Raw genomic sequence first — 142,641 nt, forward strand, 5'->3', positions numbered from 1 at the left:
GGTGAATGAAGAGAGCAGACAATTAGGGAAGGACTAAATAGCAGAGAACCTTGAAGCCAATTGTGAGGAGTCTTGTTTGATGTGAAGAGACACAGGGAGTCCATGGAAGGTTTTGAGGAAAGGAGAGATATGGCCTGAATGATGCCTCAGGAAGTTTCTGTCACCATCTGACCGTTTCCCCACTGAGGAAAGGGAAGGGGAAACTGGAGCTGGCAACAAGAGAAGGTTGCTGGGCGTTTCTCTCAGGTTTCTGAGCAGAACTACTGAGAAGGTTATTTGAACCTGCTATTGGCAGTAGCTATAGAATGGACTTGCAGGAGATGCAAAGAGCTCTATGTTACTGGACTAAGATGCTCCTAAAGGAAAGAAGGGACAGAGAAAGGTTACCAAGGGCCACCTGCTGAGAGATTCCAAAGGGAAGAGAAGGGAAATGGAACTTCATAGCCATGACTTTTTCTACTTCCTCCAAAGCCCGCCAAAGTATCTGAGAGGTGAAGAGCCTATGGCTGCACAAAGTCGCTTCTGCTGTTGCTATTGCACATAGAGCAGAAACCCTTCCCCATCGGCTTCACTGCATTCAATCAACTTTCTCCAACTACAGCCCTGTCCACACACTTCATTCACTCACTTTACATACTGTGCCTCATTTTCCTCCAGCCTGTCCCTGTTAAAAATTTTATTTTCATTTGTCATCGTATTTCCTGTTTAAACTCTCTTCATTGAGTTTTTCCACACTTTGATTAACTGGTACAGGGTATCTTAGTTCATCTGAGTTAGTGCGATGGATCACTGCAGAGTTATCTCTTAGAGGGGACTTGCTTTCCTTTTCTAGATGCTGAAGGCAGGGCGAAGCTACCCATAAGTACCCTGTGTCCTATCCCCATAATGACAGGTTTTCTCAGCGTCAAGGAAATGGGAGTGATCATCCAAACCCAAGGAGATGCTCTCTGATCTCCAACCAGCTGGAGACAGCTGAATATGGAGAGCAGTGAGCAGAGGGGGACTAAATCCAGCCTCTGTTGTCATACTGTGGCCAACCTGGGGTCATCCAGGGTCACTGACTTATGGGACCCCCTAGGTCTGCTCTGGGTGTGCAGCTCTAGCCGGAGGCTGGAGCAAGGCAAGTCAGACCTTAAGGAGGCCCATCTTGCTCCACTCCCAGAGTGGAGATGGAGATCTCTGAGCTCCACGGTCCATCTCTGCCTGAACTTTGAAATGTCAAAGGAATGGGCTCGTCAATGGTTGATCTTTAGTTGTCTGATCTCCAGCCACTGGTCTCTCACCTGGCACCTCTCTCATTCATCCATTCAATCGTATTTATTGAGCACTTACTGTGTGCAGAGCACTGTACTAAGCACTTGGGAAGTGCAAGTTGGCAACATATAGAGACGGGCTGCACAACCCAGGCCGGAGCCCTAAAAGAACAAAACGGCTTTCTTCTGGGAAGAGAGAGGAGCTGGCTGTTTGCCAAGTGTAACCCAAATGGCCCTGCTGCCCACAAGCCCAACTTAAACCCCTTCCTCCCAGTTGTCTAGGGCAGAGGGTATTAGGGCTCCTGATTGGCATTCCCACCTGGCATTTCTGAGGCTGCTGTGAGGGAGCAATTGGGGCTAGGAGGCCTACCACGGGCTGGGGTGAAAACTGGCTCGAGATGTAAAGAAGGATGAAGAATGGCTTGTTTACAGTGCTCATGGTGAAAGATAGCTGAGAAATCAACAAACAGCTAGGGATTGATTGAAGGAGGCAACTGTAGACAGCTCTGGATCAACATCACCATCTTCTGGCTCTCGGGAAATGCCGCAATCCTGGGCCCACTAGTAGCTAGCTCCCCGTTCATTCATTCCTTCAGTGGTATTTATTGAGCACTCAGTGTGCGCAGAGCATTGTACTAAATGCTTGGGGGACTGCCTACAATGAGCTTACAGTCTAGAGAGGGAGACAGACATTAACAGACAAATAAATTACAGATATCTACATAAGTGCTGTGGGGCTGGGAGGGGGGCAGGAACAACAGGAGCAAGTCAGGGCAACGCAGAAGGGAGTGGGAGAAGAGGAAAGGAGAAAGCCTCTTGGAGGAGGTGAGCCCTTAATAAGTCTTTGAATGGGGGAGAGTAATTGTCCATTGGATTTGAGGAGGCAGGGCATCCCAGGCCAGAGGCAGGATGTGGGCTAGAGGCAGCGGCAAGATAAGCCAGATCAAGGGACAGTGAGTAGATTAGAATTAGGGGAGCAAAGCCCGTGGACTGGGTTGAAGAAGGAGAGTAGCGAGGTGAAGTAGGAGGAGGCACGGAGGTGGAGTGCTTCAAAGACAGTGGTGAAGAGTTTTTGTTTAATGCGGAGATGGATGGGCAACCACTGGCGACCTACTTAATCTCCACAGAAGGAAACCCAGGTAAAGTGGGAATTGGGTACCCCCACCCACTGGAGTGAGAGCACCCTCCTCACCCCAGCCGTCGATGCATAATTCTGTAAGCAAAGTGACTCTAGTTCCAGTGAGGGCTGGAGCAATGGCTGTACCACTTTGATGATGCTACTACTAATAATATTAATCATAATGCCCAAGTACTGTACTGAGCACTGGGCTGTTTGCAATAGAGTCAGATCAGATACAGTCCCAGTCCTTCAAGGGCCTCACAATTTAAGGGAATGGGAGAATGGGTATTAAATCCCCATTTCACAGATGTGGAAACTGAGGCATAGAGAAATTAAGTGACTTGTCCAAGGTCACACAGCAGAGTCCGAATTAGAACCCAGGTCCCTTGGCCCCCAGCCTGGGCTCTTCCCACTAGGCCATGCTGCTTCTTGACTGGGCCTACATTAATTAATCATTTGGATAATTTAAACCTAAAATTACACTCAGGCCACATTTGGCAGTAGAGTCTTAAAGTGAGGTGCCAAAGTGGGGTCACCATTTCTTAGATTGTGAGGCTTTTGACCCTGTATAAATCCCATCCATGTATTCTTTCCCAGGGCTTAGTACAGTGCTTTGCATAACATAAGCACTTAAAAATACCTCTACTACTATTACATTGCTGTTTAATTCAGGAAATAGATTCTGACGATGAAATTGGCATCAATACCGGCATTGAAACTTCCTGGAGATCTTCCCTAAGTAATTTTTCTTCTCTTCAGATCATTTCACCTCAGCACTTCTGCTCTCCCCAAAGCACTTCTGTATTTATCAGGTTACCTACGCTACTAATCTACATACCCATTCTACCTTTCTCTTCTTCTATCTGTACATAATAATAATAATAATAATTCTGGTATTTGCTAAGCTCTTACTGAGTGCCAGGCACTGTACTGCGTGCTGCGGTGGATACAAACAAATCAGGCTGGACAGAATCCCTATCCCACATAAGGTTCACAGTCTCAATCCCCACTTTACAGATGAGAAAACTGAGGCTCAGAGAAATAATAATAATAATAATAATGTTGGTGTTTGTTAAATGCTTACTATGTGCCAAGCACTGTTCTAAGCACTGGGGGAGGTACAAGGTGATCAGGTGGTCCCACAGGGGGTTTACCATCTTAATCCCCATTTTACAGATGAGGGAATTGAGGCACAAAAAAGTGAAGTGACTTGCCCAAGGTCACACTGCAGACATGTGGCGGAGCCAGGATTAGAACCCACAACCTTCTGATCCCAGTCCCATTACGCCATGCCTGCCTCACCCACTAGCCTGTAGGCTCCTTGAGGTGGATAGCATCTTCTTACTCTAGTGTACTCTCCCAAGTGCTTTATACAATGCTCCACACCAAGTGGGCACTCAACAAATACTACTGATTGATTGACACTGATCCTCTCACTACTGCTGACATTGATGCCGACCAGAACATTAGATTCTAACATTGACATGAACTCTGGCCCTGACATAGATATTTAACTTGTTCTTCCCAAGCACTTTGTACAGTGCTGTGCACACAGTAAGTGCTCAATAAATATGACAATGAATATTGACCCCAGTAGCAACTTACTGGTGCTGTATCCTCATATCCTCATATTAAAGATACTGTCTCTGACATGCACATTCTGATACTGACTCTTCCCAGAACCAAAGTTGAGCAGTGTAAAAATTAAGGAATAACCAGATTATAAACACGGACACACTACCAGCTCTCTACCCTGGGTATCACCCTAGTATTCTGTCTCTGTCCAGGGCCACAAGATGTTTGTGGGAGCTATCAGATGGCTGCCTAACCTCACTGTTGGGGACGGACCACCTAAGGTTTCTAACTTTTCTCTCATAACCAATTGCGAGCTGCTTATCTGTCAGTGAACTTAATCAACTCTTATTGAATTTACTAAGTTGCTCTGCCTGCACAGCTTCCTACAGTAACAAATTCCATATGTTTCCCCCCCCCCTCCCCTATTGGATAGAAAAGTGTTTGCTTTTGTTTGTTTTGCCCTTCTCATCCTAATGTTGTGGGATTCGGTGAATAATCATCATCATCAATGGTATTTATTGAGTGCTTACTGAGAGCAGAGCACAATCACTTGGGAAAATAATAATCATAATTATAGTATTTGTAAAGCACTTACTATGTGTCAAACACTGTTCTAAGTGCTGGGGTTGTCCCACGTGGGGCTCACATTCTTAATCCCCATTTTACAGATGAGGTAACTGAGGCACAGAGAATTGAAGTGACTTGCCCAAAGTCACAGAGGGGAGCCGGAATTAGAACACACAACCTCTGACTCCCAAGCCCACATGGGACTCACAGTCTTAATCCCCATTTTACAGATAAGGTTACTGAGGCACAGAGTATTTATTACTCCATTTATTTATTTATTTTATTTGTACATATTTATTCTATTTATTTTATTTTGTTACTATGTTTTGTTCTCTGTCTCCCCCTTCTAGACTGTGAGCCCACTGTTGGGTAGGGACCGTCTCTATATGTTGCCAACTTGTACTTCCCAAGCGCTTAGTACAGTGCTCTGCACACAGTAAGCGCTCAATAAGTACGATTGAATGAATGAATGAAGTAACTTGCCCAAGGTCACACAGAAGACAAGTGGAGGAGCCTGGATTAGAACCCATGTCCTCTGACTCCCAAGCCTGGGCTCTTTCCACTAAGCCATGCTACATCAGAGTTGGTAGGCGCAGTTCCTGCCCACAATGAACTTACAGTCTAGAGAGGAAGAGTCCCATGTCTTCCCTGTCCATTCTCTTCATATCCCCTCTTGGCCTTTGTCTTTCCAGACTGAAGAGTTCTAATCTTTTTAGCTGAGAGAAGACTGACTTCTCTATGTCTTCTCCAGCTCTACTAGGTCCCTCCTACTGTGATCAAAGGCATTTATTAAATTCACACAATACTCCATATTATCCTGGGTCATGAGGAATGGAACGATAGAATTAGCTCATCTTTACCTTGGTTAGGCATGATATTTATTAAGCACCTATTGTGTACCAAATATTGTGCAAACCACTGGAGTAGATGCCTGCAAAACAGATTAGACATAGTTCCTGTCCTATGTGGGGTTGGGTGGAGTCAGACAGTGGATTGGGAGGAGCAACAAGCAACAAAGCCAGTAAGTCAAGGCAACTGCGTGAAGACAAGTCCTCTCATAACACTCCTGGTGGATCCATGGGTGATATGAGAAAACTGGACAATGATCCCAGTTGAGTATTTTGTGGAGACCTGATGCTGCCATTGCTTCTGAACCTCTTACCCCAGGGGTGCACGGCAGGATGGGATGGCAGCCTTGGAATAATGTGAAGGGGTCCTGGGATCCCAGGAGATCATGGAAGCTGCATTCCCCTTTCCTTCCATCATACTCCAACATGATTATCTTGTATCTACCCCAATGCTTAGTACAGTGCTTGGCACATAGTAAGCATCTAACAAATATTATCATTATTATTATTAATAATGATAATGCTCTTTCCCATGCATTTGTGGGTTCTTCACTGAAAAACTAAATGTACTTAAAAACTCTCATTTCCTAACCTGTTGTCAGCATGGAAAGCTGTCCAGCTGCCCAACTAGATGCTCCTGGGCCAGACATAGCCATAATCCCAACTACTCTTGGCCTCCCCAGGCCTTTCTGAAAGAAACATCTGACAGGCAGCCAAGGGGTTAAACATGAAAAACCCGATCCATCTGTCCCCTGCCTCCATGGACCATAAAATAAACAACAAAAGGAGAAACAGAGAGAAAGAGAGAGAAAGAAAGAGAGAAATCCATAATGAATTCAAAGCGGCTTTCCACCACATTACCCCCATCCTCTCAGATCTGTCTGGCTCACATTGAAGTTTCCAAAACTTGTAAAAAAACAACTGCTGCTTTCTCTTCCCTTTGTTTTCTCCTCTCAGGATAGAAAACGAATTTTGAGCACTGCTCTGGAGCCTGCCAAGTAATTGGAAAACATGTTGAACAATTTGTTTGTTTGGTTGGGAGAGGTTAGAGTTTTTTTGTTTTGTTTTTCCTCTCTGCCTTTCTGTGAAATATCAATTCCACAATGCTTGCTTGCAGGCTGCCGATTAATCAACCCCTCACGGGCCTCCATCAAACATTCAGTAGCAGTGAAAGGGTTGAGCTTTTATTTTTTTTTAAGTCTTCACTCCTGTTAATAATAATAATAATAATGGCATTTGTTAAGCCCTTACTATGTGCGAAGCACTGTTCTAAGCCCTGGGTTGGATGCAGGGTGATCAGGTTGTCCCACGTGGGGCTCATAGTCTTAGTCCCCATTTTACAGATGAAGTAACTGAGGCACAGAGAAGTTAGGTGACTTGCCCAAAGTCACACAGCTGACAAGCGGCAGAGCCAGGACTAGAACCCACGACCTCTGACTCCCAAGCCCGGGCTCTTTCCACTGAACCACGCCGCTTCTCTGCCAACGTCTCCTAAACACCTCTTCTGACCAAGGAGTGATCGTCCTCCCTGCTTTTAGGGTTCACTGGCAAAATAACCACATCAGTGCTGCATAGAGAAAGCTAGGTTGCCTAGTGGAAAGAGCATGGGCAGAGGACCTGAGTTTGAATCCTGCTCCTCCACTTGTCTGCTGTGTGACCTTGAGTAAGTCACTTCACTTCTCTGTGCCTCAGTTATCTGTAAAATGGGGATTAAGATTGTGAGTCATTCATTCAATCGTACTTATTGAGCACTTACTGTGTGCAGAGCACTATACTAAGCGCTTGGGAAGTACAAGTTGGCAACATATATGTTTCTATTTGTGTGACTACCCCTTAGTAAAGTGTTTGGCACAAAGTGGGTACTTAGCAAATACCCACATGAGACATGGACTGCGTCCAACCTGATTAGCTTGTATCTACCCTAGTGCTTAGTACAGTGCCTGGCCCACAGTAAGCACTTAACAAATCCATTCAAAAAAACCTGTTATGAATGGGCACACACTATGTGCAAAGCATTGTTCTAGGGGCTTGGTGAGCATACAAAGCTACAAGATATGGTCCTATAATGGGCCATGAGTCAAACTCCCAGCTCGGGCAAAGAATTCCTGGGGCAGGAGTTGTTCAATAGTAGGGTTCTTGGATACACGCTCTTGCTGGGGGAAGTCTATATTTCCCAAACTCTCCCCACAGTGCATTCTAATTCTTCTTCAGGAACCTAGCTATTCCATAGCCCAATAGCTGAGGCCAATCCTCAAATCGACAATCAGTATTCCAAGTTTCTTCCCCAATCCTCTCTCATTCAACCAACATTTATTTACTGAGCCCCTCACCCTCCCAGCTCCAAGCCTCGACCTCAGCCCACCAGGTCCCCAATTCATTCCAAGCTGCCGCCTGCCCCAGAGTCCCCAAACGCAGCTAGTTTGGGGGACCCTGCCGACCCCCCCGGCTAGGCCTAGGAGAATTCCCAAGAACTGTGAGGGCTGTTTGGCACGTATTAAATAAAATATACTGAAGTTCAGAACTGTTGGAATGATGATTTAAACATGAAGTCAAAGTCAGTAATGGTGTTGTCAGAGCTGTAATGTTAACACCGATCAATAATTCACTGATGTTGTGCACTGTGCCTCAGGCAGCTGAGATTGCCTCTGGCAGCCCAAGGAGGCTTCTCTCACTGACACAGTAGAGTCTAGGGTTTCTCCTATCCAACCACCTACAGGATTTCAGGATCCCATCCTCCCTCCCACTCAAAGGGCAGCTGAGCCTCAGTTTCCTCAGCTGTGAAGTGGGGATTAATAATGATGGTATTTGTTAAGCACTCACTATATGCCAAGCACTAGTCTAAGCACTGGGGGAGATATAAGGTAATGAGGTTGTCCCATGTGGGGTTCACAGTCTTAATCTCCATTTTACAGATGAGGTAACAGGCACAGAGAAGTGAAGTGACTTGCCCAGAGTCACACAGCTGGCATGTGGCAGAGCCAGGATTAGAACCCACGACCTGACTTCCAAGCCCGTGCTCTTCCCACTGAGCCATGCTGCTTCTCTAAATAATGATGGCATTTGTTAAGCACTTACTGTGTGCCAAGCACTGTTCTAAGTGCTGGGGGAGATATAAAGTAATGAGGTTGTCCCACATGGGGCTCACAGTCTTCATCCCCATTTTACAGATGAGGTAACTGAGGCACAGAGAAGTGAAGTGACTTGCCCAAAGTCACACAGCTGACACGTGGTAGACCCGGAATTAGAACCCACGACCCAGCCCAGGCTCTTTCCAGTAAGCCACGTTGCTTACCTGTTCTCTCTCTGTGACTGCTGGAGGGTTTTCAGCCCTACGTTCTGGCCAAAAAGGACCCTGATGTCACTCTAGGAGTGACCAGGCCCCACTCAAGTCCCAGCTGGGTCCCAAAGCCTTCCAGATTTCTCATTCTTTTTCCACATTTGGGGGCATTCTCCTCACTGCCCAAAGTCCTTGCACCCTTCTTACTGCCACCATCCTTCGGCTGAACCAGACACCACCACGAAGGAGTTTTAGGTCATCAAGGACTAGCCTACCACCCTCCTCTCGGGCGAAGCTGCCTTCAGGGAGATCTCAGACAAAGAATTCCCTGCCTCAGCTTCCCAGGTCATGAGTCTCCTTGGCATCCAGAGCTTCTCCCCCATTTTCTCCATCTTACATATCAGTTAACCATATTTATCAGCTCTCTTTACCCACTTCCTCCCAGCTCACACTCTTCACTCCTCCCAATATCACCCAAGTAGACAGCTTCTCCCTGGGTGACAAGCTGTCTGATAATGAGGGTGATGGGGGCTACTGACCTGAGCTGTGCCGGTTGCGCTGTGGGACGGAGACCAAGATCCCAGCTAGGAAGGTAACCATGGTGGCTTGGAAGAGGAATGGAGTATTTTGGCATTCCTGGGATGCAGACAGGTGGAGTTAGTGGGCAGTGCCAGGTCTGCGACACCGGTGGGAATGCACTCCATGCCGAGAGATCAGACTGCCACAGCAGCGCAGTAGGGGAGACTGCCCCGGGTATGGGATGCAGGTGAGAATGAGGACACGTGCACCCACCGTGCCAAGAGCTTAGGATGCCACGGCAGGCCGGTAAAAAAGGCTGCCCTGAGTCTAGGATGCAGGTGAAATAGGGGTGCCAAGAGCTCTGGCTGCTGCGGCGGGGCGGGACGGGAGGCTGCCCTGGAACTGCGATGTAGGTAGAAGCGAGGGTGGTCACACTACAAAGTTGATGTGCCCTTCCCCTTCTTCTCCGAGATAGGGACCCGGTTCCAGCCTCCCTTTACCCCCTTCTCCCGCACTCTGTACGTTCTGGAGTCAAGCAGCCGGCTGAATTCGGCCCAACCCTCCCTTCTGGCTCCTACTCTCCAGTGGTCAGACTTAAAGAGAAGAGGATCCGGCCTCCACCCCCTGTACTCTGGAGTCTGGTAGGGGTCTGACCCTACTGCCTCACTTCTCTGTCCAGTCTTCAAGCCCTGAGCCCCAGCATGTGGTAGCAGGGTGGAGAAACATTAAACCTTAGTGGAAAGAGCTTAATTCTAATCCTGGCCCCACCATTTGTCTGCTGTGTGATCTTGGGAAAAATCACTTAACTTTTCTGTGCCTCGGCTACCTCATCTGTAAAATGAGGATTAAAACTTTGAGGCCTATGTGGGACAGGGACTGTGTCCAACCCAATTACCTTGTATCTACCCCAACAGTACATGGAACTTAGTAAGCACTTAACAAATGCTATAAAAAAAAAGGTTGGTAGGTCCTGGTTTGTCCCTCCAGGAGTAGATGCTGCTGACCCCTGGTTAAGAGAACTGACTGACAGGCCAGCAAACAATTGGAGGAAATGGAGGATTTGTACCTGCCCTGATTGTCTGGTGGAGGGATTAGGTAATTGGGCAAAAGCTTTTAAACACCTGGACCCATTCTTTGACCCACAGGCATTGGCGGAGGGAAGAGGGAGGGATTAGAGGCACTTGGGCTGGAACAAAGTGCCTTGCAGGTGTTTTCTACACTCTCTTCTATGGGGGGAAGTGGTAACAACTGGGTTGGGGATACAGGTAGTTAAGGTGAAAAGTTAGGGATACTAGAAGGCTCAGAGTAGCTTGAAACAGCTTCACAGGGCGAAGTGCTCTTTCTGTACATATCCATAATTTATTTATTTATATTAATGTCTGTCTCCTGCTCTAGACTGTAAACTCATTATGAGCAGGGAATGTGTCTGTTACATTGTTAGATTGTACTTTCATAAGCAGCATGGCTCAGTGGAAAGAGCATGGGCTTGTGAGTCAGAGGTAATGGGTTCTAATCCTGTCTCTGCCACATGTCTGCTGTGTGATCTTGGGCAAGTCACTTAACTTCTCTGAGCCTCAGTTACCTCATCTGTAAAATGGGGAATAAGACTATGAGCCCCACGTGGGACAACCTGATCACTTTGTATCCCCCCTCCAGTGCTTAGAATAGTGCTGTGCACATAGTAAGTGCTTAACAAATGCCATCGTTATTATTATTATAAGCACTTAGACAGTGTTCTGCACACAGTAAGTGCTCAATAAATACAATTGATTTATTGTATTTATAAATACAATTGGCTCCCAGACTGGGCCCCCTCCATCCTCTCCCCTTCCTCCCCCTCCCCATCCCCCCTGCCTTACCTCCTTCTCCTCCCCACAGCACCTGTATATATGTATATAGGTTTGTACGTATTTATTACTCTATTCATTAATTTTATTTGTACATATTCTGTTTATTTTATTTTGTTAATATGTTTCGTTTTGTTGTCTATCTCCCCCTTCTAGACTGTGAGCCCGCTGTTGAGTAGGGACCGTCTCTATATGCTGCCCACTTGTACTTCCCAAGCGCTTAGTACAGTGCTCTGCACACAGTAAGTGCTCAATAAATATGATTGAATGAATGGATTGATTGATTGATTCACTGATTGGGTTAGTAGAAGGCAATGTCCGGGATGTGGGATGGTCCATCCCAACCCATGAGGACAGGAAAGCACCAACAGAGACTTTTTTCCCAAGCATCAGCATCCTGTCAGAGGGAGAATGCTGGGCTGGCTGGAGGGTCTGATCCTGGGCACCAAGTTTGTGTCATTTGGACAAACCTTCCCACCTAGTCCAGGTTTGTGTGCTGCCAGAAGGAGGCAATTGAGGGGGTAGGGGAAGTGGCAGGGGTGTAGCCGAGGGGCTCAGCATCCAACACTTTTGGAGTGTCATGAAAATGGGCACATCTTTCTTACAGTTTCTCACCAGGCCTGGGCCAGTGGTCTTTTGATTGATTAAATGAGGACAGTGGGGCCCTCTCTGGCAGACTCTGACAGACTGGCTCAGTGGAAAGAGCACTGGCTTCGCCGCTTGTCAGCTGTGTGACTTTGGGCAAGTCACTTGACTTCTCTGTGCCTCAGTTATCTCATCTGTAAAATGGGGATGAAGACTGAGCCCCACGTGGGACAACCTGATCGCCTTGTATCCCCCCAGTGCTTAGAACAGTGCTTTGCACATAGTAAGTGCTTAACAAATACCATCATTGTTCCCCCTTTTAGACTGTGAGCCCACTGTTGGGTAGGGACTGTCTCTATATGTTGCCAACTTGGACTTCCCAAGCGCTTAGTACAGTGCTCTGCACACAGTAAGTGCTCAATAAATACGATTGATTGATTGATTTGGAGATCTTTGGAAAACTCGGTGTGACCCAGTGGAAAGAACTCGAGGCATGGAGTTAGAGGACCTGTGTTCGAATCGCAGTTCCACCACTTGTCTGCTACATGACAAGCATGTAGCAGAGAAGCAGCGTGGCTCAGGGGAAAGAGCCCGGGCTTTGGAGTCAAAGGTCATGGGTTCAAATCCCAGCTCTGCCTATTGTCTGCTATGTGACTTTGGGCAAGTCACTTCACTTCTCTGTGCCTCAGTCACCTCACCTGTAAAATGAGGATGAAGACTGTGAGCCTCCCATGGGACAAACTGATTACCTTGTAACCTCCCCAGAGCTTAGCACACAGTAAGCGCTTAACAAATACCAACATTATTATTATTATTATGACCTTGGGCAAGTAACTTAGCTTCTATGGGCCTCAGTTTTCTCATCTGCAAAAATGAGAATTCAATACCTGTTCTTCCTCATATTTGGACTGTTGACCCCCTTGTGAGACCTGATTATCTTTTCATTCATTCAATCGTATTTATTGAGTGCTTACTGTGTGCAGAGCACTGTACTAAGCGCTTGGGAAGTACAAGTTGGCAACATATAGAGACGGTCCCTACCCAACAGTGGGCTCACAGTCTAATCTTTTATCTACCCTAGCATTTAGTATAGTGTTTAACAAATAATATTCTTATTATTGTTATTATTATCATCATCATCCATCAGACCAATCAGTGATATTTATTCAATCAACCAGCTGTATTTATTGAGCACTTACTGTGTGGTGAGCACTGTACTAAGCACTTGGGAGAGTACAATATAACAATAGAGCACAGTTGGTAGATTTATTCCCTGCCCATAATGAGCTTGCAGTCTAGAGGAGAGGTTACTGTGTGCCCGGGAGTCAGAAGGACCTGGTTCTGCCACTTGCCTGCTGGGTGAACTTGAGCAAGTCACTTCACTTCTCTGTTCCTCAGTTACCTCATCTGAAAAATGGGGAATAAGACTGTGAGCCCTATGTGGAACATGAACTGTGTCCAACCTGATTAGCTTGTATGTATCCCAGCGCTAAGAACAGTGTCTGGCTTAGAGTAAGCACTTAACAAACGCTGTAAAAAAAAAAAAAAGCAGGAACATGCATCTTTAAATTGCATACATAGCTTTAAATTGTATATTATAAATGTACATATTTATTCATATTAATGTCTGACTCCACCACTAGACTGTAAACTCATTATGGACAGGGAACATGTTTGCTAATTCTGTTGCATTATACTCTCCCAAGCGCTTAGTTCAGTGCTCTGCACATAGTAAGACTTAAATAAATACGATTGATTGATAATACAGACCGACAAGAAACAATATATGTATTAATTTTCCTTAACTTTTTGGAAATTATTTTGAGGTTTGGGGGGAAACTTCTGGGATGCAAGCAGCCCTCCCCCTCAGTGTATCCGTGGGGGTTGGGGGAAGTGGGAAGGAGGAAATACAATTCCATGATTATAGACCATCCCTGACTCTCCCAGACCTCTGACTCATCTTAATTGTGAACGGGGACACCTTCATTTACATCCCAGAAGTTCTCAAAAAACACGCTCAAAATAACCACCAAGAAGTTTGAGATAATTTATTAATACATACAATGTTCTTTCTCAATGGCAGGCCAAATGACCAAGTGACATACCTGTGGCTGTGTCTTTCTGTAAGACAGGCGATGTTGAAATGCTAAAAACCTTGCAGCTGGTGGGAAGAAACTTTAGACACGGAAACATCTGCATCCAACACCTCCGGCTGTACAGAGCAGAATAAGTAAACTATTGGGTGGCCAGAGGTGGGAGTGGGATTGCTAGCTGGGGTGCAGTGCGAGAGAATTAAGGAGCAGTCAAGAAACAAGGAGTTTATCTAGAAGGGGAGACAGACATTAACATACAAAGCAGATACATAAGTGCTGGGGAGAGGGGAGGGGAGAATGGATTGTTTAAAAGTGCTTAACTAAAGCACTTTTAAACCAGAGTCGGCTTAAAAGACAAATTAAAATCAGCATGACAATAGATGTTCAGAATAATGATTAAATCCGGGGTAAAAGGGCCATTTTAATTCATACTGTTTAAGTGGGAAGTTTCTGTTTGTAGTCATCCTCTCCAGTGCCTGAAACAGTATTCTGCACAAAGTGATGTTTGAGTGACTCAAGCTTCAGAGAGAGATGAAAGACAGAGTCCAAATCAGGCGGCTTCCTCTAAATTCCCAAACTGCTGAAAATGGGAGAAAGGAGTACTTTGAGCATGTGTCAATTCTCTCTCACAAACAACCTTAATTTCCATGTTGCCCTGCTCTGGCAGAGTCAGAGGGATTTCAGAAAAATGAATAGAGCTGGAAAAAAGGAAAATAAAAGACTACTTTAATTCTCTTCTTGACCTGCCTGCCCGCCTTCACCCCTGTTTCTCAATCAATCAGTGGTATTTATTGAGGGCTTCTAATAGAGTTGGTAGACCTGATGGTTGCCCACAACGAGTTTAAAGTCCAGAGGGGGTTACAGACATTAATATAAATGAATACCTTATAATATATATCTTCACCTCCATCTTCTCTCTGGAGCGAAACACTTCGTTCGGGATCTCAGGCTGTCCCGCAACAGCGGTCTCCACGTGCCTCGGCTTGGGCTGTGGGCAGGACCGTTTTGACCTTCTGGGTGAACTGACCTTCTTCGGCCTGGGACTTGGACGGTCTGGATCGCATCACTTGACTTGAAACTCAAAGTTCTGCCTCCCTCTTCCCTGAAGCCGCCCACCCGCCCGGAGAGTCCGGCGACCTGGTAATTTCAACTTGGCAGCGATTTAGTAGGGTGATTCCATAAGCCACTGCTTATTGGGATCACCTCAAAGGATCATACTTCATAACAAATCATAGAACAAAGTCTGGAAAAATGACACGGGACCATGTAGAACACTGCTAAAAGCTTGGGAAGAGTAATAATAATAATAATAATGGTGGTATTTGTTAAGCACTTACTATGTGCAAAGCACTGTTCTACGCGCTCAGGGGGATACAAAGTGATCACGTTGTCCCACGTGGGGCTCACAGCCTTAATCCCCATTTTACAGATAAGGTAACTGAGGCAGAGAGAAGTTAAGTGGCTTGCCCAAGGTCACGCAGCTAAGTGGCAGAGTAGGGATTCGAACCCATGACCTCTGACTCCCAAGCCCATGCTCTTTCCACTGATCCACGCTGCTTCCCTTACAGTGCAGTACAGTGGAAAAGAGCAGGTATAGGCAATTTCTGCCCACTAGAAGTTTACAGATTGGAGGGACTGCCAAGAGATGTCGTTACCTTCCTGAAACTCCCCCCAATTTAAGCCCTCTCTCTCTCTCTCCATGCTCCCTCTCTCCCACTCTCCTCACCATCTCTCCCTCTCTCCCTCTTTTTTGTTATTTGTTCAGTGCTTACTATGTGCCAGGCACTGTTCTAAGCACTGGGATCGGTACAAGGTAATCAGGATGGACACAGTCCACGTTCCCCCAAGGGGGCTCACAGTCTTAATCCCCATTTTACAGATGGGGTAACTGAGGCACGGAGAATTTAAGTGACTTGCCCAAGATCACGCAGCAGATAAGTGACAGAGTCGGGATTAGAACTCAGGTCCTTCTGACTCCAGGCCCATATTCTATCCACTAGGCCACACTGCTTCCCAGATCTCTTTATCTCTCTAGCTCTCCCTCTCTCCATCTCTTTTTCTCTCCATTTCCCCCTCTTATCCGTGCTCCCTCTGTAGGATCTATGACCCACCAAGTCTTTATTAGCTCTTTCAACTCTATTTAGCTACACAAATGGCTTGGTGACAACTGACTGGTCCTAAATTTGCCAGTGATTTTCTTTTATTTCACCAAGGCTTGGTCCTGCCCGTAACAAAGTAGAGGCAGCATGTTTGTCCCAAACTCTCCTCCTGGGGTAAATCACACATGGAACAAAACTCCATTTGAGCCTCTAAGTGATCTCATTTCCTCTTCAGTTCAGAAGAAGCTGTGGCCACAATATTAATGTCTTTTCTTTCACCACAGCATGTATGTGTGTGTGTTTGCACATGCATGCAAATGTGGATGTACATATTGTCTACCATGACATGAGTCTTAGAGAAAGATAAGCCATATGTCCTCCTAAGCCAGAACAATAGCTCAGCCAGTCCAATTGCTATTTCACTAACAGTATTTGTTGAATCCTCAGAGAGGTGGTGTAATGATCACTGCCCTCCTGACAGCGATCCTGGGGGTTAGGGTTGAATCTCCCATCTGTGGCCTACTGAAAAAAGCCAGGACTGGGAGTCAGGAGACCCGGGTTTTAATCTCAGTTCCACTGCTAGCCTGCTATGTGACCTAGGGCAAGTGACTAAACTTCTCTGAGACTCAGTTTCCTTATCTGTAAAATGGGGATTAAATATCTGTTCTCTCTTCCCCCTGGACTGTGAGCCCCAAGTGGGTAAGAGACTGTATCTGACCTAACTGGATCTACCTTAGTGCCTAAATGCAGTGCTTGGCACATAATAATTGCCCTCCAGTAAATCTTCCTTGACTAATCTCTCACCTCCCCACTCCATTCTCCCTTCTTTCTGCATCACCTATGCACTTGGGTTCATGTCCTTTAAGCATTTTGATACTCACCCTAACCCCATGTCCATCATCCATGTATCATCATACTCTGTTGCTTCCCCTGTTATTTATTTTAATTTCTGTCTTCCCTACTGGACTGTAAACTTCTTGTGGGCATGAATCGTTTTCTAAGAAATCTATTGTGCTCCCCCAAGCACTAAATATTATACTCTCCCAAGCACTTACTACAGTGCTCTGCACATAGTAAGCACTAAATAAGTATGATTGAATGAAATACAGGGCTCTGCACATAGTAATCACTCAAAGAATACCACTGATTGCTTGATTGATAACAATGTCATAATTATTCATATTATATTATCCCTAATTTTTCTCTCTACATCCAAACTCTCCCACTGTGGATAGTAAATCTCTTCCACAGATTTACCTATCCATCTACTCTTTCATTCATTCACTAATACTTCTTAAGCACTACCGTATGCAAAGTACAGCACAAAGCACTCGGCAAAATTTCATGGATGAGAATTAGACTCAGATCCTAGTTCCCAAGGGGCTTACAATAGAAGAATAAGAGGGAGAAAAGGGACTGTCGACAAACGCATGAAGAAATATGATCAATAAAAACACAAAACATTATAAAAGGCAAGGGCAGTGCTAAATCCAAACAGAGCGATAGAACACTGTGGCTCAAGGAACAGAGTGTCAGGCTCCTCACAGCTCAAAATCCATCATCACACCAGCCACCCCAATGTTCTAAAAGTTAAGAAGGCCTTGCTCCACCTCTTCTTCTTCACCCGGACCCACAGGAGAAGGAGGGGCTGATGGCGGTCTGATGGCATGGTGGCTGAGCAACCTCTCTCACAGACATCAAACCTCGGGGTCTGATTGTAGGGCGTGAGCTGGGGCTTGACACTGCTGTTGCTTCTTCCCCAAAAGACGACTGGAGAAGAAGAGGCTCACCATTTCTGTCAATTTTCTGAATTTCCTGTGGAAATCCCATATCCTGATCCCCTCCTGGGTGAAGAAGGGTTTCCTTCTGTTGGTTTGGAACCTCCTAAAACTTGTAGTTTCAGTTGAAAAGGTTGGGGGCCGGTAAGAGGGGGAGAAAGCTGAGTAAGTTGAGGAAGGATCCCTTATGGAAATGGAATGGTACAGAAGGTTAAAATTGAGGGTGAACCGAAGCTCTTCCTGATGTCCATAGAGCAGATGCTTCTGGAGGGCCGGCATGCCATTACCCCCATCAGCAGTAGAGCAAAGAGGGTCAGCTGTCAGAAGCCCCAACTTGGGGCAGAGCCTACTACAGACATATGAGAATCCTAGAGAAAAAATAAGGGCTAATCTTGCCTCCAACCAGGACTTTCCAGTCTAGCACAAATGTCTCTGGGCAGGCACCCTGGGTTCCAAGGAGTGATGATACACTTCCAGGTGCTTAGTACAAGGCTCTGTGTATTGTAAGTGGTCTATAATTACCACTGATGATGATGAGCCAAAATTCAATCTGAAGGAGCCTTATATCTAGCCCCAGAGTCGCCTGCATCACATGAAGACAATGCCTGAGTCGCATAACCTAGACTGTGAGCCCACTGTTGGGTAGGGACCGTCTCCATATGTTGCCAACTTGTACTTCCCAAGCGCTTATTACAGTGCTCTGCACACAGTAAGCACTCAATAAATGATTGATTGATTGATAACCTTCTCCTTACCCAGAATCTTTTTCACTGACAAAGGAAAGAGTTCTTTCAGGGGAGATCTTTCCTTTTTGGACTGTTAGGAGTCAGAGGGTTTGTGACCAGAGATTTGGCAGAGGGAAAATAGAGGCAGGTCTGCCCTGGTCAGCAAAACTTCCCTCTGGCAAACCCCTTCTAAAACTGGTCACAAGTTCAGATCCCAAGGGGAGCTAGAAGGTGTTGGTCAGCTGATGCTAAAGTCAAGCTAGGCAGACATCCCCTCATAGTCTCTTCTTCCCTCTCCTAAGCAACCTCACCCTCTCTCCTGGTCCCTACCCACACTGCTCAAAAACCACCAGCCCCCAGACAGAAAGTTGGCGGGGTTATGAGAAACTGCCAGGAAAGGGACAAGTGGTGAGGATCCCAGCTGGAGTGATAATATTAGATAATAACTTATTTAGTGATTGCAACATTCTATGATTCATTCTCGACTAAGCTGACCACTGAAGAATTCCAAACACCTCTTTGCTGACCCTCCCCTCCCAGTCTTCTTTTGTAATTCATGAAATGATGACAATGAAAAAGGTTCAAAATAAAAGCTAGTGAGTATTTATTTACCTTCTGTCCATTATGATTTGAAACGATGCTCTTAGAGCAAGCAACATGGATAGGGTCTTTGGGAAGTCCACAGGAGTTGCTGAGCTGGTGGCCAGGTGGAGAAGCAGTGTAGCTTAGTGGAAAGAGCACATGCTTGGGAGTCTGAGGGCATGGGTTCTAATCCTGGGAACACCACTTGTCTGCTGTGTGACTTTGGGCAAGTCACTTAACTTTTCTGTGCCTCAGTTACCTTATCTGTAAAATGGGGATTAAGAGCCCCACGTGGGACAACCTGATTACCTTGTATCTACCCCAGTGCTTCGAACAGTGTTCGGCACATAGTAAGCACTTAACAAATACCATTATTATTATTACTATTCAACACTACCCCCACCTGCTCATCTGAGAACCACTGTACCACCCCCCTCAGTCCTGGTAAACCTGGGCACCACTTTCAAGCTGTGGCACTTAGCGAGAGATAGCAAGCTTGAAGGGGAACTGGACATTTATAGATTAAAATACGAGCTACAGGGGCATCCAGGACCACATCAGAGCCAGATAGGGGCCAAACCAGCCAAAAAATGTCCTGTCTAAGATTAAAATTGTCCGCCCTCTTCTTTCTCCCTTCAGGAAAGAGGGGCCAAGAAATGGGTGAAATGTGGGAAATGTTTTGTTGCTGTTGTATTATTTTAAAAATGCTGAAAACCCAAGGAGGAGATCTCGGACAACACAGACAGGGTTTCAAATAATGAGGAGGTATTCTGTGCCAGTTCTGCTCTCCCCTACCTTGCTTTCTCTCCCTCTCTTTCTCTTCTCTTCTCTCTCTCTCTCTCTCTCTCTCTCTCTTTGTCTCTCCCCTTTTAAGCATCTCCTTCTTGCGGTGGATATTAAATGTTCTTCTATAGGGTCGTGACGCCATCTGCTGGAATCGAGTACCAGACTGCACGGCTTCTCGCTCCAGAGAGCTAATGCAGCTGCCCCTTGAAAACTCCCCCACTGGCCCCAGCTCAGAGACTCTGAAAGCGGGAAGCTGGAAAAACAGGTGAAAGATTCCTCCTGTACAAGGTGACAGAGGAGGGGAAAGGATGGTTCATTTGCTTCATTCAACCTTCGAATGAAGCAAAGACTCCTCACTCTCGGCTTCAAAGCTCTCCCATCACCTCGCCCCCGCCTAGCTCACCTCTCTTCTCTCCTTCTACAGCCCAGCCCACACACTCCACTGCTCTGACACTTACCTCCGCACTGTGTCTCGTTCTCGCCTGTCCCGCTGTCAACCCCTGGCCCACGTCCTACCTCTGGCCTGGAAAGCCCTCCCTCCACACATCAGCCAAACTAGCTCTCTTCCTCCCTTCAAAGGCCTACCGAGAGCTCACCTCCTCCAAGAGGCCTTCCCATACTGAGCCCGCCCTTTTCCTCTCCTCCTCCTCACCTCCCCATCGCCCCCCCCACCCTACTCCCTTCCCCTCCCCACAGCACTTGTGTATATTTGTACATATTTATTAATGATGTGTATATACCTATAATTCTATTTATTCTGATGGTATTGACCCCTTTCTACTTGTTTTGTTTAGTTGTCTGTCTCCCCCTTCTAGACTGTGAGCCCGTTGTTGAGTAGGGACCATCTCTATATGTTGCCAATTTGTACTTCCCAAGCACTTAGTACAGTGCTCTGCACCCAGTAAGCACTCAATAAATATGACTGTATGAATGAATGAATGGGTGGGCGTGAACACAGGGAAAGATAAGTCTCCTAGGTACCGTGTCTCTTTATTGGCCGTTTAAAGAGAAGATCCAGCTGTTCTCTTCGTAAGTAACAGGCTTCCCAGCTGGATTCCCCAACCCCAGGCTGTTCCATGCCGGGCAAACTTCATGGACATGAGGAATTCCAGCACAGGCAACTTCTGGATGGGCCTTGGGAGTAGAAGTAGAAAAATTAGTAGGAAGTGAGTAGAAGAAGGAAATGAGGGGTGAGGGGTGGGGTCAAGGAGAAAGGAATTGGAGAGGGGGCCAGGTGGAGGAGCTGGATATTTCTGTTAAATTGGCACATCCTGGACTTGGGTGGGGGTGGAGATTCAGGAGACCCACCTACAGTTCTGTTCAGGCTAAGTCTAAAGAACCCCCATCCCCCTCAACTGGTCCCCATCAGATTGGCCCTCCAGTCAAAGCCCTGGGGTCAGCTCCATCTTTGACCCGTGCTTTCCCATCCAGCTCCTGCCTCCTGGGGGCTGGGATAAAGACCCCTTCCCAGAGACTAGCGGGATACCCGAGGTTACCTGGAGGAAATGCAATCAGTGGGTAGGAAGGATGGGGAGACTCTTTGGGGAGGTGGGGACTGTACATTCAGTATCAAACACTTCCAAGCCCTCTCTCTAAGGTCAAGCCTTGAGTCCTTGACAGGGACTCAATGGACAGTTTAGCCAAGGGCAGTGTGATCTAGTGGCCAGAGGGACTGGGAGTCAAGAGACCTTGGCCAACTGTGTGACACTGAGCCAGTCATGTAACCTCTCTGAGCCTCAGTTCCTTCAAATGTAATATGAGGATAATAATAATATGAGGATAATAGTGCCGGCCTCTCCCTTTCATATAAGGATGTTGTGAGAGCAAGAAATGCAAAAGCACTTTGGAAAAGTGAAAATACCCTATAAATTCATTCCATGGTGTTTATTGAGTGCCAATCAATAATAAGAGTTTGAGATGATAGAACAACAGAAGTAAGACAACTGCCCTCAAATATGGTGGGCGGAAACAGAAGGAAATGATTTACACCAGTTTTGAGGCAAATTTTCTTCTCCCCAGGTCATATCCCCTCAACTCTCTCCTCAGCACTGATAAATCCACAGCTATCAACTGAGGCTATTACATAGATATTGCTCAACACACCCAACTATTTAAGTACTTAGTTATTCACTTATCCATCTTTCTAAACTCATTAGAGCCAGTAGTATCTCTGTTTCTTCCTAATGGTAAATATATTTGTGTGTGCCTCCTACATTAGATTGGAAGCTTTTGAAGTCAGGAATTGTGTCATTTACCTTTCTTGCATTCTTCCAAGCACATAGTACAGTGCACTGTGCAACTTCAAAGCCTTATTAAAATCACATCTCCTCCAAGAGGCCTTCCTCTCCTGAGCCCTCATTTCCTCTTCTCCTACTTCTTGCACTTGGATTTGCACTATTTATCCACACCACCCTCAGCCCCACATCACTTTTGTGCATATCTGTAGTTGATGTTTATTTATTTATATCATTTTTCCATCCCTTTCTCTAGGCTGTAAGCTCCTTGTAGGCAAGGAACTTACCTATCAACTCTGCTATATTATACTCTCTAAAGTGATGAGTACAGTGCTCTGCACAGTGTAAGCATTCAATAAATATGATTCAATCAATCAATCATTCTTATTCAGAGCTTACTATATGCAGAGCACTGTACTAAGCCCTTAGGAGCATGCAATACAACAAAATTAGCAGACATGTTTCCAGTCCGTAACAAACTAGAGGGAGAGGTGGACATTAATATGTTCATATTACAATATATAATTTTAAAATATGTACATGAGTACTGTGGGGTTGGGGGTGGGGAGATATCAAGTGTCCAAAGGTTGATGTGCATAAACGATGCTGAAGGGAGAGAGCTAGGGAAAAGAGTTCTTAATCTGGGAAGGCCTCTTGGAGGAGATGTGACCTTAGTAATGCTTTGAAGGTGGAAAGAGTGGTGTTCTGATGTATATGGAGGGGGATAGAGTTCCAGGCAACAGGGATGACTTGGGAAAGAGGTCAGTGGCAAGATGCACGAGATTGGGGTGCTAGAGGAGTGGAGTTCCAGCCTGCTCTGTAGTAGGAAATTAGTGAGGTGAGGTAGGGTGGGATGAGTTGATTGAGTGTTTTAAAGCCAATGGTAAGGAAGTAACACATCTGATTGATTCATTGTGAGGAGGAAGTACAGAATGGGTTAGTGCAGAGCTAGTTTTCCCTCCTGCCTGAGAGATGTCCCTAGGTCTGCATTTGTTTGTGGGGTTGAAAACAGGGCCAGAAAGAGAATCATTTTCAGCCTTTACCCGCCCCCGGCCTCACCTGCTTCTCCTAGCAATCTGAGAACGGGGCTCTGATGGAGGTCCGGGTATCAGGAACAACAGCTTCAACCATCATGTGAGACACGCTGGATGGGAAAGAGATTGTGTGAGTTGGCAGAGCTCTCCTGGCAGGGGAGGGATGGGAGGGTACACAGGCGGTGGTGAGGAGTGGTCGGGTCGGGGCGATGGGAGGAGCTGATGTGAGATGGCAGAGTTCTCCTGGCAGAATAGGGATGTGGCAGGTGGGGGAGATGGAAGGTCAATACAAGCACAGTCTGGTGCAGGGCCTGGACACCTGGTAAGTGTACTCTGCCTAATGAAGCTCAGAGAGAGGCCTCAGAAGGGCTTTTTCTTACAGAGCGGAGAGTAAATGAGAAGGGAGAAAGAGAGTGCATGGGTCTCCTGTGCTGAGAACTTGAGCGTCACCAAGGAACCAGGCCGGGAAACTGGAAGAGCTGAGCAGACATGACCCACAGATCGCCCCCATCCCACCCCACCTCATGCCCCTTGCATCTGGCCAGCTGCTAAATATACTCCATCCCTTTTCTGGCCACCACGCCCTGCCAGCATGAATCCCAAACTGTAGCCTTGGTGAGCTACATCCAGGCATTAAGCATCATTCAAGGGACAGGCCATAAGTAGTTGAGCTCAGACAGCAGCGAACACAGATTTGCTTAGCCTTTTTGAGTGTCTCAACCTCTCCCTCTCCCCTCCCCAGGCTGCATCCCCCCACCCTCTCCCCAGTCTCCCGCATCTGAACCTTCCTCCTGGAGTCTCACCTGCGTCTCACCTGCTCTATTCTCTCTCGCATTGCCTGGTCTCTCGCCTCACTTGGGACTGGGATGACATGGGTGTGGCTGAAAAATTCCATTAAGATGCTTAGTCATACAGGTTTATCACCAATAACAGGGAAACCTCAGGGATTATAAGGGTTAACCATGGGCCCTGCAGATAATAAATACCAGATAATCAGGTCAGACACAGTCCCTGTCTCACACAGGGCTCTCAGTTTACAGCAGAAGAAGAACAGCTATCTAATCCCCATTTTACAGTTGAGGAAATTAAGGCACAGAGAAGTTAAGTGACTTGCTCAAGGTTACACATAGGTGACATTATAACAAATTACCCCCTCCCCCGCCCCCCCCCAACACTGCTTGCTCCAAGGGGGGAATAAAGTTAGGAAAGGTTCCCCAAAAATTGCCTGCCTCTCTCATTCAAAAAATGTTCTTCAGAGGAATGGATTTATGGATTCATGGTACCATAGCCAATGGAAGAGTCATGTGATTGGTCATGGTGTTAGTAATAATAATAATAATCATAATGATGGTATTTGTTAAGCACTTACTATGTGTTAAGTCTGTTCTAAGCACTGGGGTAGATACAAACTACTCAGGTTGGACACAGTCCCTGTCCCATATGGGGCTCACAGTCACAATCCCCATTTTACAGATGAGGAGACTGAGGCACAGAGATGTGAAGTGAATTGCCCAAGGTCACTCGACAGACATGTGGCGGAGCTGGGATGAGAACCCAGTTCCTTCTGACTCTCAGCCCACGCTCTTTCCACCAGGCCAAGCCACTTCTCCAATTCATTAGTGTTCATTAAGTTCTTACCAGAGAGCGAGCACTGGGTTAAGCACTGAGGTAGACACGTGATCATCAGATCTAATTCAGTCCCGGTCCCACATGGGCACAAAGAGGTTAAGTGACTTACCTAAGATCACATAGTTGGGCAGTAGAACAGATTGTAAGCTCCTTGAAGGCAAGGGATTGTTTCTACTAATGCTATTATACCATCCCAAACACTCAGTATAGTGCTTTGCATAGAGCAGGTGCTCAATAAATACGGATTGAGTGGGACTAGAACCTGGGTCTGCTGATTCCTAGACTCAGACTTTCTCCATTTGGCCACACTGCCCTGCTATTCACCTGCAAAAATCTCTTCAAGCAGAGAGAGAGAAGCTACTATTGCTCACTGCGGGCAGGAAACATGGCTACCAACTCTGTTATACTGTACCTTGCCAATCGCTTAGAACAGTGCTTTGCATAGAGTAAGTGCTCAATAAATACAATTGATTGACTGGTTGATTGATCAGGAGACCAAGAGACAGAATCACACTCAGCACTGTACGAAGGCACGATCAAGCAAACATCTTTTCACCCTCACTCTTTCCCTCATATAGACTCTCACGTCACGTAGATGTGCACATCTCTCTTCCTATCCACATCAAAAAGGAAGCAGCCCAGATGGGATCTTTGAGTCTCCTTCAACCGCAACAGTGGCTTAATCATCTCTGTCCAGGGCTTCACCATTTCTTCAGGGCCTGGGCACTTAGAAGCAGTTTACCCTAACAGGATTGGCCAGGCCAATTTCCCTGGGTTTGACCGAATTAAATGATGTGCTCTAGAATGGCAGGCTGGCAAGCCCCAGAAGGTTTGTTGATAGCACTGTGAGTTGGGAGTCTTTACAATAAGGAACATTTCTTTAAACACTGCCATTTCCCCAGCCATAATGTCTGTCTCGCCCTCTGGTTCATAAGCTTTCTATATGTTGCCGACTTGTACTTCCCAAGCGCTTAGTACAGTGCTCTGCACACAGTAAGTGCTCAATAAATACGATTTATTGAATGAATGAATAAGCTCCTTTTTTGAAGGTATTTGTTAAGCGTTTACTATGTGCCAGGCACTGTACTAAGTGCTGGGGTAGATACAAGGAAATCAAGATGGAACAGTTCTTGTCCTGTACAGGGCTCACGGTCTTAATCCCCACTTAACTGATGAGGTCACCGTGGCACAGAGAAGTTAAGTGACTGGCCCGAGGTCACACAGCAGACAAGTGGTGGGCAGGGATGGTGTCTACCAACTCTATTGTATTGTACTCTCTCAAGCATATAGTACAGTACTCTGCACACAGTAAGTGCTCAATAAATATCCTTGATTGATTGATTTAGCAGAGGTAAATAACAGCTGGGGATAGAGTTCTTCTATTCCCAGGGCAGGATGCCTTCAAAGCAAATCTAAATAATGCAAATCTAAATAATGCCCAGAAGATATGGATTGTTGTGGGTCAAGGGAAGCTCCTTGGGTAAATGCTGGGCTTAGCTTCCTATTAGATGGAACAGAGCCAAGCTAATTTTGAAGGGGAAACTCGATTTTTCATAGCTGCCAGCATAAGCGGGATGTATTTTAAGAGCTCTGGTGCCCTAACAGAACTTGCCATTTCCTTGTTTAAAATAGAGGAGGGACTGGGAGGCTGGGGGGAAGGGTGCTGCTGTCGGGATGATGGGGAGGAGCCAGGGAGGGAGTTGCAAGAGATCCATAGTCTGGTCTTATCTTCATCCCAATACCTGCTCCCTGCTTCCCCACATCCAGCAAATTGAAAGAAGCTTCTATGCTCTCACCTGGATCTCACCTGCTCTTTCGGCTCGCCGGGGGCTTGGAAGATACGGGTATGACTGTAAAGCACCGTTCAAACATTTCATCATGCAGGTTTAAGAGCATTGAACGGGAAAAGGTTATGAGGGTGGCTAGGGGGCTAGAGATATTTGGAATCAGGAGCTATTTCTCCTTCCCTGGGATAAAACCATGTCTGGGCCCCCTGAAGCCCCACTCCTGCACCTGGAGAGATTTATCTATGAAAGCTGACACCCAGCACAAGTACCAAATGGAAAACGGTCATCCCCAGACCCAAAGAAACAATGCTGGGCCACCTCACGGGATATAGCTCTGGCTTTTTCTTTCTTGAGAACGTACGGCTCTTTGGAAAGTACAGTCATTTCTTAGCAATCCGGAGGCTAAAGTGGGGAAAATTTGAAATGGTTCTAAAAGCAGAAAAATGGACCAAAGCTCATCTCTCCATCTCCTCCTCCATAGTGGTTCCCTGAAGCCCCAGGACCTAGGACCCCAAAGCTCCAACGTGAAGGAGATCTCTTTGGAAATGTGGTCGGGAGGGAGGGAGCGAGGGAGGGAGAGAGAAAGGAAAGGGAAGGGCAGGATGGCTGCTGAAAGAAACCGACTGGAATAGCCCCTCCGGACCCACAGCTGAGTGATCCCCGCAGGTGTTACCTCCATCGGATGAACTGAATCCTGGTTCTCTCCTCAAGGACCTCTCGACTCTGGGCAGCGACCATGTTGGATTTGGAGGTGTGGTGTTTCACCTAGGAAAGGTGATGCCAATCATTGCCCTCTCAGGGCCCTACCAGTCGCCCAAGACATACACCTCTTCCTCTTAAAGCCCCAGACCACCAGGACTGTCTGCCATGCCAGCTCCTTCTCTGGAGTCAAGAGGCACTATGACTCAAAAGGCCCTAGAGAGAGAGGAAGAATCACTCCCCTAAACACAGCCTCCCATCTCCTCCTCCTCCTTCTGCTTCTCCTCCTCTTCCTCTCCCCCTCTTCCTCCTTATCTCTTCCTCCTCCTCCAACTTCTCTTTCTAGTCTTCTTCTTTCTCCTCCAACTCATTATCCCCAGGTGCCGGGAAACGAGCACCTCCCCTCCTCAACTCTGTCTTGAGCTCTTAAGAGTTTCTTGCTGCCCCCAACTTCCCAGCCCCAGGGAGGTGTCACATCTCTGGTCACAAGTACTTCCTGTCCATCTTTAGACATGTGGCCTCCCATGCCGTCTCTGGACACGTGTGCATCACGGGTTTGGGCTGGAGAGTCACTGGACAGCTTCTTCTTGATGATCTGGGAAGCCTCTTCCTCGGCCTGAAAAGGTGAGCAGTTGGTCCCTGAGTCAGAACCCTCTGCTCCTTCCCTCTTGGCACACCCAACCCGAGTTGGCCTGAAGCTTCTGGCAAGGATCATTCTCTATGGGGGGATGTACCGGGGGTGTAATACCCCTGAGCTCAGGGTCAGCCCCCTGACACCACTCTCAGCTGCAACACCAGGAAGCGGATGTAGCAAAGCTGACATCCAGCCAGCTTCCTGCAGGGCAGAACCAATGTGAGTTTAACCATTGGCTTTGGGGTTCCCCTGGGGAGGTTGGCTCCTGGGGTCCGGAGAACAAAGGGCTTCAGATGAGCAGGGCCAGCATACCAGCCGGAAAACCCCTTGAGACCTGGAGTCACGCCTGCCGGCGGTTCAGGCTACAGTTCACATGCCCTTGAGCTTGTTGCTTTTTGTTTTATATATTAGTTAAGCACTTACTGTGAGCCAGGCACTGTTCTAAGCACTGGGGTAGATACGGGGTAATCAGCTTGAACACAATCCCTGTCCCACATGGGGTTCACAGTCTTAACCCCCATTTTATAGATGGGGATTACTGAGGCACAGAGAAGTGACTTGCCCAAGATCACCCAGCAGACAAAGTGGGTGATCTGCTGGGTGATCTGTGCTCTAAGGGACTTTGAGGACGCTCCCTCCCAGGGAGGCAGGAAGCCAAGCCAGCCAACCCTGAGGTCTTGGGTCCAGGAACCCAAGGTGGAACTGGTCTTTCTCTAGAAATACAGTGGGTGCTGATGAAACTGATTCTCTTTCTGGCCTTCCAGGAAGGATTGGGGTGCAGCTTCTGTTGAGGAAATTGGAGCAGCTACTCCAGGACTCTAGGACTGGGAGAGGACCCATTTTTCATAATGAATGATCCACCAGTAGTCCTTTTGGGGGCACCCATGTCTGGCAAAGAGCCTCAATAATGTGCCCGGTGGAGTTCAGATACAAGAAGGGTTTTCAACTTCACACTGACGGCTTCTGTAACAGCTAATTACCCAACCCTAAACCCTGGGATTTCATCCCAACAGCCCTGAGGGCCTTAGCACTCTCTGTTACCCTCATGGGTCCCAGGAATTGAGGACCAGCCACCAGATAAATTGCTTTTACTGCTCATAGGGGAAATAATAATAATAATGATAATTATAATGGTATTTGTTAAGTGCTTACTATGTGCAAAGCACTGTTCTAAGTGCTGGGGAGGTTACAAGGTGATTAGGTTGTCCCCTGGGGAGCTCACAGTTTTAATCCCAATTTTACAGATGAGGTAACTGAGACACAGAGAAGTTAAGTGACTTGCCCAAAGTCATACAGCTGACAGTTGGCAGAGCTGGGATTTGAACCCATGACCTCTGACTCCAAAGCCCGTGCTCTTTCCACTGAGCCACGCTGCTTCAATAGCAACTGAATATGGCCCCAACGGAAATTTCTAGATCCTATAATGATAACTATGGTATTTCTTCAGCACTTGGCCAAGCCCCGGGGCACATACAATATACAGTCCCTATCCCACACAGGGCTCACAGTCCAAGAGGGAGGGAGAACTGGCATTTTGTCCCCATTTTATCCCAAGATGAGAAACTGAGGCACAAAGTTTAGTAACTTGCCCAAGGTCAAGAGCCCAGACTTGAAATCAGATCTTTTGACACCTAGGGCTAAGCTCTTTCCAGCAGACCACCCAAATATTTCTCTGTGGCATATGTAGGAAATACGAGACTATGGAATCTTCACTAAATCCTCTGATTCTTCAAAATCTTGAGACTAGATCTAGGTGAAGCAGTGTGGCCGAGTGGAAAGAATATGATCCTGGGAGTCAGAGGACCTGGATTCTAACCCCTTGCTTGCCTGCTGACCTCGGGAAAGTCACTTAACTTCTCTGGGCCTCAGTTTCCTCAGCTGTAAGATGGAGGTTCAGTATCTGCTCTTTCTCCTACTTTTAAACTATGGACCCTACTTGGGACAGGGACTTTGTCCAACCTGATAAACCTGTATCTACCCCAATGCTTAGAACAGTGCTTGACATGTGGTAAGTACTTACCAATTATAGTTATTAGGTCCCTTGAGTCCTCTTATTTTGTTAATATGTTTTGTTTTGTTGTCTGTCTCCCCCCTCTAGACTGTGAGCCTGCTGTTGGGTAGGGACCGTCTCTATATGTTGCCAACTTGTACTTCCCAAGTGCTTAGTACAGTGCTCTGCACACAGTAAGCGCTCAATAAATATGATTGAATGAATGAATGAATAATAAGATTCCAAATGCTCTAATCCCAAGGCATTTAGGGACTGGTTCATTGTTCTGAAAAACATTCAGTCCGTATCTTCCCATTTCTCAAAAACCTTCAAAGATGTCCATTAATCTCTGCAACAAACAGAAATGCCTTGTCTTTGGCTCTAAGGCTTTCAAATCAGCTCTCTCCCTCCTCCCTGACCTCACTGATGCTAAACTGCACACTTCGCTCCTCTAATTCCAAACTACCTCAGTTTTGTCTATCGCATCACCAACTCCTTGCCTAAATCTTTCCTTGGACTTAGAACGACCTCCTACCTCCCCCTTTATATCTGACAGTCACCTCTTAAGCACTTTGATATTCACCCCAGCCCCACAGCACTTATTTGCATATCCTTATACTCTATTTCCCAACCTGCAATTAATTTTATTGTCTGTCTCCCCCACTAGATTGTAAGCTTCTTAGGTGCAGAAATCATGGAGAAGTAGCATGGCTCAATGGAAAGAGCACGGGCTTTGGAGTCAGAGGTCCACCAACTGTCAGCTGTGTGACTCTGGGCTAGTCACTTAACTTCTCTGTGCCTCAGTTACCTCATTTGTAAAATCAATCAATCAATTGTATTTATTGAGCGCTTACTGTGTGGAGAGCACTGTACTAAGCGCTTGGGAAGCACAAGTAAAATGGGGATTAAAGCTGTGAGCCCCCCTGTGGGACAACCTGATCACCTTGTAACCTCCCCAGCGCTTAGAACAGTGCTTTGTGCATAGTAAGCGCTTCACAAATACCATTATTATTATCATTATTATGTCTACCAGCCCCACTGTACCCTCCCAATTGCTTAGTTCAGTGTTCTGCACACAGTATATACTCCATAAATGCCATTGATTGAATGACTGATTGGGTCAAATCAGGCTTAGATAATCACGCCCCTGAGAACTACAGAGGCAGGTACTCTTCCTTTCCCCGAAGCCCAGCGAGTCCGCAACCAAGTCCCCGGGTTCCCTTCCTCACCTTTCTCAGCCAGTGTTGCACCACTGTCAAAGCCTCAGACTCAACGACTTCAACATCCTGGAACAGATCAGACAAAGTCAGCTCCAGCCTACAACCTGCTCGTCCCCTTCCCAAAGCCCCAGCTCAAAAGCTCGGCTTCTTGGCTACAGCGTCACGACAAGGCAGACCATGCCCACTTACTGGACTGATCTGTGGGGGGAAGGGGTAACCCAAGCGCTTCCTGATGAGAATGTATATGATCCATGTTGTAATAATCATCCTCGGCCTGAGCGGGCAGAGCTAGTGGCTCTCCCGCTCCCTCCTTCCGAAGGCAGTCCCCATAGAACTCTTCCAGCACTGAGGTTGGGGCCCAGACCGGTCAGTGCCTGATGATGTCACAGTGGCCACCATTGTCTTGTGCCTCATGGTTCTCCTGGGATGCAGCAGGAGAGGTGGGAGGGGAGCAGAGGGGAGGGCCATGGCAGAGGAAACCCAATAATCCTAGGTTTAGGAGGAGGCACTACCAGGTTGCATGGAGCTGAACGTCATCCTTGTCCTTGCTGACATCCGCGCTCAAAGATACGAAGAAATAAATAGTTTCAGGGAAGCATAAGCACAAAGGAGCTCTGGGGACAATCCAGGTCTCGGGGTTCAGTCTTTTTCCCTGGACCCTTCCACAGCCTTTTTGGCAGCCCTCTGAACAACTGGGGGAGAAGTACAAAGGCTGATTAGAGGCTCCTACAACTAGGCCCAGTCCTGAATTGGCTTGCTGTGTGACCTTGGACTGACCTTCCTGAACCCCAGCTTTCTGACCGGTGATATATAGACTCTAGTGTTATTTTATTTTTATTTTTTACTGGATAATATTAAGCCACACTTTCACTCATTCATTCATTCATTCAATCGTATTTATTGAACGATTGAATGAATCGCTTGCTATGTGGCAGGCACTGTACTAAGAGCTGGGATAGACACAAGATAATCAGCTTGGTCACAGTTCCTGTCCCATATAGAGCTCACAGCCTTAATCCCCATTTCACAGATGAGGTAACTGAGGCATGGAGAAGTTAAGTGACATGCCCAAGATCACACAGCAGACAAGCGGTGGAGCCAGGATTAGAACCCAGGTCCTCTGCCTCTCAGTTGTGTGCTCTACCCACTAAGCCATGCTGTTTCTCCACCCAATTCCCTGGGTGGCTCCCTGCCTCAACCAGGAGGACCGCCCTGCGCCCCAGGGAGCAGTCCCAAAACAAGGAGCAAAGAGGAGGTCCTGACAATCCCTCAGATCAGGGAACTGACAATTTCACCAGCTCCTAACTGCCTCAGGGATGGCCATCAAATAATTAATCAATGATATTTGCATAGAAATGTGAGGGTACTGTACTAAGTGCTTGGGAGAGGATGATACAACACAGTTGATAGACACATTCCCTTCCCTCAGTGAGCTTACAGATAAGCAAACCAAGGCACAGAGAAAGTAAGTAACTTTCCCGAGGTCACACAGCAGGCAGAGAGCAGAGTCAGTGTTAGAATCCAGGTCCCCTAACTCCCAAGCCTGTGCTCTACCCATTAAACCACTCTGATTCTCTAAAGACAATGGATGAGGGGAGAGAGGGGTGGTTCAATTTTACACAGTTTAGAAGAAAGAACATCTGTTTAGTGTTATATTGTACTCTCCTAAGCACTTAGAATAGTGCTTTGCACACAGTAAGCGCTTAATAAATACCAATTAATTAATTAATTAATCTAAAGTGTAGACTGTAATTAGTGTCCATTACCTCCAGAGATGCTACCTTCTGGTTGAAGGAGAGATGGTTGGTCATCCTTACTAGGCCTCTGGTGAGCAGGAGAAGGCACCAAAGAAAAGCAAGGAGAAAGAGAAACCTCCTGGAGCTGATCAGAATATTTTGTAGGCAGTGATGACACTGGTGACAAAAATTTGAGCCCTGTTGCCCACACAAGTATTATTCAATTGACAAAACTGAGGGAGAAGTTAATTTACTGCAAATCAGTGGCAGGGAGAGGAGTAGAAATCTTTCCCAGAGCTGTGGGATGCCTCTTGAATATCTTTTAGAAAATGCCCTAAAAAATCAATGAATCGCCTGCCTCCAAAGACGTTCTAGCTCCTTGGAGATGCTCCAGGAGGAGCAGGAGGAGGAAGAGGAAGAGAAAGAGGTGGAAGAGGAGGAGGATGCTTTCTTTTAGGCTAGAAAGGCATTCTAGAGGCTCCTCACTAACAAACCTGACCAGTCTCCAAACCCACAAACTTCCAACTCCAGAGTCTAAGGCAGAGAGATCTCAGCCCCAGTGGTGGTGTTCAGTGGCAGATAGACAACAAAACTCCAGGTCGTTTCCTCACCCTTGGTCCCCCTGGGTCCTGATCTTCAATCAAGTAATCACTCAATCAAGTATTTTTCCAATAACTCCCAGCCACCCACTTTTTCTCACTCCTAGAGCAATAGAAAGAGAACTGCTGAGCACCAACCTCCTTGCTGGGCCTTCATCTCACCGCCAGCTATTTGCTTATGTCCTCCCTCCTGCCTGGAAATCCCTCCCTCTTTGTATCGACGGTCCACCTCTCTCTCCATCTTCAAAGCCTTACTAAAATCATATCACCTCCAGGAAGCCTTCCCTCTCAGCTCCACATCGTAGTCACCCTTCCCACTACATCATCTATGCACTTGGCTCTAAACACCCTTAAGCACTTTGATACCTTGCCTCCTCCTCTAGGAACTTGGATCCAGAGCCCCTAAAGCACTTTGATATTCACACCACCCCAACCCCCATAGCACATACGTCCATATCCTTATTCATTCATTCAATCGTATTTATTGAGCGCTTACTGTGTACAGAGCATTACTTCCCCTATCTGTAATTTATTTTGATATCGGTCTCCCCTACCTCCCCTGAGGGGAAGTATCATGTCTATCTATTCTATTGGCACCTCCCAAGCACTTAGTATACTCCTTAACACATAACAGTCTCTAAACGAATACTACTGATTGATTGATTGATTGATTGACTGATAGTAGTGATCATTCAACACCACAAACCTCTACCCCACCTCCACTTGGACCCACAATGGATCCCATCATCCCTAGTCACCATTTCATTTCTAACCTCACTAACCCTGAAATTCCACTCACGGATCATGACCTCCTGACCTGCCATCTCACCTACAGACCCTGCCACTAAACCGTTCTCTTTCCCAGAAGAAACTTCTGATCTTTTGACGCTCCCTATCTCCATTTTCCCACTCCCTTCTGTGTCGCCCTGACTTGCTCCCTTTGTTCGCCCCCATATCCCAGCCCCACAGCACTTATGTACGTGTCTGTAATTTATTTATTCAGATTAATATCTATCTCTCCATGAAGACTGTAAGGGCACTGTGGGCGGGGAATATCTGTTTATTGTTATGTCGTATTCTTCCAAGCACTTAGTACAGTGCTCTGCACACAATGAGCTCTCAGTAATTATGATTGACTGACTGACTGACACCACAAGGCCATCATGCCTCACATGGACACCCTACTCAAGCTCCTCTCTCCTGATGCTCAAATCCACACCCTTGACACCTCCCTCTCCTCCGTAATTAAATTATTTGCTCCACTGTCCCTTGGTCCATCACTCCCCACCAACCCCCAACCCTGGATCACCTCCTCCGTATGCTTTTTCCCAACCTGCGCCCGGGCTGCAGCGTATTATTGGTGGAAACCAGGCACCAGGGCAACTTTGGTCACTTCAAATCCATCTTTACCTGCTATAACCCCATCCCCTCTTCTGCTTAGCCACACTACAAGTACCTCCTCAACGCCTATGCCCATGGTCCCACCAATCATTCTAGCCCTTTATTCACACTTGACGCTCTCAGTGCCCCCGTCTTCCCCCTCTCTTACTCCTGATGACTTTGCTAATTAGACTTTGTGGTAAATTCTTGGGATGCAGGCCCCTGGGGAGTGCTTCTGGGGGCACGGCTTCTGGAGGCTGCATGGCGCAAGGGGATGAGGTAAGGCGCAGGTGATGCTTCCTCCCAAAAGAAAGTGGTGCTTATCCAACAGAGGCAACGTGTAATTTTTTATGGTAATAATAATAATAATAATAATGGCATTTATTAAATGCTTACTATGTGCAAAGCACTTTTCTAAGCGCTGGGGAGGTTACAAGGTGATCAGGTTGTCCCACAGGGGGCTCACAGTCTTAATCCCCATTTTACAAATGAGGTAACTGAGGCCCAGAGAAGTAAAGTGACTTGCCCAAAGTCACACAGCTGACAATTGGTGGAGCAGGGATTTGAACCCATGACCTCTGACTCCAAAGCCCGTGCTCTTTCCACTGAGCCATGCTGGTACCTTTCTAAGCCTTGTGGTAGATACAAGGGAATCAGGTGGGACACAGCCCATGTCCCACATGGGACTCAGAGTCATAATCTCCATTTTACAGATGAGGTAACTGAGGCACAGAGAAGTTAAGTGACATGCCCAAGGTCACACCACAGACAAGTGGCAGAGCTGGGACTAGAACCGAGGTCCTTCTTATTCCCAGGCCCATGCTCTATCCACTTGGCCACACTACTCCTCCATGTAAACGTCCAAAGCCTCCTGGAATAGGCCAATCCCATTCAGGATCAGGTGTGAGTATAGCCTGGTTCAGATGATAGGTTGTTCCAGAAGACTTCTTGGGACTCAGGGAAAGGTTTAAATAGGGAAATAAACCTTTGAAGAGTGGGTTCTTCTCCCTCCAAAGTCTTGGAGGGGATGGGAGCCTGCCCAAACCGTAGCAGTCAGAACACAGAATTCCCTGGAGCTGGTCTCTCTCCCAAACCTACCTTCTAAGCCCATTCAGCTAAAACCTTCTTTTCCCCATCTTTTCTCTCCCTGAGACTTGTTTTCCCACTGATGCTTTCAGTCACTTGGGTTTCCGATCCAGCAAAACGAAGGCTTTGATTGAAAACCCAAATAGTCCCATTGATACTATCTGACTCAATCAATGGCATTTATAGAGCATTTATCGTGTGAAGAGCATTGTACCAAAGGGCTTGGGAGAGCGCAATCCAACAGAGTTGGTAGATACATTCCCTACCTGTAATGAGTTTACAGTCTAGAGGGATTATCACAGTCAATCCCAGATGACCCTGAGTGCAGTTTCCAGGAAGTTTTCCTTTCCAGTGAGTGCAACTGAGTGGTTGGACACAAGGGAAGCTCCATCTAATATTTCAAATTCTGAGCATATTTATGGGAACTGAGTTTCTCATTCAGTGGGAATTCGATAAAACTTAGGGACTTCCATCGTCTCTCTCCTCCATTATTCCATTTAGCTGTTGCCATTTCACACATGAGATAAGGAAGCACAGAGAGGTAAAGTAACTTTCCTAGGGATCACACAGCAAATCAATGAATAAACTGAGATTAAAGTCCTTAAAGGAATGGAATCTTACAACCCCTGCCACGGATATAGAGACTCATTCATGGCATCCCATGAAAACTAACCAAACAGGAAATAGACAGGCGAGATAGAATATATCTAATTTATCTTCATTCCGCTATTATATTTTCAATAGGTCCGCTGCCAGTACTTCTCAATAGTAATAATAATTGTGGTATTTGTTAAGTGCTATGTGCCAAGCACTATTCTAAGCACTGGGATAGATACAAGGTAATCAGGTTGTCCCACGTAGGGCTCACAGTCTCAATCCCCATTTTACAGATGAAGGAACTGAGGCACAGATAAGTTAAGTGACTTGCCCAAGGTCACACAGCAGACAGGTGGCGGGATTAGAACCCACGACCTCTGACTCCAAAGCCTGTGCTGTTGCCACGCTGCTTCTCAAACCCCCTGGCCAAAGTCTTTTCTGGCCACCAGTCTGATTTCTTTTGGGTGCTGGGCATACGGTCACTTGAAACTCTAAACTCCTTGTGTGGAGGGATCATGTTTACCAACTCTACTGTAAAATACTCTCCCAAGTGCTTAGCACAGCGTTCTGCGCACGGTACGCACTGAATAAATATGATGGATTGACATGGTCATTTTAACTTTATTTTAGGCTTTTGAATCGAAAACCCAGACACCATAGGGTGATAAAGTGACGGATTTCTCTTAAAAATGCCCTGGTGATATCAGTACATGTCATTTGCCAACTTGTACTTCCCAAGCACTTAGTACAGTGCTCTGCACACAGTAAGTGCTCAATAAATACGATTGACTGATTGATTGATTTGATTGCCTTATCTGGCTGATTTTCGCCAACTGGAGAAGTAAATAATAATAATAATAATGGCCTATATTAAACGCTTACTACGTGCAAAGCACTGTTCTAAGTAAAATATGGAAGAGTCTAACACTAAATTGTTGTCAGATTAGCCTGTGGTGTAACATGGTGTAGGTTGAGGGAAAGGTGCTCGATTCTTTCAAGTCAATCTGAAGAGCCCAAATTGCATATTATTTGCACAAATTCACATGTTGGCATAGGCTATCCTGACTCTGAGCATGTAAAATGCATTCATCTGTTCCAAGGAATTAACTCCAAGTGAATCCAGACTCAAATAGGGAGAAGAAGATGTGCAAAGGAAGTTTCCCCAGCTGCTTCCTTAACTGGCATAGCAGCCACATCTGGGAAGAGAGCAAAATTAGGGTTTCTTATTCTAAGGTCACCAAGGAAGTTAATTGGAGAACAATTCTTACCCAGAGTCCGGTGGTCTGGTCTGATGACTCAGGCAAGGAGTCACTCAAAGGAGGAAGCAAAGGAATTAGGGATTGAGCCAGCGATTTTTTGGCATCCTGCTCATGCCATACACCTGCCCAGCATCAACTTGATTTCTGACCCACCCAGAAGTCGCTGGCTATTTCAATTCTACACTAAATGTTACCGATCCAACTGTGGATTTCCACAGTGACCCTGTCCAGGGCTGGCTTCAGGTGGGAAGCAGGTGAGGCAGTCCACTCAGAGTGGCGTTCATAGGGCAGCGGTGGATGAAAATATGAAAGCAACTGGTCTCAGGTCCAAAACCCATGGCTTCGGGGCTAGAAGAAGGGTAGAGCAGGGGACACCTTGGAGAAAAGCTCTAGGCTTGGGCTTTTTTTTTGGGGGGGTGGCAAGGGGGCTTCTAGCCAACATCATTATACAAGCGGCATCATACGATGATGTCATCTCAAGTGGGAAGAGGAGACTAATCTTCCCCCTCCACCCCAGGATGGCCAAGTGTCTTTAACCAAAGCCAGCCCTGAACCCGCCTCCTCAAAGTTACAATTTAGCCAAGGGCCTCATCTCTTTCACTGAGGAGTTCCTGAACAAAAGTCCAGCAGAGGAGGGAGAGAAGCAAATCAACGAGCAAAACACAGGGCTCCAAGGGCCTCTAGGCATGGTTCCAAGGGTGAGACACCAGACCGGGCTAATGGGAAAGGCTGAGGAGACCCCATCCTCGGAAATCAGACTATCCCCTCTGGGTGAGAGAAGGAAGGAGCATGGAGATGAGGCGACCCAAAAGACTTCGACTCCCTTCCGGCCTCACAGTTATTTGGGCCAATCCCACCAGAGATTAGAACAGTGAAATGCGCTTCATTTTTTTTACCAAATTTTTATTTATATCAAAATACAAAACATTTCTGAAGCAGAGTAATGTTACATGAGAAGCAATAAATGCTAAACTGTTTTTCTGATCGATTCCCTAAATAATCTATTCATCCCCAGCGTGGAGCGAAACATAGCAAATCCCCCTCCCCCAGAGTTTCTTCCCTGGGGACATTACTTCTTTTTTTTTTTTTGCTTTTTGCTTTTTTTAAATTCTGGCTATGAACATGCAGTGTAACTGGTGATGAGTTGTTTAGTACTCAAAAAGCCTGAAAATGCCAGCCAGTGGCGCCTGGGACAAGGGGCCTGAGTTAAGGCAGGACAGTAAATTCTCTTCCTCCTGAAATTATGGGGACTTTTGTTCGTTGGTTGGTTTGTTGATCGGTGGGTGGGTTGGTTGGTTGGAATATAGGTGTTTTCTTTTTTGTCGGCAACAGTCTAAGGCTCAATGCATCACCTTGGAGAACAAAGTGGGCTTATTGCTTAGAACCACAGAACTGGGAGTGGCTTAGGAGTTTCCCCCTGCATTAGCCAGTTGGGTTAGCTAATCACTGGAGGGGCGGGGAAGGAATACCAGGGGATGGCAGATTGGATTTTGCTTGGGGGTTGGGGAGGTGGGGGGCGAGGGGTTGTGGGGAGATGCTGGAGCGGGCCAGCCAGAGGAAGCGGACTGTACTTGTTGGAGGTTTTGGAGAATTGGGTCCCCACCTCTGTGCCATATGGGGGAGCTGGGTAGGGGTAGAGGAAGCGGAGCCTGGTGAGCCCCAAGAGCCTAGGATTTGAGCATGAAGCAGAGCTGGGACAGACAATCCACCACGCCCACAGGGTAGATCTTTAAGGAGAAGTCACTGACCACTCCCTACATACCTCTACTCCAGACCAAGGGTGGGGAGAGGAGGGCGGACAGGACACCTGTGTCCATAACTGAGGCCACATCTGAGCCCAGCATGAAATAGCACCTGGGGGAATAATACACGCACCCCCTGCCCCCTCTGAACATGCCCACACCCCCAGATCCCCTCATATGGTCCAGACTCTCTTACAAACACCCAACTGGAGCATGGAAACCAACAGCCCCTGGGCCCCTCCGGGGCTCCCTTGCCCAGTCCCCAGCTCCCCCTCAGCCTGCCGAGCTGGCCAAACCTGGCCCAGGCTAGCCCGGCCGGCTGGCATTCCCAGGCTTTTGAGAAAGGGTGGCTGCGAACACAGGTCTCGATAAAGACAGGTTATACAAAGCGCAGATTAAGTTCATATAAGGCTTTGGTACAGCACCGATTTGTGATCTTGTAGTTTGTATCTCTACGCTGTTTTACAGAAGAAAAAAGAAAAACTTACTGAAAATAGAGTGTTTCTTTATTTATTTTTGAGTTCCATACCTGAAGTTCAAAAATTAACCCTCTAGTTGCCATTCAGACTCACATCGAATGGTGTTTTGCTGTGTGCAGCTGTGCAATTTGCTTGTCTTTCACTTTCAATCAAAGTGCACTAATCAGCAACCGATACCATGGAGAGGCAGCCGCCAATGACGACCGGCCTTAGCAACGGCAATTAAAAAAAAACAAACACGGAGAAATTTCAACTGAAAGATCACTTCCCCCCCTACCCACTCAACTCCCTGCCCCTCCCTCTGCCCTACCCCCACCCCACCCAACCCCAAGAAAAGAAAAGTCTAAATTTGACAAAATTCGAGTTAAAGGACCAGCAGGACAAAACCGGCCGGTCTCTTCGGAAACAGCACCATAAAGCACCTAGCGCAGTGACGTCTTAATACTTGACATTCAAGAAATGGAAACGAGGTTTGAGGTCTTCAATAGGCGAGGATTCCCGAAAGAAATCATCAGAAAGACGCAAAGAACAAAACAAGAAATCCCGAGATGAGACGTGGCTCATGGAAAGAGCAGGGCTGGAGGGAGAAGCTACAGGGTAGGTGGGATCTGGAGGATCAGGAGGACCATCGGGAAAGGTTGGGTTGCTGGTCACCCCCACCACCTCTCTGTCTCAGGGTTGTTCTCAAACTAGCCTGCAAGTGGACAGACAGGAAGGGGACGCAAATGAGTCTGGATCCAAGAGTTCCCCCCACCACCACAGAGGGTGGGGAGAAAAGGTAAATACGGCCGAGCTCACCATCCTCCTGCTAGCCCTGTGACAGAGAGGGAGATGGCGGCGGAGGAGTCCAAATGGATCGGGAGGAGAAGGGGAGATTGTCCATCAAGATCCCTGACCACGGAAGGGCAGGGAGGAAGGGAGGGGCCAGGACTCCCTCGCCACCTCCCCCATTTTGGGCCCCATCCAGGGTGATAATGGCCTACAATTTCCCACATCTGGAAAGTCCTCTTTCTCCCTCTCTCCTCGACCCCTAGACTAAGGATCCCAGGATCAGGGTCAATGGCACTTCCCCGCCTTGTCTCCCCGGGAGATCCTATCCCACCTCCATCTGAGCCAAACCCGAGGGTGTGGGAAGACAGAAGAGCTGTTCCATGGGACAGACAGACCCCCCCAACGGGGGAAGTCAGAAGATGGAGGAAACCCCCTCAACCCGAGTCAGGGTATTGTTTGGCATCAAGAGGATTAACTCTATCCATTGGAAAGTGTGCTTTGTAAAAGGGTGGTCCTTTTCTCCTCCTGCCCCAATTGTCCTCTCCTCTCAGAGATTCATTCATTCATTCAATCGCATTTATTGAGCGCTTACTGTGTGCAGAGCACTGTACTAAGCGCTAGAGATGTGCCCCGAGAAGCTACAGAGACAGGAGGCTGAGGGCAGAGGGCCTGGGGGGTGGGGGAGGTAAGAGGGAGAGGGAACCAGACCCAGCCGGCCTACTCCAGCTCCACAAAGCCAGTACTCAGAAATGGCGCTCCCAGCCCCTGCTCTTGGAGCTGGATACGAGGCTCACGACCAGATCAAAAGTGAAAAACAGCAACGACGATGCCTGCCCACTGACTTCTAAGCCCTTCCTGCTTCCCCCCTCCCCCTCTTTCCCCACCTCCTCCCCACAACCCAAGGCAAAGAAAAGCCCCCAAATAAAAAATCCCTCTATGCCAAAAGGAGATTCGTCCGCTGGAAGGCAGGCACCCCAGAGGCTGGTTCAGGCTCTGAGGGGTTGTGTGCCCATACATGCAAGCGAAACCAGCAGGTTGTTCCTAGACACAGCCAAGATCCCTCCCCAGCGCCCCATATCTGGGATTGAGGAAGATCTTCCCCAAGAGAAGACAAGAGAATAAAGGGTCTGGACAGCACTCCGTTCAGGAAGCTGGCTCTACTTCCTTGCTGCAGGCCCCTCTCAGAATGAGTGGACAGACTGCGAAGGGGTCGGGTGGGAGAGGGGTCTACACCATGTCAGAGGGGTTTCTCCATTGAGCTGTTGACTTTCAGAGGCATGTAAGTCCCACTAAACAGAGTCATTTCCCTAAATGAGGACAGCAGCTGAGTTCAGGGAGGGTGGAGGGGAGACAGACCAAAGAGTTCTTCTGTCCCAGTGGCTTGTGCCCCAAGAAACTCAACAGGGTCCTGAATGCCTTGTGGGAGCAGACTCAACCAAAGGCTGGAATGGGAGAGCCCTTTTCCTTCGCCTCCTCTTGCTCTCCCCACTCCAGATCACTCACGACCTGGAGGCTGCCACCCAAAGGACTTGGCTCCGCTGGTTGTGTTTGTGTTGCAAGAGAGGAGGGTTGGTTGGTTTGTCCCAGAGTAAAACCAGGGCTGTTACAAGAAAATGCTCCTCTTTCCTGAGCTCTGGTTGGCACTTACAGGGTCTGACTCCCAGTTCAGATTACAAGCCCAAATCTCTTGGCATGGGAACTAGTCTCTCCCTCCCTTTCTGCTTTGCTAGGGCCTGATGAGGGCTAGTTTACAATGCCCATTTTGCTCTGTGGACATTGACTGGAGAGAGTAGCCCTAGGAGAGATCCCTTGCCAAATGAATCCATAGCTAAGGTCCTGACCAACTCCACCTATCCCTCCCTTCAGCGTCATCTCTGGTCACTCGATGGCAGATTTAGGGACCGGGCTCTAAATCTGGCTTCCACCTGAGTCCCAGGTCTCACATTAACACTGGGAGCAGAAGCCGGGAGCCCTGCAGGGTAGCTGGTGGGCAAGAGAGAGTTGTGTCACTCATTGAACTTGGAGCATATTCAGACACTCCAAACTCACTAGTTCCCCCAGTAATACCCAGCTCTTATGTGGAAGGAGCCCTTAGTGGGACTGAGGCGATCCATCTCCTCCGCCCAATGCTCCCTCTCCTCCAGAGCTCTGGAGGAGGAAGATATTTTGGTTTTCAAGGGAGTATTGCTTTTTCTGGGAGATGGGCAGTGGGTGCAGCCACAGGGGAGTGACCTCAGCCTGCCACCGGCACCAGCGTGCCCTGCGCGGCCCAGGGATGGCCACCTGGAACGGGGGATGGAAGGAGGTCATCTCCAGGAGACATCTGCAAAGGCAGCAAGGTGAGCGATCCTTGCACTGGAGGTGCTGCAGTGTTCCCAGAGACAGCCTCCAGTTGCTGGTATTCTAATAGGGACCAGAGGATCTTCTGCTAGCCAGGCAACCACGGCCTCCACTCCCCAGCCCCAGGGTCTGCCTGGCCTATCGGGGCTGGATCCCTCTGCTCGGTGGGATCTGCAGCGAGATGTTTAGGGACAACTTCATGGTCCCCCACAGAGGGACATTTCTGACCCGCTGCTTCCTTCCCTTACTGGTGATCTGTGGGCTGTGAGTCCCTACTCCAAGCCATCTTTGATTTCCTGTAAAACCCAGAAAAAAAACAGATCTATAGCTGTGTGTACATTAGACACAAGATGGTCTCTGGCTCAAAAACCTGGAGCTGCTCAAGTGGCGGAAATGTGGATTTCTCCCCCACTCCTCCTTACCCCCTGGAGCTGTAGCAGGTGAAGTGGGGAGTGTATGTCCTCCCTCCCTGGCAGTCAGAATCACTTACCCCTCTGCCAAGTTCCCCCATCTCCACCAGCTCCCTGGACTGGGTGCAGACAGAGGGGCCCTGGGAGTCCTGCCCGCAGTCCAGTCTTGCTCATCCCAAACTCCATCTCCTCAGGGCACCCCAAAGTCACATTCAGAGACACATTCCTCTGGAAAGGGAAAATAGAGGGGGCTGGAGGGTGGGGGAGCAGGGGAAATTGCAGCACCTTTTCACCGAGGGACCGGGGTCCCCAGCCCCACTGGCTCCCATCAGTCCCTCCACCACAAGGTTTTTCAGCTAAAAGACGCCAGCAACCAGGGGAAGGAGGGGGAAGAAGCTCAGCGGAGCAGGAAACACAAATCCCATAATCCCCCCCGGGAAGGTGCTATTGCTCAAAACACCTCTAAGCACAGGTACAAAAATAAAGCAAACTATGACTTCATATAGATATAGATATTTAGATAAGATAGATAGACTTTATATAGGTTTCTTTATATTTCTCTAGGTATGCGGAGGCGAAGGGCTCTGAATTCCTCACATAAACTCTCCCCGTTCCCCTCTCCCCATCCCATCCTGAAGCCCCTGGCAGCCCCGCCTAGGTCCCCAACTCCAGTTACAATCGCTCCTCTCACTCGCTCCTCCTCTCTTTATAGAGTTTCCTCTTACTCTTTAAAATAGAAAGTTCATGTTAATACTGTTCTATGTACAATCTCCATAAAAATGGGCCAGGGCTAGAATTCCACTGTGAGATTCCCTCCAGCAGGAACTGCCTGTCCTTTCATATCCACCACATCTTTGAGAACCCAGGAGAGGGAGGGAGGGATGGGGAGAGAGAAAGAGAGAGAGAGAGAGAGAGAGAGAAATAGACAGAGACAGAGAGACAGGGAGAGAGAGAGAGAGAGAGAGAGAGAGAGAGAGAGAGAGAGAGAGAGAGAGAGAGAGAGAGAGAGAGCCCACAGAGGAGTGTGAGCCATGGATTCCGGGCCCCAAACACTAAAGCAGTTGAGTGGGTGGAGGCAGCACAGAGACAGAGATGAGGCCCGGGAAGGAAGGAGCAAGGGATTGCCACTGGGTCCGATCCACCCAATGCCAGGCTCCTCGCTTGAGCACAACTTTCCCATGGGAAGGGACAGCTCCAGATTGCGGGATCCCAGGGCTGAGAGAATATTCCCAGGGCTAAAATGAAAGAGGCTGCGAGCCCCCACCCCACTCTCCTTACTAATATGAGGAGAAGGAATTGCTAGACTCCTCCACCCCATGGTGTGAACACCTTACATATCACTGTACAGCATGCTTGCAAAATCCCTAACGGAAAACTTTTCTGAACCCCACCCACCCACCCCCACCCAACCCTCCCACCCTTTTTCCCTGTCTCACTTCCCCCCAACCATGCACATTTCTAAACCCCTGGAGCTGGAGAGACAAGGAAGGCTTCTTTTGGGGCCAGGGCCCGAAGGCCAACTGGTGGGCCTGGCGGAGAGGGCAGGGAAGCAGATTGGTAATCGGGGCCTCCAGGATCAGTGGGTAGTGGCCGCCACTCCTGCAATTCCTTCCCTGGACCCAGTATGATCCCCACATTCCAATCCCAACGCTAGGGGTAGGTCTATGATGAAAGGGAAACACCACCAGTGTGAACCCAAATGGTCAGAACTCACTTCACTCAGACTGTCTTGTCCATAGCTTTGTAAAGACAGTAACTCTGATCCTACTGCTTTCTGGGCAGGTTTGGGTGATGGTGCCATTCTCTTCAGTGGTTCACCTCCCACCTCCAGAAGGAGCCTGAAAGAGTTGGAGGTAGGTCTTCCCAAACCAGTCCCCAATCTAACCTGGAAACTCTATTGCCCCTCCAAATGGGGGTGCGGGGGGGGGGGGGGGTGTCCCCCAGAAGCCCAGACCTCCAGACCCTGGAGGACTATGGTCACCTGCCAATGAAACCCCAACTCTGCTGGGCAAACAGAGACTTTAGGTGAGTTCAGGAGAGCAGAGGTGAGTTATTGGTCTCATGCAGACTCACCGCCAACCAGGAGGAGCTGGGTGATTTCTGAAGTTTGAATTCCTGCCCTGGGAAGAGGTGAGAAACTTATTTCCCCATCTCAGCCCTGGAAATGGAAATGTGGGGACAGGCTGTCTGCTTCCCAGGCCTGCCTGGTAAGGCAGGCCCAGCCCCCAAACTTTTCTCCTCCTGTCTTGCTGACAGCAAGCAGTTTGGATCTCCTGCTCCTCTTTGGCACTTCCCTGCAGTTCAAGGCAGGGTATGGAGGCCAGGAAGAGCCAGGCTCAGAGAGCCAAGCCGCCACTGGAGACGGGCTCCCATTAGACAAACCCTGCGTGAGACTTAAAGTAACTACAGCCCACCCACCATGGCTCATACAGTACTAATGAAGGGGTTATTTAGTGGACCGCAGCAAGCCAGCTCCTTAACAGGCCATTTGGTGGGACTCGCCATATTCAGCCCATCCTGAATTCTGAAGGGAATCAGGGGAAGGGGCTGCTTCAGCTAATTCCAATCCAACCTGGGCACACTCCAAAGCTTAATTATGGTAACATTCACAGATCAGCCCAACGAGCAGGGCACCGCCATGGTGGTTTACATGCAGCCCTGTGGGAAACAGGAAATGTCTCCTCCACCAGAATCCACCAGCAAGGCCCCCACTGGTGGGCTGGACACCCCTTCTCCAATGCCTTCTGTCCCTGAGCCCCTTCTGCTCCTGCAAGCTCCTGCTCGCATAGAAAGTGCTCATCCATTCATCTTATTGAGCACTTACTGGGTGCAGAACAGTGTACTAAGTGCTTCAGAGAGTACAGCATAACAGATTTGGTAGATGTGTGGACTCCCTACTCCCAAGCAGCTCATAGTCTAGAGGAAGGAGTGGTTGAGGCAGGATTCCTGGGCCCTTCCTCTCAAAGGAAAGGCCTCAGCTAGGATCCAAGTCCCGGCTGGCAGGAGAGGCCCTCCTCAGGTCTGAACTGCCCATGCTTATCCTAGCAGAGGAAGGGAGACAGGGAAGGAAGGAAGAAGGGAGGATGAGAGGATGAGGGAAGGAGGTTAGGAGGGAGATGGGATTGGCAGTGAACCGACCCTCTGGATCTCTAATAAGATGACATAATGGACAAGGGGAAGGATCTCCTGTCTCTGAGCCTGAGGAACCCTGTGCAAACCGGACACCGGATGGGGCAAGTCATGGGCAGAATGAGAACCAAAGCTCTCTCAGACTCCTCAGGTTCCTCCTCCAACCCGCTGATACTAAAAACCCCAGCAGGATGATCAGTCTCAGGTCAGGAATATGGGATCGCAGCCAGGGAACAGTCCCCCAGGCAGGGACCCTCCCTCCCTGGTGTCTGGCCTCAGCCCACCCCAGGTGACCCTCTCTGCCCTTGGTCTCCCCCTACCCTCCCATCCCTCATCAGGTTCCGAAAGTGCCCTTTCGATCTGGCATTCAGCTCTCTAAGGACTGTTCCCAACCTGGGTCCTGGGACTCGTCTCAGAGATAGCAAACACTCGTGGCCGAGAGTCTCCATTCCTCCCTCCAGGAGCTCTAGACTGAGATGATTGCGGTGCGTTTTAACACTGAGGCTTCAGGAAAAACTGAGAGGGACTACACAGGCCTGGCTCTTTCCAGCCACAGTCTCCTGGGTCTCCAGTGCCTTCTCAGGACTCTCCCCAGACTCCTTTACATGCAAGTAAATCAAATCCCACATAAAATCCTACCTTTTCTTGGCCTACATTTCTCTACATATTTATAAAATGTCTCTTATATACAAGTACTCTCCCAGCCCACCCCAACCCCCACCAGGCCCCACCGAGTCCTTTCTACAGGGCTCAGGCTGACTTCACCCTGGCCCGGCAAGCACCCTACCTGCACGGGGGCAAGGGAGAGGCTCCGTTCCCCCCAGCCCTCTCCCCTTCGCATAAGTGGAGGATCTGGCCCATGGTCCCTGCTGCAGCAGGGACACCTCTGCCGGACCTGGGGCCAGGAAGGTCCGAAATCAAGCCTTGGAATGGGCTCGATAGAAAAAAAATATAACGGGGATGAAAAAGCCCCAGAAATATCAACCCTCTTCCTCCCACCCCTGAGCCTCAACCGGATGCCCCGGCCATGACCCAGAGTGTGAGGGAAGAGCTTGGGCCTTTGGGCAGGCCAAGCTCTCTGGCCCCTGGAGACTGGAGCTTTCCTAAGCCCCAAGGAGGGAAAAGGGCCCAGGGGGGAAACCTGCTCCGGTTATTTTGGCATTCCCTAACAACCCCCATGGCCACATCCTTAAGCACCGGCCTGAGAGAGAAGAGGAAACGCAGGATTACAGTACCACAGTACAGACTAGAATTACACAACCAAACTTGATTTGACGTTGCCGGCCATGCTGAGGTGCAACTCTTACCCAGTGGCCGTTTGCTCTCCCTTCAGTGGCAGTATTAAGGTTCCCATTTGCCCCCAGGTGATTTCTAGCTCCCAAGGAGCTGTTTGCCCCATAACCCTAACTCTTCCCTTTCTCCTCCAGGCACTTTCTCCAAAATACTGAAGTGGGTTTCGCCCAGGAGGACAATGGTGCTTGAGTCGAGGGGTCAGACAAGGCATGACAGAAAAGCCAATTGCTTCAGAAAGAAAAAGAGAGCTTCGTAGAGGTAACATCTTTCCTGTGATGCTAAAGAACATGGGAAAGGAAGATTTGGGGAATTCTCAGCTCTAACCTGGGGGTAACAAAGACCCAGGAATCAAAACCGACCGCAGTCATTCAGGGACAACCCAAAAGGTATTAGTTGTGACATTCAAGGTCTGGTGCTTAGTCGGGTGCGCACACATACGCACCCACTCCACTTTACCTAACTGCACAATTGTCATCTGCATCACACGAAACAAAGAAATCATTGCCTGCTCCTCCAACAGGTAGGAGTCTCCCTCTGCTCCTTTAACTCCCTCCATATCCCACTGTCCCCACACCAGAACTGAGCACCACCGCCTCTCAGGCCTGAAGTAGCTGCCAGATCAATCAATCAATCAATGGTATTTACTGAGCACTTACTGTGTGCAGAGCATGGTACTCAGCGCTTGGGAGAGTACAATACAACAGAACTGACGGCCAAGAGAGACCACTTGCCCAAACAGAAGTTGGCATGAGGCAAGCTCATCCAGAGAGCTGAAATGTTTCCACCCATGGAGACCCACCGACCATAACTCCAGGCTGGGGTCTTGAGAGACAGAGTTTAGGGAGACGGGACCCCCCACTCAGCCTGCCAAGATGAGTCTGCAAAACAGCCAGGAGAAAGATGAGACAATCGGCACCTTGGCTACGGAGGGGTGGAAGGTTGTCTTGCTGGTGGGCCTTTCCCTGCCTAATTTTGTGTGTGTTGGTGGGGGAGAGAAAGAGTCGGATATGAGGCCGTGGGTGAGGGATCTACCGTCACCAAGAAAGCAAGTTTCAGTTTTAGGTGGTCCCATTCCAGGTCAAAGAGGGGTCAATTCTTTCCAATGACCCCCAAGAGAAATAAGACCCTTGGGGCTAGATCATGTCTGGTTCCTAGTGGAACCTTCCTTTCCCTTCCGCCCACTGCTCCGGGTCTCTCTGGGTGACAGGCTCCCAACTCCCAGAAAGTGTCTGCCCTGTCTCACTTTGTGTTCCAAGGAGACACCACTGACAGTGAACTCACGCCCTGGGCCGGCTCCTCAGTCCCAAAGCACCAAAGCTAGCCGGAGCCTGGTCAAACAGCAGTGAGACAGTTTGGCATGGCCAGGGGCGAGGTTCTGTCTCCCTAAGGCCCCGTCCAACTCTGCCGTCTACTCATAGATGGAGAAAGACTTAGAGGCCCCAGGTTTGTCTCTGTTTCTTCAGTGCCCTCTCCAATGGGGTGGCGTGAATGGAGCCCAGCACTGGCTGAATCTTAAGGTGGATGATACCCAAAATGCCTCACCATGACAGAAGGACCTAGGCCACTGGCGCCAAGGCATACTGATCTGGGATCCCTCTCCTCTTTAGAAAGGCAGAAGAAAAGCCAGGAAATCCTGCACTCTTAGTTCTGTGACTTGGCGGAACCAGGAAGTGGTCTGGCTCCTGAGGGGGTCCCAGCTTGGCTGGAAGAAGGAAGCACCAGGGGTTTGGCTGGCAGAACCAGCCCATCTGATTCGGAAGCCCAGGGAGGCCCAGCCCAAGGGGAACCACTGACAGCATGGCAGCATTCAGAACACACCCGCCCGGGCCCAGAGGGACAAGCGTTGGTAGCTGCCTTGGCCCTGGAAGGACTCACCTGGCTCTTTGCTACTTGAGAACTTGGTAAAAGCTGCTTCGGCAAAGCCAGGCCCGGACAGAGGGAAGGCCCCTTCCCTGTGTACACCTGGGAAGACAGCAGATTCTTGAAGGAAATATTTCAAGGAGCTGAGCTTGCTGCTCTCCACTGAGGTGGGGTAGAGTCTCCCCAGACTCAGCAGGAGAACATAAAGCCCAAGGGCAGGGCCAAAGCCCATAGAGCCCAAGCAGAGCAGTATTTTGGAAGAGAGAGAAAAGAGAGAGAGAAATGAGAGAGAGAGAGAGAGAGAGAGAGAGAGAGAGAGAGAGAGAGAGATTTGATGGGAGCCCCAGTGATGAAATGGCAGAGCCTCAGAAGGTAGCCATTGAGCAGGACAGAGAAGAGAGCTCGAAGTGAGGGTCACTGCCCTCTCCGGGGGTGGGGAAGACCAAGAGACCCTTCTCCAGGAGGCAGGACATGGGGCCCCTTGGCTTCGCCCCATTGGAACTGGGGCTGGGGAGGGAGGTAGGTGGACCACAGGACAGAAACAGAGGCATCCACACCCATGGAGCCCGTGACAGGAATCTTGGATCCGGCCCCTGCCCATGTGGCAGTTGGTGTGTCAAAGGAATTAGCTCCCACAGAAGGAGAGAAAGAAATCCATCAGTGGCCTGACACAGTACTTGGAACAACAGCATCCCAGGGCAGAGACAGTGACAGCAGAGGCCCCCAGGAGGTCGCCCACAACTAACTCCACATCTTTCCCTGTAACCTCTTGTATGGACCATAGCTGTAGGGGCCAATAATTTCAGCCTAGCCAGCTTGGGAAACTGGTCCCCACCCGGCAGCCCTTCCCCCAGGGGGACCAGGGATGCACCATTGGCACTCAACAATGGTTTCTGGCAGGTTCTGTGACAAGGCAGCACTGACCCCCTCCTCAGCGGGTGGAGACTGCTGGTAAACTCGGAGTCACCCCTACGTCCTTGAGGAGAGGAGGCAGAGGAAGCTTCAGGTGGAGAACACGATTTCCATCGCACATGGGATGGCGTGGAAGACCGGGAATGGGTCTGTGGCATTGAATTGGAGCTTGGCCAGACCATGTCCTCAACCTGAATTAGGGGGTCCCCCAGATGCCTAACAAATACCCCCTCTTCTCCTCTTCCTACACCAGAGAAATACACTTAGCACTTCGTCTTCATATCTGGATTGCTACATGGCATATATACATACAGAAACACACACACACGTTACACACATATGTATCTGTATCTATATCTATATATATATGGAAGCGTAGAAGCCAAGAGGGACAGACCATCTCTCTTCTAGGACTTGGAAAACAGAAACCAAATCGGAGAGAAAGGTGTCCGAGGAAGCCTCACGGCTTCGTCTCCTCTATCCACTCACATCTCAACAAGTGGGAAAATCCAGGTGGGGCACTCGGGGCTACCTCCCTGCCCCACCTACCACCAAGTCAGGTCGCCCTTCTTCCTGTCCTCCAGCCAATGATCCTGGCAAAACCCAAAGCCAAGAAAAGGCCAGAGCCAATCCAAAAGGAAAGATCACCGGAGGGATCTCTGAAGCAAAGGTGGACATTTCAGCCACCTTGGTGCTGAGGAACCAAAGTAATCCTCTTCCCTGGGGAGGAAGGTTCCCCACCGCCTGAGTCCCCATTCCAAACCCACCCCGACACTATGTCTTATATTACCCATCCCATGCCTCCCTGCAAGCACGTGCGTGCGCGCGCACATACAAACACACAAACACACACACCCCTCTCTCTCTCCTTCTCTCCACTCCTTTCTCCTGGACAGAACCTTTCCCGTCGTCGCTAAGCTACAGCAAGGTGGCATGGCCTGAGTCATCATGGTCTACGCTGTTGAGGATGGCCGTCTGGTCCTCAGGGACCTGGCGGTGGCACAGATCCGAGAAGCGGGCGAAGGGGTCTGGACGAGGCTGTCGCTTCTTCTTGCGGAGGCAGACAGCTTCGTCGGGCCACAGGACCTGAGAGTTGGGAAGTTGCTGAACTTGGGAGGCAGAACCGTCTGGGGAGAGGAAGAAAGGGGCGGCGTGTGGGAAGGCTGAAGGTGGCCTCACCTTTCGGCCCGCTTCCCCACCCCCCCGGTATGTTCCACCCGGACACACGGGCTGCCCAAGACTCTGATGAACCAAACTGGATGCAGACAGAGCCATGGCCGGGATCTGGCAGTTGGTATCATTATGACTATTAAGATATTGGTCAAGCGCTTCCTATTTATCGAGCACTGTTCTAAGCCCTGGGTAGATCGGGGCCTAGTTAAGCAGGTCACACATAGTCCCGGTACCACATGGGGCTCACAGCGTAAGCAAGAGCAGTACCTGGTTCTCCTCTTATCTCTCTGGCTGTTCATTCTCAGTCTCCTTTTCAGGCTCCTCCTCCCCCTCCCATTCCCATCACATTGTAGTTGGGGGGTGAATTGTGGAGGAAAACTGGGAGTCAAGAACATGTCCAGAAAAACCTTCATCTCTCCAACTCAGGCAATCCGGCTAGGCCTCCCCACCCTCCTCCTCTTCCTTCCCCTTTCTAGCCCAAATCTGGAGGAGGTAACAAACAGTCTTCCTAAAACATCTTTCTGCACACATCTGCACATGGAAGCAGCATGGCTCAGCGGACAGAGCTTGGGCCTGGGAGTTGGATTCTAATCCCCGTTCCTCCACTTGTCTGCTGGGTGACCTTGGTCAAGTCACTTCAGTTCTTTGTGCCTCAGTTATCTCATCTGTGAAATGGGGATTGAGGCTGTGAGCCCCACCTGGGACAGGGATTGTGTCCAACTTGATTTGCTTGTATGATGGCATTTATTAAGTGCTTACTATGTGCAAAGCACTGTTCTAAGTGCTGGGGATGTTACAAGGTGATCAGGTTGTCCCATGGGGGGCTCACAGTCTTAATCCCCATTTTACACATGAGGTAACTGAGGCATAGAGAAGTTAAGTGACTTGCCCGAAGTCACTCAGCTGACAACTGATGGAGCCGGGATTTGAACCCATGACCACTGACTCCAAAGCCCGGGCTCTTTCCACTGAGCCACGCTGCTTCTCAAGCGCTGCTACCCACCCAAGTGCTTAGTACAGTGCCTGGCACATAGTAAGCACTTAACAAATACCATCATTATCATTATTATCTTCCTACTCCTCAAAAACCTCTAATGGTTGCCCATCCCTCTCTACATTAAGCAGAAACTGTTCACAATTGACTTCAAGGCCCTCAATCGATCAATTAATTGTATTTATTGAGCACTGACTGGGTGCAGAGCACTGTACTAAGCTTGGGAGAGTACACTATAACGGAGTTGGCAGATATATTCCCTCAATCAGCTCTCACCATCTTAACTATCCTCATTCCTCTCCAACTGCACGTCAGTCTGCACCTTGCTCTTCTCAAGACATCCTGCTCCCTGTGTCTTGTTAACAATAATAATAATAATAACGGTAATACTAACAGTAATGGTATTTGCTAAGTGCCTGCTCTGGGCCACGCACTGTACTAAGTGCAGAGAGAGAAACAAGATAAACAGGTGGGACATAATTCCTGTTCCACCAAGAGCACAAAGTCTAAGGGGGAGGGCAAACAGGTACTGAATCCCATTTTACAGATGAGGAAACTGAGGCCCAGAGAAGTTAAATGCTTTGCCCAAGGTCATCCTGCAGGCAAGTGGCAGAGCCAGGATTAGAGCCCAAGTCACCTATCAGCCTTGTGCTCTTCCCATTCCTTGTCTTCATTCTGGACTTTCTTGCCATTCACCTCTTGTTCTTGCCCACCCTTCTGCTTGGAATTTCCTCCCCTTCACATCTGATAGACCACTGCTTTCTCCATCTTTAAAGCCCTTCTGAAACACATCTCCTCCAGCAGGCCTTCCCTGAATAATCTCTCACTTCGTCACCCTATTTCCCCTAATCCCTATCCCCACCCCCTGCTCCTGCGCACTTCCCTGTCACCTAAATACTTGGATATTCACACCCCCCCATTCCACTTTGTAAAGATTTTTACACTACTGCTTTTCCCTACCAGTAATTTATTTTAGTGACTGTCTCCCCTGAGAGAGTGTAAGCTCTTTGAAGGCAGGATTGATGCTTACTAACTTTATCAGACTTTCCCAAGCACTTAGCACAGTGTTCTGCACAGAGTAAACACCCCATAAATACTATTATTGATTGACTGATTGAACCCATTTCCATGTGCTCAGGAAGTGAGATGCTCGGTACAACCGGAATCAGAATCAGAAAAAGGTATGTGGGCAACTGTGAGTTAAATTTTATAACCAGGCCCGACCTGGAAAAGGCCAGGTCACCAAAGTGGGCTAAGGGGAGGGCTTGGATCTGATTTCTCAGCTAGACTCCCCACTTGACTTGCAGCAAGACCTTTGTCAAATCCCATTCCTTCTCTCGGTTTCAGTTTCCTTATCGGCAAAATGGGTGCAACATGCCACTCCCAATAGAGTGATGAAAGACACTGGCCTCAGCGTAAAACCAGAGAAGACTTGGCTAGAGGTTCCCCCTGGCTCTGTCCTTGCTTCTAGACCAGGCTGCCCCTAAGCCACCAGACTCCGAAGGGTCTCCCCTGTCCCGCTAATTCAAAGGGGACACCACTGACAGTGAAATTCACCCACGAGTGAGCATGTGGCTGAAAAGGCCCCAGGGGGAACCCACACAGTAGGCACAAAAAAAGGTCGTCCCTTGCTGTGCTGTGATGCTATGTGCTATGCAGGGTACTGTTTTCTCTTTTGCCTTGTTTCTCTCGGCCCTTACAAAGCTTTGGCTTATAAAGAGCCGCTCCTACCCGGAGGACAGCACTCCACGCTGGTCTACCTGTTCTGAAAGCTCTCCTGGAAAAGAGGTTCCCAGAGACTTCCACAAGGTTTTTTGGGGAGCCCACTTCAGCCTCTCAAGTGCTTTTTGCCAACACAGAACAATAGGTACCTGCTAAGGAAGGATGTCCTAGTCCTTCAAGAGGCTTTTGGAAGGGGCTGAGCTTCTGCTTGCCTTCCACGCTGCTGAGCTCTCTAAGGCTCTTCCACCCTCACTGGCCAAAGCCCAGAGGCCCGGTGGTGGAGGAGGGAGGGAGCAGAGGCCTGCCAACAGCCTTCGGCACACACACACTGAAGGGTACAATCCCACGGCCCCAAACGTGGCTGTAGCATTTTTAAGGATGAGCACCAGGTGCACTGCATTGAACGACCCCACCCAGCCTTCAGTCCAGTGCACCACTATAAATATTACTATCACTTTTATCATCATCATTATTAGGTGGGGAAGCACCACCCCCCATCCTGTTGCAGCTCAGCTGGGCCCTAACAGTGTCTACGGAGGAGAAAAAAGCAAGGGTAATCATCTTCAGAGAACGTGCACCGCCTTGTCCATCCCTGCCACCATTTTGGCAATGAGGGAATGTGTGGCAGCCAGGAGGATTGGCCAGGAGAAGGGTTGGGGACCCCTTTGGACATGGTGGGATCCAGGCCTAACCCCACCTTTTCCTCAAATGGAGGAACAGTAGGCGATGCTCCATTTCTCAAGGGAAACAGAGAGCTTCTATCAGAAGGTGCCACGGGGAAAAGGAAGGTCAAGCACCATCTTAGAAGCAGAAGATGAGGCCCAGAAGCTGGCTAGACAATCTTTTGTACCTATCGGTTTTCATATCCAACCACTTAAGCCCTGACCTTCCCACACAGCCATTTTACCACCCTTTTCTTCCTCGAATCTGGAAATGACTTTCTCCCTTCTGAAATCCCATCTGCTCCAGGAGGCCTTCCCTGACTAATCTTTCATCTTCCCACTCTAGTTCCTCTCCGAACTGCCACTTCAGCACTTCTACATCTTTTAAATCCTTGAGTATTCACCTCTATGCTCCCCCGAGGCATCTTTAAAACCCACTGATTCCCCCACTAACTAGTTTATCTTGGCACCTGCCTCTCTCTTCCTCTCTACATCTAGACTGTAAGTTCTTGGAGGACAGAGACCGTGCCTTCCAACTCTACCGTCCTCTCCCAAGAGCTGAGGTCAGTGCTCTGCCCACAGTAGGTGCTCAATTCAGGCTGCTGATTGATTGGTCCCACCCCAGAAGGAGAGACCAAGGGGAGGCTCATTCATTCATTCAATCATATTTATTGAGCGCTTACTGTGTGCAGAGCACTCAGAATGGGGAGTCAGGGAGCTGCCTTGGAAGGGACAGGGAAGGGACCTGGCTCTCCAGTGGGTGCTGCCTGCCGGAAGCCCAGCAAGGTGGGGTCCCTCATACCCCCACCAAGGCCCACCCGCTGGGACAGAGGGCCCACAACTGCAGCTCACCGGATCGTCTTTTAGATTTCGAAGAGCCCTTGGTTGACTTTTTGGGCTTCTTTATCCGTTGGTATTTCAGAGCTTCGAGCCTCTCAGGTGCAGCAGCATTCCCGGATGCAGATGGACATGTTCTGTAAAGGACAGAGAGGCAGGAGCCGGTCAACCCCCACGCCCTCTCTCCCCCTGGACGAGCCAGCCCACAGCGAGGCCCCGGAGCTGGGCTCCTGGCTGGCCGGGGCGGGCGGGACGTCCTTGTCGGCTCCTGGGCGACAACACAGCTCTCTTCCTCCCCGATTCCAGGTCCTTCAGGTCCGGGGGGTGCTGGGAACTCGGTTGTGGCCTTGACTCTCTTCCAGCTCCATCCCCAACTGGGCTGTTGCAGGACACCAATCTATGGAAGAACTGGGAGGCCTGGAAAGGGGAAACAGCAGCTTTTATGCACCGACCGACCCTTCACCACTGCAATTCTGAAGCAGTTACAGGGGAGGGTCGGAGATGGTAGGAGGCTCTGGGAAGCCCCTCCACAACATCCTTGAAAAGAAAGAGCCAATGGCAGCTTGAAGCAGATGTCGGGTGCCCCCAAGCCTCTGCTGACGGGCCTACCGAACTCCCTTCCCCAGCCCCCAGAAACTGATGCCAGGCCAAGACCCCGCCACTCCCCCCACCATCTACCTCCCACCAGATGGGGCGGCTCTAGGGTGACCCCTCTTCTGGGGTCATCTGGGCCTCAAGGGGAGACGAGGTCAGACTCCAGAAGAAGGGCAGGGACGAAACGATCAGAAAGTTCTCAACTCCCAACTACCCATCCCCAGGCTCAAGGGGGAAGAGAGCTAATTTTTCCTTTGAGCCTGCTGAATCCACACCACCATTAATCAAACCTCAGGAGCCTGGCCAAGCCCTCGGCCCAGATCCTGGGGCTGGGCACAGCGGGCCCGTTCAGAAAATGCCAGATGACAATGATGGTGACGACGGCGATGACGCTTCTGCTGATGCTGATGAAGATGGAACCCCCTGGCAGTGTTAGATGTGAAGCTCTATTCCTGTATCTTTCTCCTCCTAGCCTGAGCCGTGTGAGCTGCTTGACGCCTGTTCCACTCGGGGCTCTTGTGGCAGGATGGGGGCGAAGAGGGGGTTCTGAGGAGAGACTGCTTTGGGCAGGCTGACTGCCCCAGGGTGATGAAGAGCAATTCTCCGCTCCCTCTACTGAGGGCAGGGCAGTGGAGAGTTGGCAGGCTTTGGAGCACGTGTTTAGCAGAGGGCATGTTAGCAAACACGACCCAAGAGGACTCAAGGAAGAAGGGAAAGGAGCAGCACAGGTCAGCAGCTTAGGAAGGGGCAATAAAGAGGTTTCCCCTCAGCATTTTAAACCACCCTCTCTCCACTGAAACACACACGTCATGGAACTAACCTAACTAGACTGCTCGGAGTCAGTCTGGACTGAAAGCCTGCCGTCCTCTCTTCCTTCCAGCTTTTGGGGAAACAATATTGCCTAGTGGATAGAGCACGGGCCTGGGAGCCAGAAGGACCTGGGTCCTAATTCCAGCTCGGCCACTTGTCTGCTGTGTAACCTTGGGCAAGTTACTTAACTTTTCTGTGCCTCAGTTACCTCACCTGTAAAATTGGGATTAAGAGTGTGAGCACCATGTAGGACAGGGACTGTGTCCAAACTGATTAGCTTGTATCTACCCCAGCACTTACAACACTGCTTGACACGTAGTAAATGCTGAGCAAATGCCATTATTATTACCATTATCATTATTTAAATCCAAGCACCACTTCCTCCCCCGCCCCCAAGAAACCGTTCACCAGAAGCTCCTGTGCCCTTCCCGGAGCAAACCTAACTATCCCCAACCTGGTTTTTACCCAGTAGTAGCAGCAGCAACAGCAACAACAGCAAAAAGACTTCCCTGACTCGCCAGCCACCAACTCAAAACTGACGCTTACCTGGATGCCTTCCTCCATCCTCCCCTCCTTCAGAACTCTACCCCAAAAGCCCCCTTCTAAATAAAGCCCTATCAGATTAATCACATCGGTTTCAAACACTTAGCACAGTGCTGATCACAAAGTAGGCCATCAGTGAACACTTCTGATCGAGTGACTGGATTGATCCAGACGGGTTCAGTCTTCCCTTTCTCTCTCCTTAGCACTTCTGCACATCTCTGCTGCTTGTACATGTGCATTTTCTTTTGTACATCCTATGCCTCTATTTTTTATTTTTGTAGATTTGACACTTTTAAGTCTTGTGGTGTGTTTACATACTTCTGGGGAATTTGAGGATGGGAGCCAGGTTCTTTTTTCAGGGTTCTCTTCAGGGCCTAGGCTGGAACTCCATCCATAGGGTAAGCTGAGGAATGAGGAGACTGGGGATTCAGGAGGAGCTGGGGACTTGAGGCAAGGGTGTGGAAGACTGCTGCCCCGAAATAGATCCTTCTGGTCCTCAAGGAAAGACCCTCCAGGCTTCCCTGAGGGAGTCCTGCCTCAGCCAGTGCCCTCCTTTCCCATAGTGTGCTGGCAGGAAAAGTAGACACAGGTATTCACCAGCCCAGACTGGGTCCCACTCCCAGCTTAGGGAGTCCCTGGCTGGGTAGGAGATAAAGAGGTACAGAAGCCAGGGGAGCAAGACTAAAGGTCAGTGCTCTCGGAGGTGACCTGTCATGGGAAATGGTTAGAGACTCATCCAGCCTTCACCATCAGAGGAGCAACAGGTCACAGCCCTTTAAACCAGGTGGCCCTCCCACAGAACAGATGGAGAATCCATGTCCTTTCCCAGACTCCTTCCTCAATGGTCATGTGTGCTCAGCTGCTTCCAGGAGACGGCTCCTGCCCCCAAAGTGACCCCAGGAGAAGCAGCTGATCTGAGCCAGATAGCTTGTCACAGGCACAGTCTCAAGGGAAGGCCAGATGGACACAGAAAGCTGCCCCAGTCAGGTCACTAAACTGACAGACGGACACCCTCCCATACGTTTCTGAGCTTGTGCTGATGGCTGAGTGGACTTGATTAGTCTTCATCGATCGCAACCATGCCAGAGCACCAGGTGCTGCCTGTGTCCTTTGTTTGTTCCGGGTTTTATGGTGGAAACAGCCAAAGGGGAAGTCCTTGGGGAGCACAAACTCCCTTCCTAGACCAAGGAAAATCAAGCGTGCACTTGTCTGAGGCCTCACCCCTGGGAAGGAGCCTGGCAAATCCGCAAGTTTTAAAGACAGGCAGCTGGCAACACCAGGAATACACTTCTCATCCCAGTAGACAATGTCCCCCCGGGGACTCTTTCGGACTTGCCCTGCCGCCACCCTTCCCCACCCTGCCCGTTTCTGGGACGCCAACATCACATGAAGCAGTCCCCTCACTGCACTGCAACCCGGCTAGAGAAGAACCGGGAGAGGACCGAGGGTCCGGAAACAGATGCTAAGAGCACTTCCAGAGGCCAAATGCTGGCTATTTTGAGGAGGAAAGAGCTCTTAGGGCTTGGTGACCTGGACTGGCTGGATGGCTACTTAAGGAGTTGTGGCAGGGGCCACCCCTCCTCGGCTCATGCGCCTCACCCCAGGCTCCTGCGATCCTCTCATCATCTGGGCCCTCCACGAAGACCAACTCTGTCCCCACCAGGGGCACATGAGTGAGGTGGGCTTAGGGTACCACAGGGGACCACTGAACCTGGCAAATGGGCTTTCCCAGAGTATATGAACACATGGTCACACAAACCTCCACCCAGCTGGGTCCACAAAGTTTCTTACACCTTTATTTTAATGTGTCCACCCCCCCACCCCAGGAGACCTCTCTGTAGGAAGAGACTGTGTCTGCCAACTCTAATGTACTCTCTTAAGTGCCTAGTATAGTGCTCCGCACACAACAGATGTTCAATAAATACCGTTGATTGGCTAATTGATGGCCCTGGGGTCTTAGGAAAGCCCCTCTAAGTTTTCAATGTGCCCTCTCGATCCTGGTATTTATCAAGGACTTACTATATGCAAAGCACTGTAATAAGCACTTGTAAAGAAGCCGGAATGTCCACCCCAGGCCCAGACACCCCACCTCCAGGCCAAACCATAGAGTAGCCAAGTACCCCAACAAAGAGAACGCAAGGCGCAGAAAGCAAAGACGCAACTAGAAGAGGAAGGTCAAACGCCACCTTGTCAGTGACTGCCCAGGCTCCATCCCGTGTCACCCCACCAGCAGCAGCAGAAAGAGCAGCAGCCGGGGCGCAGGCGTCTGTAGATTACAGGCTGTTAACTCTCTGACCAGCTTCCGAGCCACCCTCACTATCCTGACTTCACTTAGGCTCAGAGATGTCTCTCGCTCAAGGGAAAGGCCCAACCGGAGGAACCAGGGAGCCCCCGGCCCGTTCCCCATTCTAATGACGAGGCCAGTTCTTGCCAACCTCTGCATCGCGGCCGGACCAGGGAACGGGACAATCCGTGCCCAATCCGTGGGCTTGGCCTGGGGTTCCGGGTGGCTCCTGGCTTCTTCTGACTGTGACGTCAACCCTCTGTGACCCTTGGCTGGCCCACTAGCCCCTCCCAGGGCCGGGAAAGCCGGTTGTCTCCTGGGTTCTCACCTCGGTCTCCCGTTCTCCAACCACTCTCCGGATCCCTGAGCTAGGCAAGGGACTCCCCAGCCCAGTAAAGAATTACCAATAGCCCCAGCCGATTCCTGTCCTTCTCCGGGGACCAGGCCACCTCCAGACTGCCGGGGGGAAGAGGGAGTTTGGGGAGGAGAAATTGGGGAAGCCAGAAGCAAAATGGACCAGCCTCCTCTTCTGAGGTTACCAGTGGAAAACCTGGCTCTTGCCCATACCTCACCCTAGGACGGAGGAGAAAAGGGAGGGGAAAGGAGGGAGAAGACGGGAGAAGAAGAATGGGGAGAAAGAAAGGAAAAGAGAGAGACAAAGAGGAAGGGAGAGCACGAGAAGAGAGACGGAGACAGACAGAAAGAAAGAGAGGGAGCATGAGGACACTAGAGGCGTCACACTTTTCTAAGCAAGACAGAGGAGGGTGGAAACAGCAGAGCAGAGAATCTCTTCACTGTCCCCAGGAGCTCCAGCACCCACAATGAGTCTCTAGAAAGAAGCAGGGAGGGTGAGAGCTGGCTCGGTTGTCCACCTCCATGCTCCTGCTTTCCCCGGGACCTGATTCTGGGGCAGAAAGGCCTGGCCTTGCTTGCTGCTGGGACTCTCTGGGCTCAAGAACCAGGAGGGACTCCCCTGTCTCCGTGGGATCTGAGTTGGTCATCATCACTGGGAGATGGCAGTATTCTCTTCCTCGGGTGGGTGGGGTGGGGCCGGAGGGTGAGGACAGCGGTGACTGGGGATCAACGAGAGGGAGAGGGAAGAGGGAGGATGCATTCAGCAGCACCGGTGCCCGTGGGCAGTGATGGAGCTCAGCCTCCCGGGAGTCCAGACCTGCTGTGAGAGCCCAGGTCCAACCACATCCATCCGCCCATCCATCCATCCACTCGAGCATCCAACACCGGGTGTGCGGCGGCTGGCTCTCCCACCCACAGGGTTGAGAGATGGCCCGGAGTGGAGAGTCTTAACTGCGGAACTGCTCTCTACCACCCTGAAAACTGCGGTTGCCAGGCCCAGCCAGCCAGCCAGCCAGCCACCCGGCTGGATGGAGCAGTCCAGTGCCCCTCAGCCATTGCAGCTCAGAAAGAAAGGGCTGGCAGCCTCCACCTCCAAGGCCTCCTGACCTGGGAAGCACCCCTGCGAACAATGCCAGGAAGCAAGACGTCGGGCAGCAGGCAGGGTGACACCAGGGACAGCAGGCAGCACGATGCCGGGGAGCGGAGGCAGCAAGCAGCATGATGCCAGAGACCGGTAGCAGGGAGCAGTGTGACGCTAGCGATCGGGAGAAGTGGGCTGTGTGCCACCAGAGACCGGGGGGAAGCAAGCAGTGTGATGCTGGGGACCGGGGGCCGTGGGAAGTGTGATGCCAGAGCCCAGGGACAGTGTGATGCTGGAGACTGGGGGCAGCGGGTAATATGATGCCAGGGACCAGGGCAGAGGGCAAGGTGATGCCGGAGACCAGGGGCAACAGGCAGTGTGATGCTGGGGGCAGCGGGCACCTTGATGCCAGGGACTGGGGACAGTGTGATGATGGGGGTCGGGGGCAGAAGCCATTGGGCCTCTTGCTCTGGCATAAGCCCGGCCAGTGGGCCCCCGGCCCCGTCCCGCCATCCCGGTTGGACTGACGTTCAGGACGGCCCAGAAGGCTGCTCCCCCTGCAGCTACCGTGCTCAAGGAAGGACAAGGACACACTCGAGAACCCAGCCGAAACAGTGAGGGCTGGCAGAAAGCCCAGGAGGGCCAGGGACCAATCACCAGGAGGCAGTCGGCCTTCTCCACTGGACCCACTGACGGCAGATGGGAGAGGAGCCAGCGCCCAGACAGGCCCTCAGCTCTGTGCCCTCCTGGCTGTCCCCAGATAGCCTCACACTCTGGAGCTCTCCCCAAAGAAGGTGACTGAGAAGTTCAGAATGGTCACTGAGGGGGCCCCATCAGCTCCCGGGGGAAGCCCACCCTCCTGGTCAGGAGCAGGGCTCTCCCAACCAGAGCTGGGGGGTGGTCAGGCTGGGGCAGGGATCGGAGGAGGCCCTCAGCCCCACTGTGAAACTTGCGCGGAGGTGACATGCCAACCTTATTTGTTACTCATTTGCTTCAGAAAATTCTTAAATCTCTTATAAAAGGGACCTCAGTCGAATTCTCCTTTCTGGGTCTGCCCGCACCCCCATCTCCCTGGGGGAGGCCCAGAATGGTATAGGATAGATAAGGGGGCTTATCTAGACCTAAAGTCGGGGTCCCTTTTGGGAAAGCGGGGACACCTAGAGATGAGGCTGAGGTTGGGCTGCTGGGGGGACAGTGAGAAGGTGGGGAGCCCCTCTGACGGGGGACAACCTGAGAAGTCTACTCAGTCCATTGAGGAACAGCCTTCCCCAGGCTGCCTGTGGGGAGGGAGGCTTCGGCGGCAGGAACGGGGAGAACCCAGAGGTCTCTGGGGCTCCCCGGATATGGACGGGATCGGGGGCGGGAGGGGACCTCCTTGCCAGAGCTGGTCCCAGGGGGAAGGGGGGAGAGAGGGAAGGGCTGCAGCCAACTGGCGGCCCCCGCGCAGCCCCCATCGGGCCCGGAGGTGGAAAGGCCATCACAGAGCAGGGATCTGAAGCCAGCGAGAGCCAAAGAAGCGAGGCTGTCCAACCCTCCCCCGCCACCGCCCACTCCCTGCTAGCGGGGAGCAGCAGGCGTTTCCCCTAAACCCCCTCCCCGCCAAAAAAGGCAGCAGCAATGGCCCGGGCTGAGCCCCGTCCGTCCGCCCTTCCATCCGTCCGTCCGTCCGTCCGCCTGTTCGCCCGGCCCCGCCCCCGGCCCCCGGCCCGGAGGCCCCCTTACCTATTGAGCTGAGGAGAGGCTTGTCTCGACAACACTGCCCAGATAGCTGAGATCAATCAGAAACAAAGCAGTTATCAACACCCGCTGGAGCCCCCGCCCCGCGCACTTGGACAGACAGGGCACCCCCCTCCCGCAGAGGGAAGCTGGGGGGGCCGGGGAGGGCGGGGATGCCCGGGGGAGTAGAAAACCCACAAACGGGGCTGGAAAATGGAGCAGGGGGAGGCGGGTAGAGACAGAAAGCCAACAAAAGGGAGGAGATGGAACACGGCGGATGAGGACACGCAGACCTCACAGACGACAGGGCTGCCACACTCAGTCAGGGCCCGCTGTCCACGGGTGGCGGTGGCTTGGCGCCGGGGGGCTGGGGCCAGGACCACGAGGCTCCACACTAGGATCTGCTGGGGCCCTGTAGGTTTGGCTTCCTGGGGGGGTTCCCACTCGGCCCCTATAGCCCTCCTCCTCTTCCTGGCAGTGGTGCCCGGGGCAGGGAGCGGAAGCGATGGGGCCAAACTTGAGTTTTCCAGGGGTTGGTTGGTTTGGGCAGTGCAGGTTTCCCCCCCCCGGGGGGGAGGGGGGCCTTCAGCCCCCTCCCTCTCCTACCTACGTTCAGCCCAGCCTCCAGGGATGACAACCTCTCCAGCACCCTGCAAAGCCCTGCTACTTCAGGGATAGAGGTCAAAGCATGGAACCAGAAAGAGAGAGAGAGAGGGAGGGAGACAGAGACAGAAAGAGACTAGGGGGACCTAGCAGGCTGTTCCGGCACGTCAGACCCATCGGAAGGAGGAGACGGAAAAAGGAGGTAGAGACAGAGAGTTGGAGAGAGAGACAGAGAAGAGAGACAGACAGAGAGAGAGAGAGAGAGACAGAGAGAGTGACAAGGATTGGGAGGGAAGGGGCGAGAGGGGAGAAAGAAAGGGAGGGAGGGGGAAGAAGGAGGGAAAGAGGGAGGGAAGGAGAGGAGGAGGAAAGGAAGGCAGGGTCCAGAGCGGAGGAGGAGAGGCAGACGCTGGTCCCGGAGAGTGGCCGGTACCTGGACTACCAGCCTCCGCTACAGTTTAGGGCGCGCTCTTTCTTTGGCCGGGACGATCGCAGGGGCTTGTCTGTCTGTCTGCCTGCCTGTCCGTCCGTCCGTCCGCAGCGTCCTGCGCGGCCGGGGACCGGCGGCCCGCCGGCCTCGGGGCCCCCGAAGGCCTGCGCGGGCCCCGCCGCCCGAGCGGCCGGGCCGAGGGCCGGGGGCCGGGAGCCCGCCACTCTCCCGGCGGGCCCGGGGGCAGGAGAGGGCGGGCCGCGGACCACCGCCATCGCCGCCCCGCCGCCGCTCCGGGGATGTCCCGCTCCGGGCTCCTGCTTCGTGACGACAAGGGGACAGTGAGCCGGGGGGGGGGGGGGGGGGGGCGCGGACGGATGGACGGACGGGCGGACAGCGGCCCTGAGCTGACCCTGGACGGCCCCCCACCGCCCCCCATCCCTGCTGCCCCGCTCGCCCCCGGGCCGGGAGAGCGCAGGGGGCATCCGTCCCGCTGGCCAGGGGCAGCCCCCTCAGGCAGCCCCCGCCTCCTACCAAACTTGTCCGGCACGGCCAGTGGCACCGTGCTGGCTCACGCGCCGAGGCCAGGGCTCCGGCCCGGGGGTCTCTGCCAACCGCGTGCCCGGCCTGCCTGTCCATGCCCACTAAGGCTCCCTCCTGGGAGAGGGGGGCGGGCCCCTCCGCTCCTGTCCGGGCCCTCGCCGGACCCATCCCGTCCCGACGGGTCCTGAGGAGCCCCGTCTCCAGGGTGGATGGGGGCATGAAGGGAGGGGAGGGCGGTAGGAAGAGAGGAGATGGGTGGCCTGGGGGTGAGGCGAGGGGGTGAAGGGCGGGCAGGGAGGCGGGGGGTGCCCGGCGGTCACTCACCCTGAAGCAGACGGCGGCGTGGGGGGCGGAGCGGGCCGGAGGAGCTCCTCGGCCATCCTGTGCGGGGCGGGGGGGCGTTGGCCCAAAGACGTCCAGCTGGTCCGAGGGCCCCGAGGGCGCCGGCGGCCCCGACGGCGGCGAGGGGTAGCCCGTGGCCAGGGTGGTGAAAGCCATGGTGGGCCGGTAGCCGGGGCTCCCGCCCCGGCTGCTGGGGGCCGGGGAGCCGGGAGACGGGCTGGACCTATGGGACAGGGCGCCGGTGGCCGGCGGCTGCAGGGCGATCTCGGCCCCTTCGGCCTGCTGCGGCGGCGGCGGCTGCGGCTGCTGCTGCATGAGGCCCGGGCGCGGGCGGGCCCGGACGGCCAGCTCGGGAGAGCCGCCACGGGAGCCCAGCGGGCTCTGGCTCAAGGGCGACAGGCGAGCAGGCTGGAGGACCACCTGGTGGAAGCTGGGCTCGGCCCGGCGCGCCGGGCGGGGGCTGGGCCGGGGCCGCGGCTCGAACCACCGGGCGTCCAGGCCCAGCGTGCCGCCCGGCCCACCCGGCTCGGCCCGCTCGGAATAAGGCAACACCGGAATGCCCATACCCTGGCTGGTATGTCTCAGCTGCCCGTGGCCGCCCGGGGATCTGTCCGGCCACCGGGCCGCGGCGGCGGCGGCGGCGGCGGCAGCAACAGTCACCGCGCCCGGGCCCCGGCCGGGGGACCGGCCCGTCCAGCCCTTGGGAGCCTCCAGGGCCAGGATGCCCGGGTAAGCGGTGGGCATGTGGAGGGAGGAGGGCGGCGGCGGGCCCCCAAGGGCGAGGCCGGACTGGCCTTCGGCGGCGGCGGCAATGTTGGCGGGGTCGCTGGCCCCGGCCCCGGGGGTCAGCTGGTGCCGGAACATGAGCGCGGGGGCCTCCAGGCCTCCAAGCGCGAAGCCGGCGCGGGCCCAGGGCTCCGGGGAGCGGCCGCCGGTGGGCGTCTGTGTCAGGGGCAGGGTGCTGCTGGATGCGCTCTCGCAGTCCTCCTCGGGGATGGTGGCGTGGCCAAAGGGGCCCTCGACGGGCAGGGCCGGTGACGACAGGGCCGAGCTCAGGGGGCTCCCTGCCTCGGGCAGGTAGAAGGGCGGTGGCAACGGAGGCGGTGGCGGAGGCTCCAGCTCGATCTCCCCAGGGCTGCTGCTGCTGCTCAGTAGGTAACCAGGGTAGAAGTGGGCGGCGTGGAAGGCCCGGGACGAAGCCGAGGCCGGGCCCGGGGCTGGGCCCGGGCCGGGCGCCGGCAGCCGACCCTCGGCGGCCCGGGGCTGGAAGCGCGGGCTGTAGGCCGGAGGCTGCAGGTAGGAAGACTCCCGGCTGGAGGACAGCGGGGTCAACTGGGCCCGGAGCCCCGCCACCGAGGCGGGCACCAGCGGGTCGTCGGGCTCCTCATCCGACTGGCGGAAGTCAGGGTAGCGGTCCGTCTCCTGGGCGAAGGGGAAGCCCTCGATGCGCCTCGGCTTCAGGGCCGGCTCCATGCCCGCGGCCTCCATGACGAAGCGGCCGTCGGGCCCGCGGCTGATGAGCTCGATGGGGGTGGTGGCTTCGGCCTCCGCCTCGGCCCTGGCCACGCTGTACTTCTTGCTGCTGATGGCGCGCTTCGTCTTCTTGTACAGCGACAGCTCCTTCTCCCTGCCGGGGCTCAGCACGGGCTTGCCCGGGGGGCAGCTCTGGTCGTCGGAGGACTCGGAGGGGGCGCGCAGGGTGCGGACACTCTCGGGGCTCGCCTTCCCGGAGGATAACCTGGGGGCGGACCGAGCGATGGTGACCCACCCACCGCTGACGGCTCTAGCCCGGGTTCGGCCCGCCAACCCCGGAAGTGCCGGCCGAGTGGTGACCTCTGAACTCTAAGGCAGGAGGGGCCGATAACGAACGAGGGCCCGCCGATCAATTTCCTAGAGCGGGGCTGCTCGGGCCCCTGGGATTCTGCGGACGCGGGGCGGGACGGGTTTTAATGGGATGCCCATACGGGAACTTGAGCTGCAGGTGAAAGAGGCTGAGGTCCCCTTGCCCCTTGGCGGTGGCTGCCGTGTGGAGCTGGGAGAACGGACGGAAAGAAGCTAACGGGGAAGATCCCTTCTCCAAATGAAGAAGTGTCACCCAGGCACTTGCCATATCACATCTCGACCGCCGCTGACTCGACCTCCACCTCCCCGCCTTCAGCCTCGCCCCTCTCCTGGCCACACTACTCTCCGCTGTCCGGATCATTTTTCTAAAAAAATAGAATCACTCTACGCACATGACCCCGCTCCTCTCATCCCTCCAACGGCTGCCCCTCCATCGCTGTATCAGGCAGAAACTCCTCACCTTTGGCTTTAAGGCATTCAATCCTCTAGCATGAAAGCTCATCGTGGGCAGGATACGTGTCTACCAACCCTGTTGCATTTTACCCTCCCAAGTGCTTAGTACAGTGCTCTTAGCGCAGTCACCAGTGATCTTCTTGCCGGATCCAATGGCCTCTACCCCATCCTAATCCTCCTCAACCTCTCATCTGCCTTCGACACTGAGGACCACCCCCTTCTCCTGGAAGTGTTATCCTACCTCTACTATACTGACTCTCTTCTCCTGGTTCTCCTCTTATCTCTCTGGCTGTTCATTCTTGGGCTCCTTAGCTGGCTCCTTCTCTGCCTCCCACCCGCTGTGTGCCTCCCACCCCCTTGAGGTTCAGTTCTGGGTCCCCATCTGTTCTCCATCTACTCCCCCTCCCTTGGAGAACTCATTCACTCCCATGGCTTCAACCGCCACCTCTCTGCGGATGATACCTAAATCTACATCTCCAGCCCTGATCTCTCTCCCTCTCTCCAGTCTCGCATCTCCTCCTGCCTTCGAGACATCTCCACGTGGATGTCCTCCCGTCACCTCAAACGTAACCTGCCCAAAACAGAGGTCCTTATCTTCCCACCCAAACCCTGTCCTCCCCCTGACTTTCCCATAACTGTCGATGTCCCCACCATCCTTGCCCACAAGGCCATAACCTTAGCATTACCCTTGACTCCCCTTTCTCATTCCACCCACATATTCAATCTGTCACTAAGACCTCTCAGTCCCACCTTCACAGCATCGCTAAAATCCACCCTTTCCTCTCAATCCAAACTACTACCATGTTAATACAATCATTCATCCTGTCCCGCCTGGATTACAGCATCAGCCTCCTTGCTGGCCAGCCAGCCTCCAGTCTTTCCCCACTCCAACCCATACATCACTCTGATGCCCAGATCATTCTTCGACAAAAACGTTCAGGATACGTCACCCCACTCCTCAAAAACCTCCAGTGGCTGCCCCACCACATCAAACAAAAACTCACCATTGGCTTTCAAGCACTCCATCACCTGGCCCCCTCTGACCTCACCTCACTTCTCTCCTTCTCCAACCCCGCACATTTGGCTCCTCTAGCGCTAACCTTCTCACTGTGCCTCAGTCTCGCCTGTCTCACCACCAATCCCCAGCCCACATCATGTCTCTGGCCTGGAACGCTCTCTCTCCTCAAATCTGACAGACAATTTCTCTCCCCCGCTTCATCTCCTCCAAGAGGCCTTCCCAGACAAAGCCCCACTTTTTCTCATCTCCCACACCCTTCTGCATCGCCCTGTCTTGCTCCCTTTGCTGTTTCCCCGTCCCATCCCCACAGCTCTTGCGTACATATCTGTAATTTTATTTATTTGTATTGATGTCTGTCTCCCCCTGCCTCTACACCACAGGCTCACTGTGGACAGGGAATGTCATTGTTTATTATTGCACTGTCCTTTCCCAAGCTTTGCACATAGTAGGCGCTTAATAAATGCCATCATTATTATTTAGTAGAGAGCTCTGCACATAGTAAGTGTTCAATAAACGAATTATAAATAAATAAATGGTTGACTGAATGAATGAATGCTCTGCACACAGCGTTCAATAGATACGATTGATTGATCGATTCAATCTGCTCTTCCCCTACTACCTATCTTCAACCCCCTCCAACGACAACCCACTCCACTCCTCTAACACCAGTTTTCCTTCCTGTGCCTCCACCTTGCCTCTCCCCATCAATCCTTTGCTCGCATCCTTCTTGTTGCCTGGAATCTCCTCCTCCTTTATGACTGACTTCTCTCCCCAACTTCAAAGACCTACTAAAATTGTATCTCCTCCAGGAAGCCTTCCTGACAGTTAACCTCTCGGCTGTCCACCCAACTCTCTATCCCCTCTGCATGGTCATCTACCCCCGTAAGCACATGGATCCCCACCCTCACCGCCTCCACGTCCCCGCAACAGCACTTGGGTACATATCCTTATATTCCACCGCTTCCCCCATCTGTGGTAATTTTAATGTCCATCTCCCGCATTAGACTGTAAGCTCCCTCAGGGCAGGGATCGTATCTACCAACTCTATCGTATGGTACTCTCCCAAGCGCTCAGTACAGTGTTCTGCATCCAGTATGGGTTTTCTGTGTTTTGGTTTGGTTTTAAAGTGCTTACTATGTGCCATGTACTGTACTAAGTGCTGGGGTAGGTATAAGATAATCAGGTCCCACAGGGGGTGCACAGTCTAAGAAGGAGGGATAACAGGTACTGAATCCCCATTTTGCAGATGAGGAAACTGAGGCACAGATAATAATAATTATGGTATTTGTTAAGCACTTACTATGTACAAGATACTGTACTAAACGCTGGGGTGGACACAGTCCCTGTCCTACGTGGGGCTCAGCTCACAGTTTCAATCTCCATTTTACAGATGAGGTAACTGAGGCACAGTGAAGTGACTTGCCCAAGGTCACACAGCAGATATGTGGTAGAGCCTCGATGAGATCCCAGATCACCTGACTCCTAGGCACATGCTCTTTCCATTAGGCCACACTGCTTCTCTTAAGTGCTCAATATGTACCATTTATTAATGGTATTTATGTAAGCACTCGGTAAATACCACTGATTGACAGCACTGATTGATAAAAGGATGCTTTCTGGAGCTCAACATCTGGCACGGGGCCTTCAGCCCTCCCTCACCTCCCAGCCAGCCCAGGGGGCAGGAGGCCCCACCACACACGACAGCAGACGCTTGGGGAAGCAGCCCTGCCGAAAGGCAGCTCGTTCTTGGGGAGATTAAACTGCCCCACCTCTCCAGGGGTCCATGAGGTATCTCGACCCCCAAGGATGTACCAACCCCTGGGGAGCAGAGGCTGGGGTAAGGCTAAGAGAACTGGAGCAGGAAGGAGCTTCTCTGAGAGGGGACCCAGATGCTTCTTTCGGCTCTCAGGGCAGGGTCCGGAGCGGGTACTCACGGGGACTCCAGGCTCTTCCGGCAGTGGGTGATGGAGAGCGGAGGGTCTGGAAAGGAATGGAGATGAGAGAGCCATCCGGGCAGTGATCTGGGTCGCAAACCAGGAAACCACTAACCCCAGGACGAGCTCCACGGAGCCAGGCCTGGCCAGGTGTCGGGGCCAGGCCGGGGGTCACTACTCCCCGCTCCTGCTGGAGCCATGTCTGCACCTCCAACCGGACCTCTGGCCAGCTTTCTCCAAGGACGAGAACCAGTCCCCTCTATGGCCTGAGAAGATGAGCCCCAACCCTTCGCCAGCCCCGCCCCCAGATCTACCCTGTACCCCTCAGCGGATCTCCTTCCGTTCCTTCTCCCCTGCCCACTGTACACCTGCTTCCCACCCAGAAGAGGATCAGCAGCCCCCTCATTCCCTGCCCAGTTCTGGTCAGTAGCGTGGAAATCACTTCAGTTCCGATTCTAACTGAGCCATTTAATCTGGGAGGTGACTCTGTGCTACCCTTTCTCACCCTGGCTGCCCTGTTCCTGCTCTCCACACTCCGGGCTCCTCCACCCTCATCCCGGATCTACTTTTGGAACTCATTTCTGTGTGGCTCCAAAGCGCTTTGCTGGAATTGTGGGGCGGGGAGGGGGGCGGATAAGGTGGATTTGGAATGCAGGGTGGCACAGAGAACCCGAGAAAAAAGAGGGGATGGGGAGGAAGTGGGGTTTGGGAAGTGCAGAAAGCCACTAGGGAGGGGGCAGAGGGCTGAGGCCAGATGGGCATGGACATGATGGAAGGGAGCCTGGTTATCTTTAGCTCACAGGGCAAGGATCAGAGATCTAACCGAGGCAGTGAGAGTGGATTCTTGGATGGGTCACTCTCTGGTTAAGTCTTTGATCTGGGCTGCCAGGGGTCCAGGTAACGGGTCAGGGGTCTGGACAGTGGGTTGGGCAGAGAGACAGGCGACTGGGTAGGGGTCAGGGTCATAGTTTTGGGGCTGGGGAATGGGCTAATGGTGGGTCTGGGAAATGGGGCAGGAAGAGTGATCCTCCGGGGGAGGGGCTTCTCACCTTTCTTGCGTTTCAGCTTGCGCTTGCGCTGCTTATTGACGAAACAGGCGGCCAGGGTGCTGAAGAGGATGGCAGCTGCCAGGAAGCAGATGGTGGCCACAATGCCGGCCAACACAGGGCGGGCTAGTCCTTCCTCCGTCAGGTCGGGTTGCGGGAAGATGTCTGGCCAGAGAGAGGGCGAGGAGGCTGGTGAGCCTTGGGGCAGTTGTGGGATGCCTGCATGCCTCGGGTTCCTCTTCTGTGAGATGGGGTGGCATGGGGGAGGTCTGTGACCCCTCCCCTGCAGGGTACAGAGAGCTGGGACTGAAGAAGTGACTGCAAGGAGAGGGAAGGGTGGACCAAGCCTCCTGCGCCATCGGCCCCAGAGAGCAGCGCACTGTCCCCTGATGTGCCCGGACCTGCCGGACCTCCCGGACCTGCCAGTTCAGCACTCACCATTCCTGTCAGGGCCCGAGTTTGGGATGTGGGAAGGTAGGGAAAGTTGGTGCTGCATTAAAGGAACAAAAGAGCCACCGCTGTCACCACTGCCACTACTGCTATCGCCTGGGTCCCCAGGGTCTATCTTGAGGCCATCCTGCCTCTTTTTTCCATGTTCTCTCCTTCTTCCCTACATTTCTGCTTCCTCCAACCTCGGCTCCGACTGCAGCACCGTAGTCCGAGGGGAAGGCAGCGGGACAGGCAGAGCGAATGGGGGAGGGGGGCTGCCCGGGAACCCTTTGGGCAGCAGGAGGGGGCTGCCCACATACCTTTCTGCCAGAAGCAGGGGGCCACCTGTCCACAGCAACAAGGCACCTGCATGAAGACTGTTTTTAGCTGCCCTAAAACTGACCCCAATCAAGTCTCCCTATACAGATTGACTGGGGGGCCCAGCCGTAGGGCTCGGGGGGGTCAGGCAGGCTAAGAAGACTTTTTTTTGAAGGCTCATATTGAGTTCAGGTGGGTTGCCCACGGGACAGGGGTGGCTACAGGCGTAAAACAGAGCCCCCAAGCTAGTAAATCCCATAGGCACCTCTAGCAGGCCATCCTCCCCAATAACTATGAGTTCCAGTCTCCACACTCCACCAGGCACACCAAGTCTTGAACCAAAGGGGTCACGAAGAAAGGGAAGAAGGCAGAGCACAATTCCAAGTGGGAGAGCCTGAGCCTCAAATACGGAGGAAGAGAGGTGAAGAGTTAGATGGAGACCATCAGCAGATTGTTTTTTTAAAAAGAGGAAGGTTTCTCCACCCAGCAAGTGGTAAATACATTGAATTCATAACCGCAGGGAGCTGGGATGCTGGAAAGATCAGTAGGTTTAAGAAGAGTTTGTATAATTTAAGGTCAGGAGTGATCTGGAGTGGGTTATTTGAGGGATAGTCCACTGTTGCCAGAAGGCTCAAGAAGGATAAAGTGTATTCAGGAAACAGTAGGAGATGTTACCAGAGGGGAAAGTCACCCTGTTCCTCCAGGCATCCCACTTTTAGTGGTGGAGGCAGCAGATAAGCCAGTGGTCTGGCTGAGGTTCAGGACACCCAGCTAGGGCTCTGACATCATTTCTTGGATGCCTAGGAGAGCCTATGTCTCCTCCCCTCATATGTTGGGCTGCCGCAGGATATCAGAAATCAGGAAATTGGGCTGGAAACTGCACGGGGAAGCCACCCACCCACTGCCTGTGGTGTCTAACTCAGAGCTCTGCAACAGCCCAACAAGGTTCTCAGAGTCCTTATCAGTCATTATCGTTCCTGACGGGAATTAAGGTGAGTGCCGCACAAGTGTCAAAAGCACTCAAATCTGAAAGCAGGACCAACTCGGGAAGCCTCGGCTCCCTGACCAGGGCTGGACTGAAGGAGGGGCTTTGGGAGCTGCAGCTCGGGGCCTCAAGGCAAAGGGGGCCCTGAAAAATTGTACAGACTCAGAAAAATAAACGTACACATCTATAGAGTATGATTTCATTTGAGGAAGGAACAAATCTTTTTTACTAGCATGTGCTGTTAAAACAATGTTCAGAAGATCCAAGAGGAACTAGTATAACAGCTATTCTAAAGTGAGAAGTAGGCTATTTTGAATTAAAACTGTTCTCCATGTTTTAAGACTGAAATGTAACCACAGAATGGCTTTATGATCATTAAAAGGCTAGTTTAGTACAACATTAATAGGCTCGATGCCAGGATTGCATCATTTGGTTTCAAATTAGGAAAAAGACTTGTTTTCGGGGACCCAGTGAAATCTAACAGCCCCTAGCCCTCAGGGGAGTTAATCCGGGCCTGACTCTGATGTTCCTGCCAATCCCACTGACAGAGGGCCTTCCTGGGGGTAACGCTGAATGACAGAGGGGAGATGCTATGGAGGTTCCTGCATGGCTGTAGCCAAAGCAGTCGCAGGATTTTCACCCTTGCAGTAATAACAATTGTGGCATTTGTTGAGCGCTTACTATGTGCAAAGCATTATCTAAGCCCTGGGGAAGACACAATATAAGCAGATAGGATACAGTTCCTGTCCCACAAAGGGCTCACAGTCTAAGGGAGTCCCTCTCCCTTGGGTATTTTATTCCCATTTTATAGTTGAGGTAAATGAGGCACTGAGAAGTGAAGCCCCAGGTCACACAGCAGGCAAGTGGAGGACCCAGGTTCTCTGATTCCCCAACTTGTGCTCTATTCACTGGGCCATGCTCGTTCTCAACAACCACAAAAGAAAGCAACCCAGGATATGGACGAAAGCCCCCCTTTATAACTCCAACCCCGACCCTAGAAATATCCTAGGACTCTAGGACTCTGCCTGTCTCAGGGACCGAGGGACAGGCATCAGCATCTGCTGGAGCCCGGTCCACTAGACTCCTACTGCTTTTTTCAGCACCCCAGCAACCAGCCCTAGTTCCTCCCTGTCATCCAACCCCGCCTGCCTCGGGATCCCAGTGACAAGCCTCCACCTTCCTTTCCTTCCCAGGAAACCATCCATCCATCCGCTTCTCTCAGGAGCCCAGCAATAAGGCATCTTCTCAAGAACCTCCCATATCCTCCCCAACTCATCGGTTCCGGGGCTGGGTTTCACGCCCTGGCAGGACTGTACAGGGATAGGGAGTGGGGGGGCGGGTGCTGTGGGGAGAAAAGGGGGGACCCACCTCCTGGAATGCCTCTGTACCAAGACAAAAACCCCAAATCTCTTCAGGGAAGACTTCACTGATGTCCAGAACGTTGCCCAACTCTGGCCATGAAGCCTGGGTTGAACAGACGGTGAAATCGGGATTTGCAAGTACCATCAGTGGCAGCCTGAATTTAACATGGAGGTGATTATCACATCCTTGCCACTGTGATCGTGGCTTAGTGGAAGGCGCACTGGCTTGGGAGTCAGAGGCCATGGGTTCTAATCCTGCCTCCGCCACTTGTCAGCTGGGTGACTTTGGGAAGTCACAACTTCTCTGTGCCTCAATTACCTCATCTGTAAAATAGGGATTAAGACTGTGAGCCCCACGTGGACAACCTGATTACCTTGTATCTACCCCAGCGCTTAGAACAGTGCTTGGCACATAGTAAGTATTTAACAAATACTATCATTATTATTATTATATGCTGGGCAGTATCAACTTGTTTGGCCTCGTTTAGGGACCTACCTGTTAGCTATGTGCCCCTCCCACTCTGTCCCTCAGGTTAGCATCATATACAGCTCTCGCCTCCTATTTAGTGATGGATTCTTGACTCACAATAATAATAATGATGATATTTGTTAAGTGCTTACTTTGTGCAAAGCACCGTTCTAAGCACTGGGGGGAAACAAGGTGATCAGGTTGCCCTATGTGGTGTTTACAGTCTTAATCTCCATTTGACAGATGAGGTAACTGAGGCTTGGAGAAGTTAAGTGACTTGCCCAAGGTCACAGAGCAGACATTTGGCAGAGCCAGGATTAGAACCCATGACCTCTGACTCTTAAGCCCAGGCTCTTCCCACTGAGCCACGCTGCTTCACAACTTCAGGGTAAAGCGGGGTGGGTTTCTCCCTCCCTCTTACACTGTGAACCCCATGGGGGACAGGGATTGTGCCCGATCCGCTTATACTGCATTAATCTCAGCGCTTAACCCAGTGCTCGGCACAGAGTAAGTGCTTCACAAATACCACGATTATTAGCATTAGCAACCTGCCATCTCTGAGGCTCAGAGCCCACGCCTCAGGATCCCACCTGTGTTAGTGACAAGGGTCCCCGCCTTTACTGATCGGGCTGGGGGAGGAGGCCGGAGAAGGAGGCCGTGCCCCACACTGGGCGTTGCATCCTGGATGTCCCGCGGCCGGGATGGGCTGCATTTCCCTCTGGATGCTTCTGTCAGAGGGGTAAGAGGAGGAGGGATTTCCCAGAGGGTGGCTGTGAGAGGGGCAGAGCAGCCCCCAGCACTGACCACCCAGCGCTTGGGTGCCGGAAGAGGAGACCTCACTCAGCCATAAAAACACACTGGGGCCTCTCCTCTGGGGCCTCTCGGCTTTTTCTCCCCAGGTTTTCAGGTTTGTGGCCAAAGAGGTGTGGGGAGAAGCTGGAGGAGAACACGGGCAATGGGAAATGGGCTGGGGAGCTGGGACCAGTGGGCCTGAAGGAAGCAGATGGCCAAGGCCAGGCCTTAACTTTCAAGGGAGGATTATTCCAAAGAAAACATTCTCTTGGAAAAGCTGTTCTCCATCTTCACCGAAGGAAGAACTAAAGGAGACAGCTGTCAATCGCAGCAGGTAAGATCTAGGTTCTCCCCCACCCCACCCCGCCATGAGCGACTTCGCACACCACAACAGATAGGGGACTACCAGGGAGGGTACGGGGTCTTCTTTCTGGGGCTCTTTAAAGCGAGCACCGCCCCCACAGTGATCTGGCCCAGGCTACAGGTTCCTTCCACCAGGCAGGGCAATGGATTAACATTCTAGGATCCTGTGATCTGACTCCGATTTCAATTCAACTCCCGGATCCTCCCTTAAAAATAATAATCACTATGGCATTTACCGAGGGCTTACTAGGTACTAGATGCTGGAGGATCGGTTTGGACACAGTCCCTGTCACACCCGGGGCTGATGATCTGCCTAGCCCCATTTTACGGATTAGGAACTGAGGCCCAGAGAGGTTAAAGAGCTTGGCCAAGATCACCCAGCCAGCCAGAGGCAGAGATGGCACTAGAACCCAGGACTGCTAACTCTCCATCCTGTGCTCTTCTCACCATTTCTATGTAGGAAGCCCCAGCCAGTGGAGTCCCCAGTTGAGCCCTGGTCCCCCAGCTCCCAGGCGCCTGCTCGGGGGAGAGCCACACCCACCTGTGCTGGACACCCCGGCGATGTTGCTGGGTTCGCTGACCAGATCCTGCATGACCGCCAGAACACGGAACTCGTACCAGGTATCCTGCAGCCGGGGAGACCGCAACAGCCCTGGTCGGCCGGCCGCCTGAGCCCAGGGCTGACCACCCGGCGCCAGAGCTGAGATGGAGGAGTCAGAGAGACGACAGAGGGAGGCCTAGGACTGACCGGAGAGACTCACGTGCCTACCTCAGCAAGAGGGAGACTCCAATAAGGCGGGAGGGGGGCTGGGGACTGGAAGGGCTTTTTTATCCCCCAAGCGGTCCCCCTTAATGAGCCAGATGTGTCACTCTGTGTCCTCCCCACCCCAAGAATCAAAGGGATTGTGATTGAGCCCCTTCAGAGGGCAGGCCCTAAGGAGAAAGAGATGGCAAGGTGATCTAGCTAGGCATGAACGAATCATCAGGCCTCAGGTGAGCGGGTGGGCGGGAGCAGGTGATAGTCGAATGCAGTGGAGTTGAAAGGCCTGTGCCTTTCACCCTCGTTTGGGTTTTTCCCACCTGACACTTCTACTCCCTTGGCTTTCCTCAGTCCCTGACATCTTGGGCTGAAGCCCACCCCCTTTATTCATTCAATCGTATTGAGCGCTTACTGTGTGCAAAGCACTGTACTAAGCGCTGTATCTGGATACGGGGAAGTGGGACCGTTTTCTGACCAGCAAACAATAGAGAGATCTACCGCTCTGTGTTAGGCACAGCCAGGCCACTGTCACTGGGGGAGAGGAGAGGTCGTCTGAAACCAGCGGAGTCTACCGTGACCTCACAACCCCTGACCTGCGACAGGTCCTTAGCAAAGAAGTCGCTGTCGGTCCCCAAGATGGCATCGTCCAGGATCTCCCACCGTTCCCCGACCCGGAACTCCATGATGTAACGGTCGATGGGAAAACTGTGATTGGCCGGCGGAAGCCACGCCAACAGGACACCCTGCTGGGTGCGGTTGGCTGTGAGGCACCTCGGTGGGGTAACCAGCACCAGGGGTTCTGGAGTTGTGATCGGGAATGCTGTGAGGAGGTGAGGAGAGAAAAGGAGGTCAGCTGGGAGCCTGGAGTGGGGAATGCCCTCATTTCAGAGGACGATGCCCACCCAAAAGCATCATCCCCTTCGCTCTATGGCTGTCAGCCTCCCACTTCCCCAGAACCCACCCTTGGGGAGCCCGGAGGCGGGGGGGGGGGGGGGGGGGGGGGGGGGGGGGGCGGGGGTGGAGTAGAGCTCCAGAGAAAGGCCACAAAGATCAGCCTTTGGCCGCAGAGTCTCTCCTAGGACACGGTGACACCAAGAAGATCTGATTTTCTTCTGACACTGTTGACCTTGTGAGTGGGAGTTGTTCGTGGGAAAGGGTGATTCTGGGAGGAAACTTGTAAACCCCCCTGCCTGGCCATTCACTGCAGGGAGCTGGGGAGTCACACCTGTCCATCCCCTGGGAAGGTCCCCCTCCACCCCACATCTTCTGGGGTCCATCAGTCAGTTACTGCAGATGAACCCTTCTGGCAACCCCTCAGGCAGGGAGGTGGCTGCGGGGGACCCCAGTGAGGCGAGATGGGCCGTTACTCTCCCTGAAGGTCCCCCGGAGACCCTACCACACAGAGGTTACACAGGGTTGGACAGGAGAAGATGGCCAGGAGGGAGGACGGAGGGCTGGACACAGGGAACGAACCCAGGGAGCCTGAGCCGACTTCCTCGCAAGTCCAGGCTAGAGGAGAGTTGGTGCCCGGACTCACTGACTTCTGGGTCTCAGTCACCCCCGCTCCACAATAAGTCAGTCTGCTGGGCTGGCAGGGGCTCTGACCAGGCCCACCCCTTCCCCTCCCTTACCTAGTGTGTTCACAGTGACCACTTCACTGAAAGAGCTGGTGCCCAGCTTGTTCTGGGCCAGGACGCTGAACTGATACGCCGTCTCTGGTTCCAGTGTGTCCACCAGCAGCCAGCTGGGTCCGGAGGGCACGGGCAGCGACAGCCAGTCATGGGGGCCGAACTGTGCCCGCTTCAGCCTGGCCGGAGAGAAGTGGGTAGAATGGCATCACACCCCAGGATGGGCCCTAGCCCCAGGTTGTTACGATGTTCCTCTCATGGGAAGAGTCTTTCATCAAGGTCTCCTTGAGAAGGCAGGGCCCCAAAGCCCCCCAAGGGCCTGGGACAAGGGGGCCAGGAAGCCAGGGGGCTCGGGGACACAGGGTCAGGAGACCAGGGGGCCACAGGACAGGGGGCTAGAGACACAGGGGGACAGAAGAGGAGTGAACGATCCTCCGGGGAAGACCGATGATCCATCAGAAGGGAGAGCCAGGATCTAAATGTTTCCCCACTTCTCCCAACCCTCTGTCCAAGGGGAGGGAGCAGTTCCCCCCACCCCACAAGAGGAAGACACTCTCCGGTCCACCCCACTTGGCTGCGAAAGAGTTTAGGGCAGGGCCCAGAACTCAAGCATCCTGGCTCCTGCTCTGTCCACCTGGCCACTCCTTGCCAGGAACAGAACTGAAGCTCAAGTAGGGAGTGGCGCAGGAAGGCGGAGAGCCGAGCAGGGGGCCAACCTTGGGTAGAATGGACAGCTTGCAGAATCCACCCACGGAGTCCAAAGCGGCCACTCTGCCCATCACTCTCATGGTTCCGTGGCTGGATCGAGCTTCCCCATCCCTCCCCTGCCCACCCTGCAGGATGCTGCCTAAGTCATTTGAGCTTAGGTAATAATAATAATAATAATAATGGCATTTATTAAACGCTTACTATGTGCAAAGCACTGTTCTAAGCGCTGAAGGGTGCAGGCAAGAACAGCAAGAGGTTGCCAGCCTCCTTTAGCCTCCCCTACACATGGTGCTGCGGGGGATGTTACAGGGAGCCCACCCGGCCAAAAATATGGGTAGATTCAAGAAGGATTTGTATCCACTCATGGACGAAGTTCCCACAACGTGCTGCCTAAGGAAAAGTTGGAGGTCCAGGGGGGCAACCATAGCACCGGTCCGCCCAGGACCCTTTATCATTATTATTATTATTATGGCATTTATTAAGCGCTTACTATGTGCAAAGCACTGTTCTAAGCGCTGGGGAGGTTACAAGGCGATCAGGTTGTCCCACGGGGGGGCTCACAGTCTTAATCCCCATTTTACAGATGAGGTAACTGAGGCCCAGAGAAGTGAAGTGACTTGCCCAAAGTCACACAGCTGACAATTGCCGGAGCCGGGATTTGAACCCATGACCTCTGACTCCAAAGCCCAGGCTCTTTCTACTTTGCCACACTGCTTCTCTTAAGCACCACCACTACGGGCTGGTGAGCAAATCATGGCATTGCTATGAGAAGCAGCGCGGCTTAGTGGCAAGAGCCCGGGCTTGAGAGTCAGAGGGCGTGGATTCTAATCCCGCTCCGCCACTTGTCTGCTGTGTGACCTTGGGCAAGCCACTTAACTTCCCTGTGCCTCAGTTACCTCACCTGGAAAATGGGGATTAAGGCCGCGAGCCCCACGTGGGACAACCTGATTACCTTGTATCTGCCTCAGCGCTTAGAACAGCGCTTGACACATAGTAAGCGTTTACCAAATACCATCACTATTCATTATTATGATTGCTCTGCTCTGGAGGCTCAGCGGCCTGCGTGGCGCTGAGGTGCAGTGGGGCACTGTTGCCGCAGAGGGGCGCCATTGGGCCGCGGAATGGACACAATGGGTTGCGCTGGGCATTGGGATGCTGAGCAGGCCCGGAGGAAAGACTGGGGTGAAGGGAGGCACCCCAGCCTTCGAGAGGAGTGGAAAGTGACAGGGTAACCCCGACGATGAAGCAGGGAGCAGAATCCCAACCTCAAGCGACAGGAGAGCTGGCCAGCACCAACCTCCTGCAGAGAGGGAGGCTGAACCCACGCTCCCTTCACTGCTCCCCGAATCCAGGCCCGTGCCCCAATTCCTCCACCCCCTCCCCGATGCCCCCGCTGACGCTCTGGGATCTTCGGGCTGACTAGCGGCTCCAAGAAGGGAAAGGGTAAGCGAGACGGCGGCTGGCAGTGCCCGGGCAAGCAGGAGGCCCCAGAGCAGCACCGGCTGGGCCTCGGGGCGCCCACAGGCCAGGCCTCTGGCCTCCGCTGGTCCGGCCGGGCCCCCGGGACCCCCCGCTCCCATCCATCCTCCCCAACCCCCCTTCCCGGCCATGCCTGGGCTCCCAGAGAGATGGCGGCACAGGCGAGGAGGAAGCAGCTGGGAGCCTCTGCTAAGGTAAGGGGTGCCTGAGGAGGAGGGAAGAGGGTGGAGAGAGCAGGGAAGAGGAAGCAGGGAGGAGGAGGAGGGGGGGGGGGGGGCGTGTCCTCAGGCTCAAGGACACGTTCCATCACGCAGTGGCGGCGGCGGTGGCGGTGGCGGCAGCAGGCTCCATGCTCAGAGTGGGGGCGGCGAGGGAGGGGGAAGCAGGGAGAGGGGCTGGGGTTCTGCTCCTATTCTTCTCCCCTCCCCATTTCCTCACTTCCCTCACAGCCTGCCCACCCCGTGGCTGAGGGCCCAGCCTCCAGACCTTACACAGTTGGGCGACCAAGGCTAACAGCCGCCTTCCAGGGGCCCAATTATGGGGAGATACGGAAATCAAGACTCAGAAACCTGGGCAGGAGGACCAAGGCCGCGGCCAAGGCAGAGGAGGTCCCCCCTTCCTGGGGGCGGGGTTGCCGGGAATAGGGTAGATAACCAGCAGGAGACAGGCCACCTCTCCAGGTTCCCTGGGGGCCTGCAAAAAGCCTGGCAAGTTGCGGAGAAGGAAAGGGGAAAGGCAGGCTTGGGGAATCTTCTGGGAGATCCTGCTAGGAGACTGGGGTCGGGGAAGAGGGAAGCTGCATCCTCTCTCTCTTTCTCGGTTAGCCACTGGGATGCTGCAGCTTCTTTTTCCGTGATCCCCTGGGCCCATGACCTCACTTCCTGGAGCCATGTAGAGAAGCTCCTCAGGACTTAAGGTGCCCAGGGTGAGAGGTATGGGAGATATCCAAGAGAAGCAGGATTGGACCAGCCTGCTTCCTGCCCCAAGTTGGCCACTCCCCTTGGGCCCAGGCATGGGCTGGGCAGTCCCGGGCACGATGCTGGACTCCGGCCAGCGTGGGCAGAGGGAGGGCCGGAGGCAGGCCTGGCCTAGGCCACTAGGGTTCCTGGGCTTGAAATGGGCCAGGTGGTCTCGGATCCCGGGAGCCCGGCAGGGCCGCAGACAGGGCCAGGTTCTCCTGTGGCCCAGAGCAGATGACCGGGTCTTGGTCTTGGACCAAGCCATCTGGCCTGAAGGCGGTAGGGGTGTAGCCCAGAGAGTGGACCGGGGGCCAGGCTGAGAAGCGGGAAGGGCAGGATCTTGGAGTCAAAACCGTGCAGGGCTCTCCAGGCCCACAGCTCCACCGTCAAGCATCCTCACCTCACCTCGCCCCACTCTGGTGCCAGCACCCCTCTCCCTCCCTGCTGCTCCCTGTATCCTTCCTCCCCCTCCCTTCCCACTCCCACCCCCGCCTTCTCCGGGCCTTTCCAGAGAGCCAAGATCCTGGCCTGCTGGCAGTGCGGGGCCGAAAGGGAGACGATGAGGCACAGAGTGGGCAGGGAAGAGAGGGAGGGGCCAGAGAACAAGGAAATGGAAGGGAAGCGCAGGTCAGTCAGAAGAGGCGGCACCACAGGAGGTTGCGGACCGTCACGGGAGATCGGTCCCGAGCTCCCCAGATTGCCTAGGATTGAGGGCCACCAAGCCCAGCCTTACTGCCTGCCCCCCAGCCACCTCACTCCCACCCTGGCCGGTATGGTCCGGATGGCCACTTCCCCTTGGGCACGTCCCAGCCCAGCCCTTCCCACTCCAGACCGGGCCAACCCCGATCCCATCCTCCCACCCCGAGCACTGCCTGGGGTAAGAAGGGCAAAGAAGCAGAGAGCAAAGCATGCTGGGAGGACTCACAGAGGGCCGTACCAAACTGAGAATGTCTGCTCGTATCCGCCGTCATAGCCAGGCTCCCAGGACACGTTGGCCGTTGTCATGGAGACCAGGACCCGGACGCTGCCGGGGGCGTGGGGACTTGTGCCTAAGGGTCACAAGAGACCTCCAGCTGCCGGACAGGGCCGGGCAGAGGAAGTCCTCGCCTCTGCCCCGCACGTCTCACTCCCTGGCTAGGTCTCCACGGAAGGAAAAGCTTCTTTCTTCACCCAGTGAGGGGTCAGTGTCCCAGTTCTTTCCCGGCAGAAATCTGCCGGTCGGAAATCTCAGGAGGCTCAAGAGGGGTTTGGATGAGGCCCTAACCTGCTACTAGAGAGAAAGCTAGGAGTGGAAAAGGGAAAGAGAGTGGTGGGAGCCTCATTCCTACCCATGAGGCTGTACGTCCAGACTGTGGCCTCCTCCCCAGGTCCACCAACCGCTCGGGGCCACTGTCCAGGACTGAAGGCCGGGACAGGCAGATGGACCACCAGTCCAGCCCAGGTACGGCACCGATCAAGGACCTGGGTCTACGACTGGAGAGTCAGAGGCAATGCCGCTGACTGGGGAATGTCTTTCTGGGATTCGACGGCCTGGGCCAGGTAATCATGCATGCCCCACAGGATATACAAGCCCTCGTGTCCTTGTTGGGAAAGTCAGACCCTCTATGGCTCGTGCTCCCACACCTCTCTCCTGCCCCTCCACCTTGAAAATGCACCAGACAGAGCGCACCCTGCCACATCTCTTTCTCTTTCTGCCCGTGTTTCCTCCACCCAATTTTTCTCAATCTTTTCTCCAGCCCTCCAGGCTTCTCCCAGCCACTGTCCCCCACTGACTGTGGACACCCCAACAACCCTTTTTCTCTGCCTGGGCCCCACTACGGTGCTCCCTCCTACAATCCCCAGGCCTCTGCATGGGTCCCACCTCTGCTGCTTCCCAATAATCCCCAGGACCCTGCTCGGACCCCACCATACTACCCCTCCCCAACAATCCCTGGACCCCTAACCAGGCACCCCCTTAGCACCCCTCTACACAAACCCCAGCCCCCTGCCACGATCCCACCATGGTGCCCCCCAAAATCCTCAGAAACTCCCACCGTATCCCCCAACAATCCCCAGCCCCCTGCCAGGGTTTCACCATGGTGCCCCCCTGACAATCTCCAGGGCTCCATCATGGTGCCCCCCTAAAAGCCCCAGCCCCCTACCAAGACCCCACCAGGGTGCCATCCCCAAATCCCCAGCCCCCTGCCAGGATCCCTCCGTGGGACCCCAAGAATCCCCAGCCACGGTGCCCTACCGATGACAGTGAGGTGGGTGCCGGCAGTGATGCTGGTAACCACGTTTGTAGCCACGCACTCCCATTCGCCATGATCGTCCTTGCTGAGCGCACGGAACTGGAGGCTGCCGCTGGGCAGGGTATTGTGCTTGCTTCTGCTAGGCTTCCCTACCTTAGGCAAACAAGGGGGCGAGGAGGAGGAGGGAGAGGAAGGGGAGAACGAGGAGGAAGAAGGAGAGGACAAGGCAGATGAGGAGCAGGAGAATGGGGCCGAGAGGCGGGGAGGAAAGCAGGACAGGGCAGGGAGGGAAGGAAGGAGAAGCCACCAACCATCTCAAGTACTCACGTCTGTCCCTGTACAAAATGTGCTGCCCTTGAGATCTTTATTTTGTAAGTATAGTTACGTCAACTCTTAATTACCTGCAAATGGATCATGCGCCATGTAGATTATCTGCATTTTTTAAAGCTCTCGCCTCTGGTGAGCCTGTCTTCCCTCCGACCTTTTCCCAGCCACCAGTCTTCACAGACCTTACAGCAAACTCATTCTTGGAACAACTGCCCAAGGCTTCTGCTTCCCAATCCTCAGTCAGGCCCTTGAGCCACCCTTCCTCCATCTCCTCTGTCCCACAACTTGGAGCGGCCCACACGGCCGCCTCCGATTTCTGTGATCCACTCCACTCCTCCCCACCCCAACTGTGTCTGGGTATACCAATCAACGGTATCTATTGAGCACAATGGTATTTATTGAGCACTTACTGTGTGTAGAGCATTTATTAAGTGTCCGGGAGAGTGCAGTGTATTCCCTGTCCACAATGAACTAACGGTCTTGAGGGAGCTTACGGTATTTATGGGTATGTGTGTGAATGTATGTATGTTTGTCTTTTCATCCCCATCAGATTGGAAATCCTGTCTCTGGCCTGGAACTCTCTCTCTCTCTCTTCATAACCGACAGATGATCACTCTCCCCACCTTCAGAGCTTTATTGAAGGCACATCTCCAAGAAGCCTTCCCCAAATAGGCCCTCATTTCCTCTTCTCCCACTCCCTTCTGCAACGTGCTTGCACTTGGATCTGCACCTTTTATTCACCCCTCCCTCAGCCTCAAAACACTTGTGTACATAACCGTAATTTATTTATATTAATATCTGTCTCCTCCTCCTCTAGACTGTAAACTTGTGGGCAGAGAATGTGTCCACCAACTCTGTTATACTGTATTCTCCCAAGCGCTATTACAGTGCTCTGCACAGCGTAAGCACTCAATAAATACTACAGACTGAAGCCCTTGAGGGAATGGCTCCTGAATCTCCTTCTCAGTTTCGCTCACTGGCTCTCCCTCTGCCTCTCACCCTCATACTGTGGTCAGCCCCTGAGGCTCTGTTCTGGACCTCCGTCCCCTCTCCCTCTACACCCACTCTCTCGGGGAGCTGCTCCACAAACTTGGCCTCAGCGACCAACTCGACGGGGATGACTCCCAAGTGCTTAGTACAGTGCTCGGCACACAGTAAGTGCTCAATAAATACGACTGAATGAATGACTCCCAACTCAATCTCTCTAGCCCATATCTCTCATCTGAACTGCATTCCGGCATCTCCTCTTGCCTCCACACAGAAGGACTGCCGGCTCCTCAAACTCCACACGTCCAAAACAGAACTCCTCATGTTTCTCTTAAACACACTCCTTCTCCTCTCAACTTCCCCCATTTCAGTTGAAAATACACCACCATTCTCCCTGACCCAGAAGCCCACAACCATGGTGTCACATATTCGATCTAAGGCCAAATCTCGTGGGTGCTTTCCAACCCAACATCTCCCCGATCAGCCCCATCCTCTCGGCCCCAACGATTACCACCCTTGTACGAGTTCTGGTCATAACGTGGCTGTGCTTCTGTACCAGCCTTCTCGATGGTCTCCCTGACTCCAGCCTCTCTCTGCTCCACTCTAAACTACACGCTGCTGTCCGACTCATCTTCTTGAAGCATCACTCGGCCCACATCTCTCCTTCCCTCCGAACCTACCACCGACTCACCTCCGATTCTCCCGGCTCCATCCCCTCCCTGATGCTGTTCCTCCAGATTGGAACTCCCTCCTTCCCCAAATCCATCAGACCAAAGCTCTCCCCACATTCAAAGCCCTCCTGCAAACTCACCTCCTCCCATAAGCTGTTCCCAACTAGTTCCCAGCCATATTAAGCCATAACCCAGCCCTAAAACTTGTGAACTTGTTGCAACCATCCTCAGCACTTTTGTACATATGTTTATTTAAAAGTACATTTCACTGTTTATCGTGAACTCTCACTTGTCGATGTTTTTGTGTTTATCTCACCTGTTAGAATGTAATCTCTTTGTGGGCAGGGAAAGTGGCACTTCTGGGCTTTGGTTTTCCCAAGGGTTTACTACAGCCCATAGCACTTAGTGGGCACTCAATAAATATTAACTCAACTACTACTGATCTTTCTCAAAAACTCCCCTCCACACCCAACACAGGGATCTGCACATAGCGGATGCTCGACTCTCGACTAAGTGATTGGCGGCCACTCTAGAAGAATCCCAACCCAAGCAGAAGAAACCCAGAGCTACACGCCAGGAAATTCTGCTCCTTGTCCCACCCCATCCCACCCCCTCCCTCCACCATCCACAGCTGTGCCAATCCAACCACCATCCCCCATCTCCCAGGCTGCAGGCCCTTGACCTCCCAATTCGACCTTGGGCTGGAATCACTTGCAAGCCGGTGACCCTTCCATCCAGGCCCTCCCTCTGAGGTCTGAGCCGGTGGGTACCTTTCTCCAGGTGATGACGGGGAAGGGGTCTCCTGCAGCGGCACAGGGGATAAGAATCTCCCTGCCGGCTTCCTGCCTGTACTCCCAGCCTGGTAGCACCGTGAAATAGGGTGGGTCCTGCGGGAAGAAAGAGGGGTCTAGGCCTGTTTTGGTCTGGGGGTCCATTCCCCAGGGGATCCCACATCCTTTCCGATGCCCGGGACCAGCCGCCCTCCGCCTACCCTCTTTCCCCGCAAGCACCCTGGCTGTCCTAGATGGCCGTATTGCAAATTAGCCCCAGCCCGCAGACCCAGGGCCTGCAAACGGCCAGCTATGGGAAAGAAAGAAGTTCAATAAAAATGACAAACTGCCTTTAGTAAGAGAAGGGAGAGGTGGCAAAATGCTTGCAGGCTGGTGGAGCTGTGGAATACACATATAAACATGACAGACTGAGACAGTCTGGTAAATAATTTTATGTTTCACTCCCCCACTACAGTGTAAACTCCCCATGGTCAGGGAACATATTATTTCGTTATTCTGAACTTCCCAAGTTCCTAGTGCAGTACAGTGCACCAAATGGGAACTTATTAAATGCTGCTACTATGATTACTACTGCTACTATTAACTACAAACAGGAAAAGAGACAAAGACAGAGGCACAGAGATACGTGCATGGAAGGACACGAAGATTGATGCCAAAACAAACGCACAGAAATGGCAAACAAATGGAATTCATTCACTCCCACAGGACGCCGTTCAGTTGAGGACACCAGGAAGTTCAAGAGGGGTTTGGGTCCATTTACAGACAGGAGTTCCTTGATGGTTGGTGGGTAGAGAGGAGAGTTGGGGTGTTGGATGGTCCAGCCATGAGGACGGCTGTCCAGGAGAGCAACCATCACACGGTTCCTCCGAGCGAACTGGTGCCCACGTTGGAGATAGAATCATGGGCAGGGTGGACCACTGGCTATGGTCTTATGCTCTTATTAAAGACATACACAAACACACACACATACACACAAACGCACAGGCGTAGGGTTACAATGGCATAAAGACACTCAGCGGTGCGCACGCAAACACACACATTCATTCATTTCATTCAATCGCATTTATTGAGCGCTTACTGTGTGCAGAGCACTGTACTAAGCGCTTGGGAAGTACAAGCTGGCAACATGTAGAGACGGTCCCTACCCAACAGCGGGCTCACAGTCTAGAAGGGGGAGACAGACAGCAAAACAAAACGTATTAACAAAATAAAATACCAACACACAGACCAACACACGAGGCCCTGATGGCCCTTTACCTTCAGGACCAGCCGGGCGGGGGCGGACTGGCCCATGGTTCCCAGGGTATTGTAAGGCACACAGGTATAAGTGCCGAGAGCTTCCTCCGTGGCCTCCTCGATGCGGATGGAGCCGTCCTCCATCAGGGTCCACCCCAGGATCTGGGGAAGCAGCCGGGGTGGAGGGTTGAGGAGATAAGCCACGACGAGGCAGGCCGCCATCCCTGCCGTCCCCTTCTCTCACCCAGCCAGGGCCCAAAACCCTTCAGACACAAGTCATCCCCAGACCGGGACCCTACGCCAGGGCTGATCCCCGCCTCTTCAGGCTCCTGTCGGATCCACCTGGGGCCTCCGCTCCCTGCCCAGACTGGCTCCGGGCTTCCCAGATGAGTCCCACGGTCTGCCCTGCCCCTGACACTATACTGCCTCACCCTAGCGGCCCTGAGGAAGGAGAGAAGAAGAGGGAGGGAGATGCCCCTGGAGGGCCGGAGGTGGGGCAGCCCAGGTTCCCCTAGTGAGGGAAATCAAGGCTTGGAAACTTCCCTGGTGAGCTGTGCACCAGGTCTCCCCATCCCAGTGGCCCAACTCCCCCCTCAACCTTGCCCCTTCCCTTCCTGCCACCCTCCGCCCTCCCCAGGGTGCCATCCTCCTCACCTTCTCAACCTGCAGCGGGCGGCCGTCTTTGTTCCACTTGACCAGGGTGGCAGGCGGCTCTGCGTCCACCGGGCAGCGGATGTAGCCGTGGATGCCCACCGGCACGTAGATGATGGGCGGCATGTTGAGGACGCGGGCCGGGTCTGCCAGAGGGAGGAGAGCTGGGACCCCCTAGGGCCCTGAGCGGGTCCTGGGCACCCCTGCCACCCACCCTCAGCATCAGCCAGTGCTGTACCCCATCCTCGGGGATTCAGCCGAGCAAGCCACAGCCCGCTCACCCCGCCACCCCATGGATTTCTGTCCCCTGGTTCTGCGACACCCACTCGCCCACTCCCTCCCTCCAACCCACTCTTCTTCCCCTTTCTCCACTGCCTCAGCCAACCCCCTCAGGCCACCTGCCCAGCTCCAACCCTCAGTCCCGATGTCCACACGAGTCCAGCCATGTTGCCAAATGGGGAGCTGCCCTCATCCCCAGCCCCTCTATGCCTCAGTTTCTCTTCTTCTGCCAGAACAATAACAACAATAACAATAATGGCATTCATAAAGCGCTTACTGTGTGCCAAGCACTGTTCTAAGCACTGGGGAGGTTACAAGGTGAACAGGTTGTCCCATGGGGGGGCTCGCAGTCTTCACCCCCATTTTACAGATGAGGTCTCTGAGGCCCAGAGAAGTGAAGTGACTTGCCCAAAGTCACACAGCTGACAAGTGGTGGAGCCGGGATTTGAACCCATGACCTCTGACTCCAAAGCCCGGGCTCTTTCCACCGAGCCACGCTGAGAGGACAACAGAGACACTTCTAAGCCTGTCGGCCGAAGGCGAGCAGGAGGAGAGAGCAGGATGGAATCCTGTCTGCTGGGCACAGTTTAATCCTCAGGTGCTGTGTGATGTCAGATGACTCACACCCCCTCTCTGGGCCTTCTAAAATATAAAATGGGCAGGATGAATGAAAGCATTTTGAAACGCTTTGAGCTCCATAGGCAGTTTCTCTCTATAAATACCAGGGTAATGAGCTGCAGGGAGCTAAGCTCTCTCTTTTTACATTGATAGTGTTTTTTCTCCAAGGTCCTCAAAGGGGTTATAAATGGGAAATACTCTGAATGCTGTTTTTTAGAGAATATAAAAGTCCTCGTATCTCCTTGGTATAAACCGCACCCCCCTGGGTTCTCTTTGAAGACAGGAAGGGGAAAAGAGGGGAGGGGGACAAGGCGGGGGGGGGGGGGGGATCATTGCTCCATGTTTCGCAATGCAAGGAGCGGTACAAGCTGACTCCATCTTTGCTGTTCAATTCCCCCCAGTGCTCCCAGTCTCCCCACCACTGGCTGGCCCGGGGGTTCCGAGGTGACCAAGCTCTGCTAGGGGTGCCGGCAGTGATTAGAGAAACTTGTCTCTAAATGATGCTCCCCCAACTTCCTTAACACCCCCTGAAAGGAGGGAGGCTTGTCTCCTCCATCAGAAGCAGCTGAAGGCAGAGCTGCCAACCGGTGATGTGTCGCACTTTGCACCAATTCCCACGGGGTGATGTTGCCTCTTCCTCTTGAAAACTCCCTAGAAAGGATCGGCAGTTCCAGGGGCCAACAGGTTTCTGCACCACACCCCCATCCTCCCTGCCTCAGTGATATTCGTTGAGCCCTTATTGTGTGCCAAGCACTGTACTGAACGCGGGGATAAATTCAAGATCATCAGGTCCAGTCCCACACAGGGCTCGCGGTCTAAGGTGCAGGGAAAACAGGTGCTGACCACCCATTTTACAGAAGGGAAACGGAGGTCCAGAGAAGTTAAGTGACCTCCCCAAAGTCACACAGCAGGCAAGCAGTGGAGCCGACTTTAGAGCCTGGGTTCTCTGACTCGGAATCTCAGGCCCAGGCTCTTTCCACTAGGGCACATTGCTTCTCTCGGCTTCCAGGCGCCAACCTGCTTTCCCCTGCTCCCCAAGAAACCCACTCTGGGCAAGTCCCTCAAGCTCTCTGGGGTGAACGGGGATAATAACCTCAGCCTCTCTCTGCTTCACAGGGACGGCGCATAAGGCCAGCCGAGATGGCAGATAGACAAAAGGCTTTGGGGAAATAACAGGCCGCACTCTCCATCTGAGGTACCGCTTTTCTCCTAACAACTTCCAGGTTTCATTTCGAACGCCGTGGTCCCCCTGAGCCTCCGAGAGAGCCCAGCTTTCCAAGACCAGAGCCGTTCTCTACGCCAATGCGAGAATGACAGAGCAGGCCTGCCAGCGGTGGCAACGCAGGAAGCCTTTTGTTGCCTGAGTGATGGGAACATCCTCGAGTCTAAAGGAAAGAATTAATCCACGTTAGTCATCTTTCTCCCTGCTTTCAGCACAGCTTTGCCTGCCAGAGGGAAGGAGAGGCAGGAAGGCGCTCAAGTCTTGAGATGATCAAATTGAATTATTGTAATCAGACTGAAATCCTGGATCATTCTTAGTTGGGGAGGGGAAGACGGGGAAGCTTGGATTTTATAAACGCCAAGAGCCGGAGGACCCGGGGGCTTTCGTCATCAGCTTAGAGCCGACAGATTTAAGGCACTCAAACAACTCTCTCCCTCCCACCTAACCTCCCTCATCTACTATAACCCATACTGTACACTTCCTTCCCCTAACACACGTTGTCCCTTGATCTTCTCTACGTTGCCACCGACCCCTAACCCACGTTCTCGTTCAGGCCTGGAACTCCCTACCCCCTTCAACCTCCCCTAAGAGGCCTTCTCAGGCTAAGCCTTTTATTTCCCCTATCCACCCTCCCCTCTAGGTCGACCATGCACTTGACCGTGGACCCTTTGAGCACTCTGATACTCCCCCCAGGCCCACAATAATCATGTAAATATTATATACTCTACTATTTCACCTATCTGTAATCAATTTTAATGTCTGTCTTCCCTGTACCCTAAGGTTAAGCGCTTCGTACAGTGCTCTGCACACAGAGCTCAATAAATACGATGAATGAATGAATGAATGAATGTACACTGTGAACTCCTCATGGGCAAGGATGGCATCCACCAACTCTGTCGCGTTGGCACACAGTAAGCGCTCAGTAAATACCATTGATTGATCGAGTGATCGATCGGCACAGAGGCCGCCACCTTCCCCTCTTGCCCGAGCCCCCAGGCTGAGCTACCTCTGGGGCCAGGCATGCTGCCAAGGGAGGAGGAGAGAGAGGGAGAGGGGTAGGAAAGGAAGGAGAACTGCGGGAGGTGGGGTATTGATCCTCAGTTCAATCAACAGATCCACAGAAGGCAGGACTGCAGCACCGCTAGGTCCTGGCCCTTCCTTCCCAAAGCCTCTCGGCTCAGTTTCCCCGAAGGCCCCGTGGAGCGGCGGTACCTGCCAGGGCTTGGGGAGTTGGCACTCCGGGCGCTCTCCCACAGCCCGACAATCGGGCTGTCCCTGCAGGCCCAGACTCAGTCACTGGCCAGGGAAGGTATTGGAGAGACGCCCTTTCCTCCCTGCCACTCCCAACATCGCCCTCGGCAACTTGTCACAGCTGTACCCTCCGATATCCCTCTTAAAGACCCACAGTGCCATTCGGCCTGAGACCTGCCTGGCCCCAGCTTTGACCTCCTCATCCCAAAGGGTCCAGGCCTCCCTCGGGCCCTTGCCCCAACTCACACTGCACAGTCAGGTACGCGGAGGCTGACGGGGAGCGGCCCAGACTATTGCTCGGGACGCAGGTGTATTTCCCCGCATCCTCTGGCTTGACTCGGAAGATGATCAAGGTCCCATCGATCAGGATCCGCACCCGCAGCTTCAGGTCACTGAGACGGAGGGAAGGGGGAGAGTGGGATGGAAAGAGGGAAGAGTAAGGGACAGAGGACAGCGCGTGGGGCCTCCTGCCGGAGCAAGGCTTCAGATCCGTGGAGAATCCTCCCTGGGGCCGGGTCATCGTGCTAGCGGGTGAAGCCGGGCCTGGACCTAATGCGGAAGGCTTCTCCGGCACCCTGTAATCTCGCCATCCCTGCCCTCCCACATGGCCCAGCGGCAGACACGGCCCATCTTCTGACTGGAGCCCACACGGAACCGCTAGGGGTTCGTGCCCGAGCCCCGGCGGGGAGGGGGGTGGGGAGGAGGGCGCTAGGGGCTGGGCATTTTCTAACCAGGGCAGAATCGAGACCCTCTGTCGACCCCCAGGGCCCGGGGCCAGGGGCCCGGAGGCCAGGAGAGGCCTAAGCCGCTTACTTCTGGAAGTAGACATTCACATCCTGCCAGTACCAGGTATACGTCAGGTTGCCCGGATACGCCTCGGCTCGGCAGGTGAGCAGGGCATCCTGGGATATGTTGACGGTGATGTTCTCAGGAGGGGAAACAATGAAGGGGGGCCCTGGGGGAGTCGAGGACACAAACAGTTACCTCAGCCGTGGCACGGGAGGAGGAGACCGTGGCCCGGAACCGGGGCAGGGAGCCAACGGTGGCTCCTCGGGCCCAGACCCTGGCCAGCCCTCCTGCACCAAGACCACCTGGACACCGTGGGCAGGGGAGAGGAGAGGGGAGGGGTGGGGGACGCTGGGCCCCCTACGCGGTTACAGCCAGGTACCCCAGGCCCGGCCCAGTGTGTTTCCCTCGTTGCTCAACCAGATGGCGAGGTGACCAGCGGGACCACCTCTCCCGTGTTGCCCACCCGTCTCACAAGAGCACTGTGCCTGCCAAGGGCAGAGACGCTTTGGAGACTTGAGAAACGATTATTGTGATTCTCATCGCTGGGCTCTCCGACCATCTACGCCGGCTCGGAATCTGTCCAGAAGAGACCCCATCCCCGCAGCACACCCTCTCTGACTCTGCCCCCACCGTACCCCCTCTGGCCCCTGCTTTCATTCCGTCCCACCTACTCCCTTCCCCCCAGCCAAGGACCTTGTCCATTTAAGGCCGGAGTTCGGCTGCCAGACTGGCAGAGGAACCCTGATCCACTGCTGGCAGGCAGCAAAGGTGGAATGGGGAGAAGCCAGGGGAAGGGAGAGATGAGCACGGGGAGGACTTTGCCAGTCCCTGGCCTTCCTCCGCTGACCAGGCCCCTCCTCCCCACCGCCTCCTCTTCCCCGTCCCTGGCTAAAAGGACTGTGAGGAGCAGAGTTCTGGCACACTGCACTCTCTCTCTCTGGCCCCAGGACTGGGAGTCAGGAGACCTGAGTTCTACTCCCAGCTTTGCCACTTGCCTGAGTAACCCCAGCCAAGTCGCTTAGCTCCTCTGTGCCTCAGTTTCCTCATCTGTAAACTGGGGATAAGGCATCTACCCGCCCTTCCTCCCTCTTAGACTGAGCCTCATTTGGGATGGGGACTGCCCAGCCTGATTATCTTGCATCTAATCCCACTTCTTAGCACAGCTGCCAGACACAGTCAACACTTTCAAAATGCGTAATTGTCTAAAGTAACTGTTCTAGATTCTGAGGCCCAACCTCGGATCTGCTTCTCAAACACTGAGGGACTGAGGGAGACCCCCATCCATTCCTCTGCCCTTCTCTGACCCAGGTGCCTCTGGCTAGGCCCGATCCGCTCGGGCCCAGAGAAAAGTCCCGGATCTCCACCCTGATTCTGCAGCCCCGAATCCTGCCAGCTGTTCGGCCTTAATGTTATTTAAACGTCTGGGGTTTGGATCTAATTTCCGGCTTTACTTATTGATGCCAGCACTAATGGACGGGCAGAGGGAGTGCACTCCTCTCTTGGGGGAGGCAGCTTCTGACAGAAAGACAGACAGGCAGACAGGCAGACAGGCAGGCAGGACATAAAGAGGGGCCGGGGGCAGACTCTCCAGCTCCTCCCGGAAACGCTCAAGCTCTCGTCCAGCCACACTACCCAGGTCCAGACATCCTCCCTCCCTCTCTGCCCAGGGAGCGACAGCATGACAACAGAGTGTCTCAGCGGGGGCCAACCGGGGGCCTGTCTGGGATGGCCAGTCCAGCTCAGCGCGCGGCTGATTCCAATACCAGGCGGACCAGACCCGCCACGACCTGACTCCGGGAGCACCCTAGGCTGCCCAGCCCAGGATCCTGGCGTCCCTGCTGGTCTCCAGACACCCAATCGAGGGGGGGAGGCGGGGAGGGGTCTTTGCTGACGGGGGGGCAGCCAGGCCAGCCTGCCCACCTCCGCGTCCCTGCCAGTGGAAGGAGGAAGCTGAGCACCCAGGCGTCACCTTGGACAAGCAGGTGGGTGGTGTGGACCGCCTCTCCCTGGATGCTGTAGGCCCGGCAGGTGTAGGCGCCCCTGTCGTCCCGGCTTATAGATGTCACCGTCAGGCTCCCGTCGCTCACCTGGGAATGGAGAACAGACGGCTCTGAGCGCCAAGTGCCCAGCGAAGGAGGGAGAAAGGGAAGCCGGGAGGGAGGCCCAGAAACGCTCCCCACCCTCCTTCCACAGAGGACTGGACTGTGAACTAGTTTTCAAACTCCACATTTCCCTAAGGTGATTTTCTATCTGGCTCCTTGCAAACTAGAGCTGTGTCCATCCCCTACCCACATGCCCTGCCCCTGCCCTCCCGGGGCCCCCTCCCACATCCAGGAGCGGGACTGAGACACGGGGACTGGGGAGGGGTTTCAGCCGGGGATGGGGTCACCTGCTCACCTGGTATTTCCCACTGGCCCCAAGGAGCGTGCCTTCCTTGAGCCACGTGACAATTGGCTTGGGGTTGCCGAAGGCTGTACAGGTCAGGGTGATGCTGCCGCCCTCCTTGGCCTCGATGTACTGGGGGGGTGTTTCTGTGAAGGTGGGGGGTGCTGCGGGGAGAAGCAAAGGCGTAGCTGATCCGGCCAGGCTGGCGGTGCCCGTGGGCCTTTGGTGCATCTGGAGCCGAGGCTCACGGGACACTCATCCTACAAAGCGCACACCCCTCTAAGACACAGCGCACCGCTCCTGTCCCGGGGTCAGTCATCCATCCCTCAGGGCCCAAGACAATGGTGGAGTCGCCCTCCGGGATCGACCCACGAGCCTCGGTCTGCCCACGGAGACGTTGAAACCGAGAACTTGCCCCAGGGAAGCCAACAGCACGCTGGTGGTTTGTGCGGCGCCGCTCTTATTCTCTCATTCCTGCCAGTCGTGTTCCCGCTGAGGCAAGAGCGCAACAAGCAAGAAGAAGAACAGGGGTGCAGCACAGTGCAGCGTGCTCCCAAGAATTATCCATACGAAACCCATTTACGCTCCACCCAGAGCATATCCAGGGCACCCAACGTACAGATATGGCACCTACAAAACACAAAACACAGCACATGCAAAACCTGGCACACTGCACATAACACATCCAAAACATGGCACACAGCACACAAAAAACATAGTATATAGCAAACCCAAAACACAGCCCACAGATATGGCACACAGGACACAAATTATGGTACACAGCACCCACAAAACACGGCACATAGCAAACCCAACACACACAAAACATGGCACACAGCACAGAGACATGACGAACAGTACACATATCACATGTCCAACTGACCCTCCAGTGTACACATTGGAGCATACACTCACCCACACCCACACACTCACTCCGCTCCTAACCAAACCTTTCCCAGAGACAGCCCCCAACTCCTAGGGGTGCTAACAAGCCTCCCACCCACCAGAGCTGCTGGGCAAAGGTGCCCAATGCCCATCTGGTCAGCTGTCCACCTCCCGCTTCAGCTGGCACCACCAAACCCAACTCCGCCCCAGACCCATGACCCGGTCCTCCCCAGCCCCCTTCCCTGGCTCCTTCTAAACTCTCCCCTCATTATGTGTGTTGTTGGCCTCTGAGTTTGGATTAAAGTGCTATCCTGCTCTGATATTCGTCTTTAGGGTGGCTCACTCTCATTTGATGGAGCAGCCTGAGAAGGTAATCCAGTCAGTAGCCAACAGTGGGGTAGTTGAGAGTGGACCCCCTGGGAGGGGAAACCCTTGGAGACTCAGGCCCTCAGGGAGCTCTGGACCCAGGGCTGCTTGAATGATGGGAACAGACCCAGTGCCCCCAGGGTAATCAGTCAGAACTCCATGGTAATGCCCACCAAATCAGTCATTCAGTCATTCATTCATTCATTCATTCATTCGTATTTATCGAGTGCTTACTGTGTGCAGAGCACTGTACTAAGCTCTTTGGAAGTACAAGTTGGCAACATATACCCAAGGGTCCGTAAAGACCATCGCCTGATGGTCCATTGGAAAAAAGATTAACCCTGGCCCTAATCCATCCCAGTTCTCTAACTGTAGCCCTAACAGTAACCCTAACTTTGATCCCAAACCTAACTATGACCTCAGCCGTTATTCTAATCCTAACTCTAATCGTAACCTAAACTTCAACCCTGACTCTAACCAACGGTGACCTTAACCCTATGTCCTAACCAAAACCAGGACCCCAGCCCTCAGTCTAGTCTGAACTACACCTACAACCCGAACCCTAACATTAATCCTGCTGAGGGTCTTCGGCAGCTGAGGCCGTTGGCAGGTTGAGCTCTTCGTCATCCCCCTTCCTCCCCTTTCCCTTCTTCATTCTCCGTCCCCAGCACCATGTTGGAGAGAACGGTGTGGAGTCTGTCCCCTCGCCGCCGGTCAACCACGCTGACAGGGCCTGAAGGGCTTTCCTTGGAGACAGATCCACAAGGCCCTATGATTTGAGACTGAAATCTCAAAAGACGCGTCTACGGTCCTCTCCTCTCTGGTCTCTCTGGGTTCTCTGGGATCCATGGAACCGTGGAGATATTTCCTCCACTGTCAACTTCCATGGGCCAGGACAATAAGCCCTCTCCACCCCTCCCACGGGCAACCAACCACACCATCCGTTATTCCGGTGGCATGCTTAAAAAAAAAGAATAGATTAAATTAGGACCTAATTGACAAATTAATTACTAATTACACAATTACTTTATTATTTAGGTGCTAATCAGGAAAATCCTTTGAGCAATTTCGAGTTTTCAGAAAATAACAGTTTGACTCTGCTATTTACTGAATTAGGTCCTTCTTAGCCTGATGTATTTCGGGACTTAATTCTTTTTTACGACTGCCCCATAATTAATAGCCCAGGTTGGTAATAAGCTGGCCTCTCTGGGAGTTAAAATAAGACTGGAGTTTTTCTGGGGAATTTTATGAGAGAAATAAATGGATTTGGTTCCTACCAGGTGCTTTTCGAAAGAAGTTATCTAAGGAGAGAATGACCATTTGGAATTGTAATCTTTTTCTTCAGCTGGGCTTTCATTTTAGAAATACTCTACCAACCAACACCTATTATTAAATGATCTGGGTCTTTCTAGGGAGGTAATGGAACATCAGCACTTTCCAATCACACTTAGAGAGCTGCCTAGAAGAGACGATTTGTCCGTCCCCCTGCCTCCATACAGACCGATACCTACTCATCCTCAGCCAGTTGGGCATCCATTCTGTTCTTAAAGACTTCTGGGTCATGAACTGAACGACCCCCCAGTCTTGTGTCTAGAAGCGGCCTTGGTCACCAGAAATGTCTGCCTTCCATCTTACCTACGGCCTTCTTACTGCAATTTCAGGTCATTTCCTGTAGTCCCCTGGGCGGGCCAAGACACAGCCAGGGAGTAATTTCCTGCGTGGATGTAAAGACCACTCGGAGATGTAGTACTTGGTGGGAGAGGTTCCATCCCCACCAGGCCCTTAGCCACAGAATGACTGCTTCCACCCAGGGGTTGCTCCCTGCTGCACTGGGCCCTGACTGGAGAGGGGGAAGCCATGGGGCTAGAGCCCTCCGCTGAGAAAGGTGGTGGGCCTGGGGCCCTCCACTGAGAAAGGTGGAGCTAGAGGCTCTGATACCACCCTGTAGACACTTCCACGGCCCGGGCAGCATTAAAGTGGAGCCCAGACAAGTCAGAGAGCTGACGGATGCCCAACGGCAGCGAAGGGGTCCAGAGGCACAGAGATGGCACTCGCAGACAGGAAGCCAGGAAGGTGGCCTGGCCATTTTCCTGCTCTAGGGAAGCACCACACCCACCCCACAGGCTCCCTGTGCTCCCACCCTCTCCACTTCCTTCCCAGCTCTCCCCAAGAGCAGAACACCCAGACTAGTTGGCTGAGAGGGCCGGAGAGGAGACCGATGCCCTGAAATGAGGAGCTGACGGTCACACTGACAGTTACCCCCTGACAGACGTGGACAGAGCCGCCGACTGGGCTGGTCTTCAGAAGTCCCCCAGCCCACAAGCACCCTTCCCCAGACTGCCGCTCCCTTCTTCACCCATCAGCACTGGGCCTCCAGCCTTGAGGACCGCATATGGGCGACCCAGCCCTCGTCACCCTCCAAGAACAAGGGCAAGACGTGGCGGGGGAGTGGAGAGAGATGGCAGGGCAATGGAGACAGCTGGGTGGAGGATGACAGAAGAGGGAGAAAGGCGGTCGGTGCAGGACAGTGATGAGGAACAGAGGAAAGGAGGGAGGGAGAAAGGGAAGGAGGGAAGACAGTGGAGGAAGGGAGGGAGGGGGGAGGACCCGAGGAGGAAAGGAAGCTTCAGATCTAGTGGGAGATGGTTTGCCGAGAAGGAGGGTGAGTCTTACGCCACGACGGCGCCGCCGGACCCACAGACTCACCGTTGATGGTGAGGTGTACCCAGCTGCCATTGTGGAAGGTGTCGTACTGCTGGTCCAGCATGAGGACTTTGCACTCGTACCAGCCCTGGTCCTCAGAGCGCAGCTGATCCAGGCGCAGGGACGCCTTGTCATGCAGACTGGCTCGGCCTGTAAGAGAGGGACAGGGGTAGCGAGAGCGTACCGGGCCGCGGTCACTGCAGGACAGTCTCTCTCCCTAGTCCCGGAGGCGGGGCCATTCCCGGCAATCCCTCCCCCAAGTCCCGGGGTGGGGGTCAATGCAGACTGCTGGATGTTTCGGTCTTCCTTCCCCATCACCACCACCCCCATTCTTCATCCCACCGCCTGGAAGAATGACGAGGCGTGGTCGGAGGCACCTGAACCCCTTGGGCAGATCGGGCTGGGAGCCGGACTGGCCCCTTCTGGCAGATCCCTGCCTGGGGAAGTGGCCACAGGCCTGACCCAAATGCCCTGGGCCGGCCCTCTCCAGAGACCCCTCTTCAGGAAGGTGGGGGACTGCCCTCCCCATGGTCATAAAGAATTAAAGTTCCACCCCCTGCCGGATCCCCATCTCAGAGAGAAGACTGAGGTCGATATGACAAGGGGCAGGTCCCCACCGCTCTGCCAAAGTGCCCCCCAATTCCTGTCCTTTCTCACCCACTTGCCCCTAGTTGGGGGATGGGGAGCAAGCCCTGGACAGGGGGTGGGCTTTTCAAGAGGGCTACTTGCCCTTATCCAGCCCTAAGTGCGGCCTCCGGGCCCTGGAATTCCTTCTCTCTTCTGGAAGGAGAGATCCAGAGTGAGGCTAGAGATTTGGCACACAGAGGAGGCAGGCAGTCAGTTGATTAGGAGGTGGGGGTTGGGGGAGGCGGTGTAGCAGAAACAGAGGCAGCGAGAGAAATGGGAACAGAGAAAGTCAGAAAGAGAGGTGCAGAGTCAGAGAGAGATCCAGAGTGGGAAGAAGAGGGAAAAGAGATAGACAGAAGCCGAGACAAGAGGGAAAGGGAGGAGGCCAGTGGCTGAGGCAGACACAGAGACTAAGGGGGGAGCAGAGATTCAGAGATAGAAAAACCCAGAGATCTACAGGGAGAGACAAGCAGCCTGCATGTGAACGCTGGGGCAGGAGAGGGAGGGTTGGGGTTGCTCAAAGCTCAGGCAGAGGTCTCTCTCTCTCTCTGGCTGTCGTGCACATTTCCCCGGCATGCACCTGTCTGCTGCCGCCTTTGTATCCCTTTCCTGGAGACGCTGCTGCTCACAAGGAAGGGGGGATAGCTCAGACTTTGAGTCAGCCAGTGTGGGTGCAGCCAGTGTCGGGGGAAAGTCCGGGTCGGTGCATCTGCCGACCACATCTTCCCACGCTGAGGAGATGGGGTTGCCATCCGGCTGCCCGACCCCACAACCCCTCCGGAGCCTGGGCCTCCTCCCACCCCCATTCCCTCACACCCCCACAGCCACTCCCACCCCTTGGCTCTTCCAGGATCCCTCCCACACCACAAGTGGCACCTGCTCGCTCTTGATCCGAGTCAGAACTTCTGCCCTGGGTGGAAAGGGTGCGGAAACGGGGGCTGGACAGAAGAGTCCAGTGGAGTGGTCCCCTCTGTGCCCCCTCCCGGGCCCCTAAATGCCCAGGCCCCAGCTCCTCTCACCCCCCAAACCCGGAACACACACGCTCCCCCTCTTCCCAGCTTCTGGTGGTGAGTCACAGGAAGGAGGCCCAGGCTGCCGGCAATAATTGCAGACTAAAATGCCAACAGGGCATGCTGCAGGCAGGGGACAGGGGGCCAAGGACAGGAGGCGCCTATACGGCCCACAGCCAGACAGAGGGGGAAGGATGCACATACAGACCTGACCCCAGACTCTGACTTCCCAGCTCCAGGCTCCAACTTCAGAGTGCAGCCTCCCGGCGGCCGGGGACAGAGGGGATTTAGGTAGCTGCCGGGGAGACTGCCGCTTCTGCTACTGTTACTGCTATTGCTACTTTTATGGCTGCTACTGCTGCTGCTGCTGCTGCCACGACTACTGCCAAGCTGAATTAATGGGGCTCTCTGTCCACTGTCACGGAATCCTCCTAATCCTCTTCCCAACTACATAAGCCCCCTATTCCATCCTGCTCCCCCCAGCCCTATGGCCCGTTTCCCTCCCCTTTTCCCTGTCTTCCGACTCCATTCCCGAACTCTTACCCTCTATCCAGTCTTACTGGCTTCAGTCCTCCATCTCTCACCCCTATCTCTGCCCCTCTCTTCTAGTCCACATCTCCATCCCTCTTCCCCATCTCCCCCTCTCCCTCCCACCTCTATTCCTCTCCCTTCTCCCCATCTCCCTCCCTTTTCCCTCTCCCCGCCCTTCATCCCTTTCCCATTCTCCATCCATCTCCCCTCTCTCCACCTCCCCCATCTCCTCTCTTCCCCATCTCCCTCCATCTCTCCCACCCCCTTCCCTCCCATCTTCATCCCTCCCCATCTCCCTCTTGCCCCTTGCCCCATCTCCAGCCCTCTCGTCTTCCCACCTCTCTCCCCCACTGCTCTCCCCCCTCCTCCTCTCCCTCTCTCCCCATCTCCCTCTTTCACCCCTTGCCCCATCTCCAGCCCTCTCCTCTTCCCATCTCCCTCCCCCACCGCTCTCCCCCCTCCTCCTCTCCCTCTCTCCCCATCTCCCTCTCTCGCCCCTTGCCCCATCTCCAGCCCTCTCCTCTTCCCATCTCCCTCCCCCTCTCGCTCTCCCCCCTCCTCATCTCCCTCTCTTCCCATCTTCCTCCCTCTCCCCCATCTCCCCAAACCCTTATCTCCATCTCGATCCCCTTCTCCTTGCACCACTCTCCCCATGATCCCTCTAATCCTCCTCTCTCCTCTGTCCCTTCTCCTCCTGTCATTTTGTCCCTGCTCCCTGCAGAGGGCCAGGCTCCACTCTGGCCTAGAGAGAGATCGCGAGGACAGAGCCCGCCCTCAGAGCCAGCATCCCAGTTCCCCTAACCTTCTCCCGCCTGGCTCCTCCCGGCCACTTAATTAAAACCAAGCAGAGCGGAAAGGGAACAAAGCGAGGGTGACAGAGAGGCAGACCTAGATAGAGAGGGATAGAGCTATTGCAACAAACACGGAAGTAGAGAGACGGAGCGAGGGACCGAGTCAGAGGTGTGGTGCGACAGAGAGAGAGAGAGGCAAGCAGAGAGCCAAAGAGAGACCCAGAGTGAGAGAGAAAGCAGCAGAGACAGGCAGAAACCGAACAAACAAGAGGGTTCCCGTCCTCACGAGAGCCGGGGGCGATTGTTGCGGGGTGGGGAGGTGCAGAGGCTCTGATCCCCTGAAGGAGTGAGGGACGGGAAGCCGGGTGGGAGGGAGAGAGGCGGTCACTCTGGGGTCCTGCAGGAAAAAGCCCGGTTGCCCAGGCTCGCCACCCTAAGAGTGGGGCTCAGATCCGTCCCAGGCAGAGGTAGGGGGCCTCTGGGTTCGGGTTTTCGGAGGTGAAGCGGACGCCCCACCCCACGGAAGGTCACGGACCCAGCCTCACCTGCATACTCGGGGTCCACGTGGGGGGGATAGTAGCCAAACTTGATGAAGATGGGGATGGGCACCCCAAACTTGAACCACTCGACCACATAGGGGGGCGGCTGGCCCGTGACCGGGTGGATCACGTCACATCGCAGGATGACGCTCTCGCCTGCCCGCGCGGTCACAAACTCCGGCTCCTCCCGCAAACCATGAGCACCTGCAAGAGCCAACGGGGCAAGGGAAAGCGGGGAAGGGCAGGGAGAGGGAGGGGAGGGGACTGAGGATGGGTTGGCCTTCGGGGGCCACAGGGCCCTGAGCGGTCACTTGCCACAGGGGCGCAACCTCGGATGGGGGCAGCCACTGCGCTCCCTGCCAAGGGCCCTGACCCCCTGCCCGCGTGAGGCCCAAGACGGGGGAGTATGGGGAGAAGAGCTTAGAACAGTGCTTCGCACATAGTAAGCGCTTAACAAATACCATCATTATTATTATTAAGAGAAAGGGCCCCTCCCTCCCCCCAAAAGTGCTCAGCCGGGAGTGGGGAAGGGACAGTAGTGGAGGAGGAGGAGGGCACAAACGGCCCTTCCCATGACCCTCCCTTCCCGTGACCCCGGCCCTCAGGCACCGCAGCGGGCCCACCCCAGTTTGCCCTGGGCCACTGGCCCTAGACGCCAAGCCAGGTCCCCGGTCACCCCTCCAACCAGTCCCGGGGTGTCCCCTGGGCAGCAGCCCCTCCCCTCCCAGCCATCCCACCGCAGGCCACGTTCGGCCTCCGTGACAGGCGACTTCATCAGCGGCATCAGAAACAGGGTCGTGGCGAGGATCCGGGGAGGACCACCCTAGCCCGGCTCCCCCGCCCCTCAGGAGCTGCAGACCTGGCCGGGGTGGGGGGGCTTGAGGTGGAAGGATGAGGGGGGCCAAACAGCTGCCAGAGGCAGCCCTTCCCCTGCCCGGGCCTACATCACTCCTCCTAGTCATGAGGGCACGGAGCGAGGAGGCCGGGCACGGTCGGGCCTGGCTGGGGACACTGCCCGGAAGATGCCCACGGGGCAGCCCGGACCGGCCGGGGCAGGAGGAAGGGTGACCAGGGCCTCCTGCAGCCCGGTCCTCTGGGGAGAGCATAGCACCCGGCCAACCGACCGGCCTCTCGGCGAGCAGCGGAGGGAGGCCGAGGCAGGCCGGCCCCGCTCTCATTGGCTGCAGGTGACATCACTGTTTTCCACCAAAGGAGGCTAAGAGCACTGGATTATTTTTGGAGCTGAGCGGTGGACTCACCTGCCGGCAGCCTCGGCAAGCTCCCTGATCCCCTCCCCCAGAGCCGCTGGCAAGGGTCCAGCCGGGGGATGGTGGGGGCCGGGGTGCAGCGGGCGAATGCCCAGGGCTGTCCCACCGCCTCCTTTGCCCGGGGACCCCCGGGGAGGGCAGCGGGGGGGGGCCCGACTGGCAGGGGGGGAAACCAAGTCGGGAGGTACTGCAATGGGGGCACAGCCAGCCAGAGGATCTGCAGGTGCATCGATGGATGCCTCTCATACATACATATATATATATATATATATATAGCTCTCGGCGAGAGAGGATGGGTGTGCGCGGCCAAGCGTGTGTGCGCACATGTGGATGTGTGTGCCTGTATGTGTGCACAATAATACCAATAATGGCATTTATTAAGCGCTTACTATGTGCAAAGCACTGTTCTAAGCGCTGGGGCACCGTTCTAAGCGCTGGGCACCATTCGAAGTGCATGCATGCTCGGGTGTGCAAACACAAATGTGTGTGTGTGCTTGTGAGTGTGTGCACGTGCGTCGACACTGCAAAGCCGCTGGGAAATGCAAAGGAAAGGCAGAGATTTTCCGGGGGAGAAAGCTCTGCGCCAGGTGGGGGTGGGCTGCATGGGGCTGTTCGCCAGGGGCGGTGATAAAATCTGCACGGTGCCCATTGTCCCCCTGGGTATCCCCAGGATGGTGGGCATATTCAGAGGTGGGGGGCTGCTGGCATGCAGGGAGGGTGAACCTTTTGACCTTTAATCCCCAGGTGGGAGCGGGAAGGTACTTGGCAGCCCGGGGAACGGTAGATGGAGAATGGAGGGGGAAGGGGGACACTCTCAAGGCCCTGCTGTTCGCATCCCCAGAGCTCTCGTTCACACCTTCCTCTGCTTCATTTTCGCTGCATCGCCAAAGAGCCCAAGACACTCACACTCCCGAGCTCCCTCCCACAGCTGCCAGGCCCTGCAGGCCTCCGGGCCCCAACCCGCCTGCCCAGAGATCCGCCGAGGCCTCTCCTCCTCTGAGGGCACTGTCCGAGCCCCAACTTCTGCCAGCAGCCGAGCCAGGCGGTTTCCTCGGCGCCGTTCTTCACACAGTGGGGCCTAGGGGCCATGGAAGCTACCCACTGCCTCGCCTTCCCCCCGCCGGGAACAGACGCCCACTTCTTCCCCCTCCCAGGGGGCAAAAAAGGACGACCCAACCCCACCAGGATCTGCTCCTCCTTCCATCTCTCAATCAATGAAGTGTATTTATTGAGCGCTTACTGTCCCAAAGGGAACAGCTCCAAGTCCACAGCCGAGGGAGTCAGGGAAAAGAGGACTTGGTGGAAAGAGCATAGGCCTAGGAGTTACAGGACCTGGGTTCTAATCCCAACTCTGTCAACTGCTTGCAGTGTGACCTTGAGAAAATCATTAACTTCTCTGTGCCTGAGTTTCCTCAACCATAAAATGAGGATCAAATACTTTTATCCCTTCTACTTAGACTGTGAGCCCCATGCAGGAGAGGTCTGTGTCCGACCTAATTTAACCTGTACTTACCCCAGCACTTAGAACGGTATTTGACACAGAGTAAACACTTAAAAAATACAACCAAAGAAAGATGTGACCGTAATAATGCTTTGAAGGCGGGGAGAGTGGTGGTCTGGATGGATGGAGGGGGAGGGAGGATGTGGGAAAAGGATCAGCGGCAAGAAAGGTGAGGTCAGGGCACAGTGAGCAAGCTGGCGCTAGAGGAGTGAAGTGTGAGAGCTGGAATGTAGTAGGATGTCAGTGAGCACGCTGATTGAGTGCTTTAAAGCCAATGGTGAAGAGTTTCTCTTTGATGTGAAGGTGGCCAGAAAATGATCTGAGGTTCTTGATGAGTGGGGAAACGTGGACTACACGGTTTTGTAGAAAAATGACCCAGGCATCAGAGTAAAGTATGGACTGGAGTGGGGAGAGACAGGAGGCAGGGAGATCAGCGAGGAGGCTGGTGCAGTAATCAAAGTGGAATAGGGCAAATGCTTGGATCAGCACAGTAGCAGTTTGGATAGAGAGGAAAGGGTGGATTTCAGCGATGCTGTGAAGACAGAACAGACAGGATTTGGTGACAGAGCAAATATAGCTCCTCCCCTCACCTCCCCTCCCCTTCCAGTTCTAGGCCTCAGCAGTGCTAGACCTCAGCAGCCCTAGACCTCAGCAGCCCAGATCTATGAGCAGCCTGGATCCTGGGCATCAAGACATCCTCCCTGAGGGCAGTGATCCCCAGGCCCTCCTGTCCCAACCTACCCCCAGAATCCTGCTCTCAGAACAGCATCTCTCTCTCTCTCTCTCCCCCCAGCCCCCCGTCCCCCCCGCCACAGCAGCTGAGCAGCCCCAGATCACCTCTGCAAGGACAACTCCCCGAGGCCGACTGGGGAAGCCAGAGACATGATAAGGGCCCAGAGCCTTGGGATGAGCCACACTCCTAGGCCTCAGCTTGGTCTCTCTCCCCTGGAAGTTGGTGGTGTCCAGAGACTGCAGGGCCCCTGCTCTGGTATAGCCAGCTTGGGGCTGTCTGAGCCAGCAAAAAAAAAAAAAACAGCTAGCAGGCACAATCCCTGCTCTGCCAACTTCACGGCACTGCCCACTAATTCTGGCTCCTGGAATATTTATCCTTTTTTCCCTCCAACTACACACATACACACGCACGCACGCATGCATACATACACACACATGCACAAGATACATCCTCAGCAGATCCCTCCCTCCAAGCCGGCAACTCTCCCGCCTCTGAATCGTAAACTCCATTTGTTCTAGTGAAACACCTTCCTTCCAGAAGATGTAATAAGTAATAAATAAATAAATGAGAGAGTCTCGCTCCTCTGGGGAGGCCTCGGGCTGCCAGTTAAGATGAGAAGGTCAGCGCGTCCTCTCCCTGGTCCAGCTAAATGGATAAGTGAGCTGAGAGGACCCAGTCGCGGAAATGCAGCAAAGAGGAAGGGAGGACAGAGGAGGATCACTGAGAAGTTGTGTTCAAGCAGTGCTGGGCCTGCAATCTATCGATCCTATTTATTGAACGCTTATTTCTTTATGGCATTTGTTAAGTGCTTACTCTGTGCCAGGCACTGTACTAAGCACTGGGGTAGATACAAGCTAGTTAGTTTGGACACAGTCCACGTCCCACATGGGGCTCACAGTCAATGCCATTTTACAGATGAGGTAACTGAGGCACAAAGAAATGAAGTGACTTGCCCAAGGTCACACAGCAGACAAGTTCCAGACACAGAATTAGAACCCAAATCCCTCTAACTCCCAGGCCCGTGCTCTAACCACTAGGCCACACTGCTTCTGCTTACTGCATGCAGAGCACTCCATTAAGCGCTTGGGAGAGTACCACACAACGCTCCCTGCCCATAAGCAGCTTACAGTCTAGAGGGGGAGGGAGATAGGGTTGGGAGAGTCCAGGTCTGGAAGGGAGAGGGGAAATCAAAGCAAGGCTCAAGGACCACCAGGCACAGAGATGCACAGGATGAGGGAGAGGCAGAGAAACACAGCTACGGAGAGGGAGGAGAAAGACAAACCCAGAGATCTTTAGGCAGATGGCCTGGGAGCACCAGCCCAAGAGCCCCTGATGACAGGAGCAGGAGAAAAAGTAAGGTGGGGTCAGGGCACTGAGCCATCACATCGGCAGAGAGGGGAAGAGATGGAATTCCCCACTGATTGAGCAGGGAGAGCTGGGCAGCAAGGGGCAGCAGGAAATGGGAGTTGTGGGAGAGGTGGGGGAGGAGGGCCTGGATGATGACAAGCGGCCAAAGGCGAGGGGGATGGGAGGGAGAGGGGCAGATGAACTGGGCACAGATTGGGGCAAAGATTCTGCCAGGGTCTGCCTGGCCTGACTGCCCCTGGCACGGCAAGATCAGGGCTTAGAACAGCCCTTGGCACCAAGTAAATGCTTAACAGATACCATTACTGTTATTATTATCTAGGCATGGGTGGGAACAGGGATTCTGATATGGCCTACCTGCCCGGTTGCTCCTGATAGGGGTCAGGATGACGGGGGATGGCAGGGAGAGGGACAGGTGATCTGGGCACGGACTGGGGCAAGGACTCCGACAGGGTCTGCCTTGCCTGGCTGCTCATGGAAGGGGCAGGGGTGAGGGGGCAGATGATCTGGGGATGGGTGGAGACAAGGATTCTGATAGGGTCTGTCTGGCCTGGTTGCCCCTAACACGGGCTGGGGTAAGGAGAACAGGAGGGAGACGGGCAGTGAACCCGCTGTTGGGTAGGGACCATCTCTATATGTACTTGTATTTCCCAAGCGCTCAGTGCAGTGCTCTGCACACAGTAAGCGCTCAATAAATACGACGGAACGAATGAATGGGCATGGAGGCGGGCAGGGACTCTGACAACATCTGCCCAGCCTGGCTGGCTGAGGCTGCTGAGCCCCCCTGTCTGGCACCCGGCCCCCCAACCCCTCCTCATCGGGGTAGCCCCACTGGCATCACAGACTCCCCAAACCGGAGCCCTGTGGTCTAATAATACCAACGCCAGCCACCACCACCACCACCTCCATCTGCCGCTCTAAAAATAATCCCTGCTGACTCTGGAGACTGCACTGTCTCCCACCCCGCGGGAGGAGATCCCGGGAACGGCAGAGGGAAAGCCTCTCCTGACAGCTGGGGACGGGAAGGGGAGCAGGGGTGGGCCAGGGGAATAATAATAATAACAATAATAATAGTAATTTTAAAACCGTGGTTTTTCAAATTGTATTGGTAAGTGCTTATTACTTAGCAGGCACTGTACTAAGCGTTGGGGGAGATACGAGATAAGCGGGTCGGACACAGTCTCTGCCCCTCTTGGGGGTGGGCCAGGGCCAGAAGATGGGGAGAGGTGAGCATTCCACACCTGCAGAGAAGGCAGGCGAGGTGGAGTCCCCCCAAGGTCATACTGGTCACCATCCTGCCTCCAGGCCTGACCCACACTTTATGCAGGGCAGGGGCCTGCAACCTATGGTTGGGCACCATGTCTGCTCTTCTTGGAAATCAATGAGGCTCCATCCAGGTTGGGAAGGGGGATACGTCTAACCACCACCCAGGGCCTCGGGCTCAGGGGACACCCCTGAGCACCCCAGACACTCCTAAGCACCCCACTATGTACGGTGCCGCTGCCGCCGCAGTCGGCACCAGGGCTACCTGATAGACTTGGCAGCTGGCACATGGGAAGCGCAGCTCCAGAAAGACCCCAAGCCCTCCCAGCATAAGGCAGCCTATCTGGATACCCCCGAACCGAGTGGGGCATGGGCACCGACCTCCCCCGACAAGCCACCCAGAAGGCCACAGAACCAGCCCCTGCCGAGAGCTTGCGGCGGCTCAGGGAACTTTGTGGCCCAGCATGGGCCGGCCCCGCGTCTCTTGGGTTGCCCACCCCGCACCCCCGGCTTCCCACCCCCATCACAGAGGGAAAGCCCTGCCCTCCCTGGAGACTGCACGGGGCACAACCGCTCTTCACAGTCGAGAGGACAAGAGGAAGATGGTGAGGACTGATGGGCACAAGTGGGAGGAAGGGCAGAGGCAGAGCTGGTACTTAGACACAGCCCACACAGCCCCAAGCCACCCTCGCCCCATCTCTGTGCCCGAGCAGCCCAGCCAGAAACTTTTGGTGGCCACCGGAGAGGGGAACAGTGTCTTGCCCGGGGCTGAAGGGAACAGAACCTAGCTTCCCCCTTCCCTCCTTTCTTTTTCCCTGCTCCCCTCTTCTTCCATCCCTGCCTTTCCCTCCCCTCCCTTTGACTCCTCTATGCTTCCTTCTCCTCCTCTCCCCTGCCGTCCTCTCCCCTCTGTTCCCCTTCCTTTTCTTCCCATTGCCCCATGTGCAGCTCATCACAATGACATCTTAGAGAAGCAGCATGGCCCAGTGGAAATAGCCCAGGCTTGGGAGTCAGAGATCATGGGTTTGAATCCCGGCTCTGACACTTGTCAACCTTGTGGCCTTGGGCAAGCCACTTAACTTCTCTGTGCCTCAGTTACCTCATCTGTAAAATGGGGCTTAAGACTGTGAGACCTATGTGGGACAACCTTGATCACTTTGTATCCCTCCCCCAGCGCTTAGAACAGTACTCGGCACATAGTGAAGTGCTTAACAAATACCATTATTATTATTATTATTATTATTATTATGTCACATGGGGGCCCCATAAAACCAAATAGTCCTGGGGCCACCGGGGGTAAGGTGATTAATCTGGCCCAGCTCCCACCGAGTGGGCGTAGTGCACGGATGGGGACAGGACACTAAAAACCACTAGATTCACTGCTTAGTGAGCTATGCTAAGGCATGTTTGTAAGTTCCTTCTAAGTCCCTTGTGTCTACTAACTCTGTTGTATTATACTCTCCCAAGCTCTGAGTTCACTGCTGCTCTGCACACAGTAAGTGCTCAATAAATACCACGATCGCTTGACGGATTGATTAAATTGTACGATTGGCGCTGTGCATACCAACTGCTCAAAGGTTTCACTTCCCTTGACTCTTCTGTCCACAAAATGTTTTCCACCCACTGCTGGAGGGGATGTGTTAGGGGGGTGTCTCCCCTTCTAAAGGCTTCAGGCTGGCTAGCACGGCCTAGGATGCATGCCCAAAAAAACCCCCAAGGGAAGACCTCACAGTTCAGATCAAGAAGTTCTAGGTCACCTTGTCTCTCCCCTGGGTCTCAGGCCCCTCTCAGGTGCCCGATTCCTGGGGCCCAACAGCCCCGGGATTCCCCTGAAAAGAGGTAGGAGATGGGCTGACGGTTGTAGGGGATGGGTCAGGGGGAGGGCGCAAAGGGAGGAGGGGCTTTTGGTGGGGACCTTTACCGCCAGCTCCTAGCTGCATGGCTCTCCTTGCTGCTCTCTCTAGCCAGCCACGGGGCTTCGGATGCTATTAGCAACTTTAATTAGCTCTCGATTGGATCGGATCGCCACGAACCCTTCCCCGCAGACCCGCTGACAGGAAGGAAGTCGGTAATTCAATCTTGGCTCCTCTCCTTTAATGGCTCCTCAGCAGAAAAGCCAGAAGTACCCACGCCAGACACCGGGCCCCAACCCCACATCCAAACGCTGCATCCCCGCTAGGCCTGCTCCGGCCCCTCCTCCAGGGGAAGGGCGGGACACTGAAGCCCTCTGGGAATTCTGAAATCCCTGGTGAGTGTTCCCTCCTCTCTGACCCGGACCCCAGCTTCCACCATTCCAGCCTGGGGTCCCCAAAGCCACCTGGCAGCCAGAGCCAGTTTCCTTCAGCCAGGCCTAGTCCCTCCATCCCCATCCTGACACTCCAATGTCGAGATGTTTCCATGCCCTGGACAGATGGATTCAGTTTCTCGCATCTCACGGGATCCTCTGGTCCATCCCTCTGCCTCTGGGCAATACAGCACTTAAACCATCCTAGGAAAAGTGTCACCTCCCCTCTTCTCGCCCGAGGCCGTAGGTTCTAATCCCGGTTCGGGCATTTGTCTGCCGTGAGACCTTGGGAAAGTCACTTAACTTCTCTGTGCCTCAGTTCCCTCATCTGTAAAATGGGGATTAAAGACTTTGAGCCCCATGTAGCACAACCTGATTACCTTGTATCTACCCCAGCGCTTGGAACAGTGTTTGGCACATAGTAAGTGCTTAACAAATACCATCATCATCATCATCATCATCATTTCCACAGGAACCTCCCCAAACACCCTTGGTGTCTTGCAAACCTCATGGCCAGGAAGTTCTTCCTAAAAATATGACCGCAATTCCTCTTGCTGCAGTTGAAGTCTGTGCCCTTCGGAGAAGAAGGCAGGGAAGGCCCGGAAGTGATCTTCCAACCTGCACAGCCCATGCAGTTTGGGAGACCACAGGGCATTTCCTCTGGCTTCTCCCTGCCTCTACCTCTCCTGCTGGCGAGGTCTGGACTGGTGTCATTAGAATGTCAGTTCCTCGTGGGCAGGGATATTGTCTTCCATTTCTGGTTCAGTCTTCTCTGCATGCAGCAGGTGCTTAGTAAATGCTGACAAGGATAACGAGGAGGAAGTGGAAGAGAAGATGAAACAGGAGGAGAAGAAAGGAATGGAGGAGAAAGAGGTGATAGAGGAGGAGGATGGAATGGAGGAGAGGGAGGAAGTAAAAGAGAGAAGGAGAAAGAGGAAGGAATCAAAGAGGAGGAAATGGAGGAGGAGGAGTAAGGGGAAGAGGAAGAGGAGGAAGGGGTGGGGGGAGGCGGAGGAGGCAAAAAGATAGGAGGAGGAGGAAGGGGAGCCTTGTCCCCTGTAGACCAAGAGGTTCTAGGTCACCTTGTCTCTCCCCTGGGTCCCAGGCCCCTCTCAGGTGCCCGATTCCTGGGGCCCAACAGCCCCGGGATTCCCCTGAAAAGAGGTAGGAGATGGGCTGATGGTTGTGGGGGACGGGCTGGGGGAGGGCGCACCCCACCCAAAACACGAGCTCCTGATGCTCCTAACTTCCCCTCAGCCTTGGTTTGGTCAAACAGCGAGCAGGGCAGTGCAGGAAGACTTCAAAGGAAAAATAGGTCAGTAGCCGCTAGCTGATGGGGCCTGGGCCTGATGGAAAGGAAGGAGAGAGAGATGATGAGCAGGAGAGAGGATGAGAGGGAGGGAGGAAGCGAGAGAGGGAGGGAGGGAGGGAGGGAAGGAAGGAAGGAAGGAAGGAAGGAAGGAAGGAAGGAGGACAATGAGAAAGAATCAAAGGAAGAGAGATAGGAGGAGGGGGAAGGAAAGAATGGAGGAGGAGGAGGAAGGGAAGGAGGGAAGGAGGGAAGAAGGAGGGAGGGAGAGAGGGTGAGCCCCAGGGAGGTGCAAATCCATCTGTCCCTAGTCCCCTCCCCTACTGTCTCATCCCACCAGGATCCCAGCAGGATCCTGTACAATACAATAGAGTTGGTAGAAAAGACCCTTGCCCACAAGGAGTTTATAGTTTAAAGGGGAGACAAATATTAAAATAAATGACAGATAGGGGAAATAGTAGCCTATAAGGCTATGTATGTAAGTGCTGTGGGGCTGGAGTGGTAAACTGCTTAGGGGATACTCAGGAAGTGCACAGTCGACACAGAGGGGAGGGTGGGTAAGGGGAGATGAGGGCTTTGTCTGGGAAGGAATGTTGGAGAAGATGTGATTTTAGGAGGGTTCTGAAAATGGAAAGCGTGGTGGATTGTCACAAATGAAGGAGGAGGGAGTTCCAGGCCCGAGGGAGAACATTAACAAGGGCTAGTGGCAGGAGAGTCGAAATCGAAGTAAGGAGTGATAGAGGAGTGGGGTATACAGATTGGGTTGTGGTGAGGTGGGGTGGGAGGGAGAGTGCCTTAAAGCCAATGGTAAGGAGTTCCTGCTTGATACGGCAGTGGATGGGAAACCACTGGAGGTTCCTGAGGAGTGGGGAAATATGAACTGAATGATTTTGTCAAAAAACGATCCATGCAGCAGAGTGAAGTAGAACTGGAGTGGGAAAAGACAGGAGGCAGGAGCCCATTCACTTTCCTGTCTTCTGAGCCCTGTCCATGGCACCTGGCCCCTTGTGGGCCTAGAATGGGGGCTCACTGACTCTCATCTCCTGCTGGCCCCGTCATCATCATCATCATCAATCGTATTTATTGAGCGCTTACTATGTGCAGAGCACTGTGCTAAGCGCTTGGGAAGTACAAATTGGCAACATATAGAGACAGTCCCTACCCAACAGTGGGCTCACAGTCTAAAACTTCCCGTCGAGGAAGTTGTCAGCCCCTCAGCCACAGCTAGGCCGGCTACAAAAGGGCAGGTGACCAGTGTCCTCCTCCCGGTGTCCAAAACCTTGTGGACCCCTGGAAACCCCACCCCCTTTCCCCCTGCCACTCCAACCCCCTGCAGCAGAAGTGTGGCTGCTCCCACGGAGGGCCACGAAGTCAAAGGGGGAGAAGCCTACGGAAGTGGCCTGCTCGGCAGCACCTGCTCAGCCCCAGCCCGGGCCTTTCGCCACCTGAGTCACCCGGGCATTCTCTCCAATCTCAGCTTTACTCAGTCCATCGACCCCTGGCATCCCGCTGTGACCTGAGAGAGGCCTATCCCTGCCTCCCCCAGCCCTGGGCTTGAAGCCGGAGGGACCCTGTACCCTCTGCCCGGAGGAGCCCAGAAATCCCTCCCAGGGAAGAGGGAGGACTAGCAGACAAAGGGCCCAGGCGGGTCCCTGAACCAATAACTTGGGTGGTCCACACCTACGGATGAGGATGGGTGGCCAGAGGGGCAGCACTCCTGGGTCCCCCCCGAGTCCTGGTGCTGCCACCAGAGTCAGGGCTGGATGGGCCGATGACTGATCCTGGAATTCTTTTCCGACTCGCGAGAGTGAGCGGGGGTGAGGGAGGGGCTGTGGTGAAGGGGAAGGGGCAGGGGAGAGTGAGTTGGGGCAAGAGAGAAGCTGGGGTGAATTGGTGGGGGCAAGAGAGAGGCTGAGAAGGATGGATGGGGGCACGGGAGAGGTTGAGGAAGATGGGTGGGGGCAGGGGACAAGATGGGGAGGATGGGTTCATTCACTCATTCATTCAATCGTATTTACTGAGCACTCACTGCGTGCAGAGCACTGTACTAAGCGCTTGGGAAGTACACGTTGGCAACACATAGAGACGGGGTTGGGGAAGGGGAGAGGATGGGGAGGACGGGTAGGGACCCGAGGCTCTCAAAATCTCACGGCAACACTGGCCCATCCCAGGGGCCACGTGAGAAGCAATCCCCCCGACACAGATAATAATAATAGTGGTATTTGTTAAGTTCTTACTGTGGGCCAAGTACTGTGTTAAATGCAATGCGATCAGATCAGACACAGTCTCTCTCCTACATGGGGCGCATAGTATCAGTGGGAAAGAGAACAGATACTGAATCCCCATTTTACAGATGAAGAAACTGAGGCACAGAGAAGTGCCCAAGATCACACAGCAGAAAGGTGGCAGAGCAGGATTAGAACCCAGGTCGCCGAATCCCCAGCCACCGCTCTTTCCAGCGGGCTCCGCTGCTTCCCCAGAGGTCTGAATCCCCTTCCACGGGAACCATCACCTCGCCCCCTCCTACCTCACCTCCCTTCTCTCCTTCACCAGCCCACCCCGCACCCTCCGCTCCTCCGCCGCTAATCTCCTCACCGTACCTCGTTCTCGCCTGTCCCGCCATCGACCCCCGGCCCACGTCATCCCCCGGGCCTGGAATGCCCTCCCTCTGCCCATCTGCCAAGCTAGCTCTCTTCCTCCCTTCAAGGCCCTCCTGAGAGCTCACCTCCTCCAGGAGGCCTTCCCAGACTGAGCCCCTTCCTTCCTCTCCCCCTCGTCCCCCTCTCCATCCCCCCATCTTACCTCCTTCCCTTCCCCACAGCACCTGTATATATGTATATATGCTTGTACATATTTATTACTCTATTTATTTTACTTGTACATATCTTTTCTATTTATTTTATTTTGTTAGTATGTTTGGCTTTGTCTCCCCCTTTTAGACTGTGAGCCCACTGTTGGGTAGGGACTGTCTCTATATGCTGCCAATTTGTACTTCCCGAGCGCTTAGTACAGTGCTCTGCACACAGTAAGCGCTCAATAAATACGATTGATGATGATGATGATGATGAACCAAGGTCGTAACTGAAAGTGCCCCCCAGCAGGGAACCCCAGCAGCATCCCACCCTGCCGCAAGCCGGGCTCCTCCCCCAGCCCTGCCAACGCTCCCTGAGGGAAAGTCTCCGTGGCTAGAGAGCCTGTCCAGGGAAGTAGGGGGGAGTACAGCCTCTCCCGTCTCCCAAGTCCCAGGATGAATCAGCCAGGGGAGCAAAATGGGCAGAGAGAGCTGGGCCTTAGCCAATACCTGTTCCAACCAAACGGCCAAAGGCTCTCACGCTGGAGTCCTGGTGCCCGCTCCCCGCACCCCACCTCCACCCGGCAGGCCCAGATTTTCCTCCCCCAGGAGTCAGGAGGTTGGTCCCTAGCCTTTGCCCACCCCCACAGGGGACCACGGTCTCTCCATCCACTTCCAGCATGTAAACCACATGCATGTAAACCCAATCCACGGCCCCCACAGGTGCCAGCAGGAAAGAGACAAGTCCGCATTCACTCCTCGGAAGCCAGGATCCCTCCCTCCCTATCGAGGGGTGCCCCAGGACCCCCTGCAAGCTGCCGGGGGAGAAGCAGACGGGAGGGTGCGGGAAGGCATTAGAGGCTGCGGTGACCATGACGCGCTAGGGATGGCACAGACCGCCCCGGCATCACCTCAGCCTCCCCTTCGATCGACACAGTCATCCCGACACCGGGAACTAGGAGCCTCCTGAAGTTTCCTGTCCCTCCCACCACCACTCTGGCCAACCCGGACCGAGATCAACTCTGGGAACATCTCCCAGTCAATCAGGTCCCCAGGGGCGAATTATCCAACATTTTTTTTGTAACGGTACGCGTTAAGCACTTACTAGGTGCTATACTAAGTGCTACTTCCTCCCACCCACCGGCCCCTGAGCCCCCTCCTTCCCCCTGCCAACCTGCAGTCTGCAGGCCAAGCATCATGGAAGGTGGATGACGGGAAGCAGGGAGGAGATGGCCACAAATCACTGCAGCAAGAGGCAGATCGCACCTGCTCCCACCACCCCGCTGCGGTGCGAGGGTGAGAGTGCGGGACAGCCGCCAACAGACGTCGGAACCCGCTTTGTGGACCCATCCCCAAACCCACGACCTGCCCGGCTCCCCAGACCCTAATTCTCCATCCTTCCACGGAAGACCACCATCACCGCCTTTCCAGAGAGAACTCTTTGAAGAGCATTCTTGAATTTATACAACGCTTTTATCTGTCCTAAGCGCTTTCACATCAGTGACTTTGGCCTAGTGGAAAAAGCACGGGCCCGGGAGTGGGTTCTAATCCCGGCTCCGCCACTTGTCCGCTGTGTGACTTTGGGCAGGTCGCTTGACTTCTCTGTGCCTCAGTTACCTCACCTGTAAAATGGGGATTAAAACTGTGAGGCCCAAGTGGGACAACCTGATTACCTTGTATGCCCCCTGGCAATGAGAGCGGTGCTTGGCACACAGTAAGCGTTTAACAAATACTATCGTTATTATCGTTATAATCATTTAAACGGAGATTGAATACCTGTTCTCCCTCCTACTTACAGCGTGTCAACTTGTACTTCCCAAGCACTTAGTACGATGCTCTGCACACAGTAACCGCTCAATAAATATGACTGAATGAATGAATGTGAGCCCCGTGTGGGCGCTGATGGTCCGATATCTACCCCAGCATTCAGAACAATGACCAACACATAGTAAACGCTTAGCGAATACTAAATAATAATAAATAATCAAAATTATGATTTTGATGATTGGAATTATCCTCACAGTGCCTCCGTGAGGTAGGGAAAGGCAGGCGTCCCCATTTTCCAGACAAGGGAACTGAGGCACAGAGAGATTAAGTGACTTGCCGAAGGTCACACAACAGACCAGTGTAAAAGAACAGACTCTGGGACCTTTGCTTTTTTCCACTGGGCCACTAGTCCGAGATGTCTCCAAGTGGCCCAATGCCAGCTTCCAGGCGCTTGGGCGTTGGGTGAGTTCTGAGGCAGAGAACATATAAAGTCCTAATAATACTACTACTACTAATAATAATAATGATGGCATTTATTAAGCTCTTACTATGTGCAAAGCACTGTTCTAAGCACTGGGGAGGTTACAAGGTGATCAGGTTGTCCCTCGGGGGGCTCACAGTCTTAATCCCCATTTTACGGATGAGGTAACTGAGGCACAGAGAAGTTAAGTGACTCGCCCAAAGTCACACAGCTGGCAAATGGCAGAGCTGGGATTCGAACCCATGATCTCTGACTCCAAAGCCCGGGCTCTTCCCACTGAGCCACGCTGCTTCTCTGATGCGTATACACGCGCAAACCCACACACCCAGTCTGCCCTCTCCCATGACACACGCTGAATCTCCATGAGCTCCCACCCGGAACACCCTAATTATATACACACACGGTGCAGTGAGCCCCCTGGCACACCACTCAGACCCATTAAACCATCTTCCGCCGCACACGGAGCACGTGTCCCAAGCCAGGACACCGGCAGCTGCTCTCTGCCGGGGAGGGGGTGGAGAGGGAAAGGGAAGTCCGAGCTCCCTCATTCCCTCGCCCCCAAGGAGTTAAGGAACTCGGCCCCTTGGGAGCCGCTGGCAGGCTGCACGCGATGCCCGGCGTCTCCGTCGCCCGCCGGCCCTCCGGAGGCCCGTCGTGCGGCGGAGGCGGAGGGCCGAGGGTCCGGTCCTGGAAGCGGCTGGAGAACGTTCCAGTTCTAGGGAATGGAACTCCCCTAAAGCAGTGGATTCTCAATCCCTCCGGGTAGCCAAGTCCAAAGAGCCGCCGGGGCAGGAAGCCCTTCTTTACATCTAACCTAAATCCCTCCTGCTGCAATGTTCCATTTCCGCTTAGGCCTACAAACTGGTCGCCCCCGCCCCCGAAAGACCAGCACCGAGGCTGTCCTTTGCCTTTTCTTCTCCAAGATCCCGCCACGGCAGCTCCTCGGCTCTGGCTCTCCAGACAGGGCCCCCGCCGCCTCCCGCTCTTCAGGGGTCAATCTCCGGGACGGCTTCAGGATGGGGAGGACTAGTGGCCTGTGAGCCCGCCGACGGTAGGGACCGTCTCTATATTCGTTCATTCAATCGTATTTATTGAGCGCTTACTGTGTGCAGGGCACTGTACTAAGCGCTTGGGAAGTACAAGTCAGCAACAGATAGAGACGGTCCCTACCCCACGGCGGGCTCACAGTCTAGAAGCAGCGTGGCTCATTGGAAAGAGCGTGGGATTTGGAGGCGGAGGTCGTGGGTTCAGATCCCGGCTCCGCCAATTGTCAGCCGGGTGACTTTGGGCAAGTCACTTAACTTCTCTGTGTCTGACACATAGTAAGCACTTTAATAGACACAAAAATTGTACGCTCTTTCCATCAGACTACCACATAGCAGGCGTAGTAGTAGCAGTAGTGGTAGTTGTAGTAATAATAATAATAATAATAATGACAGTATTTATTAAGCGCTTACTATGTGCAAAGTGCTGTTGTAAGCGCTGCAGTAGTTGTAGTTGTCGTAGTGGTAGTAATAATAATAATAGTGGAATCTCTTAAGTGCTTTCTAGGTGTCTGGCACTGGTCATTCATTCATTCATTCAGTCAATTCATTCAATCGTATTTATAAATAAATAAATAATGTTGGTATTTGTTAAGCGCTTACTATGTGCAAAGCACTGTTCTAAGCGCTGGGGGGAACACAAGGAGATGAGGTTGTCCCATATGGGGCTCACAGTCTTAATCCCCATTTTACAGATGAGGGAACTGAGGCCCAGAGAAGTGAAGCGACTCACCCAAGGTCACAGAGCAGACATGTGGGGGAGGTGGGATTCGAACCCATGACCTCCGCACTAAGCGCTTGGGAAGTACACGCTGGACAAGTTGGTCACGGGTTCAAATCCCGGCCCCGCCACTTGTCAGCCGGGTGACTTTGGGCAAGTCGCTTCACCTCTCTGGGCCTCAGTCACCTCATCTGGAAAGGGGGGGGATTAAGACCGTGAGCCCCCTGATCACCTTGCAACCTCCCCGGCTTAGAGGAGCACATAGAGGGCCTTAGAACGGCACATAGTAAGCGCCTAATACATGCCATCATTATTATTATTGTAAGCGCTCAATGAATACGATTGAATGAATGAATGAGTGAGTGAGTGAGTGAATGAATGAATGAATGAATGAATGAATGAATGAATGAATGAATGGTTCCTCGGAGCGGGTCCGCTGACCAGGGCTCCCAGCAGGGGGCGCAGCGGCTCCGGGAGCGGCGCCCGTCCCGTCGGTGCCCGTCCCATCATTCACTCAATCGCATTTATTGGACGCTTCCTGCGTGCAGAGCACTGTACTGAGCGCTCGGGAAGTCCAAGCTGGCAACATCTACAGACGGCCGGCTCACCGTCCAGCGGCCGGTGCCCGTCGCGGCGGTTGCCAGGGCGGCCCCGGAGCATCCCCGGGTACCAGCGGGCGCTCTGGCATCCCCAGAGGCCTCCGCTTGCCCGCTCCCCGCCTCAGTTTCCCCACCCGAGCTACGGGTGGGGGGGGGGGGGCCTCCTGAGAAGAGCGGATGAGACCGAGCGGCGTCCTGCTCTCTTAACTACTTGGATCCCGGCCCTCCCCCCGCGACGCCGGTCCCCTCCACCCCCTCTCCCCACTCCGAGCTGCTGCTGCCCCTGCTGCTCTCCAAACCGTCATTGAAATCGTCAGGGGGGGGGCTCCGATCCGGGCGGGGACCCCCTTCTTCGGCTTCTCCTCCTCCTCCCTTCAAGGCCCCACCGAGAGCTCCCCTCCTCCAGGAGGCCTTCCTCCCCTCCTTCCTCCCGCCTCCCCTTTCCTCCACCTATCTGACTCGCACCCGTCCACGCTGTTCATTTCATCTCGTTAACAGGTTCGGTTCTCCGTCTCAATCAATCAATCAATCATATTTATTGAGCGCTTACTATGTGCAGAGCATTGCACTAAGCGCTTGGGAAGTACAAATTGGCAACATACAGAGACAGTCCCTACCCAACAGTGGGCTCACAGTCTAAAAGGGGGAGACAGAGAACAAAACCAAACCTACTAACAAAATAAAATAAATAAAATAGATATGTACAAGTAAAATAAATAAATAAATAGAGTAATAAATATGTACAAACATCTATACATATATACAGGTGCTGTGGGGAAGGGAAGGAGGTAAGACGGGGGGATGGAGAGGGGGACGTGGGGGAGACCACCTCCCCCTTCGAGGCCGCGCTCCCCTTCCCCGGGGGCAGGGCCCGGCTCTAGACGTCGCCAAGTTGGGGCTGCCCGCCCCCTCCATCCCCCTCCATCCCCGAGCCCCCCTGGAAGTTCGTCCCGGACCGGGATGCGGCCGGGTGGCGATAAGCCGGGCCGGGAAACTTGGATCCCCATCCCTCTTCCTCTCCGCGTTGCCAAGTCGGACATCCCCGACGCTCCGCACACCGTCGGATGGATGGCAGAGAGGCCGCACTTCGACTCACCTTGAGCGTCGAGCCCTCGGGTGCCGATGACACTTGCTAGCCAAGTGGCCACATACCAAATCATAGTACTAGCTCCCGCCAGTCAGGACCTTCATTCTATCTCTTTTCGACTGGAAGCGTAGGGACCGTCTCTCTATGTTGCCAACTTGTCCTTCCCAGGCGCCTAGTCCAGTGCTCTGCACATAGTAAGCGCTCAATAAATACGATGATGATGATCTATCTATCAATCTGTGATGATGATCTCTCTCTCTATCAATCAATCTATGTATCTAGGTGCACGGGTCCGTTTTTCTCGGGGCCCGGGTCCGGCCGAGGGGGTCCCCCGCCGCGGCTGGTCTTCATGGCCCGCTCCCCTCCCCGGCCTCCTCCCCATCCCTCCTCTCCGCCGGCCGGCCGGAGCGCGGGTGAAGCCTACCCCGGGCCCCGCCAGGGCCCGCCCCCTCCCTCCGCCCATTGGCCGCGGCCCGCGGCGGGCGGCCGCCCACTGGCCGGCGCCGCCGCCACTCCCGGGGCGCGGCCGGCGAGCCCCGTTTCAAGGTGCGTTGGAGTGTGCAGTGCACAGAGCCGCAGAATCATGCGCATTGCCAGGGAGGAGACGTTTTAGCGTCTCTCCTCCGCTCCCTGCTCACACTGCATGGCAACTTTCGGGACCGACGGCCCCTCCGAGGGTGCAGGGGACCCCCAGCATCCAGAGGGATGAGGGGCCTGGAAGGGATGACCTCTCCTTGCCCCCTCCAGCCGAGAATTCCCTGACGGGGGACCATTCCCAAGCTGAAGTCCCTGGGAATCTCTCCGGTCACCTGTGCAGTCCCCGAAGCCGCAGAAAACGCCCGAGAAAAGTTTCCCTCCCATCCTGACCTCCCCTCCCTCTCTCCAGCCAGCCCCCTCCACGTCATAATAATGATAACGACGATGATGTCATTGGTTAAGAGCGCTTACTACGTGCAAAGCACTGTTCTGAGCGCCGGGGAGGTTTCAAGGTGGTGATCGGGTTGGCCCACGGGGGGCCCACGGTCTCCATCCCCATTTACCAGAGGAGGGATCTGAGGCGTTAAGTGAGAGACGCAGCAGTGGAAAGAGCCCGGGCTTTGGAGTCAGGGGTCATGGGTTCAAGTCCCGGCCCCCGCCACTTGTCAGCTGGGTGACTTTGGGCAAGTCGCTTCACTTCTCTGGGCCTCAGTTCCCTCGTCTGGAACATGGGGATTAAGACTGGGAGCCCCCCGTGGGACAACCTCATTACCTTGTCACCTCCCCAGCGCTTAGAACAGTGCTTTGCACGTAGTAAGCGCTTAATAAATTCTATCATCATTGTTCATTATTAAGTGACTTGCCCAAAGTCACACAGCTGACTACTGGGGGAGCCGGGATTTGAACCCATGAACTCTGACTCCGAAGCCCGGGCGCATGACGCGGACCCTCCCCCCGTCCTAGCCCCCTGTGCGGGAAATGGACGGAGAGGGGGACGCGAGGCTGCAGGGAGACCCCAGCCCATCCTGGCGGAGCAACGTGGATCCCTAGAACGAGAATGGGAGGGTTTCCCCTTAGCCCCTTCCTCTCCTGGTATTTGTAGCAGCGAGCGAGTGTCATGGAAACATAGATCGAAAACGACCACCTCACCCTGCGCCAGGAGGCTGCAGAAAATAGTGATAGCAATCTCTGTGGTATCTGTTAAGCGCTCACTAGGTACCAAGCACCGTACTAAGCGTTGAGGTCTGAACAAGAGAATCAGCCCCTGTCCCATACGGGATTCACATTTGGTCAGAGAGACAGCGCGGGAGTGGAGGCTACTTTGTCCCCAAGAATACGGCCAAGCAGTAGACTCGGCCACCTTCGGGCCCCCCACCCAGACTGGCCACTGGCAACTCTGGGAGGCAAGATGGCAGTTGTCCCGGCCTCCTGCAATCCCAAAGTTGGGGCGGGTCCCACCCCGCTGGCCAGAAGGATCTTGGATGGCGGGGGTCAGAGTTGGACCAAGAATCAGGACTTGGCTCGGGGACTGTAGATGTTCTCTGGGAGTCTCCTTAAGGAGCTGACGCTTGGCTGAGTCGCATCCACATCACAGGTGATGTGTGTTGTCGGGTGGTGGCGGGGGGAAGGCGGCAGGATCTGCGGCCCCTTGTCTCATCAGAGGGTCGTCTGTTACGACCACTGCCCGAGGTGGCAGAGCTGACCCATGGACATCTGGGCCCTGGGGGAGGTAGGCTTTGGCAGAGACACGGCACGGCCCCCCCCAAAAGTGCCCTGGGGATCTGGCGGCAGCTTGGGAGGAATGCCGAACTGTACTGCTGCTCCTCGTCGCCCAAGGTGGTCAAAGACCGGGCCGTCCCAGGAGGCCACAGTGCGTGGCGAGGGGCGGAGGGAGGGCTGGGTCACCCGTGGGCGATGGAAGCCCACTGCCAAGAGCTCCACCCATCCCAACTATGCTTAGTCCACCACTCTGTCCCACTTGGCTGGTCGTCACTGCTGTGAAACGACACCGTCGGTGTGGCAGGCAGCGGGAAGGACAGACAGACAGAATGATCAAGTGGAGGTCCGGGGGACCGACGCTAAAGAGGACAGAGTCGGGAAGAGGTGGGGGGGGGTGTCACAGCCGTGGGAAAGGGTAGGGTGGCGGCCTCTAAGAACCGGTTCAGGGAAATGGTAGCTCCAGGGGCACGGCTGGCAGCAGCCAACCCCTCTGCGAGGGCCGGGGAAGGAAGGCAGTACAAGCAGGGCAGGAGAAGGCCTGAAAGGAGCAAAGTCAGTGGCCGGGAAAGTGATGTTTTCTCTGGACTGTAGGCAGACCACTGGGCGGGCCATCCTGCTCTGAGGCAAAGGCTGCGGCAGAGGCCTCGGGCATTTCCCACGTATAAGCTGGGGCTCCTCTACTCCTGGAGAGAAGCCCCCAGATCACCCAGGTCTGCAGCCTTAGTCGCAATTTACTGCTCCCGCAGCCCAGCTGGAGGCCATCACTACCCCCATTGATTGCCTTCCGGGCAAACTGACTCTCCCCTGCCAGCCACGACCTTCCTGCTCCTGGCGTGTGGAGGAGAGGGGAGCTCTCGGGAAGGCAAGGTCAGGGAACGGGATGGGTCGCTCCTGAGGAGCACCCTCTGTGTGTCTCACCTCACCTCGCTTCGCCCCGGGAGCGGGTGGGCCGAGGGGAGACGCAACACTAAGCACCAGGCTCCTCTCACCTTTTATCTTCTCATCCCTTTTTCTCTGCTCCAAGACAAAGTGAAACGCGTAGCCTGAGATGCAGCCACATCTGGGGAGGCACCAAAGTGCAAATTCACATCCCACAGTATCACTCTGGAACACCGTGGTCAGGAGGCCTACTCTCTCTCATCCACTCTCCCCCAACTTCCATTCCCAATTCCAAGCTCCCTCCCTCTGTTAGGAAGCAGCCTCTCTCGCTGGGGGCTGGGGCCCATCCATCCCTTCCACAAAGGACCACCTCCTACAGGGAGTTGCCCTGGATTACGCCAAAGAGATGGTGGGCCTCAACTGACCTGGCGTAGGGTAACATACCTGCCCTCTACCTCGCATTTATAGTCATGATAATAAAAATGAATTCTCCTCACCGGAGAAGGAACTGCACGTATCTGTCTGATTGCCATTAGCCTCGGACCGTCCCGTTGTGAATGTGCGATAAATAGGGGTGAAGACTCAAAGGGGTTGTTTGATCAGCCCGGGCTGGGAAAAGAGTCTCCTGGGTTGTCCCGCCCGCATTGGCTGATTCTCCCAATGGAAAGGACTCTCCGATCTGAACCAGTTCCGGATCTAGATTGGCTACTTCCAGAATTCCCTCCCTCCAGAGGCCCGGGACTAACCAGACCCTGGGGGTAGATTCTATGCCTGCCTCTGGGCACATGTCCCCTTCATGGCTCCCATCCCAAAGACTGGATCCAGCCAGCCTCGGGTGCAGGGCTTCCCCGGTGGTCGTGGAAATCACAGCCCTTCCAAACTGGGAGGGATCTGTGGAGATCATTTCATCCAGCCTGCTGACTCCAACCCGGACTGTATCTTGGCAACCTGAGCACAGCTGCCTTTCTAGGAAAGGGAACCTCAAACTCTTGAGAAGCTATTACCCCGGGAGCTAACGGGGGCTAGGGATAGGCTATCCCTGGATGGAGTCGAGACGGGGAAGGGGCAGGGACTGGGCTGGGTCCAAGCCGTGTTAGTGCTGGGACAGGGCTGGGGCCGGGTTGAGGCTAGTTTGGGACTAGGCTCGGGCTGGGACTGGGCTGAATCTGGGTTTCGGACTGGAGCCGGGGCTGAGGCTGGGCTGGGACTAGGCTGAGTCTGGGTTTGGGGCTGGGGCTGGGTCTAAGGCTCCAGCCGAGAGTCAAGATATTTTCAGCTTCCATAAAGCTGCAAATATACAGCAAGACCGGGGTGAAGGGAAATCCTCCACGTTATTCCCAAAGAGGATTTTCCTTTTAAAGGTTGTCCGAAGGCAGCACCAATGGCGACGCTTTTGTGACATTTGAAAAGGGAATGACTCGACGGAAAGATTTATTTTGACCTAAACTGCCCCCAGCGTGGCGGCCGCATCTCTGCCAGGACCAGGCCTCGGGCCGCGGAGCGAAACGGATTGTAAACGGAAAGCGAAATGGACCGGCCCAAGCCCTGGCCTGGGGAGGAGAGTCAATAAAACTCTCAGGAAGACGTCCACCGGAATCTGGGCCCGGTTAACTGCCCCCTCTTCTCTCTGTCGTTTTTAACCTTTAAGAGCGCCCGATACAGGGCAGGCACTGAGCAGATGGATTTTCTGTTTTCATGTTTTATTCAGGGGCCGGAGCAAAGCGGAGGTGGGAGCTGCGGACGACGCAGAAAGCCTCTCAGTAACTTGTCTCCCACCCCTGGGGTGGGAGGACCGGGCACTGGCAGTGTTAGCCTCTCCACGGAGGCCCCCCCCCGGCCCCCCACAATGCCACCTACGGCATCCCCACCCTTGGACTCCATTCCCGCCCCGGTGTGCCTCTTGGCAACCTCCCAAGCTGAATGAGCCAGCTACATGGTGCTGAATGACTGTGGGCTCACAGTATGTGGCCACAGAGACACGAGTCAATCTAGAGATTGGCTGGAGTGCAAGGGAAAGAAGAGGTCCACAGGGGAAGAGCTGGTGTCCCACTGAACCTTCCCAGGCACCTAAAGAGAGCAATCCACTATACTGCAGGCTTATTATTAAGAATAATAATAATAATAATAATAATTGCGGTTATTTGTTCAGTGTTTACTGTGTGCCAGGCGCTCCACTAAGCTCTGGGAGGATACAAGCAAATCGTGCTGGACACAGTCCCTGTCCCACATGGGTCTCACAGTCTTAATCCCCATTTAAGACGGTGAGCCCACTGTTGGGTAGGGACCGCCTCTATATGTTGCCAACTTGTACTTCCCAAGCGCTTAGTACAGTGCTCTGCACACAGTAAGTGCTCAATAAATACGATTGATTGATTGATTGATTTTGAGAAGCAGCGTGGCTCAGTGGAAAGAGCCCGGGCTTTGGAGTCAGAGGTCAGGGGTTCAAATCCCAGCTCCGCCAATTGTCAGCCGTGTGACTTTGGGCAAGTCACTGAACTTCTCTGGGCCTCAGTTCCCTCATCTGTAAAATGGGGACGAAGACTGTGGGCTCCCCCACGGGATAACCTGACCAGCTTGTAACCTCCCCGGCGCTTAGAACAGTGCTTGGCATATAGTAAGCGCTTAATAAATGCCATTATTTTTATTATTATTTTACAGTTGAGGCAATTGAGGCCCAGAGATGGGAAGTGATTTGCCCAAGGTCACACAGCAAACACGTGGCCGAGCCAGGAATCGAACCCAGGTCCTGACTCCCATGGACTAGGCTCTTTCCACTAGGCCACGCGGCTTCCCCAGCACCAGTAGTGGTAGTACAATTACTACTGCTGCCATTACTACTACTACTACTGGCAGGGGTGGGGGTGGCCTGTGTTGTCCCCCAGACTGGTTGATAATGATGATGATGATGGTATTTGTTAAGCGCTTACTATGTGCAGGGCACTGTTCTAAGCACTGGGGGGATACAAGGTGATCAGGTTGTCCCACGTGGGGATCACAGCCTTAATCCCCATTTCACAGATGAGGGAACTGAGGCCGAGAGATTAGTTGAGTGACTTGCCCAAAGTCACGCAGCTGACGATTGGCGGAGCTGGGATTTGAACCCATGACCTCTGACTCCAAAGCCCAGGCCCTTTCCACTGAGCCACGCTGCTTCTCTGATGCACCAACAGCGGTCGGGACCGTGAAAGGGAGCTGGAAGCTCTTGGTTTGGAGCCTGGCTCAGACCAACCAAGACCTGTGGCTGGCAGGGGTGGTGGGGTGGTGGGGTGGGAAGAGGTCAGTCCATTTTTCTAGGTAAGAGAGACCAAATCCGTACTAGATCAAAAGTGAGGATCCCTAGGTTCTCTGCCCTACACTCATCCAGAAACTGGCCCTGGGCCTTGGTTTCTCCGTGTATAATATGGGAGCGTTGTCCGTGTTACAAGGATGGAAATGCCCTTGGAGATGGGGGAAAAATCTGTGTAATCTGTTCCCACAGGAGTCTCTGCAGCCAGAACTCTCAGCAGGTCCAGCACGGTTGTGGTCGACTGATGGACGGGGGGTCCATGCCGGTGGCTGGAGGGAAAATGGAAGGTGTCAGATGGTCCATCCCTCACCATAGGGCTGGATGTTCGGGAGATCCAATCATCACATGGCTCATCCAAGCACCTTTGACGCCAGGCCGAGCCTGGCTACCGAGTTGGATGGACCACTGGTCTGAGCCAGTGGAGCCTTGCTCAACATCTCTTGTTGTGGCTCCTGTCCAATAAGTTTGCGATGCTGAGCCGGTTGATACTTGGGAGGGCATCGTCCTTGGAGATCTCCATAGTACCGCTCAACCCTGTTGGCAGCCTGCCGCCAATGGTTTCTGACACGTGGGGGCTGATGCAAGTGGCAAAGAGGGAAGGGGGAAACAACTGACCAGAGCTGAGCGGGGGGAATGGTGAAAAATCAAGAGGAAAATGGGGGAGGGAGAGGGTTGGAGTGAGAGAACTGGGGGAGAGAAAGTGGGGCGCAGGAAGGATTCGACCAGTGGCCAGTGGGAAAGGAAATGGCAAAGAGCCCAGGAGAGGCAGCAAGGTCATAGGAGTGGCCGGAAACGGGGAGGCAGGTGGGAGCCATGAGAGAGGAGCCCAGAGAAAAGGCTCAGGAAGACAACGGGTCGGGAGAGTCGGGATTCCGGGGAGAGGCTGAGGGAGGATGGGGAGGAGTCGAGGAGCGGGGTCCCAGCTGGGCAGGCTGGAAGGGGTTCTATTTCAGGCACACATGTGGCCTCTCATTCTCGTTGGCCCCTTCCAGCCCCAGCTTGCTGCCGTGACACAGAAGGGCCTTGTAGAAAGATGAACCAGGAGCCAAGCCCCCGTCCTTGGCAGGAGCAGAGCCTACCAGGTGCAGGAAATGCGACGGCAGAGGGAGGATGAGGGGAGATGTGGTCAGAGTTGGGGGTCAGACCGAGATGCCGGCCGTCCTCCCCTGCCCCCATCCTGCTTCGTTGTCCCCGTTGCTCAGAGATGATAGCGGGAGGGCGGGGAGTCATTCCCCGGGGGTCTGGGCTGGGTCTGCAAATAATGTCAGGGGTTTGTGGTTCCTTGTCAAAGGATCCTTAAACACCAGTACCAGTACCAGCAGCTGTGCCCCAGGAAAGACGGCACAGATCCATAGACCATCTCTTTCTCTCTCTCTCCCTTCCCCTGTCTCTCTGTCTCTCTGCCTTTATCCCCGTCTCTTCATGTTTCTGTCTTTATATATCTCTTTATCTTCCTCTGCCTCTCCATGTCCCTCTCTGTATTTCTGTCTCTACATGTCTCAGTCTTTGTATCTCTGTGTCCCTCTCAATGTCTCTCTGTGTCTCTGTCTCTCTGTGACTCTGTGTATCTCTGTGTTACTATGTCTTTGTGTCTCTCCCTCTGTTGTGTGTGTGTCTCGCTATATCTTTGTGTCTTTCCCTCTTTCTCTGTGACTGTGTATCTCTGTCACTATATCTTTCTCTGTGTCTCTCCCTCTGTGTGTGTGTGTCTCTGGTGTTTCTTTGTCGCTATATCTTTCCCTGTGTCTCTCCCTCTCTGTGTGTGTGTGTCTCTGGTGTCTCTGTGTCGCTATACCTTTCTCTGTCTCTCTGTGTATCTGGTGTCTCTGTGTCACTCTATTCTCTGTGCCTCTGTCTCCAGGGTCTGCCCCTTCGGGGTCTCTCTGCCTGTCTTCGGCAGGTCGAGGGGGCCGGGGGGTGGGGAGGCAGAGCCCACCCTTGAAAGGAGAAGTTCAGGAAGGGGTGTCTGTGGTGTGAGGGGAGGACAATGAGGCGATAGAAGACAGGGGGCGGGGGGGGCCAGGGCTGCTGCGGCGGTGGCTCCTCTGCCTGGCAGTTTCCCAAGGTTATTCAAGGGGCATTCAGACTCCTCTGCGCCGGGCGCCGGCTGAGGTTGGGCCCTCTCCCTCGCCCACCCCATCCCACCCCCTGGCCCACCCTACGACAGACAGACCGAAGCTGATGTTGGGGCAGGGCCCCCGACTGCTTTGCTCCCCGGGCCCCCTGGGTGACTGGGGTTGGGGGTGAGAAGTTGGGGGAGGGCGCTTGTCTTAGTGCGAAGAGCCCGGGCTTGGGCGTCAGAGGTCGTGGGTTCTAATCCCAGCTCCGCCACTGATCAGCTGTGTGACCTTGGGCAAGTCACTTGACTTCTCTGTGCCTCTGTCACCTCATCTGTCAAATGGGGATGAAGACTGTGAGCCCCACGTGGGACAACCTGATTACCTTGTACCTACCGCAGCACTCGGCACATGGTAAGCACTTAACAAATACCATCATCACCATCATTCATTCATTCATTCAATCGTATTTATTGAGCGCTTACTGTGTGCAGAGCACTGTACTAAGCGCTTGGGAAGTACAAGGTGGCAACATATAGAGACGGTCCCTACCCAACAGTGGGCTCACAGTCTAGAAGGGGGAGACAGAGAACAAAACAAAACATATTAACAAAATAACATGAATAGAATAAATATGTACAAATAAAATAAATAAATAAATAAATAGAGTAATAAATATGTACAAACATATATACATATATACAGGTGCTGTGGGGAGGGGAAGGAGGTAAGACGGGGGATGGAGAGGGGGAAGAGGGGGAAAGGAAGGAGGGCGCTCAGTCTGGGAAGGCCTCCCGGAGGAGGTGAGCTCTCAGTAGAGCCTTGAAGGGAGGAAGAGAGCTAGGTTGGTGGATGTGCGGAGGGAGGGCAGAATCATCATCATCATCATCATCATTATCATATCTTGGCAGTCAGAGAATGAGACATAAGGGAATGAGGCTGCAGGGAGCTCTGCTCCCCATCCGTCCTGGGGAAGGCAGGGGCAAGCTGAGAAGGGCAATCGGGAGGGTCTTGGGAGGTCATCTCTGAGAAGACTGTAAGCCCCTTATGGGCTCAGATTGTCTCTCTTCATTGCTGAATTGTACTTTCCAAGCGCTTAGTACAATGCTCTGCACACAGTAAGCACTCAATAAATACAATTGGATGAATGAATGTGAGCCCACTGTTGGGTAGGGACCGTCTCTATATGTTGCCAACTTGTACTTCCCAAGTGCTTAGTACAGTGCTCTGCACACAGTAAGTGCTCAATAAATACGATTGAATGAATGAATGAATGAAAAACTGGAGGCTTGCACTGCTGGGAGATACAGGAAACGCCTTCCAGGCAGCCAAATCTCAGGGGTTAGTGGGGCTGTCCTATCTCACTTTTGCCCCTCCAAACTCCCACCCTAATCTCTAATCCCAGGAAGGATTTCCTGACTCCCCTTTGCCAGCTCCTCTGGGCAGGGCTGGGGCAAGGAGCAAACGTCATTTCTAGACTGTGAGCCCAATGTTGGGTAGGGGCCGTCTCTATATATTGCCAACTTGTACTTCCCAAGCGCTTGGTACAGTGCTCTGCACACAGTACGTGCTCAATAAATACAATTGAATGAATAAATGAATGAATTTCAGCATTACTGCCCTCTACTCACATCCTTCTCAGGAGGACAGGATGGACATCAAGGACCCAGGCGAGGTTCGGACAACTGATCGGTAAACGCCTAAGGTACCTCTGTAGGATCAATAATACCCCATTTCCACTTTCCATGGGCCCTAAGTTACCTCTCCAGGATCAAAAACGTCCCGTCTCCACTCTCCACGGGCCCTAAAGGCACCTTTCTAGGATCAACAACGACCAATTTCCATTCTCCACTCACCCTAAGGCACCTCTAGGATCAATTAACGGTCCCACCTCCACTATCCAAGGGCCCTAAGGCACCTCCAGGTTCATCGCATCTTCATTCCCCACACATCCTAAGGCACCTTTAGGATCAATCACGTCCCGCTCCACTATCTTCAAGCCTTAAGGAATCTCTCTAGGATCAATATGGCCCACTCTCCACAGGCACTCATTCACCGTCATCTCCTCTTAAATAAATAACCCTTGGAGGAAAGGCACAGAGGAAGTGAGGAAGGGAAACCAATCCGGATGGCAAATGCCTACATTGAGAGGAAGGAGTCACAAGTCCCCAGAGAATCTAAAGGCATTGAAATGCTTATACAGGTAAAAATGGAAACATGGCTAAGTTTGTTCAGACCCGCAAGGACCCGTGCACTCCTAGTTTGCCACCAGCCAACTCTCCTGTTCCCCAAGGAACAGGGGTCCTGTAGGGGACCCTGGTGACCAGTGCACCTGGAGGGCAGAAACTGATTAACCCTCGGGGGTCCCCTGGGCTACTAGGGGGGGAGGGACAGCAGACACCCCCCCACCTCAGACCTCCATTCTGATTAACCCTGGGGGGCCTCCTGGGCTGCTAGAGGGGGAGGGACAGCGGACCCCCCCCCCAGATCTCCATTCTGATTAAACCTCGGGGGTCCCCTGGGCTGCTAGAAGGGAAGGGAGAGTGGACCCCCCCCCCCCCAGATCTCCATTCTGATTAACCCTTGGGGGTCTCCTGGGCTGCTAGAGGGGGAAGGAGAGCAGACCCCCCCCCCAGATCTCCATTCTGATTAACCCTCGGGGGTCCCCTGGGATGCTGGAGGGGGAGGGAGAGCGGACCCCCCCTCAGATTTCCATTCTGATTAACCCTTGGGGGTCCCCTGGGCTGCTAGAGGGGGAGGGAGAGCGGACCCCCCCTCAGATCTCCATTCTGATTAACCCTTGGGGGTCCCCTGGGCTGCTAGAGGGGAAGGGAGAGTGGACCCCCCCATCTCCATTCTGATTAACCCTTGGGGTCCCCTGGGCTGCTAGAGGGGAAGGGAGAGTGGACCCCCCCCATCTCCATTCTGATTAACCCTTGGGGTCCCCTGGGCTGCTAGAGGGGAAGGGAGAGCAGACCCCCACCCCAGATCTCCATTCTGATTAACCCTTTGGGGTCCCCTGGGCTGCTAGAGGGGAAGGGAGAGTGGACCCCCCATCTCCATTCTGATTAACCCTTGGGGTCCCCTGGGCTGCTAGAGGGGGAGGGAGAGTGGACCCCCCCAAGATCTCCATTCTGATTAACCCTCGGGGGTCCTCTGTGCTGATGGAGGGGGAGGGAGAGCAGACCCCCCCCCCCCAAGATCTCCATTCCTTACGAACAGCAAGGGGCCGCTCACCAGCAGGTGGCGCCAGTGGGAGACACTTGTCATCCAGAATCCCATTAATAATGACGCTTCCCTAATCCTGGAAAGGGATCCCGGACACAGCCTACGGGACACGCGGTCCATCTCTCAGCTCTTCCAGCGGGCCAACTCGGAGGGCCGGTCCCAAGGAGAGCAGATCCCGGGAAATGATCCCATTTAACCAGCTGTGGAGAAGGTCAAAGGGCATCCAGTGGCTGCGGGGTGACCCCGGGATGGGCAGTGAGAGGATAGCAAAGAATAAGGGGAACGAACCCAGGGACAAGGAAAAGGAAGAGGCAGGGAAGGGGCTGGGAGCAGCGGGAGATCCGCCTCAGCACCACTCTCATGGGATGTGTCTGTGTGTGTGTGTGTGTGTTTGTGTGTGCTCGCGCACACTTGGTATAGGTGTACAACTCTGAAAGTTTGCGTGGGGAGGGATATATAGGGTGTGTGTGTGTGTGTGTGTGTGTATCTATGTACGTGTACCCAAGCATTGGTGCATGGCAACGGTGAGTGTGCATATAACACAGACAAAGGGCTGAGAGAGAGGGAGAGCTCGCCTGGAGCAGAATGAGCTGTAACACTTCCAACTTCTGGAGTGTGGGCTCTGCACTGCCTACAGTCGTTACCCTCCTCCTACGCAGCTAAGCACACCACATTCTCACAACAGGGACACAAACACACGCATGCACACACCAACACACTCAGACACACACACACACACGAACACATACCGCCTACAGAGTCAGGTGCTCCGCTGCTACTCATAGACCTGTACACCCACACGTAGACCCTGCAGAAGCACAGAGAACATACCGATGTACACACAAACACACACGGTAACTGTAAGTTCCAAGATTTTGGTTAATAGGAAAGAGAGTGGATCATCTCTGTTCTTGGCAGGAATCATTCCTAAATGCCACGATGTCAGAAGGACACTTAGGACCCTCCAAGCAAAAGGAAGCTGGAGACCATAGATGAATGGGCTCAATAGGAGTGTAAACCACAGATATCTGCAAATTTCTCTGCAGCTTCTACCCTCGGGGCTGGGATTCTAGGTACAGACTCGTGCAAGTAATAGTTGGAGAGAGCTATGGGATCCCATACTGGGAATGCAGGAAACCTGAGGCGGGGGCCAGAACAAGAAGATGGAGGAGGGGAGGCGGCTGGAGGAGGACAGAGAGTCGGGCAGGGGCATGCAGGTTGTTGGGGCCGGGTGGGGGGGAGAAATGGAGAGAGTGAGAGAGTGTATACACATCATTAATAGAATAAATAGAATTATAAATATGTACATATCAATACACAAGTGCTGTTGGGGCGGAGAGGGGAGAAATGGAGAGAGTGAGAAAGGACGAGAGGGAAAGGGACCAGCAGACAGAGAAGGAAGTTGTCTTGTTCTTGGCCCTCCATTCTGTGACTCCCTTGGGTTATCCACCTCAATCAATCAATGGTATTGACTGAACGCTAACTGTGTGCACAGCTCTGTACTAAACATTTGAGAGAGTCCAGTATAACAGACATGTTCCCCCCCTCCACCCAACACCCCAGGAATTCGCTCAGAGTTGGGAGAAAAGCACCCCAAATCAATCAAATCAATTAATCGTATTTATTAAGTCCTTACTGTGTGCAGAGTACTGTACTAAGCGTTTGGGAGAGTCCAATATAACAGAGCCGGTAGACACATCCCCTGCACAAAAGGAGTTTACAATCTAGAGGGAAGCTTACCCAATTGCTGCTTCCTTTCCCTCTTAACCTTGGCTCCTGGGAAGCTCCACTGTAGCACCAGTGTGGGGTCAGTAACGGCCAAAGCTTTGAACGTGGGGGGGGCCCCGGAAGGGATGTCACTGCCATCGCCGTGGATTTCAGCGTAGGCCGGGGGTCGGAGGGATGCTAGGAGGCTAGTACCAAGCTCCAGGAGAGGCTGCAGACAACAGTTCCCCCTTTCAGGCTATTTGTCCCTGAGGTCTAGTACTTCGACCCTGCTCCAGATCCGAGGTGCATTAACTTCTCAGATGCTGAGGAAGGGTACGGGTGGCAGGAGCCAAGTGTGGTATTTCGCTTTACAGAAAATATCAACAACGAGGAAACCACGCTTGGAGTGAGTGTGCTATGAGCAACCCTGGCGGGGTCCAGGACTACACAAGGAAGGGCCAGGAGCCAACACGCGCAAAGGAATTAGGAGGAGCTGCCATATGCTGCTGGCACATCACTGAGGGAATGGGGAATCAGGTAAATAAGAGGAAATGTTGGAATAATGCAGGCCCCTGGGCACCTTGAGAATTCTGGGTAGCAAGAACCTGGAGACACGGTGAGAGTCAAAATACCGGTGCTGTGGTTCTGCTGAAACTGTCCTCCCCACTGGATTTGCCTGCCCAAAGTGGACCAGACTGGCTCTACCCACCTCTTGTTTCTAGTTGGGCAGCTTGGGCCAGGGAGCTAAGGGACTGGCCTGCCTGCTGGGCGCGTAAGCGGAGGGGGCATAACCCTGACAAGATGGCATCTCCTCCTGGCTCCAGATCCCCACTTCAAGTCCTATAATAATAATAACTGTGGTATCTGTTAACCACTTACCATGTGCCAAGCTCTGTATTGAGCGCTGGGGTGGATACAAGCAAATCGGGTTGGACGCGGTGTCTGTCCCACATGGGGCTCACAGTCTCAATCCCCATTTGAAAGATGAGGGGACTGAGGCACAGAAAATTGAAGTGACTTGCCCAAGGCCACACAGCAGACAGGTGGCAGAGCCAGGATTAGAACCCATGACCTTCTGACTCTCAGAATTGTGCACTGTCCACTCCATCATGCTGCTTCTCTGACAAGTCCACCTGGGCAGTTTGCCTCAGAAAAGCACTTGGGGGACCTTTACTTGGTAGATATCCTGCCCCTCTCTCCACCCCCGACCCTGGCCCCGGCCCCCAGCTCTCTGCTCCAGGACCCCACTAGGGACGAGGGAGGGACTGGCCTCTGGTTGGGCTGAGCATGGAATGGAGAGGCTCCGGGGCTTACCGCAACCTCAGCCTGTGGCCCGCTAACTCCACCTCTCTGTCCAGCCCCCATCTCTGCCCCATGCTCCACTATAGATTCATCAGAACTGCCTCTTTTCAGCACTTCTCCACACGCCCGCTGAATACATCTGGCCATTTAATAGAAATTGCTGCTAATCTGTCTCCATTAGCAAGGCTGCAGAGTCTGCCCACTCCAGGCTTCCCTGCTTCCTTCTTTTGCTCTTCTGGCCGCCTGCCCCTGATCCCCCGCTCCTCTCTCTTGCTCCCCAGGGATCACGCAGATTCCCCCCGCCCTGGACAGGCAGGCTACTCCAGACCAGGAACACTGATCAGCCATAACTAGAGGAAGCCAGGTCCAGCAATGGCTTATTCCCACCATACTCTGCTCCTCCCCCCATCTTGTCCTGGCACGTTCCTCAATTACTCCTGCTGAATAGCAATACTCGCCCAGCTTGCCCAGGTCTTTTTCTGTCCCCTCTCAAACCTTTTCTCATCCAATTGGCACCTCCACTCCTTGTTCTGTCTTTCCTCATTCTGCCATGACCTGGAAAGCTTCCTCAAGATCCCGAGACAGCCCAGGTAATCCAGCCTTCCCAGATCCCAATTCCCTGGTAAACAGGGGTGGTCTTTGTATCGTCTCCCCTTCCCCAGCTGACGGCCATGGGATTTGCTATTCCAGAACTGTTAAATTGGACGCTTGGCTAAAAAGGGGGCACTGATGACCCTTACTGGCTCAGCAGCTGGGACCTGAGAATACCTGGCTCCAAGAACTGTAGTTTCCTAATGGAGACATGAGTCAGCTTGCTTCTGAGGGTTCCCCTCTCTCCTAGTCCCTCTAGCTTCTTACCAGAATCCTCCTATTGTCTCTGTGGCGCTGCAAGTTTCAGATCATCTCTTGGCTGGATCTCTTGGTCGGAGGGAAGGGCTCCTGGCTCTCCTCCTCCTCCTTCCCATTCTCCACTCCAGGCTGGCATCCCAGGGACTCCCAACTTTGGGGTCCTTCCCTCTGGCCCATCTCCTCTTTCCTGCAACCTGTCCTCAGCCTTTGAGATGACCAATCTACATTATCAGTGTCCATCCGTTCCCTCCCCCTCTGCCCCTGTATCTGTGGGAGAAGAGGATTCATGCCAGCCCGGTGCCAACACCCTCCACCAAGCACGCTTAGGGCTAGAACAGAACCTTTCTACTTGAACTGTGAGTCCCATGTGGGATAGGGACTGTGTCCAGCCTGACTGATTTGTCTCTATTTCAGTAGTTTGAAGTTATTAAAACATAGTAAGTATTCAACAAATGCCATTTTAAAAAAAAAACCCCAACATCCAGAATCTGGCAAGAGCAAGATCTGGCAAGTTCTAGGCCAGCTTGGCTCTGCCGACTTTCTGTATCCCTCCAATCTTCTCCTCCATGCACCCAGCTCCATCCTGGCTGGCTTTCCTTATTTCCAGGTCTACTTCATTCATTCATTCGTATTTATTAAGTGCTTATGGTGTGCACAGCACTGTACTAAGCGCTTGGGAGAGTACAGTACAAAAATAAACAGACACATTCCCTGCCCACAACAAATTTATAGTCCCATGCCAGGGAGAGAAAGACATTAATACAAATAAATAAAATTACAGATATGTGCGTAAGTGCTGTGGGGCTGGGGACGGGGAAGAGCAGAAAGGAGCAGGTCTTCCCCCAGTTGCTCCCATATCTTTGGATCCCTGGTGTCCAGCTATCACTCATCTCTAGATCTTCAGTCATCAGCTTTTCTACGTCTCTGGGTTACTGGTGTTAAACTCTCCCAAATCAGGGAGCCTGGAGGTTTTCCTTGTTCAGGTACAGGCTTCTTCAGTGGTGATGCACTGAAGGGTGAGGGGTAAGGGTGAGGGGCTGAGGTAAAGCGGGGGAGCTGAGTTGCCATAGCAGGCTCCCCTGCATTGCCTAGCCTTGCCACGCTTCCCGACAGCCCTTACTGAGGCAACATAGTGTCAAAGAAAACGCCACGGACTCTGTGTTGCTTTCAAGCAGGTATGTCAGAGACAAGTTTATTTCTTGCTATTTTTGTGTTTTATGTTTATCTTATTAGAGAAGCATCATGGCATAGTGGATAGAGTGTGGGCCTGAAACTCAGAAGGTCCTGGGTTCTAATCCCGGATCCACCACTTGTCTGCTGTGTGACCTTGGGCAAGTCATTCGCTTCTCTGTGCTTCAGTTACTTCATCTGTAAAAAGGGGATTGAGACTGTGAGCCCCACATGGGACAAGGGACTGTGTCCAGCTTGATTTGCCTGTTTCCACCCCAGTGCTTAGTACTGTGCCTGGCATTCATTCATTCAATCGTATTCATTGAGCGCTTACTATGTGCAGAGCACTGTACCCAGTGCTTAAAACAGTGCTTTGCACATAGTAAGCGCTTAATAAATGCCATTATTATTATTATTACTAAGCTCTTGGGAAGTACAAGTCGGCAACATATAGAGATGGTCCCTACCCAACAACAGGCTCACAGTCTAGAAGGGGGAGACAGACACATAGTAAGTGCTTAACAAATATCAATGTTATTATTATTCTATAAGGGCTAGTAGGGAGTGGTGGTTGGCAGGCAGAGGTTCTTCTACTAGTCAAGACCAACTCAGCTCTAAGCAATACAGAGTTTCTTTATATTCAGTTGGTACAGAAACTGAGCTTTGCACATGATTGAAGAACATGATACATGATATATATTTTAAAACAAGCAATAATGTATTCCAACTCAGGCTAATTGCTCGGCCTTGCCTGGTTCCTTCATTCATTCATTCATTCATTCATTCAAATGTATTTATTGAGCACTTACTGTGTGCAGAGCACTGTACTAAGCGCTTGGGAAGTACAAGTTGGCAACATATGGAGACGGTCCCTACCCAACAACGGGCCCACAGTCTGGAAGGGGGAGACAGACAACAAAACAAAACATGTAGACAGGTGTCTGGCAGTTACCCCATCAACAGGGGAATTACATTCACTGGAAACTCGAAGGGACTTGACAAAGTCAAAATGAGTCTGGCTGACTTAAAACGAACTTTTAAGCCCCAAAACCCAATTCTGCTTTGCCACCCTCCTCCCCATTAGAGAGGTCAGGTGGGCAAACACTACCGATAAGTAGATCAGCAATCCTGATCTGGCTTCATCCCGTCTCAAGACCCTGATGTACCAATATTCCCTGTAAGGCAGACACCCGGACAGGACAAAGGAGGGGAGGATACGTGATGTGCTGGCTTTGAGTAAATGGAGGCTTGGCCAGACAAAATGGATTCCAGCACTAAAGGCTCATCACATTCCATCCACTGGTACTCTACCACTCGTGGGGACTTCGGTAGCCGGAGTTACTCTTGTTCACTTAAATAAGATGGTTATGAGAAAATCAAGTGGGCCTAGAGGCAAAACAGCTCCGAGAGGAAAAATCTGAATGAGAAGGGGCAAATGCAAGGCCTAGACCACTTTGTTTCCACACCAGCTCAGCCCAGCCAAGTGAAGAGAGGGTACTATAACCCGGCTACTCCCTGCCCTGGCCTGACACCAGTCACTGCATCTGGGAAGCTCCATGGGGCCGCCAACACATCTGCCCCAGGGAAGCCCAGAGACAGAGAGGCACAAGAGGAGGTGGCCACAGAGCATCATCCAGCTTCTAATTCCTCTCCCGAAAATGCCCCCCACAGGGTAGCACCCTGACCCCACAGCCTCCACCCTATCTGTGCCCACTGTGGGTGTCTGGCACACCCTGCCCTCAGCAGCTCCCGCCACTGTAATTACTCCTCTTATACTCTAGCGTCCAGCCCTCCAACCAAATTGCAATTGATTCTTTACTCAGTCTGGATCGATGCCATTGATTGCAGCCCAGGAAGATGAAGCCAAGCTCACCCTCTCTGCAGCCAGGGCAGAGCTGGGTCAGCATCAGCAGCCTGTCCTGGCTTCCTGCCCAGACTCAGAGCCCAAAATTACCCCCTGCCTGTACCCTAACCGACACTCCCGCACGGCCTCGCACACCCACTCTCACACCCACTCTCAGCAGTGGCAGACGAGGGAGCCACAGCCGCAGCAGCAGGACAGGTGAGCGCGAGGAGGCTGGCAGGCATGATTCCGGCCATCACCCATCAAACTGCTGTCCCTCTCTAGAGCTGGGAGCTCTGAGGATGAAGAGCAGAGTTAGGATCCAACTTAGAGCCAGCTCTCCTAGTGATAAATCACAGAGACCTGAGAGGATGGGTCAGGTGATGGAACTTGGGGAGCTGTCTGCTCTCCTGCTTCCAGTTTCCCTGGGCTCTGACATTTTCCCGTAACTACAGGACTTCCCCATATGACCCTGGTGGCTGATAGTGAAAGGAGGGGTCACTATCACTGTCACATCACTTCTAGACTGTGAGTCGGCTGTTGGGTAGGGACCGTCTCTATATGTTGCCAACTTGTACTTCCCAAGCACTTAGTGTGTGCTGTGCACACAGTAAGCGCTCAATAAATACGATTGAATGAATTGAATGCATTTAAAGTGTCCTCCTCCCTCATGGTTCCTCATGGGAAAATATTCTGACTAAGGAATCAGAGCTCTGGGCTTAAGTTCTACCTCTGTCGCTGGCTCGCTGGCTCATCACTTAGCCTCTCTGGGCTTCCACTGGGGAGAACAATCCCGCCTATTCTGAGAATAAAATAGTCACTCCAAAACCCCTGAGAAAGAAAAGTGGCCCTGAATCCTAAGGGCCTGGGAAGGAGTGTACAGTTCCTCCTGAGAATGGGCAGCTCCCTGCCTGTGACCACAAAATAAGCCTGGCCCTGGTCCTGGTGAACACACTTACTGGGAAAAGGTAATGAATTCAGGCACTCATTTGTTGTGGGGTTGAGCTCTCTGAGGTCACAGCCCTTGATGCCTAACCCAATCGCCTGGTCATTCCGGGTCAGCTTGGACAGCCAAGGCTGCCACGTGGAACTAGAGGAGCCGCTGGATGTGGGGGGATTAGGGTCCCCAAAGCCCCCACCCCCTGAGCTTCTGCAGCTCCCTGATGCCCCTCACTGCCACTTCCCAAAAAAAGGAGTCCATCAAAACTCTTTGCCAGGCATGAAACTGGCAAAGATTCTGTTTGGGCTTGCAGTTCTCTGAAGATTCTCACTGACTCCCACACAATTTGGAAAAAGCATGTTCAATGCCAAATCACCAGACCCCTTCCCCCAGCTCCCCCCAAGTCCCTCCCAGTCTCCTCCAGCAAGGGAGGGAATTGGGGTGAAGACAACCCAGCTGCCCTCTTGCTGGATAGAAGATGACATGAGCTCACAACTTTCCCGCACCGGAGCGGCCAGTGAGGACAGAATATGAAGCCTTGTGAAGAGGGGATTCTCTGGTGGGGAAGGCGCAGAGGGGCCAGCAAAGGACTGAAATGGATCACGCTGATGCAACAGTGCGGTTGGTGTTCACAGAGTTTTTTATATTTGTAGGTGGTTAGGGATTAATAATGAGCTTATTAACTAAGAGAGTAACGCCACGGGGTATTTTTTATGAGATGCTGCAAACAGAGCTGTTATTTTGGTCCTTTTCCATCCTTGTTTGCGCTGAGGGGCCAGGCAGTCCCCAAGTCCCCACTGCTGTAGGTGAGAGAGGCAGCTGGGAAGCTGGCGGGGAGACTGGGATGAGAGAGGGAAGAGGGGGAGGCTGGACGGACCATGCCAGGCCCTGGGGAGCCTGATCATCTGTTTTCTGACTGAGAAGAATGGAGGAGGAGTAGGGGGGAATCACTTCTTCTACCCCAGGGTTTTCTCCTCTCTACTTAAAGAAGGCCAACCCCACCCAGCTTGACACAGCTAATGGTCTCCTGCTGGCCTGGGTCAGTTCCAGGTGACTCGGGCCAGGGAAAATGGAGCTGAGATTCATTTGGTAGCGGAGGGAACCTCACAGAGGAAACACCTAGGAATGCTCAACTGGATGAAGGGGCCCAAAACTGAGCTAAACCCTGTTGGCCACAGCTGTGCCAGCTTGCATCATCCCTGGCCTGTAAAGTGGGGGAAAGTGGAGAGGGAGCAGGGGCACCAACCCCAATCCCCTCCTTCCCCCAAGTTCCCCCCCAAAATCACTTACCCAGCTGCGCTCATCCCCACCTCCTCTGGGAAGCTCACTGGGCTCCAGTGTTACCAAGGTGCAACTCCTCCAAGAGGTTTCCCAGACTAAGCCCTGCTTTTCCTCAACTCCCCTTCCCTTCTGCGTCACTGTGACTCGCTCCCTTTGCTCTTCCCCCCCTCCCCGCCCCACCGCACTTATGTATATATATATATAATTCTATTTATTTATATTGATGCCTGTTTACTTGTATTGATGTCTGTCTCCCCGCCTCTAGACTGTGAGCCCGTTGTGGGCAGGGATTGTCTCTCTTTATTGCTGTATCGTACTTTCCAAGTGCTTAGTACAGTGCTCTGCACACAGTAGGATCTCAAGAAACACGAATGAATGAGTGAATCACCTGAACACCCACTTAGCCCTTGGCCTACCTCCAGGTCTGCTGATGCTCATTTATCCCCTGCCCAGAATTGCCAACTGGTCTCACTGGTCCAGATATCACCCGGGAAATGCTGGGTCCTCTGCAGTCTTCCCTCACTCAGGTCCCCCTGCCCCCAGTCTGCCCTGAAGGACATTTCTGCCAACCTCTGTGCATCTGAATTCACAGCTAATGGAACACTGGCTCCCAGCACTGAACTTATTTGCAGCATTATGAAAAACAGAACGGAGCTATCCACCTTCTGCCATCTCCTCTGTAGACTGCCAGCTTCTCAGGGATCTGAACCTCTATGTCTTTTTCTTTTAATTCTCATTAAGGCCCAAGTCACAGCTCCACCCGAAGTAGGTGATAAAAGCTCCAGGATCTTTGGGTCCGCCAGAGGTCATTCCATCCATCCCCCTGCGTCCAGGTAGCCTGACAACTTATCCGGAGAGGATGGTAGGGGATTCTCCTGTTGATCTATCTCCTTCACGCATTACCCAGCACTGCTGAGAAACAGAAAAGCTAGGGTGCATGAAAGGTCTGTTCCCATGCCCCCAAACCTCTGGGGATTTGGAGCCCAAGGAATTCCCCTCCTCTCCTGGAACTGAGACATGCAAGAGGCCAAATGAGGCCAATGCTGGGGGAGGATCTGAGTTGGTGTTACCTGTGGGTATTATCTGCAGCTTAAT

The 142,641-nt window shown here is 53.3% G+C and overlaps 2 protein-coding genes across 3 annotated transcripts; both read right to left on the bottom strand.

Moving 5' to 3' along the window:
- Positions 1-20,627: 20,627 nt before the first annotated feature.
- Positions 20,628-31,215, bottom strand: SPATA19 (spermatogenesis associated 19). Of its 2 annotated transcripts, XM_038754695.1 has the most exons (8): positions 31,071-31,215; positions 30,891-30,947; positions 27,531-27,653; positions 27,012-27,103; positions 26,348-26,401; positions 23,726-23,803; positions 22,948-23,032; positions 20,628-20,795 (listed from the first exon to the last, which is right to left on the bottom strand). In XM_038754695.1, the coding sequence occupies exons 1-7, from the start codon at positions 31,146-31,148 to the stop codon at positions 22,957-22,959; spliced, it is 558 nt and encodes a 185-aa protein (XP_038610623.1). In that variant the 5' UTR covers positions 31,149-31,215; the 3' UTR covers positions 20,628-20,795; positions 22,948-22,956. The 2 variants fall into 2 exon arrangements, with proteins under 2 accessions (XP_038610623.1, XP_038610624.1); XM_038754696.1 differs by lacking the exon at positions 26,348-26,401 and having other exon boundaries at positions 31,071-31,214.
- Positions 31,216-47,151: 15,936 nt separating this feature from the next.
- IGSF9B (immunoglobulin superfamily member 9B) lies at positions 47,152-120,990 on the bottom strand. The gene is given in 21 exon segments (XM_038753523.1): positions 47,152-51,601; positions 55,878-55,999; positions 65,145-65,215; positions 65,217-66,900; positions 70,410-70,455; positions 71,459-71,620; positions 76,714-76,798; positions 77,526-77,752; positions 78,564-78,739; positions 82,644-82,755; positions 83,940-84,090; positions 86,693-86,809; positions 87,971-88,111; positions 88,604-88,746; positions 92,217-92,362; positions 92,784-92,925; positions 94,729-94,846; positions 95,157-95,308; positions 99,102-99,248; positions 102,603-102,800; positions 120,818-120,990. Coding segments are annotated over 21 exon segments (4,413 nt in total). The 5' UTR covers positions 120,882-120,990; the 3' UTR covers positions 47,152-51,392.
- Positions 120,991-142,641: the final 21,651 nt, after the last annotated feature.

This window comes from Tachyglossus aculeatus, chromosome 11 (assembly GCF_015852505.1).
Source record: "Tachyglossus aculeatus isolate mTacAcu1 chromosome 11, mTacAcu1.pri, whole genome shotgun sequence".
NCBI classification, from domain to species: domain Eukaryota; kingdom Metazoa; phylum Chordata; class Mammalia; order Monotremata; family Tachyglossidae; genus Tachyglossus; species Tachyglossus aculeatus.

Coding starts and splice junctions, on each gene's coding strand:
- SPATA19 (XM_038754695.1), bottom strand. CDS start 31,148: ATGATTATTACAACATGGATCATATACATTCTCATCAGGAAGCGCTTG. Junction 27,104..27,530: donor TGTCTAAAGATGGACAGGAA/GTACTTGTGACC, acceptor CACCTTTCCTAG/GTGAAACACCACACCTCCAA. Junction 26,402..27,011: donor ATTCAGTTCATCCGATGGAG/GTAACACCTGCG, acceptor GGTGCTTTACAG/TCATACCCGTATCTTCCAAG.